Raw genomic sequence first — 144,179 nt, 5'->3', positions numbered from 1 at the left:
AATTTATTAACTTAACTCTTCAATTGATATTTTTTGTTTTATAACACATCACCTAAATTTTTAACAATACATTTGTTTACTTACCTGCCTACCAACAAAAAAAAACCAATTATATTACTTAAAATAAAATTATTATAACACAATTTTTTTTTTAAAATTTTAGTTTAAAAAATAACGGGAAGTCACTCTATTGACCTGTAGGTTACTATAATAGATTTATTAAACATTTTAATTTAAATTCAATGGCTGTCTGCTTCTATTTATGATATTTCATACTCATTTATATTGTTATTTATAATTACTTTTTCTATTATTAATACAGTTGATTGAACTTATACTTTTTTTCTATAAGCATAACATACCTATATTAAAAAAAATATATATATTTGTCATGGATTATCGTTATTAACTGTTTACACAGTTCCAGTATAGTAGAATGACGTAAATAAGTTCATAGACTTATAGTTTAAATGTTAAATACCTTAAAATAAGTAATATACCTTTAAACATATTATATATTATTGAAAGTTGCACAGAGTATAGAAAATATTAATATATGTGCTAACATAATATATATATGATTTATGGATATCATCAGTGATGTAAAGAATACTTGGACTCAAATACTTCATAACATTATATATCATTACTTACATAACGTTGAAGTTTCGAGTCTCTTAGAATAATATTTTTAGAATTACAACATATAAAATTAAAAAAATTGTGCTTGGGTATTTTTTGATATTTTTAACTCGTGAAGAATCTTAAAATACATTTTTAGGCTCTATAAGTATAAAAGATTATTTATTATTTTAAAGCGAAAATAAATCTTAAATTTCAAATGAGTAGATGAAATGAAAATAAAATATAAAATTACAAAATAATATTTTTGCATTCATACAACCTATTATTATTTATTAATTGGAGGATCACATGGCTGATGGCTAGATAGAATTTCGATTTTCGATTACGGTTTTGTTTGGATCATAGACATATTAACTAGTTAGTATGTTTATGGTTCGGATTACACCAATCACAGGGAGAATACAAATTTCAAATTCAATTTTTGAATACGTGCCAGCTAGTCCCGCTCGACTATTGTTCTGTGCTCGACCATATTTTCAAATTTTACAGTTTTACACCGTTCCGCGACGACGCGACGGATCATCGATTTTAAAACTACCCTACTGCCACCGCACCACCTAGTAACCGACGGTCGACGCCATATTGACTGACTACAGAATCGATGTTCCATAAAAATTATACGATTGTAGATTACCGCCTCGTCGAGTTGTACGAATACACCATACAACATAACATATATTTACGGTAGAATGCATAGACCATTGCAGCTATCGAATAACTGGATATATCGATAGTCTGAAGACGATTTTCGAGTCGCCGCGCCAATCCCGACTTCCGATATTTCCGCAGAGTGCAGACCCCGCACCATAGAATAGTGAATACTGGATACTGAATATCTTAATAGTTAATACTAAATAATCATTAATCATACCACTCATACCTAATATACTTCATACGTTCAACTCTTAAATCTGTTGTTACGTTTTATTCTCGTCACCGTTTTCGGTTGCTAACTAGTCTATACCTATTTAGTATAGACCGTCCACGCAATGGCCAACCCGAAAGTATTTTTTGACATGACCGTCGACGGACAACCGGCCGGCAGGATCGTCATCGAAGTAAGTTTGTCCGCACTTGTATATGACAACATTAACAAATATATGTTAAATTATTAACGGACGGGCGAAGTATTTACTATTTAGGCATTGCATCTATACATTTTGAGCAACATTTTAAAAAAAAAAAACCAAATAGTTTTAGGAAAAATTGTGTTACCTGCGACTTAAAAATGATTTTTTAGGAGTAGATGTGGATGCACCACTTATGATCTATAGATTAGTTTCATTTTATTTGACGTTGCAACGGAAATCTTCAATGATTCGATGTTGTGTGAGAGAGACAGAGAGGGAAATAATAACGAATTTCAATCATTATTCAAAAAAAAATAATATTTGATCGTTTTATTTTTACTTATAGCTATTTGTTCTGCATCTTAGCGCATGTTTTAAGGTTAAATCAATATTAACGTGTAACTGGTCCTTCTAATGCTCTTTACACACACTATAATAATACTGTACTATCATAATCACATTCTATTATAGCCTGTTGTTTGTATTAATACTTTGTGAGTTATGAAGCATATATCACATGTGTACAAGCACTGCGTCAAGACAAAAATTAAAAAAGACCTATCTCCTTTTTTCCAGAAACTGTTCTTTAGTGAATCGTCTCATTGGTGTTCAGAGTTATATACTCATTTGGAAGGCCCTACCACAGAATAGATTAAATGATTATGTATTCTATGGCCCTACAATTACATTAATTCCGAGAAGCATTTAGAAATATCTAATTTAAAATATTATAAAGTATAACTTATGCATGTGACAATATGACATACATTTTATATTTTCAGTTGAAATATTATATTGGATAAGAAACATTAGATGGTTTTTTTTTTCAAACACCTATATGACGAGATAACTAACCTACATTTTGTTTTTAAAATAAGTGATGCCTGATGAGTGAATTTATTTATATTATGTCTTAACAGTGAAGTGTTTGATAACAGAAGCTACCTAGTGGTTATACTTCCTATTTTGTTTTTGTTATTAATTTATTATTATTGTTATTTCCATTTAAAATAAAAAATAATTGCCATTTCCTGACTGATCTACTACAAATGTACATTAATTTGCTTTATTTGTTATTATAAATTGAAATGATAAATAAGCTTTAAATTAAATATCTTAATCTAGATTTTATTTAATTAATTTTTTTATTATAGTTACGGAAAGATGTTGTGCCAAAAACTGCTGAAAATTTCCGCGCCTTATGCACTGGTGAAAAAGGTTATGGTTATAAAGGTAGTGTTTTTCACCGTGTTATCCCCAACTTTATGTGCCAGGGTGGTGACTTTACCAATCATAATGGCACTGGAGGCAAATCTATTTACGGTGCTAAGTTTGGTGATGAAAACTTTACCCTTAAACATACTGGACCTGGTATGAATTTATATTGATTATTTTATTATAAGTAAATGAGCTAATTTATCATTGTTTTTATAGGTATTTTATCAATGGCTAATGCTGGTCCAAATACTAATGGTAGTCAGTTTTTCATCACTACAGTAAAGACTACATGGTTAGATGGTAAACATGTTGTTTTTGGATCTGTTACTGAGGGTATGGATGTTGTAAAAAAATTGGAGAGTTATGGAACTGATACAGGAGAGACCAAAAAGAAAGTTGTTGTAGCTAATTGTGGAGAACTTTAAGCATTTTTTACACATATTCTGTTACTAACATTTTCGTTCAAAAATATGCTAAATTTTATGTTAACTTTATTCATTAAATGAAACATTCCATCTTTTATTATATAATTAATTTTCTAATACTTTCTTCTTTTTTTTTTTTTTTATCTGATGTATCAATAACTTGAATTGTTTAGAAAATTATAACAAGCTGATTATAATTTTTAGATGAAAAAAAAAACATAAACATTTATTAACTAGTTTTCTTCAACATATTTGTCATATAGTGTTACAACAATGGTTAAAAAAAAAAATAATAAATAGCAATTAAAATAACTGATGTTAAATTATTTTATCTCTCAATTAAATAAATTATACAATTAATCCCATAAAATATTAAAATACATGTATCTAAAAAATTGGTGTTCCCTCCACCCTTTCCTTTGAATATGATAGGTGCAAAATGACTCATGAGTTAGTATGGCTTAATCGTTCGATTCAGACAGCACAATTGTTTCTATCATTTCAAATCAAAAACAAGGAAGATTATTGTATGAAAAATGGTGGCTGGTACATAGTATTTTTTTAGCGTCAGCTTTAGTAGCAGACCCCCCCACATAATTTTTTCGACTATGGTACTGTAAATAATTTCGAGCCCTTATTGTATAGTAAAATTTATAATCATTTCAATATGAATTCCAATATTTAATTTCTTAATTTTACAAGATACCTAAAATATTGTTTACACAGCTTTTTTTGTTATACACCTTTATAAAATGCCAGTTACTACTATTGTATTCAATAGCGTAACTAGGGATGGCAAAGTACGGCAATACCCCGGGGCCCTCAACTCTTGTAAATACAATTTGTATTATGAAAAAGCGTGGGCAAGTGGGTATTGCTCTGCTGTATAGTGTATAGTAGTGATGGTGAGTAGGTCACTATTTGAATGCAATGACGGGTATCTTTGTATATGAAAAACGATTCTGAACGGAGATGATTTGTCAGTCTAGGATAATTAGAATATATTATATTATTTAATTTGTAATATATTGTTATTTATGTTTTCTATATTGAAGCTGAAGTTTTTTTTTACAGTTATTTGAAGGAAAACTTATGGAAAATCTTGTATTGAGTTTTTAACCTTAGGTATAAATCACAAAAATGTTATGAATTTTCAACTACAAAATTCCTTGCTAATTTTTGCGATTTTGACATATTTTGTAAACATTTGAACTTTAAATGCTTATAAACAAAAATTGTTATTAACATTTTTTGATTTTTTTTTTTTTACTACGATAAGTACAACTTTTAATAAACCTTATATTAAATTTTTAAGATTTTTTGGAAAGCCAAATTTTTTTTATTAGTATGTTTGCCAACATATATCCCCCTCTTGACAAAATCCTAAATACGCCACTGCGGCCAACCAATAATCAACGTAGAATAAACGTATTTTTATAACAAAAATGTACGAATAAGTTTATAATTATCGTCAACGTAAAACCAACCTATTTTAACGTATATTATACCATTATTATATGAATAATAACTACGTAAACATATACAATATACATACACCAAAGTTATACTTATTGTACAATATACACGTAGTAGATTGTACGTGCTATGTTTACTGGGGTATAGTTTCGGCCTATAACGGCACGACTCATTTTTTTCCTAAATTAAATTATCTAATAATATGAATGTATTGTTTTTCCCCTTTGTGAGGCCCTGGCGCCCTGCTTAGCAGTTAGATTACTAAAATGAAGTAGGTAATCATGTACAGCTAGATAGTAGATAGTAACACTTAACACTAGCAACTAGTAGGTATATTTGATTTAGAATTTTAGAATTATGTCGAACTATCCGAACTCGGACTGGCACACTATCCTACTTGATATATGGAATACGGAAATCACCGGGCCCTAACTAAAAAAGGAAAATAGAAAAATGTGTAGTCTGTAAGCGTAGGGTACTTTTACGGGACAGAATATCTATTTAAAATTTAAACCACGTGACTCGTGTATTTGTGTTCCAATCTAATCAATTTGTAAAATTATAACATTGTGATAATTTAATTATTGTTTCAATCATATTGTCCATAAGATATACAATATTTTTTTTTAAATTGTACTCTTTATATATTTATCAAAGCTTATAAATTACTAAAAATATGACAAAAAAACGTCCTTAAATATTAAATAAAAATTTTTTGGCATTTCGAAAATATACGAAAAAATAATAAAATTTAGGTACAATATTAATCAATATACGTCTATACACTACAATGACATGATGACTGTAATGGACGAGATAAAATCAGTTGATAATCGAATATTAGAAACAAATAATAAAATGTAGCCATGTATAATAATATTCACTATTACACGAAAATGACGACTGTAATCGGTAAGATAAAATCGGATAGGTACTAATCTTAGTCCATGGTAATTTCAAAGTTTTAAGGTTTCGGCATATGGTCAACAAGAAACGATAATAATAAAACTAATATGACATGTGAAATCAGTGAAAACGACTTAACAAGTAAAAAAATGCAAAATAAAAACTAGTTGTTCAGATTTACATGCTAATGAAACACATTTGTGGCCAGGAGAGCATCATCCAAAAAGTTCAAAAAAAAAAAAAAATGCAAATTGCATCAATTTGCACAATATTCAAATAAGTATAGTAAATTAATCAATGTAATGGTAGGAAGGCTGGATCCTCTTAAATAATTGTAATCATTCAAAAAGACATAATTTAATTTTTAAACATAAACGAAATTCATAAATAGTTACCATGTTACTATACTTTGATAGTCATTTATTAATTTATATAAAGAATATTAGTTTTCTATTTCAAAAAAAGTATGTAAAAAATGTTATTGCAATAGCAATGTAACAAACTACAGTTAATTTTTGTTCAAGTTGAATGGAACCTTAGGGCTCATTGAAAATTATTGGTACAGACGTACAGAGGTCACACCGACTTTACCTCCATAACGACAATTGGCATGTTAATGTTGACTAAGAAAGCAAATAGTAAGTACTAAGCAGACAACGGATATTGAGTAGTTGAGACTGCTGTTGAGTTTTTTAATATTGTTAACGAGAAGCTGTTTAAAGTTTATCGACGTACGCAACTGCAGTGACCCAGCCGTGGCCCGTGACGACCTATAGTCCCAGACTCCCAGCTATTTACGAAATTACTTTATAATAGGCGCGCGCACATTCGCCAGTCGCTAACGAGTTTCCATTCTCTTTGGACGTAGTAGCGTCTGTGTGCTGCATAACCTCGAAACCGGACGAGAGCAACACAATGGCGTCCACCACGTTTCGCTTGTTCACCCGCCGACAATTCCAATACTGCTCCACTCCGAATCACTCGTACACCGGAGGTCTTACTTCATTCCTTTTATACTCTACGAAATCAAAATCATCATCTACCAAGATGAGTCTCCCAAAAGTGTTCTTCGATATGACTGCTGATGGTGAGCAATTGGGCCGCATCACGATTGAGGTAAGTGAAGACGCCACGAATATTTTTTCTGTCTGTCTGTTTTTAACACTTAACGCCGAGATGGTGAAATCGCGTACAGATATCTTCTCCACTCATCCAATACTCGGGTACACGGGTTTCTTGATAGATTTATGTTTTCACACGTTTTATCAAGCATACTAGGCATTTTCGTTTTTTCCACGTTCTCGTACGCTTTGCTGCGATTTGCCTGACGCCTTAATGACAATTATGGAAGTATCTATGAACGGAATTGTATTCGATTTGCATTCAATCTCGACGGGATGTCGGGACATTCTTTCCACAGACGTTTGGAACGCGTCCAAAATACCTTGATAGTGATTTCGTATCTTCTCGTGTTCCGTGACTACGTTTGGAATCGTATCTATATGATGATACATTTAAACGTTTTCGATGATTCTCTCGTTTTGGCAACTGGAAATGTATTAGGAGTTAAGACGTCCTGAAATAAGATAGGTCTGTTAACAATAGGAGAAATGTTTTCGTTATGGGTTCCCCTTAAGGCCTTATTTTTTTTTGATCGATGAACGAATATTATAACGACAAGACCTTCGATTTTGATTTTCAATCTCAGTCACGTGTTTTACATGGACACGAGTCTAATAACTATAAATTGGCGTGCAACACATTGTTCATGTACTGTTTAACAATGATTATTGAGAAAATGATTTCATCTTTGAGGATTTGAATTAAAATGATTTTATAGACTTTAGATGGTGTGAAATTGTTTTCTCGTGGACTTATGATTTATTTTTATCATATTATGCTCATCTTGTCATTTAAATGACGTTCTAGTCATTTTTATAACTCTTGAATAAGGATGATTTTATTGGGTTGTTTTTTAGATTAATTACATATTGTTCTATATTTTATATCAAATAACAAAATACAGTAATTAATAATATTTGGTCATTAAATACTAATACTTTTTTTCACACTTAGCTTCGCAGTGATGTTGTACCAAAAACAGCTGAAAATTTCCGTGCCTTGTGTACAGGCGAAAAAGGTTTTGGGTATAAAGGAAGCATTTTCCACCGTGTCATCCCCAACTTCATGTGCCAAGGTGGAGATTTCACCAACCATAATGGCACTGGAGGAAAATCCATCTACGGAAACAAGTTTGAAGATGAGAACTTCACACTGAAGCATACTGGTCCTGGTGAGTTATTTTTTATTGTTTTTGTCTTATGAATTCAATAGCTATTCCTCGTGCAAAAACATAATGGTTATAAAAATAAATCTAATACTATTTTAAATTTCTATGTATAATGTTTTATGTTCAAAGTTGAAATTTTAATTGTGGAAATATTTTATATTAGTGTGAATATGAAAACCTTTGTGGACTGCATGTGACAACTTACATCGCTTTAGTACTATAAGAAATATAAAACAACAACTACTTCTTACATTTGAACATTTCTCAATAAATAGTTTATCCTTTTACTAAATACTCTCCTCATTGATGAAAAAATTATGTAAATCGATTAGATAAATGTAGATAATAGAACATATTAGAAGCGAAACAGTTGATTGATTTGTTTATATTTTGTCATAGATAATAGGATAGATCATAGATGTGTTTTGGATTTTAAATGGCTGTGTGGTTTCAACATGCCAAACTTTGGCAAAATGTCAAGGTCTACTAAAGTAGTTTTCAGTAAACAATTAAATTTTGATAGCTGTTACTTCTATTATTTTCTATGACTAGATATAGCCGTTAAAAAAAAACTTCATTTTAATAATTTATTAGATTATAGAATAGGAATTAGGTCTTAAAATTAATACTTCAAAATAAATGTTTTACTCTTATTATTAATTTTAAATTGTGCATTTAGTTAAATTTTAATTATTTTTATTAGCCTATGCTTATAGAGACATTATATTAATACCGCTTGTAGTTAAATGAACTATTTAACATATAAAATATATTTCAGGTATCCTGTCTATGGCCAATGCTGGAGCCAATACAAATGGTAGTCAATTTTTCATTACCACTGTCAAGACATCTTGGTTGGACACCAAACATGTTGTTTTTGGTGCTATTGTCGATGGTATGGATGTTGTCAAGAAAATCGAGTCCTATGGTACCCAGAGCGGTAAAACTACCAAAAAGATCACTGTTGCTAATAGTGGACAATTGAGTTAATTTTTTGTTTTACAATTACATGTCAAACGTATCAATTAAATAATTTGGAACAATAATTAATGTCAAATATGTGGTCTACTTAAAAGTGTTTTATGCATTTATGTATGTGGTATTCTGGATACACAAATTGATAATACATTCTAAATAGTTAATATTGTATTTGATTTTTATTCATGCTTGTAAACCTTCCGAAATTCTTAATCCTGCCTCTTATAAGAAATGCCTAAAAATATCTACATTTTAATTTATTATCTTACTACTGTTAAATTCAAAATCAATTGTTTTAAGACTTCAATGCTACATAGCTGTACAATTTTTGTTTTACTGGTCAACAAGGCCGTAACCAAAAAAATTTCGGCGAGGTCCAAAATTTTTTATATATATAAACTTTGAAAATGTATAGTCAAAAAACTATTCATCCCTAAAATATGTCTACTTTTTAAAAAATTGGGGGGGGTCCGGACCCCTTTGAACCCTCTCCCAGTTACGGCCTTGCTGGTCAATATTATGTATCATATTAACCTATTTATTTATTAAAGGGCAATGTAGCATTGATGAAACATACAATTTATAAATAATAGAGGTGTATTAGTGAAAGTGTTCAAAGGATATTATTACAACCAGAACACAATACATTAAGTAGTTAGTAATTTAGATGGCTATTAACTAAAATAATATATTAAGCTGCATATTCCATATTCTCTACAGTGTTTGTTATCAATCACAGATTGATTCTACTGTGCAACTTTTTTATCATAAAATATTTGGTGATTTATAGAATTGGCATGTTTTCTCTTTGGGATAATAATTATGACTTCATTTTTTTTTCTTTAGAATTTTAAGATGTTTAAACAATTACAACTTTAAAGTACTCATAACTCACTTTAAAATAAAAATATGATAAAACGCTTTTTAGATGCCCTAGATAATGTTCTTAATTTTATAATAGGTTATTATTTCACTCTAATTTGAGAAATTAATGATTATAGTCATTTTTATGAACGTTAAATTTGCTATGTTGCACGTGAGTTACAGAGAGATAACAAATACTACGCTAGCATCTTCAGAGTGTGTTACACCTGCATGAATTGTCTCTGTCTTACTAGCATACATCCAGTTTTGTTAAGTATTTAAATAATTTTCGACCAATATATTTGAATACTAAAAATCTTTTTATCCTAGTGTTTTACTCAAATTTCCAATTACCAATATTTAAAATGTTAGACCACCCCAAATTTTTTTTTCAATTACAGCCTTGTAAGAAATACTGTATAAGTAATTAATAAATTATACCTATAAAAGTATTGTATTTATTAACTCGAACATTTATAAATAAGTTTAAATACCCATATATTTTCAAATAATGTTTATTATTAATAAAAACAAATATTTCAATATAACTAAAAAAAAGTATTTTTAACAAGACTGTTAATTAACTAATTATAGCAAATTTTCATCCAGCAGAACACGTTTTGTGAAGTAAGCTTTATATTAGAGTAAGTTTACCTATTATTAAATATTATTTTAAAGTGAGCTGTGAACATTTTTAGTTGTGTAGTATTTTACATAGCTATAACAGTATATGCTATAATTTAAAATTATAATATCAATAAAAGTATATGAAATTTTCTATATAATATTCATACCGTTAACACCATAAAATGTGTTCTGCTTAACGTAAAATTTGTTATGATGTATGTTAGTAAGATGGAGACAATACAAGCGGGTATGTATAACGTCCTCTTTAATGTTGTTAATGAATTGTTTCTTCCACTCACGCCCATCTAGCTATATGAATCATTATTTTTATATCATATTTACTCATTGGACGAACTTCAATTATCCATAAATAAATAATTTGAATAAAAAGGTGAAATAGAATTTTTGGCAAATACTATACTTTGGATTGAATACAATTTTTATGGGTTTTGATGACACAATATTATATTAATACACAAATATTGAATACCTATTAATTTGCTTTTAAATTGTATTAAATGTCATGTCTATTCTTGAAAATAAAAATTCATAGTACTATTATAAAGTTAATTAATTTTTTTTATATATTATATAATATAATATAATTAACTATATAGATACCCCACTTTTGTCAAATTAAAACTTAATATGGTGTATGTAATACTAAAATATATATATTTTTTTAACTTAGCGTACAATAGGCTTGGTATGCTCTTGGAAAATAAGAAACATGCAGAAAAACTAAACAAAAATAATAAGTATCTACTTGTTTTTTATCACCTCGTTACTAGGTAATCATACATTAATTTAAGATTTAAAATTTCAATATTCATAATTCATAACTGAAAATTAAACATGTAGGTTAGTCTAGTATATAATCTATTTAAGGAAAAAGAGTAAATTCTTCATAATATTTAAAATTGTATTATACATTTATAAGTTAAAATGTTGGTTAATTAACAATACATTTTCTGAAAATATCAAGAAAATCATGCAATTTTGAAATCCAAAATTAGTAATAATCCTGTACAATAAATATGGGTAATTAATTAAATTAATTATTTAGTATTATTTATAGTTAAGTTCTATATTTATTTATGTATAAAAGTATGTTTATTAAATTGAATTGCAAAATACATAAAATAATAATAGTTTCATATCACAAAATGTTTATTATACACAGTCAGTTAGTTAAAATAAGTTAAAATAAATAAATAAATATATGTTTTTGACAAATATATTAATCTTTTTTTAACAAACATTGCAAACACTAGATATGTCTTAGTTTTTTTGATATTATATAAATTACAAAATTGTATTTCCTTATGATCTATATAGCTTAAATGAATTAACATGTATTTATGGAAAATCTGTATTCCATTTTTAATACAATAACATATAAATTTCTAATAGTTTTAAACATGACAATATTATAAAATATAGTAATTGTTTTTTTAAACACATACTATATAATAATATTATTCAACTTGCAATACTTATGATCTATATTTCTTATTTTTTAAGACTCGAGACAAATATTAGAAACACATTATTTAGGTAAATGATAATATAATATCAAATTTAAACACTCATTTTAATATTTAAACATTGTTTACTTCTATGAATAATAATTTATAAGTTATGAACGCTTTGTTGATAAAAAGAATATAAAACTATTCATTCTTTAATGATATAATCACAAACAAACAAATGAAAAAAAACTTAATAAAGCTTATTACAATAGGAAAATTGTTTAGTAAATGTAGCAATGTCAAAATTAAAAAAAAAATTAATCATCAAACCTTTTTAATACAACTTTACAATCCAGATCATTTTTTATCATATAATTTGCAACAATAACAGTCCACGCATGACCATCAACTATTTTACAATATTTAACATGTGAATCCATATTAGAATCTCGATGTACCATAAAAATAGTGTTATGCTGAGGCTTGCATGCAAATTTCTAAAATAAAATTTAATTAATTAATCATATTTTTATGTTATTGATCATGTATATATATACCGGTATTAATGTTTCTTTTTCTTCAAATACATAGTGTAGATCGTCATTTTTATCATCAGACATTTTACCAAAACATTGGCTAAAAAACAAATATACACTTAATACATTAAAACCGTCTAGGCCATCATTTCCGCCTGATACCATATAATGGCCCCCATGCCATCTCTGCACTTCAATATTTACTGAAAATAAAAAATCTGTCAGTATTAATAATAATAAAGGCTATCTTGTCGTTTATACGCAATTTATATCTTTAATATCTCAATTTATATCAACAAATTTAACATATTTCTGAGAGTACATGGCATAAGTATTTTATTTTTTCTAATTATTTTTGTATTTATGATTATTAATGATAATGAAATTAATGACAATACAACAACAAACAATGATATTATACATTTTTTTTTAATAGTGTATTACTTATTTATAAGAATTTTTGTTCATCATTAAAGTCATTTTTATATTGTCTATTTATCATGAGAATATATTGTCTAAAATCTAAATATAGTTGTTGAGAGGTAATAGTAGAACGCAGTAAAGCACATACTACAGTCGCAATGTTGCCAGTTGAGTGCATACGACAAGATAGCCATAATAAATAATAATTGTATATATTTTATGTTTTATATTAACTTTTGATAGTTAACTTACCACCAAGAAATTTTAAACCTGTGCATTCTTGGAAAAATTGAAACATGCGATCAGTCTTTAACATATTAACAACAAACAAAATTGTGAGTGGCAATTCATTGATATCTATATATTTGTATTGCCTAGAACAATAATAAATACAAATTATATATTATGTATCAATGTTTGGATAAACATTAGCTTACCTTTTGTTTAAAGGTCCTTTAATTTTCCAATGCATGCTATTGGAAAAAATTTCATTACTTAAAATGTCTAACATAGATGGTCTGAAAAATCCGTCACACATTATAAACCCATTTGCAATGAATGTCTCTCGAATAGCTTCTCTATACATGGATTCTTCAAACATTGGTTCTATGCACATTTCAGCAACTGTCTTACACTGAAATATAAAAATAAATTACAAACCCATTTACACTGTTAATCTTCATTAAGTTTATTGATGTTCATTTGACATAATAAAGTCTTGTACTTTTATTTTTGCATGTGAAGCACTGGTCTTATCTTCCCCATCACATAAAATACTAAATAGTGTTTATTTTATTTATTTATTTATTTAATGGGCGTGATTCTAAAATTTATTTTGTAATTGTTCAAGCATTATCACATTTTGAGCAGTATTAGGATCCCAAATGACGCTATGTTATATATGTATAATTTTCTAAAAAACTGAGCTATTGTAAAAAACTAACATGATTTGTTGAGTGTAAATTTGCTATGTTACGTATTTTTAAAACAAGACGGAAACAACACATGCGGGTGTATAGCCCTCTTAAGGCAATGTTTCCCAACCTATGGGTCGCAACCCAAAACATAATTATGTATTTATTATTGAGTATTCAATATTGTATTATATTAAAAAAATTAAAATTTAATGATAAAATTAATTATACTAAAAACGGTTATTAATAATACTAGTTGAAAAAAAAATCACAGTTGTTGTTGGCTGTGTGACCAAGTAATAAATTTATGAGTCACCATTACAAAAAGGGAGATGCTAATTTAAACTCTGTTGTAATGCGTTTAATAAAACCTAAGATTTTTAAGTGACTTACAGTAGGCACAAAATGTAAATATGTAAATTTGGGCAAAGCATAGAACAGTAAAAAAAACCAAGATCAGTGACAAATTTATCAAGCGATTGTAAAGTTATCCCATCAACTGCATATTTAAAATTAATTGGGGATTTAAGATGTGTAAAACGTAAGTCATATGATGACATTTTACAATATTGTAATCCAACTCTAGGTTGTTGGTCCATGCAATAATTGTGTTCAGTTCATTTTGTAAGACAAGGCAGTTATTTTGAGTCAATATGGTACTGTAGAATAGTTTTTAAATTTAATAATTTTACACATTTTCTAATTTTTAGTGCCATTTAGTCTGTCCAGCAAGAGAACGCACCGATTCTGCACAACCCTCCACGTCGCCATGGTATCAAAACTGGTTTGCTTATGGCTGGATATCATTGGGGAATACGCTAAAAAACTGATTTTGGTCAGTTTGCAGCGCATTCCCTTGCTGACTGTAGTATAGATATTTTTAAGTGCATATTAAAATGCTAAATAGTAATATTTTATAATAATAACTTTTCTGTTCTGATTATAAGTATTTAAGTTTAGAATTTTAGATGAATATAGCTATAATATAAACATATATAATAATTCGGGGGTTCATGGTGTGTTACACCACTTACTTTTAAAAAAGTTTCAATTGGCCTGAGCCCTAATGAAATAATGCACAATTATTAATATTATTAAAATTTAATTTAATTTTTATTTTTATATTGACATTTATCAATATTGGTATACTGTCAATCACGATTAGAACTTAAAATTATGTTGAATATAATCCATATCATCATATTATAATCAATATTTTTACTATTATGTTGATGCAATTATTCGGTCCATGATGTATGGAAATCATTGAAAACAGGATAATGTTATATATACATATATCTATTTTTAAATGGCCTGGTGAAATTTCAAAATGAACAGCTTGAAACCTCACACACTCAAAAAAACCTGAAATTATGCCCCTGGAATAGAGTAGAGTGGGACAGATGTACTCTAAAAAACTATATATCCACTTCCTGACTTATCTAAATCTTAAATATTTATGACAGGGCCCAGATTTCTATTTGAATGCATCTTATTTTACAATTTGCTTAGAATAGTTTTGCTTATAAAATGTTAATATGTATACTCTATAGTTAATTTTTTTTCCTATTTAAGTAAAAATAATTATAGTAAATTCTATATTTTTATGTATTTGCATAAAAGTTTTATGTCTTATGAAAAGTAAATGAAAATTATTTTAAATTTTATTTAGCAGTAATTTAATGTCTTGTAAAAGTTATTTTGAACATTTTTTTCGTCAAAAAACTTCAGATGCCTGGATGACACGATAACACTAATTCTGTCAGCATGTAATATAAAATATGGGAGAAATATATCATTGATAGATAATAACTTTTTTACCATCATACATTTTATAATAGTTTTTTAAATGTTCAGTTTTTTTAAGTGAGCATTAAAGAATTTTATTTTTATATTTTTGAAATTTTTTGTGCATATTCAACAATATTTGTTGCATAAAAATCTGGATCCTATTAATGACTAATTTAATACTGATCTGATTCAAAATTTCATTTTTTAATATTTTGCTTAGAAGTATGAAATTATTGTTGTTTTTAAACATGAAAATATAACAATAAAAAATTGTAAGAAATATAATTTGTACAAAGAATATTATTGTAGTAACATAAAATTATACAAGAAGTTAAGAAATGCTGAGTCCAAGCGCTTAAATAAATATCAAACTATTAAACTATTAATATTATACTTAAACTATTAAATAAATACCCTATCAGGAGAAACTGAATGCGGTGTATAAATAGGAGATAGATATTTGACTGGTTGGTTATACATTTCCCACGACAGCTCATTACAATGGAACCAACCATTAATAGAAATTCGAGAAAAGGTAGATGTATTTTCAGCCACCTATTGAATAAAACATAACATTAGATTGTTTGAATAATTATTTGAAATTAAAAATTGATGTCTTACCTGGTGATATGTATATTTTTCAACAGGGAAAAAAATCATAGAATTAAATTCTGGGTTAATATTTTGTACAATTTCTGTAGCACAATTCATGTCATCAACTGAATAAACATCTAATGTGCCACCCCATTCAGGAAGCCAATCGTAATTTAAATAGTATATAAATGCCACAGATCTATCGTCAACACGATCATCGTGACAAAGTAAGTAATCTAAATATACAGACAATACAATTAAAGTTTATATATTGTATTTTATTAAAAAAACAAAACAAAAATTTACCTCCGTGATCATATTTAGAACAAGACGCACTAATCATGTTATTAAATGTTTTTCCCAAGTAGGTAGCTATTTTTTGTTTTATTTTTTGTAGAAAAATTAAAAACTTCTCCACTTCCTTAGGTTTCTTAAGATTAGTGGAACGAATGAAATCCGATGATTGAGAAAATGAATATAGATCACACGATTTTTTTTTGAACATCATTGTAAGCAAAGCCTGACGTAATTTAAATGCTTCGGAATTAGATATCATACCCTTACAGTCAAATTTAAACACATCAAATGGTGTGTCTAGTTTTGTAACTGCATCTAAAAAAAAAAAAATCATTTATCAAATAAAAATATCTAACAAAAATATTAATGTAAATTTGTACAAACCACTAAAACTGGGGTCAGGCATATTTACGACAGTAGTATTCGTTGTAGCAAAATTTGATAAAAAAATATTTCAGTTCAATGTTCGTTTAAAATAAAGTTAGTGTTCATAACGTCGTCTGATGAATGGCGATTGATATTTGATTGTCTATGATAGTAAGTAGACACTCACAATCACAGCCACAGGGACCGGTCAATGAAGTCTTAAAAATTAAACGAGAATATTAATTATTTCATGTTACTATCGTATTGTCTACTGCCGAACGCTGAAGTCGTTTACTCGTTTGTGAATTGTTACCGAAATTCAAACATGTCATAACTTATTTACGAACATACTAAATGTTTAAGGTTATCTCATATCTGTATTCGGTGTGTAGTTATCATAGTAGTAGTAGTAGTAGTAGTAGTAGTAGTAGTAGTAGTAGTAGTAGTAGTAGTAGTAGTAGTAGTAGTAGAAGTAGTAGTAGTAGTAGTATACTAGTAGTAGTAGTACTAGTATACTACTATATTAGATTATACTACGGATTAATAATACACTATAATATATTAATTAATATATTAAGTTATTAATCCGTGGATAATACAGGTTGCTTCATACCGGTATTCCGATAAAAGTGGAAGTGGGAGAAATTGTGCCATGACGTCATCCGTCGTACAAATTGTTTGCTTACTATAGCACGCATGTTTACAATGTTTACATGCTTATTTACAGGCTTGTTTACACTGTGGTGATTTTTTATGCTCCTGGTACAAAAATAAAAATTGTTTTATTGAGATTTTGTTGTTTTATATAATAGTTTGTTTTAATGGCAACTCCGAAATCTAAAGGTGCAGTCGCCTGATGCAATAACTATCTAGGCAAAGCTAAAAATACTGGTAGATCCGATTTGTCTTCACAGGTATGATATACATTTTTTTTATTTATACAAGGTGTACCATGAAGTTCTGACAAACACGTGTAATATAAACATTTCTATTTTTTGTACAAAAAATAGGTTTGGTTAAAATTTCATACAAGCTTTTAGCTTTATTATAAGTTGTGCTTATCGTAGTAAAAAAATCAAAAATCGTTGGTTACAATTTTTGTTTATAACCATTTCATTTCAAATGTTTACGAAATATATCAAAATCGCGAAAATTTGTAAGGAATTTTTAAGTTAAAAATTCGTAAAAATTTTTTATGATTTATACCTAAGGTTTAAAAACCCAATACAAGGTTATCCGTAAGTTTTCCTTTAAGTAACTGTAAAGAAAATTCTAGCGTCAATATAGAAAAAATCTTATGAGCGCATGAAATTAAATTTTTTACGAAATCGCGTAAAATAACGATATTATATTACAATTTAAATATAGGTAATAATATAATATTATATCCTACTACTTCTACTAATTATCCTATACTGACTAATCAACGCCATTCGGAATCGTTTTTCCAGTTTTTCGTGTACAATGATACGATGATACCTGTCATTGCATTCAAATTTAACACATCCATTATAATGAGCTACCCTCCATCTCTACTAACAGCACGTCGTCACTTACTTGCCTATACCCTTTTTTCTATTGTTTGATATTTCAGGTACATCGTAGATCAACGGAGGAGAGATTTGATATCGGCAATAATGAATTGAATCCGTATAGATAAAATGCCATAATTACTACCTACCGGTGGCGACCTTAAACTTTGCACATCATATTATTATACCGTAGTATATCAGATATCTATGCTATCTATGCTATTAAACTTTTATATTATGCTTCTAAAACATCATAAGATATCAGTACATCACTATTAAAAGACCTTTTTTATTGACCAAATTGTTGTGGGATTTATTTAGGAACTTAACATTTAATTCGTAAAAACCAAATTGTAAAATAAAATTACCTATAAATTAAATATTGACAAGCCGATAGCTTATGATTAGCTTATGATTAGGGCCCGAATTTTAATGCACTAAAAATCATAGAAAAATGCTCTAAAAAATAGCTAAAAATGCCTTTAAAAAATATATTTAACCAGGAAAACGACCTTACAGAATGACTTATAAATTTTTATTAAATTATTGTTTTATTGGTAATTTATAATATTTTAATTTTATTAAAAAAAAACAACTGAAAATCGAAAAAAAATTGATTTGCGACTATTGACGATAGATTTGACTGTTTTGATTGGAGGCTGTATTGTTCATTCTAAACATACCAAAATATGCACTTAAGATTATGTTAAATTCTACGTTAAGCTATTTTACCTATAAAATGGTCAGCATTGCATTGAACAATAATATATTGTTTAATATTTTCAAACATCAATGATCTTTTATTGTTCAAAAGAATATTTTTATATATTGAAAAACTTCTTTCGACGTCCACGGATGTTATAGGAGCATATTTAAAATGACAAATATCATATGGTGTTAATTCTCCTGGTATGTTTTTTAGAGCGGTTTCGTTACCTTCTAAAATACTTGAAATCGTTTCCATTAAAGTATAATCATTATTTTTATTTAAAACAATTTCTAATTTTTTCTTTATTGCTTCTCCATAACTGCTTGTATTATTTAAAATACAAGTTTTGGCATTATTTACGATACCAATTGCCTCAACTAGAGGTATACCTGATGCTTCAAGGCGTGTTATACAGCTTGGTATATTTCCATAGTTGGCTTTATGAATATAAAGTTAGCTTCAATTTCATTGTCTGCCATTAAATATTGCGCTTTTTGATAGCTATAGCATCGTTTTCTTCAAATTCATCAATAACTGTTTTAATAAATTGAAAATATTCGCAGTAGTATACCGACGCTTCTAACCAAGTACCCCAACGTGTCAGTATCTCATCAATACTAACCCATATTTTTTTGTTTTCAACGTATTTTCGAATACAATTAATAGTTTCATTAAATCATTTATCGACATAGTTTTTTCGCAAAGTAGACTCATCTAACATTTTTTTGTCTGTATGTTTTTCTAAAAAATTACTAAGTAACTTGTTCTTCAGTTCATTGAATGGAATATTCGCAGATAACATAGCCATGCAATGTTCTTTATTAAAAATGTTTGTTTCATCAATTTTAATCCATTAATATGTTTTTCTCTTGAAATATGTTGCTGAATTGAAAATTTTTTTTCAGCCGCAACTTTAATGTTACAAATTTTACAGAGTAAAATAGTCCCATCTGTTGTAAATTCGTCTTTACCAAATTCAATTACGTAGCAACTCAAGCGCGAAGAAGTAGATTCTTTTATTTTAGGCATTATACGAACGAACGAATTAACACAACGAAAACAAAATAAACGCGACCACGACATGACACGAACTAACCGATTATAATAATATTATTTATTACTTACCAAGTCCGAGCGATTATAAATAAAGATAAGATAGACATTATTGTATGTTTATAACAGTTTATAAATTGTAAGAAAAACCCCGAAAAACACGAGTAATATTTTGAGTTAGCTATATTTAGATTATTAAGTCATATCAGAGATTTAATACTGCTAGTATAATATTTAATCTATGACCGTAAAATGTATAAATACTATATGTTTATATATTATACAAATATGCATTAAAAACGAAAAAATGACCGAAAAATGCTAAAATATGTTCTAAAAATTAAAAAATATTGAAATATGCAAAAAAAGCAAAATAATGCAAAATAAAAATTTCACATTTGAAGTCTCTGTTACATGAATCAAATTATAAACTTGGAAAGCATTGTCTAAGATTAACCAAAAAAAGATGCATTTTGCATTGAAATCCGGGCCCTACTTATGATGTTAAGGTCTCGTTTCCAAAATCCAAATGCGTTATAATTATAAATAGGTAACATACTAATATCGCAAACCCAAATACCCAATATTGTACATATATATAATATGTAAATTATATATAAAGTACGTCCATCGTCCATGGTATTAGTGCATTACCAATACAATAATACAAACTTATTAAATTTATTTTTATAAACGAAAAATTACACTTTTAACAATATTTTTAGCTCAAAGCTGAGGGTGCTAAGCGCCTAAGCACCCTCTGGCACCCCCGTGGACTGCATGTACGACAATAGCGATGTTATTGTTTTAAAACATACTTTTGACTTTTATAAATTTATAATTTATATACCTAGTATATACATAATATGTAGGTATAGGTTGTATTTCAATAATTTAATGTAATGTATAGGTACGTATATTATATATAATCGATGAATTGTCGCATATTGAACATAGGTTAGGTTAGAAGTTAGAATACAATAAGTGGAATGCTCACCACGTATTATAATTATTGTAGCCCAAGCTAGCATGTTAAAATGAGATGACTTGAAGACGAATATTTGTATAGGTATTTTATTTAAAATAATATTAATTTAATTAAAATTTTTTATTTTATTCAGCTCTACAACAGGTGTCCTAATAAATAATTATAATAAAAAGGTATAAAGTGACAATGTTCTGCTATACGCCTATACATTTTGTGACGAGTAGGTCACTTAGGTGTGTTGAATTTGAATTTAAATCTAATTTTAAAGATATAATTTGTTTTAAACAGAAATTGATTCTAAGCGGGGACGGTATATTATATACGTTCAGTGGCTTAGTTACGGGGAGGGGGGGGGCGCAAAGGGGGTGCTTGCCCTTCCAACCTCCCCTGAAAATAAACTTTTAAACAAAATTTGGTAATTTAAAAAAACTGTATATTAAAGTTGTATAAGAAGTTGCATAGTATTATTCTATATTGTATCATTATATTATATTATATTGTATTTTTTTATTATTTTCATTTACTGAAATTAATTACTAATTATACTACCTATATGGCTATATACTTGTGTATTTGACGTTATATAATCCATGATTATTATGAACAATTTTGAAATTTTGCCCCCTCCCCCAACTAAAATTCTTAGCCATGCCACTGTATGTGTTTATAAAAATATTGTGAATATATATTTTTTTATAATTTTAATGAGTAAATTAATAACTTATTAAGAAATTATTAATTCAATTTTCAAGGATTTTGACCCATTTATCAATTTTTGCTATTAAAAAACACTAATAAAGCACGCAAATATACTTGTCTATAAAGAGCTCAAAATGAATTACAATTATTTGAAAATTATACCATTTATAGAAAAAATGATAATATAAATACTTAGTAAACATTTTAAATTTTACGGCTATTTGTTTTTGAATTTTAAGAAAATAAAAAATCATTTTTGTTAAAAACTGGTTAGCGTAAAAAATTAAGAACATAATGATTTGAGAGGAATATTTGTAGCCTATGGTTAATAAAATCCAAATGTGTACAATCACATATTCACATGCAAACATTGGTATTTTATTATAAAACACAAATACCTTCGTCACCAATGCGTCAGTAAATTAGTAAAATATGAAGTTTCAAATTTACATGAAATAAAAATAAAATACACAATAATTAGTAAAAAAAAATATGTGTAAATTCAATGTTTTAAGTAAAGTAATAGATACCTACAATATTTCTGGCAATATTAAACTTAACCCGCTTTTGTTAGTGTCTTTGTTAAATAAGAACTAATATAATAACTACTTGGATTCTTTTTATAGCAAGTCAAAGAATATTTTTTTTCAAAACTATTTTATTGTAATACTTTATAAAACGTTAATATTTCTCGTTTCTTGATATAAATAATTATTTAATTGGTATTTAATAAAAAAATGTATGCAAGGTAACTATAAGATAAGAATAACAGTGTCAGGTAATTTTCCACACCACCTTTATTAATAAACGACGTACAATAACATTGTCCGTATTGTTTAATAACTTTATGAGGTATTACACGAGGCGCGTTTTTTTTATTGTGGTGTCCCCAGTAGGCCTAATCCACATAGTAAGCCAGAACGCATCATATTCAGAGGCGTATTTAGGTAGGGTACCGTTACAACAAATGTGTGCCATAGAAGCATAAAATACTATAGTATTTATATAACATGGTGTTCTATGGTATTACCAGTTTCACCATTATGCGGCGTAGAAGTTTTTTAGTTTTTTTTAGTGGGGGGGAGGCGGCAAAATATGTGTTGCTCTTATTCTAAAATTCCTAAATACGCCATTGATCATATGAATGCATTCAAATAATAAAAAAAATATACAATAACTTAAACTATGTAGATATCAATAATACTATAAGGAAACCTAGGAATAAAAATATGATTTTCGCTATTGTACATGCTACAAAAACGGGTAATGTGTATAATATGTGTGTTGCCGGCCGGCGATAGTCAATGTGTTGGATGAGTGAATGAGAGATGAGCGCTGACGCGTAAGGGGACAACTAAATAAAAATTATTATAATATACTAATATAATAATCTAACATAACCTAACCTAACCTATACTATAAAACAAACACATCCTGGCAACACTTGATATTAAGATGAGCTTCTTATTGATGCTGCTAATCTTCCTCCAGATTGAAACGAAGCCGAGTGCCGACATATTTCCATCAGCTTTGTGACAAATTCTTCTTCACTAATAAATATAAATATTATATATTTATACATAGTATACTGTACCTACTATGATTCTAAAAATTATTATATAATACAAACAAATCCTTTTGACAGTTGATTATCAGTTGAATTTCTTTTTGCTGCTGCCAGACGTCCTCCGTGTAAAAATACAGCCGACACATTTTCCATCAACTTTGTGACAAATTCTTCTTCACTAATAAATATTATATATAGTATACTGTACCTACTACGATTCTAAAAATTATAATATAATACAAACAAATCCTTTCGACAGTTGATATTAAGATGAGCTTCTTATTGATGCTGCCAGTCTTCCTCCGGGTTGAAACGAAGCCGAGTGCCGACACATTTTCCATCAGCTCAATGACAAATTCATCGTCGGTGAGTAGTCCATGATCCAGCTAAATGTTTGGTTCCTATAAAACTACAAACTAATGTGCAGATTAAATGCAATAGAAAAAACAATTTTAATATTTCAGAAATATGTGTTGGTGTTCTTTTATTTTTGAATTTAAATTAATTTTAAATTTTATATTCATAATTTATCAGTTAAAAATATAAAAAAGAACTAAGAAGATTTATAGTATATTGCAGTTTAACTTTCTGTTCGGTGGCCACCTTTTAAATTCCTCACTCTCTTTTATAAGAAAGTTAAACAGCACAATAACTATAAAAAATATAAATTTAAATATACACAAAGATGAACTAGCTATGTAATAAGAAAAAAAATTGGTAATTTATCAACGTATTATTGAAATAAAAAGAACACCTAAAAACCGTAGTACAGTATATTATTTGAAAAAAAACCATAAAAGTTAAATATAATTTAAGTGAATATTCATAATATACTGTACTACTGTTCGAAAAATTATAATATTAAGCAAACACAGCCTTGCGACACTTGTTATTCAGATGAGCTTCTTATTGATGCTGCCAATCGTCCTCCGGGTTGAAATTAGACAAGGATATAGCGTAATTATTTCAGTTTTGTTGTTTTTCCGATATTATGGCAAGATCTGCAATTTTTTGTTTTATTTTACTATTTACCACCCAAAGTACCAAATAAATCATATTTGCTACAAGAATTCATGACAAACAGAAAATAAATTACATAATTGTAAAATCATTATACATTTTTCGCTACGTCCAGGATCTAAGGTGTACTTAATGACTTATTTTATTTTTGGCAATTTAATCATAAATGCGTGGTCGGTAAGCTTTTTGAACTCTCAGGCCACATTCACAAATTAAAAACAGTTTGCGGAACTGATTAAAATAAAAATTTTATATTCTTAAATTATTTACTCTGAAAATAAATATTATCTAGAACTTTAAAATAATAAAATATAAATAAAAAAAAATGTCAGTGTTTTAGAATTTAAAACGGGTCGTATGTACAATAACCCGCCGGTTGCCGACCACTTTATTGGACTGGATAATCGGAAATAAAATATAGGCTGTCATCGGGTCATCGGGGTAAAAGCTTGTAGAAGTCAATAAACATTTATTTTATGTATAAATAGTAAATTTATTACTACCCCAAAATTATAGGACAATTAACCTACGTAAGTATCCTTCGACGCTTTTCAGCGAAATCAGGCTGTGCCATATTAAAGTTCAAACGTGCACCGTCACCGAAGAAACAGCTAGTTTATTTCTTCATTTGTCTTCTTCACACTTCGGAATGGAATTATTGAAATATTTTATAAAAATGAGAGTACTTGTCATGTACCGAAGGCTGTTGTTTGACGACTGTTCAATAAAATTATTAGAATTGTTAATCGTCTCCTACAAATGACGACGATTGTCGTTTGCCATGGATGATATATATTATAATAATGTTTTTTTTATAGAACTCTTTGTGATTTTATAGGATTTATTATTTAATTTCAGCTGTCTTATATACGAAACTTTTTGTTTCTAATTAATTTCATACGTAAAATCATAATAATTGTATATTATCTTGAATTTTTTTTTTAATTATAATTTTATAACGGTTATTAATGGTTTTATATGGTTTGGTTGAACTAAATGATTAATAATTTTAAAAATATTTAAAAGTTTAATCATTTAACTGATATTACATACTAAATAGTTAATAGATTATGATCTATTACATATAATAAAGAAAGACTTACAAAATTAATAAAATTCATTTTTAAATATAAGCAGTTATTCACATTCAACTCGTTATACATATATACCTAGTCAGTAGTCAAATATCATTTCCGTTTCGGTATCGTCCTGTTTAGGAATAATACATACTCATACTATTTTTACTGATTTTAAAATTAATCGATAAGTTCTAATTAATATGCTCAGATAATTTTCGATATTAATATATATAATAAATGCATCTATTTATAGTATTATGCTATGTTTATTTTATCCTATAAGTGTATAGTCAAAATATTTTGAAAATTATAATATTTATAAGAAATGTAAACATTAACATTTGTTAAAATTATCAAATAACTATAGTTATTCGTTTTTAAATTACTACCAAAATCAAAAATTGGTTGAGGAGAAATAGTTATCAGAGAAATATGAAATAAATATCTAATAATGCCATAAAAATTCAAAATTCAGACAATTATAAAATATTAATGTGTTTTTTCGGAAAACTTTTTATTTTTTCTCTTAAGGATAAAAAAAACTTATATTAGTCGGGTACCCGGCCGGTTAAAAATGAAAAATGCTATTTTTACAATTAATATAAATATAAATTATTATTCTATAAAATGGGTATGGTAACATGACGATTATGTATTTTCGGTCTCACGTATTTTATGCATTACGCATTCGGGAATAAAATATGCATACGTATACGTCACCCGGCGGGTAGAAGATTGTCCGGTGCAGTAAGTATGTATTTATTTTATGTCTAAAAAAGTTAATTAAAGCTCCAAAAGTATAGACTCAAGTAAACAAGACAAAAGTAAACTCACGTAAACATCGATTTTTTTTGTGAAACTCAGGTGTGTCATATTTAATGTCCATACGTTCAGTAACCACATCGCTGACTCAGGAACACCTTTCCTCGTCCGTCTTTATAACGCGTTTCGAATTGAAGATATTGAGATATTTCATAAAAACAAGCTGAATAGAACGGCATATGCGTGTAAAATATTATATATATTAAAGTACGGTTTAATGATTTGTATGTCTATTTTTTTTTCCGTTAAAATTATTACAACCGTCAATCGTCTCCGACGAATAGCGAAGATTGATGATTGCCATAGATAATAGATTAATATGATAGATCCATCCATATCCATAGATCATATACTGTATTATTATATTGTAATATTATTATTAGCCAGAAATTTAAATTTATTCAGGAGTCTACCGTTCTAGAGACTTAATTGTGTTTTATGTACTTATACAAATTGTATATGCATGACATGGCGGAGGGCGGGGTAGATTGAATAGATGTTGTTCATTACATTGAGACTAGACTCATAAAAAGTTTCTGCCATTGGCATCGCATAAATTAGTAATTAGTTGTTTTTATCGATATTTTTCGCCCGTATTATTAATGAATGAAACCCGTCTTCTCATTATTAATGTATATGTCGTCTATGTTAGTTTAAAATGTTTTAATTTAAAGTTGAGCTATAAGCAATTTGAAGATTTTGATTTTATAATTCCCCCGAAATCTAACAAGACGCAACCAAACATACAAAGTTTATTATCACAAATGATAATATGAAATATAGCAGTTTTTGTATCTTGTCTGTTGTCTCACTTGAACAGTTATTTTGTATTTGTATGATTACAGCATACTATATTATAGTATGTGTTGTCTCTCATATTATATTATTTATATATTTTTTTTAATTACATTTTATATTTTGGCTTATTAGTTGCTTAAACTTAACTTTGTACTTTTATAGTTTTGTTTGTTGTCATGGTCTTACCAATCCGTATTGTCCATTATTTCGTCTGAAGTTTGGGATTCTATGTTCAATTATTTATTAATTAACTTCATTTCAATGATGTCTAAACAGAATATAGAAGTCGCAATTTTGAAGTCTTATCCTCATCATAACATGTTAAGTTACTGTGAAAACAGGCCAAAATACAGACAAGGACGAAAACTTACAGCGATTAAGGTATTAAGATTGATGTCAAACCGAAAACAATGTATCCTTGATTAAATTGGTCAATATATAAATAAAGATATCTATAAAGATGGTTTCTGTGTTGAAATGCCCATTGTACATACAATTTAAAAAATTATTAGGTACATTAGGTTTTAATTTAAATTGTTCGATTATATTGTACAAATTTAAAAAGATTCAGAAATTTTCTGAATTGTACAAATTTAAACTGTACAATGTACTAGTAAACATTGTATTTTACTATTTATAAAAAGAAAAATTAACATTAAAATAAATAAATTCCTTAAACTTGAATTTGACTATAATAATAAGGTTTATACGGTGAACGATGAATCACAACATTTGTTGATCAGAGGAGTGCCATCTGTCAATTTACACGATGAAGTGGAAAAATTATGCAAGCGTTATGGTAATATATTAAGTATTAGACAAGTACAATTTGAAGACCAAGAAGAATTTACTCATAGTTTTCATGTGATATTTATTCGGATACAATCTGCCAGGTTCAATTTTTTCTTATATTATTATTCAAAATTTTAACATGTTAATATTTTAGATTTGCAAAAAAACAAATGGACACTAAAAATTTCTTTGGTGGAATTTTACATGTTTGCTATGCACCTGAACTTGAATCAATTGAGCAAACTAGATCAAAATTACATATGAGAATGATAGAAGTTAAAAAACATATTAATAAAATTGGTTTAGACCATACCTATAAGAAGTAAGTTTCATTTGATTTTAAATTATTGAATTTAATTTAATATAAATTCATAACGTTGATTGTATATTTCAATCAAAATCAAAATTATTAGTGCTTGTTTGTTATCAAGAAAATTATTTTATATTATATTTGGATTATTTATATTATTAAAAATTATTATTTTAAATTATTTAAAAGAAGGGGGTTCTGCAAGACACAAATAATTTTTCAAGGGTGCTGTGGTCGTAAAAGTTAGGGAACCGCTGAAGTAGGTAATAACAAAAGCCAGCAACATACTAATATATTTATTATGATATAAAATGTATTTTACTCATTTCCTAAAATATGTCATCAAAATAAGTTTAACACAATAATTGTAGAAACAATAACGGCACATTAATACAACTATATGGTGGGGTGATAACAAATATATGTCAAATTATCTATAATTTAGTTTTATTAGTAATTATTGTAAATACATTTTATAGATTCTAGTATTAAATATTTATTTAAATGAATCCCATTAAAAAAAAAAAAAAATGCACATTTATTTTTATTATAATAGTAACAAATATTTATGTATTTTATTTCTATAATATGTATGATTTTTTTTTAGAGTATCGTCTTCTGCGTTATTACATCATGACCTTTCTACTCCATCTCATGATTTAATGGTATTTAATTATTTTGTTTTTCAGTAAATTAAAGTAATAACTTGAGCCTATTGTTTTCTTATTTTTAGTTACAAAGTTGTAGTTCTAATTCTCAAAAACAAAATCGTTGGCTAGAAGGAGGTTTGAAGTGCTCATATATTATACCAAAGCCTGATTCTTTAAACACTAAAAAAGAAACAAAAATTAATAAATCAGTAAGTATTATTTACTATCAAGTATGAAAATAAATAGATACATTTTAATATAAATCAATAACCACCTAATCCAGTGCTACTCAATAGTCAATTAAATTCCTGTTGTTAAATGTATTTACATTATCTATTTTTAATTTTTTTAATTATGGTGGTGTGTCAGTGGATTTCCGAAAATTGCTTTTAGGCCAGAACATATTTTTAATAATGAATAAGATTAATGTTAATCTGATGTTAATATTTGTATAAATTAATTTGTAGATAATGAGAAAAAAAGTCAGTACTATATTAAGTTTCTTTTGTTAATTTTTTAATTCTTGTATATTTACATATTGCAAAAATAAAATGTCAATTAACTACATTAGTTTTTATGTAATTAACTTAAATTATTCATACTTGTATTGTTTTATTTATTTCAGAATATCAAAGATTTGACTTCGTTGGATTCAAATACGCTGAAATTTGTTCCTAGGCAACTACAAATAGCTTCTCCAATATCCAAAATTAAGAAACCTAATCGTATTATATTCCATTAACATATTGCTGATTATTAATTACAATGTTTATTATATATAATATTTTTATATATTTTACTAATATATTTATTTATTTAAATTACCTATGCATGATTAAAATTCACAACAAAACTAAAACATAAGTTCAAAAGATTCAATAGTGATATTTCTTATGATAAAAATAAAATAATTCTTTTTGTTATGGTTTTTGATATAAAGATTGGTCTATACTGGATACTTTTATAATTCTTTTCAATTATCACAAAACTTCATTAATTTTTGAGGGAACTATAGAAATTCCAGGGGTGCTAAGCCCCCTCTATTTGCATCTATAAGAATATGTTTGAAAATATAATAATCTTGATACTTGATGGGAAGGACCAAAGGAAATCTGTACCATTGAGGATATGAAAGTAATATAGGATATATTATATACTAGCTTCCCGAACTCCCTCCGGAAAAAATTATTTTTTTATAATTTAATTTAAAAACATTTGACTATTTTTTGGCTATATGAAAAATATAACATAATTACATATTGTAGTTATTGTAATTGCTAATTGCTAATTTCTGAAAATTATTTATCCTACATTTTGAATTCAACCACTGGAGTGTTAAACTTTATTCTTTTTATTATAGAATAGTGATAAGGTAGAAAATATTGTAACATTAAGTTATTTGTTCAATGAATAATATAAAAATGCAAGTGTAAACAAATGTATAATTAATAATAATAATAATAACAATAATAAATAAACAAACAAATATATATATAATAATTATTATTATATTATTATAAGAGGAAGCGATAAGTTCAGAAACGTTCAAAACCAGTTTCTTTCGTCTCCAAAATTAGGTTAGATTCTTATATATATATAGATTATGTATTATGTATGAAAAGGTAACAACAAGAGTGAAGAGTACTGTGGAGAAATGTATGTACTTAGTATATGATAAGTTAAAAATTACGAGCGATATAGGGCGAAGACCTATGCCCTATATCTAACCTGGGACAAGTGAATGAGATTGGAAGATTTAAAATAGCACTAAAAATGATATGGTCAAGGATAAGTAGAAGTACTCATAAAATAGAGACAATTATTGTGTATGATTATGATTTGTAGAGGAAGTAATCAAGTGGTAGTTAAAGAAGCAAGGATGCAACGCATGTGATTGGATGATTTTGTATGTGATAATGATGTCGGAAATAAGATAATGCATGGATGGGATTAAGTGGAAAGATTAGTAGATTATAAGTGTCAGGTATTTTATGTGACAAGAAGTTGCCATTGAAACTAAAATATAGATTTCATAAATTAGTTGTGAGGCCAATCATGTTGTAAAGATAGGAATATTGGAAAGTGGACAATCAAAATACAATAGAACAAAAGGTGAGTTTTGCTGAGAGGCGGCTGAGACGCAAATGCTTAGATGGATACATGGAGTAACGGACAGAGAGTTAGGAAATTAATTCACTGTGGGTAGGTAATATAGAAGCAAGATCAACTGTAAATAAAGTAGTGAAAAGTCGAGATGGTTCAGTCATGTTATGATGAAGAAAGATGTCTCGGAACCTTACAGACAATGAGATTACTCGTAGTTATGGAAACTAATGAAGAAAAGAGACGGAAGGGTCAAAGGAAGATGATTTAAATAAAGAAGTGTGGGACAGAATCTATAGAGATGTAGGACAACAAGGTTAGTCAATTCCATATAGTTGGGAGCGAAGGGCAAAATAAAGGCAGAAGAAGAAGAAGTAATAGTATGTAATAACTAATAAGTAATAAGTAGCCAAGTAGGACTGGAAATATAATGCCCTGAAAAAACCCTAAAAAACGCCCTAACAATTCTAAATAATGCACTGAAAAAATGCAGATAAATTGTTTTTATTTTTAATAAATTTAGGTACCTACTTGGCTACTTTATTGTTTGTTATACAAAAAAAATATATGTTTATATATCTAAACTTTGAATCACCGTATAAAATATTTAAATAAAATTTCAAATTTTAATTTTGTTCCCAAAAACTCCAATGATGCCCTAAAAAAAATGCTCTATATTCTATAAAATTAAGAAAATGACGTTAAAATCAAAAAGTGTGAAATACATTTTTTTATTCTTAATCAAAAGTAAATGTTATGAATTTGTAACCGGGCGAGCATCGTACAGCATCCTCTGGGAATAAAGGTAAAGTACATCGAAATTCCAGCCCTAGTAATAAGCATAACATTTAGAAAACATTTGTTTATTTAGAATGCATGGAAACTTTCATCTCCGTCTGCAGCTTAGTGAACTTGCTGTGACTAAGGACGCAAACAATTCATAATCTTTACTGATTTACAATAAAATTGTTATGTTAGGTGACCAGAAAAAGCTTTAAGTAAACTAATACAATATGTTCACGTGTATTCGCGGTTTTAGTACAAATGTGTAGGTATACAAATGTTTCATGTGCCAAGCATTATATTGCAACATGGGTAGTTTATACCTAACCACTAGATAGCATTATACAATATATTCATTATTCAAATTTCAGTATAATAATAATTAGAGTATCTATCGAATTTTCCCGCATATTCTTGCATTGGATTCTTAATTTTTTCAACAATTGCTTTAAAAGGTAGTGCTTAGAAAACTTTTCTTGTTTATTAGATAAATAAGTTTCATTACATTCTTATTTCTTAAACATTATACCTATTTCTTACTAAGCGTCTTAGCACCCGATATCCGAAACGTGGGTAACAAAATTTAAATATAGTTAGAATATCGTACGGAAAACAGTGTCACAGTGATACTTAGCTTTATTTAAATAAGACATCAAGTATCGTGTGTTTGTCTAAACTATGTGACATTTAAGTAATTTCGTCGAATAAAGAATTTTTCTGGAACATAAATTAAGAAAAATTTTTAAATGTACTTGCCTAATGCATTTTATCTGGATACCAGGATACGTATTATACGGTAATCGTATAGAAAGCAATTAGCAGTTTTGATTAATTAACTCATGTTCGTGAACGGACATGAAGTGAACTAACCTAACCTTGCTACTTTGCCCTATCGAATTAAAAATACTACCAAATAATTGCCAATGAATTTCGCTAATTACACATCCACTAGTTGGTAGGGAGGCCAAATGTATAAGTTATAGCTAGGGTTAGGATGTTTATGCACTAAGAAATGTATGAATATTTATGCACTTATGCACTAAAAAACAGCTAATCATACATAAAAAATTTGAAAAATACGCATTAAAAAAATAAAGCAATGTGTACAAAATATACAATAAATATATAGAGACAAATGTAATTATTAATAAAATATAAACAAATAATTAGATCAGTACTATTTTTATGTGCTCGTTTATTAATTATTGTCTATTACAGTTCTATATTTTTGAATTTTCTTATTTACTACCAACCTGTATAAAATAAAATAAAATAAAAAAAAAATATTTTTAAAATAGTTGCATTGATTAATTGTAAATCTACGTCTATTTGGTGCTAATACGTATATATTAAAGTAGGTAGTACCTTCATATTATATAATTATATTAAATTCTCAACAATAAATATTTAAGTGATAATAAGTAAAATACAGATAATCAAACTTATTTCAGATTTGATTAATAAAATATAAAATTACGGTATTTACTATTTTGCAGCATTTTGCATCGAAAACTGTCAAATATGTGCTTATAAACAGAAACAACACAAATAATGCATTTATAAATGAAAAAATGGTAAAACATGCAATTATATGCAAAATAAAATTTTAGATCATGAAACACATTTTTATATAAGAATGGAAGTTATTGGACAAAATAAAAAATAATATGCAAAATCATAAATATCCTAACCTCAGTTATGACTAGGGAACGGACTTTAATACCATAAAAAATAAGAAAAATGTCCTAAAAATGTTTGAATATCAAAAAAATGCACTAATAGTCTAAAACAATGCCCTAAAAAACTTTAAAAATGTATTTAAATTCAATAAAAACACAATTTTGAACTTTTAGATAAATTTAGATAAATAGCTTATCTAGCTTATCTTTACCTAATCTCGTTTAATATGTTGTAAGTTGAATGTATGTATATACGTGTGTCTATACGTGTCAACAATAATTTCGTCTGGGCTTATCTAATCGGTAAAAACATAATAAACATTTATTTTTATTTTTTTGGATTGAATATTCATACATTTTTGACGAATTTTATCCATTCCTTCATAAAAATGACTTAAAAACATCTAAAATGCACTAAAAATGTAATAAAGTCTGAAAATTCAAAAAAATGCAAAATTAAAATTATATTTTTTAATTCCTTGATGTATGAAATAAACTTTGTGCTTGGAAAGAAATATTTTCGGACATTCAGAAAAAAATGCAATTTGCATTTATATCCGTTCCTTAACTATAACCCTCCACAGTGTTCTATTGACTTCAAAATATCGCTGAATATAATAGTAATTTCAGTTTTGTGATTACAATGAAATATTTTTGTAAATTATTACATTACCTATTCAGACTGTCTCTGTTATGCGTTCGAATTCCATTCAGGTCATATCATTTGTGTTTAATAGATTGTCCATTATGCATTAGATGGGTATGAAGGGTTTAAATATATATATATTATATAGTGCGTTAAAGGTTTACCGATGTAACTGTGTAATCCTACTATAAACACGTGTCCTTCGCCGATCTGGCCTTTGGTCACGTTCTCACACAAGCGCGTTTTAACGGCTTACCGCTCAGTTCCTGTGTTTTAATATATTATTGTAATACGGTATGGTACTTCGCACTGGATACTATACCCGTGATCGTGAACTATTATACTGTCTCGATCCGTATCTTGTTAGTCGAATCGCGGCAATTCAAACGCAGGCATAAGTGTATTAACATTTTAAATACAATCATATATTGTCATGATATGCAGATAATAGGTTAAACTATTTGTATAGTAATTATTTATTACATTTTTATTTTTATTTTTTGGGAGGAGGCGAAGTTGTATACTAATTATTTTCATTGGAACGATGGGTTTTACTTCATAAAATATGTTTTAATAATATAGTAAATATATTAACTCATAGTAATTTGTCTTCCAATAATAACACAGATTGTACAATTTAACTGATAAAAAAGTGGGCAAGTGAGTATCGCTCTGCTGTATAGTAGAGATGGAGAGTAGGTCACTGGTCACTATAATGGATGTGTTAAATTTGAATGCAATGACGGGTATCATTGTATACGAAAAACGATTCTGAACGGAGATGATTTGTCAGTCAATGATAAGTAGTTGGATATATTATATTATTACCTATATTTAAATTGTAATATATCGTTATTTTACGCGATTTCGTAAAAATTTAAGTTTCATACGCTCATAAAATGTTTTCTATATTGACAATGGAATTTTTTTTTACAGTTACTTGAAGGAAAATTTATGGATAAAATCTAGTACAGGATTTTTGAACTTTAAGTATAAATTACAAACATTTTATGAATTTTTCACTTCAAAATTCTTTGCAAATTTTCGTAATTTTGATATATTTAGTAAACATTTGATCTTTAAATGCTCATAAACAAAAACTGTGACTAACGGTTTTTGATTTTTTTTTTTTACTACGATAAGCACAACTTATAATAAACCTTGTATTAAATTTTAAAGATTTTTTGGATGACCAAATTTTTTTTATCGGCATTTTAAGAAAAAAAACTTAGAAAAGTCGAAAATTTCACTTGACTATATGTAGCTTGAAAAAGATTCAAATATTTTGAAAATTTAATCGTAAATAGATAACCATAATATGGACATTTAGTGAAAATTTCAAGTATTTACAATGATTTGTTTTTGAGATACAGCAAAATCAAAAAATCAATTTTGTCGAAAAGTGGTTATGCGTAAAAATTCTCGTTTTTCCGTTATTTTTTCAGGGTTATTTCCGACGCTTTTGAAAACTACTGGAAATTTTTTACTTTTGACCCCCTCAAAGTACTAACTAGATAAATTTTCCTATTCAAAGAGGGGCTGAAGTAAAAAATCAAAGCATTATTACTACTTCAAAATGTGATGACAGACACAAAAATAAAAAAAAAAAACACACATCATTGTAAAATCAATACATTCATCACTCCGTTCAAAATCTAAAAGTAGTATTCAAATTACACATATTTTTTAAAATTTACAATGTGCTTGAATTTCACTTTCTAGATATCCAATTTATGAAAATATTGATTTTTCTAAGTGGACGTGACATATATATTATATATGTATATAATATATTATGTGGCATACGAACTAACAATTTCTAGGGTCACCGGATTATTATCTTTTTCTCTTTAGCGTCAATTAAATAATTATACGAATTGTTTTAAATAATTCAATAAATAATATTTTGTGTTAACATTGTTTTATTTATGAAATTATATGCATGCTTCGGTAGGTATCTGAGTTAAAATTATTTAAATAGTTTTGAGGAATTGAACTTAAAAAATTGGGGTAGCTAACAAATTACAAAATACATACAAATTGTACCGACTCAATTATTTGTTTATATTTTATTAATAATTACATTTGCCTCTATATATTTATTGTATATTTTGTACACATTGCTTTATTTTTTTAATGCGTATTTTTCAAATTTTTTATTTATGATTAGCTGTTTTTTAGTGCATAAGTGCATAAATATTCAAACATTTCTTAGTGCATAAACATCCTAACCCTAGCTATAACTTATACATTTGGCCTCCCTACCAACTAGTGGATGTGTAATTAGCGAAATTCATTGGCAATTATTTGGTAGTATTTTTAATTCGATAGGGCAAAGTAGCAAGGTTAGGTTAGTTCACTTCATGTCCGTTCACGAACATGAGTTAATTAATCAAAACTGCTAATTGCTTTCTATACGATTACCGTATAATACGTATCCTGGTATCCAGATAAAATGCATTAGGCAAGTACATTTAAAAATTTTTCTTAATTTATGTTCCAGAAAAATTCTTTATTCGACGAAATTACTTAAATGTCACATAGTTTAGACAAACACACGATACTTGATGTCTTATTTAAATAAAGCTAAGTATCACTGTGACACTGTTTTCCGTACGATATTCTAACTATATTTAAATGTTGTTACCCACGTTTCGGATATCGGGTGCTAAGACGCTTAGTAAGAAATAGGTATAATGTTTAAGAAATAAGAATGTAATGAAACTTATTTATCTAATAAACAAGAAAAGTTTTCTAAGCACCACCTTTCAAGATGCAGTTGTGGCACTAAATTCGCCGAGGGGATCGTATTGCGCGCGTGTTAATATATAATAATATCGTTCGTATATATATATACATAATCGATGGGTGCGAAAACGATCTACACAGGGTGAACGACGCGACCGATTTCAATTGCCACTTCACGTCCATCTACGGTGGTACACCCATCGCGGCAACCGGCCCTTCGTCGAGATGTAAAAACCACCACCGCCGCCGATACTACTCTCGCACCCGCGTGACATATTGTTTTAAAATGCACAGAATGAGCACCGTCGCTGCTTGCGCACGTGAAGCCCAAAAGTAACGACGTCGACCCTACACGAGAATATATATAGGGGACGGACGGCCAATTGACGATGGCTGCTTTTTTTCCCACTGCAACACGCACACACACACACACAAAATAATAATAAAAAAATAATAACGATAATAATAATAATCAAATAAGAATCGTCGGATAAAATGTGTTAGGGAGTAATGTAATAAAACCGCGCGATTAATGCGATGAGGTGCGGAACGCCGCGAAATATCGAGAATTATGCGCGCGTACGATGACTGATGATGGTATATACAGAGGTGTTCCCAATATTTTTTTTGAGAGTATACTAAGACTCTAGTCAAGGTGAAGATCCATGATTTAAACAAGGGAGGGTAGAATGATACAAATAGAACCTTTTTTTAAGTATTTAAAAATACTCATAAATCTTTTTAAAATAAAAGTAATAAACATGAATATTTAATAATATACAAATATTTTTACTGTGGTCTATAATTATAAAGGATGTGTTAAAAATATGAAAAAAAAAATCAAACTTTTAAAAAAAGCTTGAAATTACCTTTATAAGTCAATAAAATATGAAAATATACAAATACTAAAAAATTTAATTAAATAAATTGTTAAAAAATAATTTCTGCATCTTATTTTCGTCGTCTATTTCTTTTCTTTCTTTACCTCTAGGAGTGGAAACGGCAGAACGGTGATCTCTTAACCAAATTTTAATATAAGGTCTAGGATTAAAATCTGCAATTGAAGGGCCATTGATAGAGATGAACATCAAATCTGACACATTTTCAATGTTTAAGCTAGTCCTTAAATCAGTTATTGTCAAATTCATATCGGAAAACCCTCGTTCACAATCAGCTGTTGAAGTTGGGAGTATATTTAATGCTTTCATGAAACTAGAAAAAACATTTCTTGAACGGAAGTCAACTACACTTTCAAATTCAGAAAAACCTAATGTCCGTGATACTCTTTTAACTTCATCTTCTCCCTTTGCATCATTAATTGCTACTTTGAACACTTCATCAATTACCTATAAAATAAAAGACGATTTATTAAATATTCATTTATTCTGTTTAAATAATCAAAATATTGAAATAAATTATCAAAATAATAGTTTTTTTCTTTACCTGAATGTCTTCTAGCATTGTTTTATTTTTTGAGTCATCAAATAAGCGTTGACGCATTCTGTCTACTAAATTTTGCAAAAATTGTAACCTGTTAATCCCTCCTGATTTTGTCATTGTAATATTGACACCTTTGTTAATTCCTTTCTGAATAGCTTCTATAATTTCCTTTTCTTTTTCCCCAGGTTCAGCTTTCAGACTTTCTAAAATTCTAATCGTTCTATTTATCTCCGACTGGGCACGCATTAGAGTTGTTTTTCTGGACTGTAATATACAAGATAACATTGCAAGCTCAGAAAGAACATCGTAAAAAAGTCCAAGTTCCTCCAAAAAAGAAGAGGATTCTAATTTTTTTTTTATGCCATTTGATGTCACATCATGTGTTTTACTAACATGTAAATATATTCCCGGATAATTATTCCATATGGCTTTTATAGTTCGAAAACTGCTTGCAGACCAGCGTACATTCAAAACACGACCTATTTTTTTCATTTCAATGCCTACTTCAACACAAGATTTATCTAAACCCATTGAATTTTTAGGACTTTGATGATAGTAAGCGTAGAGTTTGTCCATTAGACTTTGGAAACGAGAGACTCCAGTACAATCTTTTATTACGTCATGTACTGAGAGTTCGAGGCGATGACATAAACAATGCCAGGTAAATAGATTCGGAATTTTTTCGCGTAGTTTAGTAGCAACTCCAGCTTTCTTACCCGTCATTACACTTGCTCCGTCACTGGCAAAAGCAATCCAGTTGTTTAATGCAAACGATGTTGATATCCCATTACATTCTAAACTTAACCAAATAGATTTTTCGATAGTTTCAGCATCTTGTCTATCTAAGTCAATCAGGTCTAAGAATGCTACAACCGGCGATTCTACGTCAAAATATGATGAAATATACAAAATTAGTGTACATTTGGTACTCAGCGTTGTTGATTCGTCAATCATTATGGTAAATTTCGAATTCGACTGTATAAGGCGTAAAATAAGTCGTTTGCGCATCTCCTTTGCAATGACGTTTACCATTCGAGTGGCAGTTATTCTGCTATGTAAGGAAGATCCCATGTCCAATCCATTGATTTGTTGTAATTGAACAAGTTCTTCAAACTGTTTAAAGGGACGGTGATTTTTTGCCAAGCAATATACAGTTCTAAAAAGTCGCGTATTGGAATCAATCTCTACTTCAGATATACGTTCGAACATTTTATCTAATACTTTGTCTGAGCTTTTTTTCAATATGTTTTCAGCTAACACATGAGCTTTGCTTTCTGAATGTTGTTTAATTTTATTTCTTAATGAAGCCAGTTGATTTGTACGATTACACCCAGCAGCTATGATTTCAAAGCCTACCCACTCAGAAGAAATTCGAACTTTGCTATCGATGTTAGATTTTTGAAAATTGATACTATTTTTAGCTTGAATGCAATTATTACATCCTAGTTTCCCATTTTTGCTACTTAACCATGAGTTTTTCTTTTGAAACTCTATTACCTGTTCTTTTGTCCATAATGCAGGCCAAATTTTGGAAGTATCCCATACATCTTGTATTTGATTATCGATTTGACTATCACTAACAAAATTATCTTCATTGGGCATCACTAGCTCGTGTGAACTAGTAGCACAAATGGCAGTATTAGTCGCATTTTTAGGTTTTTTTTCTCGGGGCATAAAAAAACTATCAAGTGTTCCGCTTTCACGTTTAAAATTCGAACTCATATTTTGATAAAAATTTAAATAACACTTTATACAGTAAAACAGATTAGGATAGTTAATTAAACTCAATTAAATAAATTAATAAAACTGCTCAAATAAAATGAATACGTTAGTAAATAATAATTAATAAAAGAATTAAGAACTTATTCACGGTAAACACAAACGGTAGATCACACAACGCACAATCGATTTATAAAAATAATAAAATGTTACAAGTCGGCGGTAACGGATGTACTGATTAAATTAATCGTGTTCAGAGTCAGACGCATTTCCATCATCTAACGCGATAGTTCGTTTCTTGTTTTCTGAGAATCTAATAATAGTTGTAAGATATAAGTGTCATATTTCCGTTATCAGCGTCATAAATAATAATTGACTTTCGTAGCATTTTCTGAGTAACCAAAACCAGTTTTTTTTTGTATATAATTTGAGAGTATACGCAGTATACCCATATTTCTGACAAAATATCTTGAGAGTATACGGCGTATATGTAGTATACCCTATGGGAACACCCCTGGGTATATAACAATATACGATTGTATTATAATAATTATTATAATAGCTATACATTATAATAATATGATATCGTAGTTTATTGGCGTTTAAATAGCTACAACATTTAATATCACATATTATATATTTATGTACTATAATAGTTAGCTGTTTGGTAGATATATATTATAAATATTTCAAAAGCTATAGTTCTGTAATTCGTAAGTCCAAAAATCTAGATTTATTATATTTGAATAATATACAGCATGATATATTGTAAGATATTTAACTATTTTATTATACATCAGGTGCTATACTATATACTACTATATACTGGCATATACGATACCTAGGTGTATTTATTTTCACTTTCAAGTACCTAAATGAGGCTAGAGAGCTATGCGTATGGCACTATGGCGTATACAAACACTACATTACTTTATTATTTTTATTTTAAGAAAACTTTGTATAGTATGTATAAGTATAATATAATATATAATTTACCTATATATTATATATTCAATATATATATAATATATGTATATACCTATATAGTATACATAAACTTTAAAGATATCTATTAAATTGTTCTATAAAAATCTAAAATAGCAAAACATTCAAATTATAAATTTATCTATTATAAAACCTAAGATATGAGTATAAAATATAAATTGATTAAATAAATCTTAAAAATCTATTTCTATGTTAACACAATAATTGTTGAACCTAGGTATTAATATACATTTTTTCCTGATTTTTTTTTTATTTCTTAAATAAACGTCAATTTTATAAATCATAATATTACGGAGTACCTATTATATTATACACTTACTACTATATACACTTATTTTACATATGCACTATATATACAGAATATATAGGTAGACATTTTAGATTATTTTTCAATTTTCTCTCACAAATAATTCGTATAGTCTTATAAATACTCAGTATAAGGCAAGGACAACGTAAACACGGGCTTTTTAAAGTAGCTTAACTAACGCGTCGAAGGGTCACTGTCATTGGAGAGGAGGGTCAATGAATGAAAGGGTATATCAATGGAATAAACCGATTATAACGGTTTTGTAAACAAAAGGGTTTAGATCGAACTTTGTAATAGATATTCTCGTTTCCTACTGTTACTTCAAAAGGGTACATTTCATATTTGAGCTACCTATGCGGCTATGTAGCTACGACGCCTACGTCCCATGCAAACTAGTATGCATAAAAGCATAATTACTTATTTATAAAAACATAATATGAAAGCTTTATCACCGTGACTATAACATTCAACAATAGTAATACCGAAATAGATTGACACGGAGACCTATTAGGGGATATAAGATTTTGTTATAAACCTCTTGTTGAATTGTTATTTTTCGTTACATTTTCTTTTACCTTAATTTGTATTTTATGTTCATCAAACATAGGAAAATCCATACTTGCTATTAACATACAACTATACAAGTAGAATAATTTTTATTTGAATACTTATTTATACTTTACATATAACATGTTAAAAATGTTTATTGTACGAATGTTTGTATTTTTCTATAAATAAATATAAACAACTAGAAATTATGAACATCTTTAACGCTCTCTCACAAATACAAGAAGAAAATATTTAATGAAATACGAAATAAATAAATAAAACTTCAGATACCTTTTGGAAAAAATATTTCTACACCCTCCCATGACATCATCATTTTCCGTCGAGATTTCACTTAAGTAAGATGTCCATAATCGTTGGCCGTCATTATTATGAGGTACAGCCGGCCAGTGGCCGTCGAAGATGAATAACGGCTTCTATTACTTATTTTTAACACACGAGTAGGTGTGTATATATAAAGCATGCAATACAGTAAGGGTGGAATTTGAAGCTGACAAAGCTGTTTTCTCTCTTTCTCTCTCTCTCTCTCTCTCTCTCTCTTTGTAAGTATAGTCATCCTCACGATAATATGAGACAATTAATAAAACTCAGGAACAACAGTATGTAAGAGCAGGTGAGAACCATGGCGTGTTCAGAGATCATTTTTAAAGTAAAACTGGGGAGCACGGCAAGTATAGAGTGGCAGAATAGGGTCGGAAAACATACTACATCCCCGGGCCCCTGACAGCTTGTATAGAAATGGTCAGCCCATAGCTAGCTGTGGATAGTATATAGAATGATAGTAGGGTAATTTTAATTGTTCACAGTTTGTTCTATAATATGGCGATTGGGCTTGCATAGATATAATTGCTGGTGAGTACATGCATGTATGATCCATAAATGATGGAATAACATGATGCTAAAAAAAACCTTAGAATAGCAATAGGCCTGCAAACATATTTTCTACGATATGGTACTGGTATACTATTTTATTGGGGTGTTTTGACATTTTTAATAAAAAAATCGACGATAAATAATTACTTTTAATAACCAGTACAAAGTGGTGATATCACTGATATCTATTATTAAAAATAAATTAAACACCTGTATGTTCAAAATTGTGTAGTGTCGAAGTAATATAAAAAATAGAATTGTATCATCGTAGTAGTAATAATATAGTAAAGCTTATAAACAAAATCGAACGCATTATTAAAAATTATCATTGCCTATATCACAGCTTAAATAATTAGTATACAACCTTAAACCTCTGAATAAAATTTCAAATTTATATATTTCGTTTAAAAAATTTTATATTTTTGTTTGCGCAATTAAAATATAACTACGTTGTTTAAACTATGTAATAAAACAGATATTCAAAGGTCAAGCGTATTTTAGCAGTAAATATATGTTTTTATCACCTAAATAATATAATATCAGTTTAATTTCCAAATTCATAAAAATGTAACTTTCAACTTTATTAAGTGTACCTATTTTTTTCATTTTACATGTACCTAAGTTGTTTTCATAGTATTTCACTGTTTAGGGTTACTAAAACTCGGGGAAATGTTATAAATGCATTGAAGTCGTTCGTTCGGAAGTCGCGAACAAGATTTAAGAAATATATGTAAGACGGGATGGCTTTTATATAATCCGATTTACGACTTGGTCTTTTCAAATCTTTTTATTACGTTGAACGTTTATCAAGAAAAGCTGTGGTCAAACATTTTACTTCAATAGTGAAATTCCCACGTCTACGATACATTCATGAAAAGAAATATAATGTATGGTTAAATATTCACTCAGATAAAAAAAGTAGTTTATTATATATATTTAAACTAACTTATATTATATAAAAATATTATTTCACATCGGGTTTCATGTTTTCGTATTGGTAGGTAGCCAGATAGGTAAATAGCGAATTATTAAACGCAAGTCTTATTCTAATCATAAATAGTAATTATTTTTACCCTCCAATACGATGTTTTTGTTTTTCAAAACATTAGCCAACTCCCAAAACAAATTAAACAATTAAAAAAACGAAAGGGTTTCTTAATAAAATATTAATTTTTTCCAAAACAATAATAAATATATCAATCGTATATTTTAAGCTTATATTTCGAATATTTTTTTTAGTATATTTTTAACTAAGTAAAAATTGATATTTAAGCAAGTTACTGTTATATCGATTATATAGAATATGTTCATTTTAGAATAAGCAGGTCTATTGGAAAACATATATTTTGTAAGTGTCTATTAAAATACGTCACTGTGTGTGTAATGATTAATAATTTGTGACAAGTACTTCACGTGTTTAGATGCTGTATATGTTAAAAAGTAAATAATGCGAAAAATTTTTAAGTATAATAGACGCTGGTATGTTTTTAATAGAAAATCGATAAATATATTAATTTTATTATGAAGGTATATTATTGATACTTAACTTGTAAGTTAGTTATAATTAATAACTTTCGTCTTATCTATATTTTATCTAACGCTATGATGTACGTAGTAGTCGTATCTAAATGATTCAAACGTGAAATTTTCTTTTTTATATTACCTATTATATTAGACTTAAATAAAACGACGTTAGCCGTCTATTCCTAATGTACACGCTTATTTCTTATAGATTATTTATCTGCAGGTTCATAGGTCTACTACAGTTCTATAAAAGTACTTCAATATATATATTTTAACAATTATTTTTTATAACATGTAATTTATGTCGACTATTTCTGAGATTGAAGTTTATGAAAATATTTGAGTAACAAAAAACATATTCAGATAATACATACAAGAATAATATTATAAAAAACAGTTCAAGTATAGTTTGTTGTTACGATTCTCCCACGGTGACAATCATTGATTTAATAGTTTTATTTAAAAAAATAATGCATTCAATTGGCTATATACCAAACTAGCAACAAGTACCTACTTGCATAATGCAGTAACGTATTGATTTGCGCCCTAATAAAACACTTGTGAATTATTAAATAAATATTCCGGGTACATTAAACAGACGTTTTAGGCGCGTGCTATACACGTGTTGGCGTTTGTCAAAACATTAGTTTTGTCATTATGCATATTGTATATATAGGTGGTTATAGTTGGCACGCGCGTATTAAACCGAGATATGGAATGGATTAAATAAAAGTTTTTTCATTGGACGCATAGAAAAATAAAATCATGATGAAACAAAATGTATATAAGTGAATAAAATGAAAACAATTTAATTTTCATATTAAGTAGGTAGGTACCAAAGTTTGTAGCAACAAGCTTCTAATAAAAATTGACCAATATTTGATAATATTAATAATTAAATTTGTCTTGCTAAAAAATAAATCTTTTATTTTATATACTACTTACTATTGTTATGTATGTTCAAAAGAATTTCCAGTACACTTTACATACATTTCTGTAAATTTTAGGTGCGATGAATGTATTGATTTTACAATGATGTATGCTTTTTTATATTTTTATATTTTTTATAGACATTTCAAATTCAAATTTGGACGATATTACTTTTTTAAAGATCAATAACAATTTTAATTATTTTGTTTTAAATTTAAAACGATATTCGTGAGAACTTAAACTTTTACGTATTCTATACTATTATGAATTTTACTATAGTTAATAATATTTCAAAACAAATTAAAAATATTATTTATTTATAGGTTGTATATTTAATGTTTAACAGTGTTTTTCAGAAAGTTGTTATTATATTTTGAGTTATAGAAATGATATATAATTATTAAAATAATTAAATACTAATAATATAATAACTATAATATTAATATTAAATGTAAATAAATGACTAATATCTATATAATAAAATATACTTAGTGATATAGGGCATAGGCTGATAGAATATCTCCATCTAGAACCGTTTTTCGTATACAACGTTATATTATTATTTATTGAATTCAAACTTAATTCACTTATATTATTGATCAATTCGACGTCTATATAATACACATTGGCATACTCACGGAGGAGGGGTTTAAACCCCTTGCCCACTGCAAGCCGTATTTTATTTTTTAACTATTTTATTCGTCCGTATAATACGTGACGGCGTCTCTCATAAATAACAAAAACGCGCGCCGGTAAATATTATATAATAATAATATGTTAACAATAATTATAATTTTACCTCTATTTTGAGGCGAAAGGGACGAAAAGGGTGGTAAAGGTCGCTTAATATTGTGACGGCAAGTCTTGTAAAGGATCATCAAAGCCGACGATGAAAAACGATAAAAACGTAAGCAGGTATATAACGAGCGTGTATAAATTGTATTATATACATAGGTACTAAAATATCATGTAGAACGCGAATGAAACACAAACGCGCACGAGCGCATTTGCTTGTTGGTTTCTCGGCGACGATAAATCGGTCCTCGTTACGGTTGTCGCGCGGGCGGTGCTGCGATCATCCCTTACGCGCGGGGGCTTGTCGCGTCTTTCGGCGCGCCGTGCACCGCGCCCTCCTCACCATTACCGACCAACAGACCGACGACCGACCGCCACCCGCCTACGACCCGCGCGCAGTTGACAGTAGGTAACTTATTGTTGGATCAAACAGTCTATATTAATCATGCTGTGGGAACCGCGGTCGGATGTCCTGGCCGTGCGCGGGGATGACGATGGGGTTGGGGGTTGCGTCACGGTGCCGTATATTATTATTATTATTATTATACATATATATATACGTGTATATAAGTAGGTAGCCGCGAACGTAACAGCTGCGCAACACAGCCCCAGCGCATACCATATTATATACCTCAGTCGCGTATACATTTGTATATATGTGTGCGTGTACATCAAGTAGCAATGTCGTGCCTCGACGTACATAATAATAATAATAATAATAATAATATTATGTAGGTGAGAGGGCGCGCACAAATGGGATTATGACGCCTTGGCGATGGATAGATTCATTAGCGACAACGACCGCGGTGTCACCTGACACCCGGCGGCAATCAATCAAGCTTTCGCGCTGACAAATATATACACTCGACGGTGGCGTCGTCACCGCCGCAGTGTAATATACATATTATATAATAATATTATATACTGCCACCGTCGTGACGCGGCCCAAATCAAAAGACCATGTCTCGGCGACGTGATAAATAATTATACGTCACGATGAAGACCCGTTTCTCGTTCACTTATTTATCTCTCTCGCCACCCTCTCACACATTATACATATATACATAACTATTACATTTCTCGTACATATTCACAATATTATGTTGATACCTATAAGTTGTACTTATACAATTATGGGGTATGCGCTTTTTCCATATACGACATTTTTATCCTGCACCGAGGGCTGTGACATTTTTCATGCGACGCGTGAATACGAAGGTTAGGGGTTAGATGTATTACCTATTTATTATTAGAATAACATTATCATCGTGTATCGGGTGTATTTTACATTCGGCCGAAAGGTCGGCGTTTAGCGTATAGGTTTACCGGAAGTATACTGATGCTGGCAACACTAACACGGAATGCCAAAAAATAGAATATTTGTATCTATATTTATATTATGGTGTTTAATTACTGTTTATATACCTATTCAAACATAATGACCGTAATGATGATCTTTGATTTGGACTTTGTGTTGTAATTTGTAAATAATAATATAATTAATAACTTATAAATATTTGTCGCTTAGAAATTAGAAAATATTTATATTATATGATATACATATCACATATTCGTTGGTACTTGGTTATTATTTTTTATAATTTTATATTGGACGAGTATAGCTAGATGTCAAGTATTTATTGAATATTTAATATTGTACATAAGTTACATATTATTGCAGTTATAGTTGTACCCTGTACATATTCGCTTATAAGTTATAGCGATTATTGGACTATGGGTACCTACGCCCATTTCCACCAAACACTGTTTCGAAATCATTGTTTTTAATTTTTAAGTGATGTATTAAGTCTAAGTGCCATGTGATACCAAACATGAAGACTGTACTGCAGCGATGACAGTTGATAATGGCAATACAAGAAAAAAGATTATTTAAAAACTATAGTTTAATTGTATATTTAACCTACCGAGTACGTTTATTTTTATGATTAGGTTTTAAAATATTTTATTATGAATGACAAGTGATTAAAGAATAAATAAATACATTACTTCTACCTATATGACAAAATTATACAATTTAAGTTCTTATGAAATGGAACTATTTATACATACATAAATACTCTTACCATGATAATTAGGTACTAATGTTAACTAACATTTCTATATAATGCATTTTTATTTTAAAAATCCAATCAGGTATTATTAATTAATAAACTACGTTTTTGGTAAGTGATATGATAATAATGTGCAATATTATAAACAATATAATGATTAAAAAAATGTTATTTTGTCGGGTGCGCATAATCATTTTTTAATATTTAGTTATACGTAATGCGTTCATAAAACATTACAGAAAGGATTTTTGAATTTTTTCAAAATTTATTGGGAATGGCTGCAGTTCTCTTTGGCGCCTTTCTCTCAAGTGGCTACACCACTGCGACTGTACGCGGCAGAGTAATAGCAATACCGTACAATCATTGTGCGTGACGTGTATACGTACATGGGATTTGATGGGTTGATCCGTATCATGTCAAGCGGTCAGGCGAACGAAACGTGGTGGAAAACGGACAACGGTAATCCTGTACAATGGTTACAGAGTGGTGGAACGGCGCGCGCTTTTCTGACCCCGACCCGCACACCCGTTGGGCTCGATAAAATGGTTTTTCATTGTTGTGCGTACAGGATGTACCCGCGGTGATACGTCCGAATCCTTCCCGGGCGGTTTAACATCTTGCCGTAGAGACTTGCACGTCCAGAATTATTTTGATCGTGAGTGTATGCACACATATATATCATATACAGACATCATTTGTAATAACATAGATCTCACACTGCAACACTGTGAATGTCAAATGCATACAGCAATATAGCATGAATGCAATATGATATATACAGTACTCTACATCGAACATTTTTCTCTAAAATAATTTTAATATCTAATATACGTATAATTTATAGTATTGATCAAAATAAATCAAGTTTTAAGCGATTCAAAACTTTTCAATTAAACTGCAACTTGCATTAGTTGACCATCACGTATTTTTTTTAAATAAAACTGTTGATTGTTAGATCACCGAGATCGAGAATATATTCTTACAGCGAATGGATTTTTATTTTAACTGTGAATATGAAACGCACAATTCGTAACATCCTGTATAGCGGAGTGCGTGATGGAAAGTGAGTGTGTGTGTACCGGTAGATAACGATTTGGCCATCTTTGTGCAGGGGTCACTACGTATGCGATTTACCTATGGGGTGGCGGAAAGGGTTGGAAACGAGGGCTGCACAGTGGCTAAGTCGTTTCCGTGCCGACACGCCACAAAGTTCTACAGCTGCGTTAAGCTTTGGTCGCCGCCATCTTACCACAGGCTGTGCCAGGAAAGTTGCTATACATATATATATATATATATATATATACATATATATTTCGGCGTTCTTTTACCTGCCCTATTATTATTATCTTACTTTGCAAACAATAAGTTATCAGAACTATAATGACCTAATAATAAACTCGGATTTTTAGATAGAACATATACATAATATGTTATTATACTGTTATTAATGATCAGTGTTATCACATTGTAAAATTTACCTAATATTTTATTATTAAATCAATATTAAACAATACTTTTCAATCTTAATATAAGTTGATGTATCTAAATAGCACTTCAATAGATATATTTAGTGAAAACACATGTCGTATGAGTGAATTTTTATTTTATGATTCATATTTTGGATTTATAAGGCACATTGTATAATAAACATTGATTAAAACAATCAAACAATTAAAACTTTAATTAATTAAGGTTTAATAGAAAAAAATACATATACATATTATGTATATTGAATATATCTAAAAAAAACCTACGAGTAAAATATATTTTTGTAATTTAAGAATTTTATTTTTATTTTATTGATTAAAATAGTATCAGCATTAGTTTAAAGTCGTAATAACAATAAATTATTACTGCACTATATAAGCACTGCGCTAAACGTAAATTATTTTAAATTGAATAATTTAGTTTCTTTTGTTGATCAATATATTTTGTATTTAATCAGAGGTCCGAATGTCCGATTAATATACTTTTTTTAACTGCAGTGGTATGCCCGTGGTGTTTGTTTCTTTGCATCTTATATCATCACATTTTAGGCATTATGTTAATTCTTAAGACGTGCTTAACAATATAATCCACTACGTAATATTACTTATGGATGAATCATATTTTGCCATGAAATGTTTGTAGATTGCGAATGTGTGTCTTATTTGAAGGCAATTTTTATGATAGATTCGTATTTTCAACTTAGACCTTGGCTTTTTCATATTTAAATGTTGTTTTTTATTGAATGTATTTAGTTTTGTGTTTTGGTTTATCCAATTATATTGCTATTTATAATTTTAAACTTGTATTTGGTTTGCTTTGACGCATATATGCTAATGTGTAGGATTGATATGATGGCAAAAATGGTTGCTTTAAATGCTATTTGATCGACTTTTTCCTTTAAATTTATTCTATTGTGCCAAAGTATCCCTAAGAATTGTTACTATTATTTTATACTTAAAATAATTTAAGCTGCAAATATTAGTCAGTTTGGGCATACCTATCTATACATGATTAAAATATGTATCTAACTATCAGTATAGTCATGGCTGAGATACCTAAAAAAAAGTATCCAAATACAAAATACAAGATACTACAATATTTAAAAAAATACTAGATACAATATACAGGTAGCTGAGATACATATAAGATACAAGATACTTTATACATTTATTAATATTTATTTATTTATTCATTTACATTAAGTACAATAAAAAAGAATATAAATATGTTTATAAATTACAGTGTTTATTTATTAGCTATAAATGTTTAAATTTAATTAAATTATATGGAGTATTTAGTATTTATCATCATTGTCAGTATCATTCTCTTTTAGAAAATCACAACCAAATTCTTTAAAGGCTTTCACAAAATTGCTTCCATTATCGATAATTGTTGATACAACTTGGTCACACTGAGTTGAAAATTCACGTAAAATGTTGTAAAGCATTTCAGCCACACGGTCGTATAAGTGGTTTCCGGTAAATCGGTTGCACGCTAGTACACAGCTTTGTCGTTCTAATGTAACGAAATCAATCTATAAAAACAATTAAATTAATATATATATACAATATTTGCATTAATACCTAATATATTTATAATTTTATTTTAAATACCCAGTGTGCTATAACACCCATAAAACTGTGATGTTTGGTAAAACAAATATCAGCATTTGTTGTGACTAATAACTGTTTTGATTCAAACAAATTTTTAATTGCGTGATTGCGTCGTTTATTTTAATTAAGTTATCGTTTATACGGCGAGTAAAATTTCTTCGAGAGTATATTGTAAAATCACAATCTAAATCTATGTAATAAAAAAATGTAATTAATTAAAAATTAAAAACAAGTGTAAATCATTTATAATAAATTATACCGTTTAATTATTATTTTTGGGTAATGATATGTATCGAAATCTCTAATAAATATATAATAATTGTATTTAATATTATATATTTTAATAACTCTACATTATATAATATATAATATATATTATAGAAATATAATTTAGTTTATACAATAATACTATAGTTTACATATTTTATATACTTATTTTCAAATAAATCAAAAATTTGACGTGGAATTTATTGCTCTTGAAATAATTCTTTTTTTTTCCTCTTCATATATTACACATTTAGCTTTTACGTTAGAATTTACATTTATTTTGGAATATTAACTATCATATTATTATCCATGTTTTTAGTAATGAATACTTAAAATTGGACTACACTACACAAACATCGCGCAGACAGAAAATATAAACCGATCGTCGCACAGTCGCTCAGTCCAGAATAAATGTTTAGAGCGATAAAATTAAGAAAACATTCTGCCGATAAACTGGATTTATGTAACTTACTGATTACAAATATAATCTTTATTACGAGCATTGATTAAATATATTTAATCAATGTTATGAGCAATTATTCTATATTATATTGTTTATTTATTAAGTGAATGCCATCAACGTGAAAAACTTTAATCTAAGTTATTAATAATTATTATTACATAACTTTAGATTGTATCTATAGTATCTTTAATCTTAAAAATATACTAGATACAAGTAAAAAATCCTCAATACAAGATATAATTGTATATCGGATACGTATCTTAAATACTAGTATCTAAGATGGTGCCCTACAGCCCTGAGTATAGTATATTGTATATTATTGTAAGTTATAACTATAACAATAATGTAGGTGCCATGTACTATATACATTATAAATAATGGTTTATGGCGATTACCAAAAATATACAATCGTATACATATTTATAAATATGGTCTTGGAACTTAAGAGTGTAACGTTTATACAAACATCGTTATAATATTGTTTTCGTATGAGAAAGAAACCCAAAAACTTGTAAGCCGCTGAAAAGCCTTGCCATAATAAATGGCCCGTGCAATAATCGAGCCGTATAATATTGGTTGACACGAAAAATGTTTAAAAACGCAATGAAAAAATTCTTATGTTCCTTCTATATCTATATATTATACTTACCTACGATAGGGTCGCCTTAGCGACCGGCACTGACCCTGTATTATACGTCATATGACATTTATCATTTTCTCCACTTCTATTGTTCCCTCTGTCATTTTTTTTCACTTAACACTTTTAAGTTTTGAGTTTCTGACCGACCATTACTTCAAAAATTTATCCATATCCGTCACTGTTGTGTATTTATTATAACAACGTGAGTTACAAACTTACAAGCCAAATGTGCCAGTCGAATTTGAATTGGTACTTTTTCGTCAATAAAATTAGGTAATTTGAAGTAATATTTTGTAATGATTATTATTATTATTATTATTATTATTATTATTATACCTCAGAAAATAATATTTTATAATTTCGTAAACCTACACATAATATGACATTTTTCTAATTTAAATAAATACCTCTTGTATTTTAGACTTATTAAATTATTTAGCCAAAAATAATTCTTTGTGATGAGTCCTTTATGAAAATAGCTAGTCTTATATCTCTTATAAAATAATAATAAAAAAAATAAATTTAATTTGTAGGTTTAGTCCCATGCTAGAGTGGCCAGACCCATAAATATGCTTATAAATGAACCTATAGAAAATGTTTTTCAATCTCATGACTTCATGAGTCATCTTTATAATTATTGTACAATGTTACATATTGATATATTTTAATTAAATTATAATTTATCTTTGTTTCAATTACTACTTCTTTTGAAGTCAATTTTAAATTTGCGAATTAATGAACTTTATTAGTATTGACACAAATTATAAAGTTATTACTTGATTTTATGTAAAAATATTTAGGGCTTTTGTTTAGACACTAAGATATCACAGATGCAGCATTCAAAAATTAATTATCGCTGATCAATATTTCTAACCAACATTACTGATATAAATAATATATAATATTAGTATTTATAAGATATCCCTACTAAAACCTTTAAATAATTTTTTTGATTAAATTTCCTTTTATAAAATAATAAAAATGTTTAATTTAATTTTTTTTTTTTTTGTAATTTCGAACGGTCGACAATTATTTAATTATTTTTAATTATAGGTATATGATATCTAACATATTGCTTAATATTTTTTAAATATAATTACTATAATAATATTGATCTCTATAATAGTATAATAGATACACAATTTAATATACTGTAGAAGTTTAATATAACTGTACTACCTATGTGTTTTCAGATACAATAATAATGGCACAACGAAGAATTTACTATATTATAATAAATTATACATAATTTAAACAGTGTAGGATTTAGTATAATTTAATGTAGTATACTCATACGTAAATGGGTTGTATTTAATTTACTGTTATTTTTTAAGGTATAAATCATTAAACATAACAATTTTATGATATGTATATCATTCATAATATTTATAAGGTGTAATATATTTAAGTAGTACTAACATTTTTTAATTTTATGATAACAAATATTTAGTTTGCATTATAATATTCTCATATAATATAAGGTAAAATACCAAAATATCTATTATAAGTACTACCATCGTTTTTTAAATATAATATAACATTTTAATAAAAATTTGTTATTTATACTTATAAGCTTAATATAAAACAACTATACTTGTTCAAAGTATATAAATATATTATACCTATGTAAGAAATGATACAGAGATCTGAAAAAACTACTGTATTATTATAATTTATTTTGAAAATTTAAATTTAATAACTCTCAGACGGATCCACTAACAAATCCATCGCAGTTCGTCTATAATTGAATATATTAATAAATCTATAGTGGATAGGCCAGAGGTGGCCAAATTACGGCTCTCTTCATCGACGTATGCGGCTCGCAGTCTTATTTACAAAAACCAAAATTTTTATTTTTTTTTGCATACATTTATAAAAAAAAAAAAAATGTTTTTATCATTATTATTTTATAATTTCTATTTCGTAATTTGATATGTTTATCGGATGTTAACTAGTCTTTATTATTTTTATGGTATACAAGTACAGATTAGATAATTTGGCTCTTGATATAATTAATGTTGGCCACTCCTGGTATAGGCTATAGTGACTGAAAAGTTTTAGTGTCACTAGTGTCAGACTTGGATGTTAGGCCAGGTTAAGGATCCACGCATGTGACGATGCGTGACCAGTAAACACTGTTGATCGCACTGCCTGCAAGAATGTGATGAATAATATGTATACACCGGACAAATAGTAATTTCGTTTGATGGCATTTAGTGCGCTATGAGAAGACCAATAAATTACGGTGGCTGACGATTGTTCACAAGTAGATACCGTGTTCGTATTATACTCTTATAATCTTATATACATACATACGTTTTGTTAAACTTGTTTGTTTTTGTATACACGTTGGCAAGACTCGTTGAAATGGCGAGGAAGAAGGAAATATATAGGAAAAACCGACGGAAAGAGAGAAGCAGGAAACACACACACTTATATACAAGCGTCTGGGCTACAAGCTATTACACAAACGGTTGGGATTGTGGCGCGTGGGAAACTGGACACCCGGCTGTTCGCTTTTCGTTTTCGCCGTCGCCGCCGCCTGGCAGTGGGAAGAAAAATCAAAAAGAAAATACGCCCACCCTCTATATACACAGAGCAGTTGTATGTGTGCGAGCGTATATACAGTGTATATATAACTTAATTACCCCTTCGGCGTGAATACCGGGCCAGATTATCTTCTCGTGGGATTACGCGACCGACGCTCATTAACTGTCACGCCGTTTTGGCGCGAACAACCATTGAAATTGAGAGGATTACATTTGCATCGTCGTCGTTGTCGCCGCGGAAAGGTGGAGAAGGGATTTCTTTTCGAGGATTTACTCTTGGTGATGGGAGGTGCAGGGTAAACCGATAAGCGACGAGAGACAAAAAAATGTTTCGGTTTTCTTGTAATTAGGTCATTGAACATTACAACATGGATCTCCGTAAACTGGTCGTCTAATTGAGACCAAGGCTATATTGTTTTTTATTACCTATATATATATATAAATCATTACTGGAATTTATAACTCTATTAGGGCCATTTCTGCCAACACTACATCCCTTCATCTATCAATTCTATTTTGATCTTTAACAATTTCCTTCCATTATTGCAATCCTAGAGCTTTACAATCCTCTTCTACTACATCTAGCCACGTCTTCCTTGGTCTGCCTCGAGGCGTTTTCCCTTCCGGTTTCCATTTTATAACTTCTTTATTATCTTTAATGGTTTCTTCTTAGCTTCTTTTCATTTTATGGCCTAATCATTGTGTTTATTCATGTAAGTATGTAACTAGTGTCTGATGCTACGTCCGGTCAGATATAATGTTTGCTGTGTACAGTCTTAATTTTGTTTTTTTAAGGGAACTTTGGATTTAAGTAATTTGGATAGTGTGAAAGATACTTGTTCTGCTTTTGCTATATTAGTCATACTAATTTCACGTGACCAATCATTCTTTATACTGAATAGTAATACTGAATACTGGAATTCTTTACTTTTTCAAAAGTTATATAATAAGTCCAGGTTGTTTTGGCAATTTGGCATGTCTCCAGTGAAAAACTTTAATATTTTTTTTTTTTCATAAATCAGTAACTGAACTTTTTCTGCGTCTCTTTAGAGATTAGCATACTCAGATATATATACATAACACTTATGATTATGTAATTGTTAAAATTTTTTTTTTTTTAGCATTCTTACTGCATTAGTTTTAATCCACATATTTGAGATTTACAAATTATGTTTGAATAAGGTTTATTCAGCCATTTTTTTAAAACTATTACAAAAAAGTTTAATATAATTTGAAAATAAATTTAATTATATATTATTATTTCTATATTATTGAATTTGTGTTTTTTTCTCTTATTTTTTAATTTATTTCTAGATTTTAAAAGTTATAACATAGAGTTATTTAGTTTAATATATATACTTCTGTATCAAGTATATTATATTATTATATAAAAAATTATACTCTTCAAAATCCCATAAAAAAAAAAAAATAAATTTATACTTAAATAATATACTGCACATTGTTTGTATCTATTGTAGGAGTATATCTAATATATATGTAGGTGTGTGTATGTATGTGTGTTATATGAATGTTATATTGAACGTAAACATTAAGGTCTGAATAAAGAAAAGAAAAAAAACAAATAACCCATCATCGAGCAGATGATGGAACGAAAGATCACCCGCAGCCATTCACATTTGCATATATTCATATAAACGTATCAACGTATATGTGTATTGTAATATAAGGTGAACCAGTATGTATAGAGGGCAATTTGTTATGAAAAGTAAACGCTCCTTTAATGCGTTTTCGACCCTACTACACCTCAACCACTCTTGTTTATTCAGCAAACCCTTTTACGTATTGTTTTTCGACACATGCGTTTTTTACCCTAGAGTGTAAAAAAAAGTTGTCACAAGCTAAAAGCACTCATTCTTAAAATGTCCAACCTACATATATTATTGTACGGTGTATTATATTTACACACATACACGGCTATAATACGACCTACCGGCATAGTTTATAATACGAAATAAATTTATTAATCCTTATTGTTAGTGTATTACATATGAAATTATGTGACTATTCTTTTCTTGTCAATATAAATAAAGAAGGAAAATTAACTGAATAATACCTGTGTAAACATGACTCATGAGCCATGAATCCCTATATTTATACCTATTGTACCTATATTTATGGGAAATATTATTGTACATTACTGTATAAATGTTATACATTTATATCATATTATATTATTATTTATACCAATATTCGACCACATTTATTATAGTTCATAGTATATTAATGCACGTTATTTTTTATGAACGTCTTATTTAGCGGTCTTCATTTTAACAAAAAAATTACTTTCTTGTAGTGGTGGATTAAGCTATTTGCTGTCTACAAGCAGGAACTTTGCCGCCGTCTCTAATTATAATATAATATTATAAATATATTTTATTTTTTATTATTTAAGTTTGCCAAATTTTCCGCTCCAATCACCTGATTATTTTGCCAGTAGGGTAACCCGACGCTGCTTTCTTGATTCTTCTACCACCTTATAATTATAAACTTCTATGTTTGATTTATAACTAAACAATACACGTTAAATGTCACGTAGTTTCATTATTTGAAACGTTTGAATATAAATTATAAGATAGGTACTTACTCTTTTTTTTTAAAGTTTTGAACATCATATTATAGGTATCAACTATCAAGTATTATACAACAAATTGAACAAAGTTAGAATTATATTATAAAAGGTGTTATTTTTAACGGACAACAAAGATACAGACACTATAATATTAATATACATATTATACAATAGATGAATTTAAAAGTCACTAGTGTCTGTGATGGTATATATTGAAAATCGTAGTGAATGTTGCTGAAATATCTTTTACGCGGTCGAAAACCGGTGGTTGTTAATATTTACAATTAATGTTTGGTAAATATTAACCACATTTAAAGCACGATATATGTTATAAGATATTTTATTAAGAATTTAAACGTTATCGTTATCGCTCTATCTCAATGTATCAAATTTTTTAATTTATGTTTAAAAAGAATGTTCGGCTGTTATTTATTTGTTAACAAAATATTATAATATTATAATGTTATCGCACGAGATAGTAAGCTCAATAAATAACAATTCGATTTCGTAACATTTGATTAATTGATATATCGATACGTATGCGTATATTAAACTTGATGCAATGATTATTTTTAACGGTGATATTTTAAATTTTGAATTTATTTTAACCTTTAAAGACAAGGTTTTAATCTTACAGAAAGAGGCGAGGCTGGTCACGGTTGACCAAGTATTTTTTATTCATTTTTACAACCACTTAAAAAGTTTTGTTTATTTCAATTTCACCTTAAAAACATGTTTACACAGGTATATAAATATATATATTCATTTATGTACAAAAAGAGTATTAAATTTATTTATAAACTCTTAAATTTTAGTAATAAAAAAAAACTAAGAAACTATTTGTTTTAAATTAAAAAAAAAAGGTATAGAGGGGGGAGAACCGATTATCAATAATAATTTATGATAAGGAGTACATTAAAAATAGTTTTAGTCATGGCTGAAATCAAACTTAAACATAGAAAACATGAGACATTTTTTATGATAAGCTTAGCGCAATTTTAATTTAAAAAAGAAAGATAATTCTTATAATAATTTTTATTTAAATACTGTCAAATATAATAAAAATATAAGTGAACAAGTGAGCTAAATAATAACTAATAAGTAATAAAAGACTTTTCATTACTAAAAACCTTTAAAACTGTGAATAAGTTGAGCGTTCTTGGCTAATGTACAGCAACAAAACCAAATATTTATACTGTTTTCCATGGACTTATGATTTTTGTTAATATAACAGTCAACAACATTTACTTCGCCAGCAATTACAAATCCTAAACATGGATTTAGTTATTGGAAAAAGTTAAATCAAAAAATACAAGACCACGAAAGTAGCAACGAACACTGTATGAATATGTTTAAGTGGAAAAACGTAAATAAAGATAATAACTGACCATGCATTGGAAATTGAAATCAAAAATGAAAAAAATAAATGGGAACATATTTTAAAACTTGTACTTGATTGTGTTAAATTTTGTAACATAAATAATTTAGCTTCAAGAGGATCTAATAATGAAATTGGGAAATCATTTAAAATATCATAGCCAAACTACATATTTATCAAATAAAATTCAAAATGAATTTATTAATTTACTGGGTTTAAAAGTAAGAAAAGAAATTATTTATATAATAAAAAAAGCAAAATATTTTTCTATAATTTTTGATTCTACTCCAGATATTTTTCATAGAGATCAACTATGTCAAATTATTAAATATGTTACTGAAGTTAATAATGAATTAGTAACTGAAGAAAGTTTTATTGATTTTATTAACACAAATGAAAAGATTGGATTTGGAGTAGTTAGTATAAACTTAAAAAAAAACTGGAAGTAGATGAATTTAATTTTAAAAATTGCCGTGAATAGGGATATGGTAATGGCGCAAACATGGCAGGAAAATACCAAGGTGTACAAACCCGAATACATAAATCAATGAACATGCCAAATTTGTCCCTTGTGCTGCTCATAGTCTTAATTTAATTGGTGTACATGCTGCTAGTCGCTAGCGTATCAGTAAAAATGATTTCATTTTTCGGAATCGTACAAAGTATATTTAACTATTTTTCCAGATCAATAAGTCGATGGGAAATATTAATAAGTTGTTTGAAAATAACTTCAAAAACGCATAATAACACACGCTGAGTATCTAAATATAATGCGGTTAATTCATTATATTGTCAATTTGGGGAAGCTGTAAAGGCCTTACATGAAATATCTACTAATCAAAGTTTTGGTGATAGGGTTTCTATTATAAGAAACATTAATTTAATATGATATTGCGTAGTAATAAATTAAATCTAAAGCTATTATAAATGTCATATTTGATGTATCTTCATACTTACATAGTTATTTAGTTATATGACCCAGTTAGGCATTTTTTCTTTTCCTAGTTTTCATAAATACATAAGGACAATTAGATAAATAACTTAACTGTTATAACTTTTAATTTACCAAAGTAATGTACAATAATATTTCCCATAAATATAGGTACAATAGTTGCACAAGTATTTTTTATAGGTATACAAAAATATTTTAGTAATTGTCATTGTCACACTTGAGCAGGTTGAGCTTGATAGCAATATTTATATAGATTTCCATTTAACTACAAGAGCAAAATTGCAGTGTATTTTGTATAGTGAATTTGGAAAAAATAAAAGACTTATAAAATTATTTTTGAGTAATACATTAATACATAGGTAGATCAATTACACAGTGTATGTTGTGTGCACAACAAAACTATATAGGTACATGTAATGGAAGAGGTGTAAAATAATAAGATCTGGTTAGTCCTGTAGCATCTCATACTTGCAATATTGTGTAAACAATGGAGAGCGATATCTACACGCCTAACCAGTTATAAATATATATATATATATATATATCAATATTTACAACATGGTGCATACTACTATACTATATAAGTTTGTAAGTATAATAATATAAACTTCAATACTTACGTCGAACTTGAAACGCGTATAACTTACTGAAAAACATATATTTACACGTCATCGTCACCGGTATGTATTTCTCTCTATAAGGTATATATATACACGTTATTATGTAAACAGTATACAGGTAGTCCGGGTAGATACTCCTATATCTCTAATATTATATAAAATAAGTTTACGTATTATGATACATATATATTTATACAAGTGCGCTCACGTATATAATAGTTATACGTACATAAGTGCCTTGTCTACCTGTACGCGATGAAGTTACAAAGTGGAAACGTAACATGTTTACGCGCCAGCTCGGGCGAAGTTGCGGTGCGGTGTGGTACGATATGTAGTGGCTCGTCGGTTAATCGAAATCGCTGTGGCGCGAGAAATTTCTTCATACAACACAAACACACGTGCACACACACACACGTGTACGAGAACGGGTGGAACGTGTGTGCATAATAGGTAGTGGCGCGGGATGATACGCGCGGAGTCTGTAGCGGGTCAGAGATCTGCCGGGACCACGCGCAAATAAGCCCTGCACGGCGGCGTTAGCGGGTACATGAAGGGTTGCAGTGTATGTATATATATACCGGGTGATCCTTATAATACAAGGCACTCATTACTTTGAAAACTTTTAAAAGTTTTTGAAACTATTGTTTTTACATAATTTTAAATCGTAAAAAAACATTTATTTTTTTAAAATTATATGTTGTACCTTTTTTTTAATATTAAATATTTTACCTGGAGTTATGATGACAACATGAGTTTTTAATTTCTTATTCCAAAACAGAATGTTTTTTTTTTTTGAGTACTTCGATATATTTGAACCAAATTTTGTAACAGTGTTTATGAGTTATAAGTTTTTAAATTCTAGATGAACTGAGGAGAGTGGTATTTGCGGGTACGTCGCAAAATGTTGGTCTACTTCTCTATATTTATCAAAACATTAAATATACTTTTAAGTTATAACTAATAAGATACTTTTCTTAAATTTGATTTTTGTACATCGAAATACTCGAAATGATATTCTGCTTAGGAATATGAAATCATGAGAAATGTATGGTTATTCTAACCAGTAATAAAACTTAAAAATTATAGCGATAAAAAATAGTAAAAATATAATTTTTTTTTTTTGTTTTGTAACATTTTAAAACCGAATAAGAAATATTTTCAAAAACATAAGTGTTCCTTGAATTAATGAGTGGTGAGACGTTAAATTGATCACCCCGTATAATATACATTATGTGAGTGTGGGCAGCAGTGTTATCGGGGGAGGACTGGGTAGGGATACAGCGCGTGTAAAAGGACGGGAGCTTACGACGAAATTAATAACTTTAGGGCCACCGGTCACGAGCCGCGGGGGTTTGCCGTGTTTGACACGTTGTTATATTACGCGGTGGCGACGCCGGTCACCGCGGGCCCCCGCCACCCGGCGACCCGTGTGTGGGTGGCCGGTCCCGCGGTGGCCGGGGCCCGGACACGCCCACGGACCAACACACACGCGCGATTGTCGCCAGTCGAGGAGCGCCGCCCTGTGCCGCCGACTTAGTAACGGCACCGCCGCCGCCGTCATATTTACGCGGCCGCGCCGAATATACTATACTACCAGCATCAGCCACACACCGGTCTATTCGCTTCTTGGCCCTGGCCACGGTCAAACTACCATTGCGCCGTCACTGCCACCGACGCACCGCATACACGCATATTCGCGCTCCGCCGCCGTCGCAAGTTAACGATACACGTACGTACGTATTTATTATTTTATAGTTTTATTCGTGTTGTTTACATCGCAAATCACAATATTATTATTATTAAAAATAAATATTGTCGGCCTCTACGTGTACGTAATATTAAAATCGACGATTGATTAACAACGATGTAATATTAAATAATATCATTTTTTTTATTTTAAAATACGATATTCATTGGACATTTTTTAGATTCCCGTGACATTTCGAACCACAGTTCTTACTATACCGGAATTGGCGCCGTCGCAAAATATGATTTGACGTACTCAGATAATGGGAACAGGTAAGCCACGTTTACGCATCATGTATTTTTATGATAATTATTATGCATAATTCGTTATAAATGTTTTAATATATTGTTTTATATGACAATTCCATCGTCTATTTACACGTTATGTCGCTTCCGTGTAAAATTATCCATTTTTCCGTTACGTATAAAAAGCTCGCGACGATCTGTGATCATTTGACAATTTTATTTATTTATTCTAAATACGACCAGTTATTAGTAAAATATTTCTTTATTATATTTTTTAATTATTTATACTTTAAAAATTGAAAAAAAAAATAATTTTAATATTCCTAATATTTTAGACATTTTAAGTACATAGGAGTATAAACTCTAATACATTTTTAGTGCTTAAATATCAATACAAATACAACGTACGTATCTATAACATATAAGTAGGTTCAAATTGAAGTTATTAGAAGATTAGAATTTCTTAATAAATTATATTTTGTTCAAAATTAAATAAGTACCTATATTTACATATTATGGTTTATTAGTTAAAACAATTTAAAATTTATTTTTAAATATTGAATGTGCATTATACATTTGAAAATGAAAAATATTATGTAGGTATTTTATACATTTTTATATTCGTATAATTGAATTAGTTGTGTATCAGAACTGCCTTATCATTGACACAATATAGAACCGCCCTTAAATAAAATATTTAAAAATAATACGTGCACAGAGCCGTAGCCAGGATTTTTTTTTTTTTTGGGGGGGGGGGGCTAAATACTTTTAACTTGAGTTATTGAAAATCAAAAACAAAAATACTGATTACATAATATTAATGTCGATTTGCCGTTTACGTATTAACTATTTTAAATAATTATAATTTGTAAGATAATTTCCATACTTAAATTTAAATATTTCAAAACAATAGACAAAATACGTTCAATGAGAGGGGGGGCTATATCCCCTTTAGCCCCCCCCCTTGGCTACGCCACTGTATGTGCATTAATTTTATAAACTTCCATATCTTAATTATATAGTTAAAGGTAAAAATGTTATCTCTATATAAGATATTTCAGTTATAAATTATAATAATCAATTAATTAATTTTAATTTTATTTGAAAAAACTAAAATAATTTATAACTTATAAGAAAACGAGTAGGTATCTATGTATACTATAATATATAATCTTTTGAAATTATATATAAAAGATAATTAGTTTAAAAAAAATATATAATCAAAAAGTTAAACTTGTAGTAACCTTTGTCGATATAAAAAAAAAACCTCAAATTGATTTTATGTCTTTCTATGTTGTTATAAGTATAATTAACTGGTATACAAAACATGAAGTCTTTATGTACACAAAAAATCAATTAAAAAAAAAAAAAAATAAAATTATTTTAGCAAAAAACTTTTGTACACTTGGGTCATTATTGTTTTTTGAAGGTAATTCAAGTATAATCACGTTTTAGAGAGGCAACCTTTTGTCTAAATAACAATTTTTTTAAAAGATTTCTTTTTATGAGTATGAAAATCAAAGATATTTACTGTATTTTTAAACATTTTTAAAAATAACTTCTTAAATACCTATTATAATTATTACAGTGTTTACAACATTTTGTATCAGTAAATAAATACTCAGCGTACATGTAACTATTAATACTTCTTTAAACTAAATAAGCGTTCAAAATGTTTAATTTTAAATTAAATTTGTTCTTTTATAATATTAAAGGTATGCATGTATTAAATTAGTATTATAGTTTTACAGAATACAAAATTATAGTACCTAACAAAAATAATATGTGCTATTTTAAGTAAAGCTACTTATAGATTTGTACTTACAATTTATTATTTTACACAATATTGATAATTTAATATTAAATATTAATATTTATTGATAATTAAAAAGAAAATAATACATATTTTTTATTATAATATAGATTAATATGCCTATATTTTACCATATATATACTTTTGTAAGCTTGAGTGAATAAACTTTGTGTTGCTTAATGCATAGATTAAACAAAATAATGTAATATTTTGTACATATTAAGTTTGATTACTTATATTATACTTTTCAACTTTTATAAAATATAATCATATATATTGTAATGCTGAAAGTTCTCATAATAAATCCTTATAATTCGGAGAATAAGTTCTCTTGAAACCGTTACTCCACAGTTCAATTTTTTTATAATCAGTTGATCCCGCGGACAAATACACTCGCGCCTGATTCTTAGAACCATTCGACCCCCTTTTTAAAAGGATCGAAAGCACATCATAATCTCTATTATTAAAAAGTTTTGTTGACCTTTTTGTATCGTTGAAACCGTAAGCCTTTCTTTTTCGGTTGAACTCAAAAAGCCCGGAGAAGATTAGGCATCCCGTTCAAAAGGTGAACACAAAAAAACCTTTAAACGACTACTCGTTCAGAAAGTTCGAAAAGCCTTAAAAAAACTGTTTTATTTCTTTTTTAAGTTAAATAATAAATACACGAAGAAGAGAAAAAAAAGTTAAGCCTTTAATCAATTATTATTTAATAGCATTTTATAAGCGCACTGAAATCGCCCTGTTTCCAATTTCAACTGAATGACCTTATAGACCATTAATATTAAATTTTTTTTTTGCTAAAATTATAAGGAAGTTAATTGAAGATAACTGAAAAAATAAATAGATTATACCCCTATTCAATACAATTTAGGTTAATTTTTTATCAGGAACTATCGATTATTTACATACATTTTTCATTCGGGTTTTAGGTCATTACTCATAATATATGATATGCAGAAATCATTAAACAATTTTACTTAGCATATCGTTATTCGTTATAGAAATTTTCAATGGCAACATTTTAAAATTTGATTATATCATATAAATCTTAAATTATGTATTAGTGAAATACTTTTTCAATCAATTCTTATTTAAATGGATACTGTTTTAGTTATTTTAGTTTAAACACATAATATATTTTATGTATATAGTAAGTAGTAATTATAAAAATATTAGATATATAAATATTTTTTGATACAGTTAAATATGAATATATAATGTATACTTATAATTTTTAAAATACTGTTAAAAATATTTGAGGTTAATTTAAAAATTTAAAACATCAAAATTTTAAATTTTAATTATTTTTCCTTCAAATGATAATTATTTTTGAATGCTTACAACTAAGGCTAGGATTCAATTATTTATTTTTATTTATTTTATATACTTCATATAAAATAATTGAATGTGCATTTAATTTTGTTAAAATCTGCTAAAATATGCAACACAAATATGTTAAAGTATAGGTACAAATTGTACCGTAAAATGTACTCTTAACCAATAACTATATTTTTAAATTAGTACTTAGTTTTTTTATCATTTATGGAGTAACCTGTGACGATGTAAACTTCTGTTTCAAATAAAAATTAATTTTTTAAAATGTAAATGGTTAATTTAATAATTTTTTATTTTTAAAAAAATGTTAAGCACCTAATTTAAAATTTAGATGAGTATTTTCTAAAATACCACATTCCATGTGTACTAAGAATAATTATAGCTCTTAAAAATTATTGTATTATTTAAAATTCAATATTTATTCTAATTATTATTATACTCGGATATTTTTTACGAATTGTAAGGTTGTAATAAGTTAATATTAATTATTATATAATTTTCAAATCAACAAAATTAGGTGAACTCGTTTGAGAAATCGTCTTATAGATACCTATAAATGCCTACTTCATGTCGCGAGGGCATTTAATATAAATCAAATTCTAATTACTTACCTATACCGGCAATACCGGTACCGTTGGCCCAGTGGCCAGTACCGCTGCTACGGTTAACATCATGATTATTTCTCACTATTGCATACAAAAATGAATGAGACAATTATAAACATTTTACGATTTAATGAATGTTCAATGTCTTTGGTATTTTAATAATTCGTTATAATCGACTCAAAATAATATAATGATATTATATTAGCAGATGTTTGGGCGCTTTTATTAAAACAAATGTATTTGTAACTAGTAAATTGTTCATTCTTGAATGACTGCGGAATGAGATGATTAGTATTATACTATTATAAGTTGGTTTACGTTATATAATTATAATTATTAAAAATCAAACTTTAATTTCTATAGGTTAAACCCAAAAACGACTTATATCGCGTCTTTCCCCTCCACTACTATCTATATAATATATGCGCGTGTGTATTTTTTTTTTTTATTAATAAAAGAATATTCACAATTTGTGTTGGAATAGAACAATAAGCAAATATGATTAATTATTGATTATCTTCTATAGTTTTTAACTGTGAAATAATATAAGGCGCGAGGCTAACTAATATGATGAAACCCAACGTGATAATCATATTAATATATTATGTATATATATTAGCTTTTTGTAACATATTATATTATTATTAATTCGAATAAGTTTTGACACACAGTATAACTACAGCAGCGATATATGTATAAAATAATATATATAGAATACGGTATAAACGCTCGACCGTGGACCGACCGCGCGACAAAAGTTGGTCGTATATAGTCGCCGCCAAACGGCCGCGGGCGACGCGGCACAGCTGCTTGTAATGTACTCGGCGCGTATAGCTTTTTCACAACAACGGTCCCGCGTCGGCAGTGGCGGCGGTTGCGTTACATCCACACCCCATGCATATACTTTTACGCGCGCTCCAACATCCATTAGCTGCCGTCGTCACTACTGCAGTTTCCGGCCTCGGGGCGCGCGTATATACACACGAGCATATTATATACAATTTCGGAAAAAAAAAATCGTCTGCTGTGCCGTTTCCAAGAAGTTAAGCGCACAATGCACCTTCGCGTGACATATTTATACACTTATACATATAGATACTAGCGTGTAGTTATAATATAACTTTGTGGCAACATCAAAATTATCAGTAAAATTTACAAATAAGTATTATAGTCGTCAATATTGCAGCACTGGTCTCCATAAGCTGAAGCTTACAGTTCTGAAAGAATAGTGAATTCTTGTCGGTAAACTGTATGTTTATATAACCCTATTAAACATTTTCCGTAAAGTAAGTATTACAACTACCCAACTTCAAAAAAAAAGATAAAAAGGTTGTTATAGAAACAAAGAAACAACCATATGCCAAACAACTACTCAATTTAACAGGACTTTTGTGAAATTAAAAAACAACAACTTTGTTTATTTAACTTATTAATGCATACTTATACATAGAAACAGTGAAAAATATTCATAGTCAAAATTACTACTGAAAACTAAAGCTTGTCACTCGGGCTCACTCCTCTCCACCCCCTTAAGGGGGTAAATTTCTTTAAAAAAAAATACGTTTTTAAACTTTTTTTGTTGACTTCCAATCACATTAGAGTAGTTTAACCTCTTTAAGAATTGATTAAAAAAAATGTGACCCAAGTTCTTTTTGAAGATTTAATCTATCTACATCCCAAATTTCATTAAAATCGGTTTATTGGTTTATCCCACAAAATCGTAACAGACAAAAGGGCCAAATTACTTTCACATTTATAATATCAATAAATGAATGTACACAAAACATAATTATTAGACTAAATTAAATGTATTATAAACAATATTGAAAGGCAAAAATAATGGGGATTTAAAAAAGTACACAGAAGATAACATTTTTACGTAAATAGTTAGGTATATAGTTTTGTAAAAGACACTTGACGCGCGCGCGTGGAATACATAAGCGGATTTCGAAACAAGCTCATTAATAAACCACACGCTGAGTTCATATATTGCCGTTGTCGTCGTCGTCATCGTCGTCTCCCGGGTAATATATATACTATCGCCGCACTTATACGTGCGTCATTATATATAAGCCCGTCACGCCAACTTTTAAATCCCTTCGCGCCGCCGCCGCAAGAGAATATATATATACACGTCAGCGATCGCATCGTTTACGGTCGAATACAGCATATATCGCCTTATATAATATTATATACATGTAAGGCCGCAAAAGCTCCAAAGCGTCACTTTTCAACATTACACAACACGCATATAGCATAATAAAGGTGTCCGCGCCCACAACTTTTCAACCGTCGGCCGACGAAGGGATCCGGCTTGAACGCAGTCGTCTCTCGCAAAGTTCCCGCGCGAGTAACCACGACTAACTTGCAAGCTCGTCGCCGAGCCATCCCTTCTTGCTGGAATACATCGTATAATATATATAACGTATATGCCCATTACCCAGCATCGGATCTGACAATCATCTATGTCTTGAAAGGCCGGGGTACAACTACTAATATTTAAGGTCACTTAAAATTTAAATGCCTATTTATTAGTTATTTTATGTAAGAAAAATATTTTTTTCGGTAATATTTGATAAAAGTGAAAATTGATTTAAAAAAGAAAACATTTAAATTAAGTTAAGTGTTTCGTGATTCAGGTATTCTTTTTGATTAAGTATACTTATTCGTAACTAAATCAAAAAGAATACCCATAACAATTTAAAACAAACGAGTAAGGGTAATTTCTTAAAATACGGTTTTTTTTTTTTATCATTATTCAATATTCTTAATTACTCATCACTTTACACTTTACAAAGTTAGAAAATTTAGAACAATCAGCCTGAAACCCCTAAAACAAATACAGCATCGAGGCTCCGATGTATTGAAACTCTTGCAACCCCGCTAAACCCGGCACTTTATAAGCCCGCCTATATACAATGTAAAGTTATTATATTTTCAAAGTGGACTTTGCCGGTCTTATGGCGATCACGTCATTTGTGATTTGTATATCAATCTATTATAAAACAAAAAAAGTTTGATACATAATATTATACAAATTATAAGTATATATCATATTGTACTCTTATACTGTATCCTGCAGTGATTCTGTACAATACTCTTTTTAGTATCAATATCGTTTCATTTGTGTATATACATGTCGATAATTCAATATTGTCATAAATTATATAGACATTGAATATTAATATCGCAATATCGTGGTATAAAAAAAACATTCATTATTTTATATTATACTTACACAATAACCAAAAATGTAAAATACTTATGTACTTGGTTACATTGATATTGGTACCTACACGCTACGCATATATTAAAAGACGTAAAAGGATGGGTAGGTTCTTGTCGAGTTATAAAATATTCCCTTTCGGTTCTCTATATCGTTTCCGATGCCGGTTATTCTTTTAAAAAAAATCTTAAAATTAAGAATAGTAATTAATTAGTATACTGTATAATACTATATAATTGACACGGTTACGAGTTACGAGACACGGATAAACGCACTCGTGCACACAATAAAAATGGAAAAATGGAATTACGAATTACGAATCCACAAGCACAGTATGTCAGTATCATAAATATTATATTCATAAATCATAATACATAAGTTCGGTAGCCATTACCAAACAAAACATAGTTTGTATTTTCACTCTAGTAATTGATTATCAGTCGGGTTATCAGTTATCGACTTATAACAGTATTGTAGAAAAGTGCGAACCAAGAAAAAAAAGAACCGGTACTAATAAAAATGTGTACAATAACCGATAACTATCGGTTTCTTCGGTTCCTAAAGAATCAATAGAATCGGCTCATTTCTAATTAAAAGTATATTATAAACATTAATTAATATTTTTATTTATATTATAAATACCTTTTAGATGTATCATGTATGGTAACTTTCAGTCCGTACTTAATTATTCAGTTTTTTATTTTGGTTTCTACATTATAATTACTTTGCATGTGACTATTATTTGTATAATTTAAATACTATTAATATAATATGCGTTACTTTGATCCCGTTTTTTTCAATCTATTTATAATAGGCAATATCAGTTTGTGGGTATTTTCACTAATTTGAATACATATTTTGTACGAATTGTATACACTTTATTTTATGTAGTCTTATTTATAAACAATATGCCTAATCATTGTATTATTAATATTAGTTAATTCGATATAAAGTTATCTGTGGCTAAATGCGCGTCATCTATTTATATATTTAAAGTATACTTAAGTACATAATTAATATATACATGAAACAAAAATGAAAAGAATTATAATATTATCTATAGCTATATTTATACCAGTGTATTTTACTGTATATCAAAAGTTATTTTTATTTTATTAATATAGGAGACCGATTATTGGATATCCCGTGCAAAGTTTGTGGGGATAGAAGTTCTGGCAAACATTACGGCATTTACAGCTGTGACGGTAAGTACCGTAGATAATTTTCCTCTGGTACTTATGTATTAATGGTTTGGGACTAACAAATGCCATTGCATGTATTGTACTGCAGGTTGTTCCGGGTTTTTCAAAAGGAGCATCCACCGGAACCGGGTGTACACGTGCAAGGCACAAGGCGAACTCAAAGGCAGGTGCCCCATTGACAAGACCCACAGAAACCAGTGTAGGGCTTGTCGACTCAACAAGTGTTTCCAGTCGGCAATGAACAAGGACGGTGAGTTCGTGTCAAAATTGATAAATATTATGCTCGATTCCACCCTTTGTATATATACATAAATATTTTCACCATGCCGCGGTACTGAAGTTTTTACAGCACAAAATGTTTGTGTACACTTCTGTATTTTGATATAATGTATGTTATTTATACTGTTATATTGATTATACACATATTATCATACGAATGTACACATTTTTGGCCATTTTTGTTTCAATCCCCAAACAAAGTGTATTCTGTCAAAGTAATTGTTATATAATAGTTATTTTGTCGGTAATTTCCTTTCCTGAGTGTACAAATATATATTATATGCGTGTATAAACAACCGATAGGAACACCGCAGAAGCTACTTCAACGGTGTCCCGACAAAACAGTTAATATTATGCGTACTCACGATTTTGCGGTGCCATATCGTGACAGATCATAAAATCAGTAGCACCGTGTCGTGTTTACATTGTATTTAATGTTCGGGAAAACGCATTTTGGTTTTGAATTCATTTCACGTAACATATTATACAATAAATATATTATGAAATATATATAGGAAATGTGTATTTATATATTTATACATAATATATACAATGTGCATACATAGGACCATATTAAAATCATTTAGACAAGTATTAAATAGATTTTCCTAATATATAAATGTAAACAAATTATAATATAGTTTTCATATGGATTTTATAATGGTATAAAAATATTAAACATAATATTATATTGATTTTTATATTTTACAATGATAAAAGAAAACTTTTCAAAAATGCATAAGTAAATAACTATGCATATATTGCATATATTTATGCAATTGTTGTATCATATATATTATAAGAAATTTATCATTCAACATAGGAATTTAAAAAAAAAGTTAGTATTCACTATTCTGTGTAAATGTATTATATTTTAAATATAAAGTTATATATTGTGCTGTTTAAAAAGTTATTTTTAATCATTACATAGCTTCGGAGATCGCAAAAATAAAATAATGAAATAAGAATAAGTATGCATTAATCTCGATTATTTATCTATTGGTCATCTGAGCCATTACCTATAGAAAGGTTCAATACATTATACGCAACTATATAATGGATTGTCGAAAAAATATGGTTTTAATTTAAATCCATTTTTTTAAGGCACGTATATATATTTTTATATAAATAAACATTCTAATTGTTCGATGGTAGATCTCAACAAACAACTCAGACATTTACTGCTAAAAATAATAGACCACATAGAATAAGAATAAAGTGATAAAGATACTATAATAATTTAACGTTGGATTTCGTCGAGTAAACCGACAGTTTTGACCGTCTGTTTTCCTCGCTGTTTTGTACATTCAACCGCCATCCACGATCATTAAGGGCTGACTAAAGATTTTCTTGCATTTTTTTTCTCGTTCGTCTAATTTCCAGGGTGTTGAATAATGACCCACCCCTAAACAAAATGCCTAGTTTATAATGTCGTTAACGCGAAGTCTTCAATCACGCCAAGCAAAACCTCTCTCTTAACTCTATCTCTTCGCTCTTTAATTCTTTTTCTCCTTACCCTCCTCAGCCTTTGATAAATGAACCGCGTTTTGTGCAAAAAGCTACCGCTCCAGCACAGCGTAGCCAATTTTCGGTCTTCATTGAAAATTCTCCAGCTATTCGCGCACCCCTCCGTAAATAATATATCCCTTTCACGCATGTGTGTGTGGGTGTTGTATTTGGCGATTACAGGCTGGAATATATACGTGTGAGTTTTTGACAGCTGATAGCTGGATTAACTGACTTACCAACGGAAAAACAAGTGTAAAATAGACAGGAGGGGGGTCAATGACTTGATGCAATTCAAATATGCAATTCGGAAAGCGATAGCAATTTAAATAAATATAAAAAGAATGGGTTTCCTTTCCATACTCTGTTGAAGTAATGATAGAAAACGAAGGCATAGGTGTACAAATTAAATTCGTATGTACATTATTTGCTCATTCATTATAGTATATGTGTGTCTAATGCCTATGCCCTATATAATTGCTAAATTATACGATTCTACAAAGCATAAATATAGGATAAAATAATAAATTATATTATTATCCTATATTCGGTTTTAATAATTTATCTTCGGCCTACTTAAGAACGATTTGAATATTTAATATTATAATACGAGTACAACTATAAAAACAGCCATTTTTGAAAATATCAATAACGTAGTATATTTATTTTTTAAATAGATAACTAATTGCATTATATTATAAAGACAAGACTGTTGATCTATATATAACGGAAATGATTGTAAATTTAAATTAATAAATAGTCAAAAATAATATTATGTAAATACAAATTTAAAAACATACGTTAATATTATTATTTTGATAATTTAATAATAATTTTAAATTGAATTACAATTGTTGATAAAAACTTATTGGTATAGGTTGTATTATATTTTATTCACACTTTTAGATTCTACACGTATGAAATACCTATGTACAATCTATATGTACCTATAACTGACGAGATTAATTTAAAATAATTTTTAGATCGCAGTATAATATGCTTAAAAATAAGTTGTTTCGACCAAAAACCAATTGAATAAAATGCCCGTATGTCTGGAGATCGTTAGCTGAAACAACAAAAATGTTCGTTTTGAATATTCGTGGATCAAAAAGGTACAGCATAGCCGGGATTATTTGATAAAAAAGAAAAAAAATACATAAAAAGAAGGGTTTATTTCATACGGGTTGTTTTCTTGAGTTAAACATAAAAATAAATCATCTGGGTCTCGCCATATTCTCGGATTTCGTTTAGCGTAACAAATTTGCAAAATCACAAAGTTTCTTATGCTACAGCGTTCCGTGGACCGGATAGTGAAATGTAGGTAATTTAATTTTGATAAAAGATAATAATAACAAACAGGAAAATATATGCATGGTAAATAACAAAATAAAGTGTTTTAATATACAACTAGCAAGAGATTGAAGTGCATGGCGCCTCCCAGTGAACTGCAGGTGATTTAGAAGATATATTGATATATAGGTAAACTCACTGTATTATATTTGTGTATGATAACAAAAGAATTGGGGTGACAATGGGAACTATAAACGGGGAGACAGTTTTCAATCAGCAGTAAATATCCGTGAACAATTGAACAACCCTCGAACATATCAGCGTGTATAGTTATTGGTGTAAATGTGTAATCCGATGATGAATTATTATTATTGCTTCCAGGTATTTGAATATCATAAATTGAGTTTAAATGAACATTTTTACAAAACGTTTTTTCGCTCGAATCCGATTTCAAAAAAAAATAATAATAATAAAAAATAGCGAATTCATAAAAACAAATTATTTGAAAAGCTCAGATTAAAAAAAAAGTGCTAAGCATATTAAACCAGAACAAAAGCTATGGCACGTGCAATTTTCAGAGATTTTTTGTGCAGCTTAATCTGCGTATATGTATATATATATATGACTGATAGGAATGAAAAAATAACGTGAGCGAGATATCGTGAAAAAATCTGGTTTCTAAAATAAAATGTGTGAAATCAAATTGTCAATAAAACAGTGTATGTTGCAGCGCACAATGTAACTTGGATTTGAGTTAAAAGAGCTTGAAAATTATTAAATATTATGATGATGAAGTGTATAGATTGTACCTAATTGTATTGAAAAATAAGAGCCTAAATTAAAATTAATTTAATAAATATAGATATTGGTGAATAATAATTAATGCAGCTACAGGATTCACGGCCACGAGTAGTTCTTTTTAGTTCTTAAGTGCTTACTTTAAATTTAATTATTTTTCTTAGAACTATTTCTAAACATTATATTACACTAAGACGATAAAATATGTATGTACATTAATAAATTATGGTATATTGGCAAATTTAATTAAAATTAAATAGATGGTTATAAGTACTTTAAATTTGACATTTTAAACACTGAAACTTATAAATAATGGACACTCTCGGTTACCAACATTTTGTCCGTTCTTCAGAGGGAGTAATATTTTTAAATTCATAAAGGATAAACGTATAAAGGGAAAAATAATATGCGCTAGATTAAATTAAATTATAATATTATTATTTCATATTTTTAGAAGATGCTATACGCTCGTAAATATTGAGATATTAATGATATAATAATTAAAATATTTTAACAATATGCAGGTACATAAATTAATATAAAAAACATATTAAAAAAAAGAAATGCATATACATTCATAAATAAAATTTGATATGAAAAAAAATCGGTGTCAGAACGTTTTTGTTATCGTAATTTTTATGTAAACGTGTTTTTATTGTCATTTGTCATTGTTTTTAAATTAATATTAAAATAGGTATCCATTTTTCGGAGGTTTTCCTATTAAAAAGTATTGAAAATTTCCCCGTTTTCAAAAAAACGTCCACTATTGGGGGGGTGTACGTTAGGGAAGGTTTCACTGTACATAATATTTACACTGCATATATTTAAACTTTCAACCATGACTATTATTCGTGTTAGATGCAATAATTTCTTTTTTCTTTTGTCTAGCCTCCCTTTAATCCACTGTTATTTCTTAACAATATACACCCTCCTCCCCCACTGAAATGTAATATTATTATACTACACGGGGTGATGTGCAGGGTACGCGTAATGACGCGTGACTTTATTCTTATGATATATATAGGTATTATGATAATGATATTAAATAAATTAAAACATTAAATAATGATGTATATATACAGCGGTGCAACACGAACGAGGACCACGTAAACCAAAGTTGCACCATCACCACCACCATCACCATCACCACCCGATGAAGGACTCACCGCAGCCCGCCGCCAACCACCAACGACAATCCGGTCAAATCCAGCTGAGCACCGACCATAACAACTTGATCCAAAAGACGTCTTCTTCGGCGTACCCGAAAACGCCTATGGATACAGCCCTGCCGCCATTGCCGCCGGCGCCGCCGTCGCAGCAACACCTCCACCATCATCAACAACAGCAACAGCAGCTGCCACCACCTCCTCCGCAACAGCAGCCACCACCGCCGCCGCCTACGCTTCTGCCTCCCACGCCACCGCAAGGACACGTGTTCTTGGGGCAACAACAGCCGCCGCCGCCACCCGGGCTCTTACAGATACTCATGTCGGCCGAAAAATGTCAGGTAAACGAAATCACTATGCATTTAAGTAATATGTAGGTACTTCTATACTGGCTATATTGTATAATATACGTAAATATGTTTAAAACGCGGTCATCGTATGATACATATTACATATATAAGCTGCGGGGGTGTTTTAATGACGGAAAAAGAATTCCGTGCCCCCCTCCCATTTCCGTATTAATCATATTTTCATATGTTATTGCATACTATTAATTTATGTTACGGGTTGGAATTGTCTAATACGGAAAAAATGTAATGTCAAGTCGTTGTACATATGGACAAATCATATTAACACGAGTTAATATTATATACGCTTAATAATGATATACCGAGTACAGGCAGTACAGATTACAATAATAAACAGTCTAGGAAGTATGATCATCATATACAATTTTAACGATTTAAATAGTTAAAAACTTGAGATTGTTTTTGATTTATTTACCATATACAACGTGGCAGCTTTGCCGGGATCTTTAATTTAAGGTCATTAAACCTTGTAAGTTAAATCCAGTACGGGAAGAAGTCTCTTTCGATGATAATCCACGGGTTAAATGGAAAAGGATATTATGGTTAGAGTCCTAGGGATGAAATTCATCACTCTGGCCGAAGACCCAACAGTAAGAACACCCGGTTTCAATTTACCATCTGTCTTATAGACCACCCTTAACCAAAACAGAATCGAGTAGAAAAGATACAATTACACGCGAACTATTAAGCATTTGGTAGAAGTATCGAGTATGCATATTATAACGAAGTTTACAGGAGGTAAATCGTTCCCATACTTATTTTGATTTTCGTCTTTCTTCGGTATATGTCACTACCATAAAACCGGTGTCATTATAAACGGTTTCTACTGTATATGGGTAGGTATGTACATAAGCCGGGAGATGTGACATTTGCATTTCAAGTATTGCGAATTTCAGTCACTAATATAGAAATATTTGGCGCGGTGTGTATTATAGATACGTACACATCCGTATACGTGCATAGTGCATACTGCAAATAATATAAGTACATGTGTTATACACAGCCGTTGCAGGAGTATGTTGTGTGTGTGTGTATGTGTGTGTGGTCGTGATATAATATTATACTGTGCAGCGGCGCGATGAGGGGCCGGCGAGCGGACCGATAGTGCGCACGGCGGAGGAGGATGCTACTACGGCGGCGACGGCAGCGGAGGAGTGCGCACTCGCGCGATGAGTCAGCCCCCCCCCCATGCGCGGACGTTTTGATGTGAGAACCGGACCACATGGTCCTCGCGGGTTTTAGCAGCAATCGAACCCTTTGTTCGCGGACGTCAAAGACGCCCTCTGGCTTTACCGTATTATACGTTTACGTACACACACACACACGGACGGACGCGTACGATCGTATAAATATATGTATATAAACGTACATATTATATGTGTATATACACAATGTTGAATGTGTGTCGAGTATTTTACACATCACATTGTGTCGACCCTCGGGCTTAAGCTCGACTTTTATCGCTATTAGCATCGGTGTGCGGCGGCGAGGTGTGGTGCGATGGCGGTGACGAGCTGCAAACGACTGTGTTCTATATTAATATTAATGATAATAATATTATATTATGTAGGTACATCTATATGTTTGGATCTGGTTTATTGTTTTTTTTTAGTTAACGCTGTTATTGACTGAGAATATTTTTCTCCCATACCTACTTATATGCACATAATACGTATAACCAATATGGGTAGCTTCCCGATCCTCGTGTGTATACTAATGCCAACGTTCCTTCGCAATGTTATACCCATAATACCTATATATTATTATATTATGCGTAGCTAGCTGGCATACGCGACCATAATCGAATATTTTTTTTTTACGCGTATTATAAATCGAAATATTCACCATAATATTATCAAAGGTCAAAGAAAATAGGTTCCATAATAGGGGATTAAGGATATCGGTCAATAGAAATCAAAACATTTTCTCGAGTTATACGCTTATAGCAATATTCTCAATAGGTATTAGAGACTTCTATTTACATAATACATAAAAATTCATTAGGGCTTAATCATTACATTACTGACGAGTGTTCACTCCAGTTATGTGTTCTATTGTATCTATCTGTACGCATAATTGCTATAATCTGTGATGTCGTGATGATATTTGTATATATAAAGCTGATGTGACATTCATTCGGAATTATTTTCTATTTAATGAAGAACTGTTTATTTTTTTTCACTCTCGCAGGAATTGATATGGAGTGCAAAGATGTCAGAAGCCTCGTCACCTATTGGCATACCGCAACCAACCAGTCCTCAGAGTTCACTCTCATTGTCGTTGTCACCGACTTGGGAAGTCTTACAGGTAATTAAAATTATTATGTCGTAATTGTATAATAGATTCTTATAATTATTTTATCGGTTATATTTTTTACCGTTAATAATTAATTATATGGAGTTATACTATTACCACTTTGTTATTCACTAATATAATATGTAAAAATTGCCCGTTTAAAAATATTTAAAAATAAGTAATATTATAACTGAATAATAATAATAATAGGTAAAATAATCGATAGGAAATGTTAAGTCTATTACAAAATAGTTATTAGTATACCTATGTATTTTATTATAATATTTAGTAACGTAGCATATAGTTAATTAATTAATACTTAATAATATTATAGTTATAAACCATTTTTTTAAACACAACAATGCATTATTGTAAATTATACTGCATGATACAAAATTTTTCAATCATTGATTGTTAGTTGTTAGTTGTTAAACTATCATTGGCGGATAACACGAATACACGATGTCGCGGTAGCCGTGTAATAATACTATACTTACCTATATTTGACTTTGAGAGGACGCTACACCCGCATAATGTGTTGTCTTCGACTTATAAACGTATAGCACAGCAAACTGAAAGGTATTTAACATCTTAACCCTTATTATCACAGTGAATAATTATTGTTAAAATTCTAAATTCTTTGTACATTTTAAAATGTTTCGCTATGTTTGTTACTCGTTTTAAAATTAAAATATAAAAAACTTATAAGATTCACTAGATAATATTCATACTTTTAAATCCGATAATAGGTAAATTCAAATAAACATTAAGCATAAAAAAGTTAAATGGATTCTTCAGAACGTGCCATTTTCTATGTCATACTTTATACCTTCGTTTCTAAGACGGGAGACAACGTGTGTGGGTATAACGTTTTCTTATAAGTAATTATAATCAAGCGATATAAGTTTTTACAAATTCATGTTTGAAATACCATTAAATAAATATGTTCATACGATTCCAAATGTTATATACTCATCACTCAATCATAACATCTTTCGATGAAATATCACTTTTATGTTTTAAAAGTTATAATATTATTTAATTCATGTACATTATCATGTAAAATGTTGGTTTACGGCAGATGTCATTATGCAACACTTGTAGTTACTGCAGACGTTATAGTAAATAGTTACTTATTAAAATGATTAGACGTATTAAGTAAAGTTATATCGTTGTATAAAAAAGTACAATTTTTAATTTTTATTTAGGAACTGAATAGACAAATCAGTCAATGTTGATACAATTATATTGGACTTTCAAATAATAAATGTAATATTGACATTTGCTATATAGATATACTGTAGAATGTAGATAACTGACGTTTCAACACATCGGGTTGATTGTATACACACTGATGCAAGGGATTATATTTTAAACGCGAGGGTTGACTTTTTGACTGCCCGCCTACTTTTCTGCGGGTGGCAAAAGGTGTGCCTCTTTATCCAATCGCCTGTGATTGAAGATTAAAAATGGCGACCCAGTACGAATACATTTAACAAATACATATATTTATACAACATATGTTCGTGTATAATAATGATTAATGTTTAGTAATGTTTAAATGTTTTTGTTTAAAAATGTTTATATTTAAGTTTATTATAACAAATTTAATTTATAAAAATAAGAAAAATGGTGAAAAAAAAAGAAACCATATAAAAAATATCTGTGCATATGAATTTATAATTTATATATTATATCTTATAGTTGTAAAACATAAAATAACGTCGAAATCATTTTATTAAAATGTATTAAACACGAAATAGTTTAATTTTTGAAACAATTCAATATATTTTTACAATAAAATGTTTTTTTTTCTTTATGTGACAGGAGACCACAGCTCGATTACTGTTCATGGCAGTTAGATGGGTTCGATGCTTGGCTCCATTTCAAACTCTTTCCAAACACGACCAGGTAATAAACCAGTATATTGGTAATTTTAATCCATTATCATTATGATTAATCCATGATGGTAGATACTATTATGTTTAATGTTATACTTTATATTATTATTATTTATTGTTAAAATATATCATATTTACGTACCGTTCGATAATCTTTCATATATTTTTTTCTTACGGTATTTTAACCTAAATGTCGAATGTTATAATTGTTCAATACGAATATTGTACCCATCAATAGTTAAAAATGAGTGATTATCGCTACGTTTTTTAGTAATCATATCAGATATAGGTAATATTGTTAGATTTTTTCATAACAAGTTCATCCGTATGTAATTGTATCAATAATACAATTTAAAGAAAATTAACACGACATTTACGAATAATTTATTGTGTAAAGAATATTGAAAAAATATTGTGTAAAGACTAAAATAGTTAATATAATATTATTATATAATTACAATAAAGTCCTATGCTAGTAAGCCCCGCATTAAGCTTATAAACATAAAAAGTGGTTGTACTTATTAGATACAGGAGCACAGGACAATAACCTATTATAGTAGATATTATTACATTAGATTTTAGTCTGTGGCCCTATCTACTGTGAAATACTGTCCACTGCCATTAAAATAAAATTAAAACATAATATTCCATCGTGTGTAGAAATTACCGATAATCAAACCCAAAAATTAATAAACTATGATGATTATTAATTTGTGAGGTACCTATCTATTATTATTTACTAGAAAATAACGTTATTTTGATGTATAACATAAATTACTGTAAGTCTGTAACACGTACCTATACATTTAAATACATAAAATATTTAATAACCGCTTACAGTGGAAATATATAGGTAGGTACTTATATTTTTTAAAGCCATCATACTATATCAAATAAACTGGTAAATAAGTTGATAGTGGATTTCACGATAGAGATAGTATCTATAATACCGCATCACCGCAACCATATAGGTGTAAATAATTCTTAACTCTGTGCAGTATCTACACTGGTTTACCATCAACTATCAAACATAAATTAAATTTTAAATTTTATGGATACGAAATAAGATATTTTAAGGAATTGAATATCACCTACAATTATTTTTTTTAGAATAATTTCTTTATTTTAGTACATTACAAATACTTAAAAAAAAAACCTATATTCGTAGGTATACATAAATAAAGTTATACAGGATAGGTTTGTCATACCTTAACCTAAATACAAAATGTATCCATATGACACTGACAGTCTATAATAATAATTAAAAAGCACATTTGTGGAATTAATTGGGAAATTTACAAAATTAACAAAACTTTTTGATAATCTAACAAAGTTTTTAAAAATACTATTAATAAGAATTTAACAAGTAACTTTGTTGAATTAAGCGAATAGCTTAGTAAACTAACAATGTAATATGGACGATATATGGTTAAACTATGAATTAACAACATTTTAATTTCCAAATCAACAAACCTCCCCGTTAGTTTGTTAATTTTATTGGTAATTTTATTTATTTTACTGAATTTTTTCATTCTGTGAACATCCCTAATACATTAAAATTAATTTATTACTTATAGTTTAAATAAAACTGTTACTATACATACTGACGGATAACATAGCGATTCTTTTAACTGCACCGAATTATACTCATTTTATATTTTGAAAAATATATTAACTTAGTATTCTATTATAATATATATTTCAACTAACATATCGTACATTATTAAATATTATAAATTGGTCGCAGATGCACGTTTTTTTTTTAAAAAAAATGTCAGAGGGAGAATTAATTTTGTTATTTTTGACGACGTCAAAATTGATTTTGTTTTCTCTATAACGCAGTTACTATTGCTACAAGAATCATGGAAAGAATTGTTTCTGTTACACTTGGCCCAGTGGTCCATTCCTTGGGACTTATCGCCACTATTAAATTCAGATAAGGCTCGCGAAAGGCTACCACCGGACGACACTAAAGTCAACAACGAGATGAAAATCATACAAGAGATATTGGCACGTTTTCGACAATTATCGCCGGATGGTAGCGAATGCGGTTGCATGAAAGCGGTTATTCTATTCACACCAGGTGAGTGGTGAATTATTGATAAATTATGATTGATGTTAAAATGTTTAATATTTTATAAAAAAAAACTACATTTAATTTTATATACAAATTTATTATTATTTGTACGTACAAGTAAGTACATAATATATTATATTATGAACCTTGTATAATAAATTAAAATATTAAAATAAATATAATAAACTGTAATAAAAATATTGAATGATAATATACTTACATTGTGTATCTTATAATATTTATATATATATATATTATGTACCTATATAATATATATTAAAATTAAAATATTATTTAAATATTAGATTTATGTTTTATTTTTCTTGCTGTGAACAAAATTTAATAACAATAATTTATTTCAAAAACCTAAGTATGTGGGTATTTTATATTTTTCATCTATAATATATTCTTAAAAATTTATTTTTTCTGTAGAAACACCGGGCTTGATCGACGCGCAACCGGTGGAAATGCTTCAAGACCAGGCGCAGTGCATATTAGGCGATTACGTGCGAGGCCGGTATTCGAGACAGCCTACCCGATTCGGTCGGTTGTTGCTCATGTTACCCAATCTCCGGGCAGTCCGGCAGGCGACTATTGAGAGGCTGTTTTTCAAGGAGACTATCGGTGACATACCCATACAAAGACTACTCGGTGACATGTACCATATGGAAAAGTCGTACGCGTAGTGAACCAAACTTAATATAAATCTGTATATATGTGTAATATATAATACAGCTAAATTTCCATATAACTAACTTCTAACTTCCATTTAGCAAAATTTTCTGTTAAACAAAATGTCTTGAAAAATCAAACCTAATTAATATTTAATTAAATTTAAGGATTTTTATTGTTACTTGTGAGACTTTGACGACTTTGTAGTATGGACATTTCACTATATTATATAATGCATTAGTGCGTTATACTAGCTTAACTATTTATGTGACTTTGTTTATGATGTATAATATCATATAGTATAGTATTAATATATAATAATTCCTGCAAGTCTATAAACAAGATCCGTACCTATATTATAATTATATACCTACTATATACAGGAATATTTTGTAAATTTGTTTTTTTTTTTTACGTAAACTTACATATTTCAATACATTTATTGGAAATATATTTATGTATAGCATTGCAGTATACATGGCTGTGCACTGTGAAGGAACATATAGCTGGCGAATGTCAAACTCACAAATTATGTTTGTTATGAATAATTTTGAATTTTTATTTTTCCGGATTTCTAAAATTCATCAATTTAATAATGAAAACACCGAAATGACTTAAATATGATTGCATATGTTAATAATTAATATATATATATATATATATATATTATATATCATCCGGAATACCATAAAATATTTCGTTTTTACCATGATATACCGATCATACCGACAAACGGCATTGTTTCATCAATCAATTGTGACCATCATTGTATCAAAATATACTGAAATATAAGTATAATCAATACTTATATATCTACCAATCATAGATATCACTTTAAAATAATTAAATGTAAACATATGATGAAAATTGAATACTTATATATTATACATTTTTTTTGTCGTCATATTTTTTAAAAAATATACTTATTTTGGTATACTTCAGTATTTTTATATCATATATATATAGGTACGGTACCTTGGTATTTATCTATATATTATATACTTATTATACTTTGATGATTTGATATTATATATTATATGGTATTTACGGTTAAAGCATCGAGGTGGTATTTGAGCAATCACTGAAAAAACATCAACCTTTTATAAACCAAAATTATATACACATATTTTAAAACCAACTTATCTATTTGTATTAGCAATACTTGTGATCGATACAGCTTTTCTGTATGGCCCCTCTATCAAATATAAAGTGAATTTTTATATTTTTCACTTAAAATAGTAAAATTTAACTTAAAAACGTTATATTACGTTATATATACGTATATTCATATCTATATGAGATAAAGTATCGACTCTCAATATTGTTAAAGATAAAAAAAATGTAGAAGAAATTGTAAAAGCTTCTATATAAATTTGCAATATATATATATATATACACATTTTTAATTTTATTAAAATCAGTTAAAACTTTTAAAATGTGTGTAGGTATATACCATTAATATTTATTTAGTCCATCGAGATATAGCCACGTAAAGTTCTAGTCATGATTATTTTGTTACCAAATCGTTTATATTATATTATATTTATTATTATTATTTATTATATATAATTATTACTTTAATATTTGATATGTACCTAAATGTTTAAAAAATACTCTACATTTTCGTGTAATACTATACGTACTGCGTGTCTTCAATAAGAATATTAACTAAACTATTAAACTAATAAATTTTATATAACCATCCTTATAGTTTTATTAGCTTATTTACAAAATATATAACTGTATGATATGTATGCATAAATGTTTGCACACTTGTAAGTTAATAATTCTTGTACATTTTAAACAATCAAAACTAACTTGTATTATAATACATTTTTAATAAATCTATCTAGTCGTGTCCTGCAATGGCCAATGCTTAATAAGTATAAACCTATTCTGTATTTTATAGAAATCAAACAATATATTATTATAAATTTATAACCATTTCAAATTATATTTGAACAATTCGTTATTAAAAAGTAATCTTTATAATTAAATGTAATCTATGACTTCATTTGATTTCATTTGTATACATAATTTCCAATTTCCATCATTACTCAATTTGTAATTTATTATTAATAATTCTACACATTACTATATATAGTCATTATTGTAACTATTTATTTAAATATAAACATTTATGAATATATTATATTAATTTGTATTAATGCTCCAGTGTATGTTGAATTATATTATTGTGAACCTATACCTGTAATACTTAAATATTATTATTTAATTTTCTTTAATGTTTAATATTTAATATTAGGTCGGCGTATACCAGTTCTTGAATTAGAAAATAAATAGTAGTAGTACTGGTACTTTTATAAAATATTAAATAATTACGTTCTTAACGGCTATCAAGTTAGCTAATTAATAATTAATGTACATAATAATAATAACTTAATATAACCGGGGGGTTATATTTTTTCCTTCCTCCACGTCATCTTTATAATTAGTCTAAAGTAGGTATATAACGAAAGACCAACAAACATTTTATAATTTACTTATACGACAGTAGTTTTAATCAAAAACATGAGTAGGTGGTAGATCTTTTTAAGCAATTGTAGTAATACTGATATTATTTCCAAATAGACCAACAAAAAAGTATGTAGGTAATTTTAAATATTTTAATCAAGATAGTTATTTACCTAAACCTAATACACATATATTATAATAGTTATATAGTTTATTATATAATATGCCTTATGCATTATAAAAAAAATATAAAAAAAGGTGTACAAAAGAAGTAGTCTTGACCATAGATTAAATATATTAGGTATACATATATAACATTATATATTTAATGTACGTCCTGATAGACTGATTTTTAACCTACGGCCTAAACTATTGACTGTAAGAGACTCGGAATTTTCGTAGCACCTTCGTAACATAACAACTTTACTCTGTTGATGTGGAGGTATATACTATGAAATAATTTTGTGAAATTTTATTACACAAATATGGACAATAAAGACTAGATTTATACAGTGTTTAACTTAATTCAAATTTTAAAATAAATATTTTGGCCCAAATATAGGTACTTCTTATACATATTGAAGTACCAATAATAGTTTTTTTTAATTTAATAAAAATAAAACAGACATTTTAAACAGTGTTATTATAATTGAGTAATATACATTTTAATTGTATAATTAGTATTATTAGTATGAACTATGAGGTGTTCAAAAAAAGTTAAAAATGCATATTGATTAAAGAGATGAATGTCATCAAGGATATGTATTACCCTAAAAATTATACCTATCCAGGAGTATCTAGGGCCGCCCTCCCAGGCCTATATTTCTAAAAAATTGTATATTGTTGAAAAAAACATTATAAGCTAAAAACATATTATACCGCCGACTATCATAGACACGTACAAGTATGTAGAATCTACATACTTGTACGTGTCTACATTGTAGATACTAGATATGACGGTATGTACGTGCTATCTATATATTATGTATATTATTAAAAACCTATAATCATAAGAAAAATTAAAACTAAGGCCCCCCCTAACCAACTCTGGAACTGCCCCTTGTCTGCCTTTTTTATCACTAATTTTCTATTTTTCAACACCCGAGAAAAATATCAAGTTATACGAGAAACAATAATTGTTACGTAGGTGAAAACTGTAGTAACTGACTATTATTATCAACAGAAACTACCGAACTGATTTATTTGATATTTTGAAGAAATGCTCTTATAGTTAACTATATAATATGTATATGTATCTATATATATATATATAAGTACACCAAGAAAAAATTGTTAAACATTTGCATTTTAAAGAGGAGATCAAGAAAAACGAATATTTGTGTGTTTATAGGGTTGTCAATTTGTCATAATATGTAATTAATTAGGTACATAAAATAAAATATTTATTATGATTAGATATAACTTTGGACCTGTAATTTAAATTTGGTCAAAACCTGCAAAATGATTGTTAAAAATATGTGTAGTTTACTGTCAACATTTATCAGAGTTTATGATTAAATAAATCTACGCACATTATTTAATGTGTCACGAGCAATGTCGCATTTGTGCAGAACTAGCTAAGAGTGCTAAGATCAGTACGTGTTTACGGTATTATAGAGAGGATATGCTGGGGTTTTCATCTGGGGTTATTTAGCAAATCAGAACAGAAATCTTGATTTCATTTTATAATTTGACTACATTTATATATATAAATATATAATGTAATACACTTTTAACCCTCCTCCCGCAAAAAAAAAACAAAAAACAATAATAAGTTTTAAATTTGACTATATATACTTATTTATCAAGTTCACAATTAAGTAATTTTGTGCCTAGTTCCTAGTGTTCCTACCTACATGAACTTTTTTTAACACGATCTTGTTTTGTTAATAATTGTTCATGTATATACGTACCTATAGTAGATGAATTTACAATAAATATGTGAAGTATATTTGATTAGTATACACTAAAGTATATTTACAATTTTTATTTTTAACACAGTAAAATTTTTCGTAATTCACTGGACAAACAAATTTTCAAGGCGAAATTTTAAAAACTCAATTTTATATTTATATAACAAAACATAATTTCTTACAATTATTTTTTTAGTTCTGTTTAACAAGAAGTTAAGAACGGTTACGGCATAATGTAGTCGCTTTTTAAGCCTTTTTGTGTTAACGGTAACGCCGTAACGGCAAATTAATAATGAATTAAAAGGCAGAGGACTTGTAGTATTTGTATATTTGTTTTGCACAGTCACAAAAATAGTAGATTACGAAACAAATAAGTATCATATCTATTATCTTTATAAAGCTAGTTTTGATTTTATTTTGCATATAAATGTCTATAGGCCAAAATATATTTTGAACTTTTTTTTGTTATAGGCATATTTCATTCATTTTATACCTTTGGAGATACATTTTACTTAATTAATGCCTAATTTAATAAATTTTCTCTCCACTGACGTTTTTATTTTAAATAATAGTTACATACAACAAAAACATAAATTTATTTTTAATTTTTGTCGTAAATATAGTTTTTAACTGTCCGCGGGCGCACGTTTTTTCTAGAAGCGCTTGAAGATCGTCGACAAGACGAATAGATTAATTTGTGGTTTATTTATTTTATTAAATAGTATTGATAATCGCTTACAAATTTACGATGTGATATAATGCCGATAATTTAATAATTGTAATACGTAGAATAGAACAAATAAAACTAATTCAAAATAATAAATTCTGTTTATCTGTTAAATAAAATACAAAAATAAATAAGTTTTCTTATTTTTTTTTTTTTTTTAATTAAGTACAAAAACTGGTACAAAGCTGATATTATCTAAGGCGCTTTCAGTCTATTGTCGCTTTCGATCAATTAGCCGCGGACGAACAACTGGATGTGATTACGACTTCTACAGTATCAAACGAGGGGGTCCCGCAAACACAAAACAATATTATCAACGACGACGGTATCAACTTACTATCTCGAGTTCATTTTTGCGTTAAATTTATATTATATATATATATAGATCGTTCTACGTTAAATGCCGTAAAAGGTTATTTTCGGGGTCCTGGGGGTCAAAGATCAGCGGTTCGACGTTGAGTGTCTGTATACTGCTGAGCCGTTGTTCAAATAACGGTCGTGAGAACAAACGGCACGAGAAATCAAGATACGACTCTTCATTCCCGAAATATATGTAATTTAATACGCAATACCTACGCATTTCGGTTTCGGATTTTCGACGTCGGACATTTATAATTGTTACACTGTTTATAGCTATTTTTATCGACGCCATTCGCCACCCGACCGGCACGAACTCGAGATGTCACGTGCTCCCTGACCGTAAGCCTCTCGTCATTTAACCGTGCGAAAGGTGTTTTTTTATTTATAAAGGGACTTGTGCTTGTCAAACTGGCCGAAGATATGGCTGATCCTATTATCGGGCAGAAATCGACGCGAAGGAAACAATGGACTTTACTGAGTAACGATACATCATTATTTAATATACGAAATACTTTAGTTGAATAGTTGTCAAATTTTGTGGTAATTTATTTTTCATCCTCTACAGACCAAACTCAAAGTCGTTACAACCGTTTTGGAAGTTTCTTGGCGGAAGATGGATGGCCTGATTCCCAGGTTGATTTGGCAAAACAGTTGCTGAACGAGAACTGCGGTAAGACATAAATTATTTAGATGTATTATGGTTTATGGTAGGGGTCATCAACTGGCGGCGGACCGCGTACGCTTTTGTCACAGACCCTTTCCGCTGAGTAAATATTAAAATTTATAATACGAAAAAAAATTTAAATTAATCTGTATTGAACAAATGCATAAATAAATCATTATAAATACTAATTTAAAAAAAAAATGTATTTTTTAACGTGTGTAAACTATTAAAACTGTTAGGAACCGTGCGACCAGTATATGGTCAGTTTCAAAACGGAACTCCATAGAAATTAATGTGAGACCCCTGGTTTATGGTGTAAAAAATACAATATTATAATTTTGTGATATATTTTGTAGGTACAATAAAATGATGATTTAGAGGTAAAATTAGATAAATAACATAATGCATAATTATATAATTTTATATTAAATTTAAACAACATTAGAATAACTAATTTTATAAGTACAAGTTACCCAATATTTACATTTTTTGCTTTCTTGAAAAGTACCATAATTATTATTACTTGGTTATTTTACCTAGGCCACTATGCTATTATTTTTTCATATAATTGCAATTTATCTATTGTCTAATAGGCATAAATTTCTATGTCAACCTATGAATTATGAATAATTTCTATTATTTATTTATTATAAAACATGTAAAAATAAAGTGTTTTAATTTTTCTCCTACAATATAATACTATTAAAACTTATTTTTAAGTATTTATAATTTTTAAATTATTTTGTTTTACTTATAGAAGATGAAAAAGATCAAGAAGAAAATGCCAGATTAGGTGTTTATTGGCTGATCAAGGCTTCTTCTCAAGGACATAAAAAGGCAACTGAACTTCTAAGAGAATGTCTAGATACGGGAAAAGGTTTGACCATAATTTAATCAAACTTATTTTTTATAATAATTTATCAATCATCCCCACTAGATATAAACAGCTTCAACAAATTTTTAAACTTATAACTCATTTGCATCAATTTGTTAACTGAATACTTGTTTAGGTATCACTGAACATAATTGGTTGGATGTTAAAGTTTGTTTGGAAACTTCTCAAGAGGATAAAATCATTCAAAAAACAGCTCATGAAATATTTGATAGGTACTAACTGCTCTATCATATTTATTTATAATATGAAATTTGGAATAACAATTAATTTAATGATCCATTAGAAAGATGTCACTCTCATATATATTGTTTCTGTCTTAAAAATGTATGACATAGTAAATTTGCAATCAGCAAACTTAACCAATTTTTTGCTAACTTTAATATTAGAGTTTACTAATCTATTATACAACATAAAGGTAATCTATGTTTATTTGACAGTTTTTCTATAATAATTTAAGTATTATAGACATTTAGAATCTAAATTTTAGATAATATTCTTACCTTTAAGTTTAATAATAATTAATAGGTCAATTTACTCTGTTAAATCTAACTTAAAATTGATTCTGCTAAATGCATACTTGCTATGTTAAATATTTGTAAAGATGAAGACAACACAGTGAATGTGATGTATTAAGTGCTTCTGTATAGTAACTGTATATTGACTAAAAAAAAATGTCTTATTCAAGATGACTAATAACTATCAAGTACTTAATAATAATTAATATGTGAAATTATGTGGATCAAGTAGACTAGTACTGAGTTTTAAATCTATGCTAAATTTAAATAATTTAATAAAACAAATTACCATAATAAATTTACTAATTTCATTAATTTTTCTTCTCTTACAACACTTATTGTACTTTTTATTCTGTTATATAGAACCTTAAGTATAACAATTCTTTATGCAATGTACTTATTACATTATTTTTTGTTATTGCAGGATGTCAGCTGGTGAAGACTTTATCACTAGTGACCAATTGAAAGATGAATTAAATCAAGCATGTAGTAAAAAATCCATTAGTTCAGACATAATTAAAGTAGATGAAAACTCTAAAGAATACAAATGTTTAAAATCATCGCGGCAAGGTAATAAAAAATATCATATATGAGCTTTTCTATTATTTGAATGTCAATACACGTCAATTGATATATCTGAACACTGTTATCCAATCATATTCACTGGTTATATCTATCAGTTATATCGGCCATTTAATATTTATTATTAGTACATAACGTTCATATGCATATAAATTGATCATTTATACGCTATATGATTATCTAAACAGCGTACACGAGTGGTCAGCATATCAATACATACATACTGTATTATTGTTGTTAATATTATATATTATACAAATAATATATCAAATACCATTAATTTTCATTTTACCTAGTTAAAGTAATTTACTGTGTACTGTACTTTTCAGTCATATTTTGTTTTCTACAGTATACACATATTTATGCATAAGTATTTATTGTAATATGTGATAATAAATTCATACATATATTACATAGTAAATAATACAATTTTAAAAATTCCTAGCATTCAAAATTTCACCAATTTAACTAGGTGTGGTCCCAATTAGTTTGGATAATTGATGTTCTATTGTGTATATATATTTCTTTGTTTTAGATTGGAAATCCAAAATAAATGAATCTGGTGAGAAACTTACTGAAGACGTATTAGTCAATGCTGCTAAAGATTTTTCACGTGGACAAATGCCACTTGTGCAAAAAATACTTACCATTGAAGAAAACAAAAATGCCATATCTACTACTTGTGATTTATTTCTCCAACCAGTGTACATTATTCACAATTATAATCTTTGTCTTCAAGAGAGATTAAATAAAAGATTTTCCAAGTTGCCATTAAATCCATTCTCATATTTTCACGCTCCAACATTGATAATGACACTTCTCTGTTTTATATTGGGCTTAGATGGTATTCGTCTGTTAATTCCTTATATTTTATTTTATGGTTCATTGCTTGCAATGGTAGTTGCCACAGTATGTGCACTATGTGCAAAAAGAGATTATGGACGATTCCGCAGATGGTCAAATTTATTTATCACATACAGTGGAGGTTGTCTCAGTGCTCAAGAAGCAGAATATCAACATTTAATGAACACTCTTAAGCCATATGTTTTCTTTTTTGCATCATTAGGAGCTCATTTATTTATGAAGACTGTTATTGATTCAGACACCATGTTTCAATCTGAATTAACCATTGTATCAATTTGCTTAACATTTTATACACTATATTCATTTTCGGTAATATATACAAGTCTTACAATTTACCATAAATATTGTAATATGATTTAAATTAAGAATGACCTTTAACTTAATTTTTTTGTTTTGTTTTAGTTAAGTGGCCCAAAACTGGGCAAGACCAAAAACATAGATCTAATTGCACTGTTATCTTTTTGTGTTAATGTGTTAGCAAAATATCCATATGAAACTGATACAGTAGTAAGTAAAGGTTGGAGATTTCTTGATTTACATGTACCAACATTTGCATCATATGTCATTGGTAAGTGAAATATTTTTTTATCATCTATAATCTATATTATATTAACTGAATACATAAATGTTCTAGGAAATGGTGTTGAATTTTGTCTCAACTTTAGAGCTTTGTTTTATTTAATATTACCAGCGATTATGGTTAAAATGGCTGCACGTAATAATTGGAGAGGAATTTACACCGACTTGATACCACATTGCATGACACTTTCATGGTGGCAAATGGCTCTAGTTGCTTCACAAGGTATGTGATATTTATTTAAAAACTAAACAAGTGAATCAACAAATTATAATTTTGATAATTATTTTATGTTTCTTTCATAGAGTCTACATGGTATGGGCTAGTTCGTAGTATATTAGCCTTAGTCTGTGTGTTTATATTGTTTCCAATTACTGGTATTTTCTTGCCATTTGTCACTATTGGCAATGACTTTGAGACAATATATCAAATTATTCAATTGCCTGTTGTTCTAATATTTATGTGGATTTTACATATAGTCTTGCAATATTTCAAACGTAAAGGTTTTCGCACCGATTCATTTTATACTTATTTGCAGGTACTTGAATTAATATTTAAAATTTTAAACTATTAACTTTGTAAATAACTGTAATTTCTTATAGGTTCTTATAGTTTTAATTGGCACAACAATTTGTGTTTTTAACAACTATGAGCGTATACAACAATGGATTGAGCCGCCTGCTGAACATCATTTAACTTATAATGATTTCTCAGAATTTTGTAACAAAGATATTGGTAAAAATTCTCAAGAGACCACTGTAATGGCTGACATTGACTGTTCACAATTAATTGGTCTAAATGTGCAATGGGATGGTTACATAAAATCCAGCAAAGTTGTTTCAGTACACAATCCTATTTTAACTATATTAAGCTTCTTTCCAAAAGTAAGTTAAATAGGAAAAAAATACTTTAATTTTATTGATTTAAAATATTTTTTAGATTATATCGAATCCATTGACTTGTTTACTGGGTAAACGTTTATCGACATGTTCAGACAGTTATGGCTGTAACGTGAGCTCAAAACTATCTGACCTTTGCCATTTATCTGAATGGAATCGTTATACATATGAAATAGAAATAAAAATGAGTAATGAAGGTGTATGGGGCAACAGTGGTGATATAACAACACTGCTAACTAATAGTCAAGACATCATAATGGACAATGCAACAAAAAGTTTAAGAGAAAATGACCATGTATGGTTTTCAGGTCAGCTGTCTGGTAACAAATTTGGTATATTAACAGCCAAAAATCCATTTGTACAAGCATCTTCTGTTGGATGTTTGACATGTTCCAAGGTGCAAGTCATCAACAACGATGTTAGACAAAAATCATTTGATGATGAATTTGTCAAATGTGCTAAAAGACTGTTTCAATTCATTTTATATCCAATTGTATTATTCAAATGATCTTTGTAAAAAAAATTAATCCTACTAAAATTAGTTATCATAAGTTTAATATTTATTTTTATTACTTATAAAGCATCGTGTGCACTGTGTATTATTATATTTTTAACACTTAATAATGAGAAGTGCAATAATTAAGAATAATTTTTACTAATAATTAAGAAAGTAATCGGCCATTTGTTTTGTTTATAAGAAAAATATATTTAGTAATGAATATTATATGTTTAACTAAAAATTTAATTTATTTTCTTTACATTTGAAAAAAAATTATTAGAAACAAATTGTCAAACCCAGTCAATAATAAGTTACTATAGAAGTAATCATGATCTATTTTTACATTTATAGAAAAAAAATATTTTCTATTTAGTAACATTTGATCAGACTATCATTACAAAAGTACACCATGATGAAATATTGAAAAATTATAAAAGTTCCAATAAATGTAGATATAATTTTTATAAATTTATGTACCAATTATACAATATACAAAAACAAACAATTTAACTAGAACCCTATGGAAATTTAAATAAAGTTAATTAATTATTTTGAAAATTCAGTTAACAACCTTGCTAGTGTCTATTTAATAAGGAATATTATTTAGGCAATGTGCAATCTTTGTCTTTTTAAAAAAATAAATAAAATATTTATTAAAATCTGATCATTTTACCAAGTTTTTCTTGTAAGGCATGTTTTTAAGTAAAACATAAAACTCATTGGTAGAATCTAACCAGATTAATCAAGCAAGCCATGGATAACTCTTTAATCAATTAAACAACACTATAAATACGCAATCATTAATCATTCATTATTTTGATTTGGATTCAACTCACTAGTGGTGCATAGTGGAAAATAAGTATCTTCTTGAGGTGCAATAAATGATTACATTAGCAATTAACACAAGTATTATATTTAGATTACTATATAGATTGAAAATAAATCTGTTTGTAAAAATAATATAAATGTTTAATAAATTGTAAACATTTTAGTATGATATAAATCTTAAAGTAGATATACCTTAAAACTTTAAATAGAATTTTAATATAAAACAATAGTTAGACATTTAAGAATATTCTAAATTTAAAATAGTTTTGTACAAAACATAATTTATCTTATAAAAAGTCTATAAAACAATATAATGTAATAACTTCTTAGACAAAATAAATACATCACAGCTTAAGTAGTTGGTTATAAGAAAAATGTTTACATCCAAAGTTTTATGGTAATAACAGTACGGGTTAAGCACCAAGCAACAACTGAATTTCATCCATTGTCTTACCCTTAGTTTCAGGAACAATAAATACCACGAAGAATGTGCCAAAAACACAGACCACAGTGTAGAGCCAGAATGTGTTGTATAAATGAATAATAGACACCAATGACGTGAAAAATTTGGTAGCCAAGAATACAAAAAACCAATTTGCCATACAGACTATTGAGCTAGCAATGCCTAAAATAAACAAATGATATTAATAAAGACTAGTGTACAGTTTTAGTGTATATTTAGTTAAAAACAAAACTGTTATACATTTCATCGGCATACTACTCAAAATACTTTAAATATGTAACAAAATGATGATAAAAATTGATGTATCCTGAAAACACATCTTACCTTTAATTTGAGCTGGAAATATTTCACCCATCAACATCCATGGGATTGGACCGAAACCCATTGAGAATAATATTATGAATATGCACAGTGATAATAATGGAATAAATCCTATTGATGAAACGTCATAATTGTAATCCTTTGCATAGAAAAATCCTCCAATGAAAAATGTACAAATTCCCATTGCAACAACAGAACACAAGAGCAAAATCTTTCGTCCCAATTTATCAACAACAAGTGTTGACACGTAAGTAGACAAAACAGCCATGATACCTACAATAACTGTTGATGCATTTGAACTTATTGAGCTACCAGTTGCCTAAAATAAATTCACATTTTTAGGTAATAATAATTTTTAAAGTAACAGAATTGTTTACATTGAAGATAGTTGTGGCGTAGAAAATAACAGTGTTACATCCCGTAAACTGCATAAAAACCATAACCCCAAGGCCTAAGTATAGCCCTCGCTTGGCTGGTGTAGTTTTGAATGCTTCCATGATTGGAACTCTTTCTCTTTCAGTCTGTAAAAATATGTTCATTGTTTATTTATTTACTACAAACATACTTATAAATTATGTAAATGCCTGTACTTTGGCCAAAGAATCTTGCATTATATTTAATTCTTGGTCCACTTGACCAAAAGGCCTGCGGAAATATTTCAATGATAATCGAGCTTTTTCTATATTTCCTTTCGATAGGTAGAAAATTGGACTTTCTGGTACTAAAAACATCAAACACAAATAGACCGCTGGAACTATTGCACAAGCAATAGATAGACCAAATAAATTTAACTGTAAAAGAGCATAATAATATAGATAAAAAATATAATGAATTTTTATATAGTTAAGACTTACATATGATCCCAAGACATAGGTGAACAAGATACCTGAAAATACTTGTAACTGAAAATAAGTGCCTAAAGTGCCACGTATTTCCTTATTAGCTATTTCAGAGGTGTATTGTGGTACTATCACAGAGTATGAACCACTAGCAAATCCAGTTAAAATTCTGCCGATACAGATTATCACCACCTTAGAGAATTATTTTTTAAATAAAATTTAAATATGAATTAAGAATATAAATATTTACAGAATTAGCACATATTATCATCTCCCATCCAAAGAGTGCAGGGACAGTTAACATTATCATCAGACGTTTACGTCCCAATTTGTTCACTAGAACACCCATAAATGGACATCCAAGCATGGCACCAAGTGGCATGCATGATGCAATCCATGAAACATCATTCTCAGTAATGTGGAATCCATATTGCCCATTTTCCATCATTGGGCCAGCTGGAGACGTCCATCCTAGTGTTGTGCCCATGATGAACCCGCCAATAGTTACTATGGCCATGTATAACAATTGTAAAATTAGTAAAAAAAGTATGTATATTTAATTTAAGACTTTCAATGACCTACCAATCAAAGTGGCTAAATATTGAGTTCTGTATTGTGCTTTTTCGCAGCCTGTTTTTTGAGGCAAATTTATAGTTTGATACAGTGTTTTTTCAACAAGAGGACTATGTTCACTATACACTTCCTAAAACAATCAAATACATTTGCCAATAGTCATCTGAATGACATATTACTTATTTCCACAATAAGTACCACTAATAAACTAATAAAATTTATGTATTCAAATAATAGAAGCACAATAGTAACAACCTCGAGGTCAGTCTTATATGCTTCATCTGATCCTTCAGCTTCGCCGGGCTTTAAAGTGCTCATATTTTAGCCGGAAAGGACGATTTTCGGAAATGTTTTGGCACTAATCTGTCACGTAAGTCGAAATAAATATTCCAAATATCGTCACTGATGACTGATTGCTTTACAATTATTCTAGCGGAACAAAACTGCATAAGTGAATTCGAACAAAAATTGTCGGAACTTTGAACACATTTAAAAATTAAAAATTTAAATAAACAATAAAAATAAACGCAATTCATATATTTTAATGATAAAAATGTGTTATCTAATCAACATCAACATTTAACTACAGAACTTTGGAGTTTGGCCGTTTTCCGTTTTGAATGTTTTGATACATTTTAAAGTTTAGTTGGATAGGTACTTAGGTATCAGCTCTGGCTGATTGGCTCTTATGTTTTATCTATATTCTATATTTCTATATACTTTCGTAGTCTCACCGTCGCCGTACAACAGAAAACAGATTTATTATATAATACTTGACATTACAGTAATAGCACAATAGTAATGTTTATTATACTCCGGCCCACGAAAGATCAGTACCGCTATTCGACCAAAACTTACCCGATTTCACGCATCTAGATAATTATTAACTTATATGGCGATGGTGATATTGTAATTATTTATGTCATCTCCACGAAGCTGTCAATTTGAATTCGAAAGAACCGTTTTGTTCATTAATCGTTATTGTTTATCAATTGAAATTTAAAATACAAACTAAACAAAATAGTAAATATCTATACATAGGTAATATATTAATATATTAACTATTGACTAATAAATGTAAAAATTTACCCTTGTTAATAATTATTAATTTATATTTCATCAAAGGACCTCTAAATCATTCACATTTTATTCGGTCAAAAAAAAAATTGTTGTTGCCATTGCCATATAAGTCATATAGAAATATAAATTTTATAATCTTATAATGTATATTTTTAATTTTATATACAATTTTATAATCTGTTCTTTTAAATAAAATGTATTTCTTTTCTTTTGTGGTTAGGCGACCAAAGCACCAAAGAGGACCAAGGGCCAAGACAAATTTAGGAGCGCCGTAGCCCGCCCAGACCCTCTCCTTGGTGCCGCCACTGACAGCACCACAGCGGTATGCATTAATTATATTTTAATTTATATTATAATGGAACACGAATAAATAAAATTACACTATTTTATATACTTACACTCTTACGCGTGTTTAAACATTATAATAATAATATGTAGCTCGCTACATAATATAATGATCAGTAGGACTTATAGGTAGATATTCTTAAATATTGTATTGAGTGTGGAGCTAAACAAATAATTTTCAAATTTTAATGTTTACATTATGTTAGTATTATAAATAGACTGTTTTTATGTATATTATATTTACGAGTATATTGTAGTTATTGTTCAACCTCCCCCCCCACCCCGAGAAAAAAATTTCTAGGTATGCTACTATGCTGCAGTATATAGCACATATGCACTATTAAAGGTTTATTCTCTTGTACAACAGTAGTACTTATTGTAAATTTTTTTAGTAAAGAGAGTTACAAATTCTGACCTAACAAACCTATTACCTAATTAGTAACAATTATTGAAGGAATATAGGTCACAAAAGTACAGGACACTGAAAATTACATTGATTTTATAAGGATTTAAATGTGTAAAACAGCGTGTTCTAATATTCATATCTTGAACCATGATATTAGATATTTTGTTGTCTTGAACTACTATTACAATTCACGAAAAACAATATTCATATTATTATCTTTGCCATCACGTACGAGGACTCTGTAGTAATTACTAAGATTATGCTTAAATTAGATGCATGGCTGTGGCTCCCCCTCCTCCACGGTTCTTTTATAAATGATAATTGATAATTAAAAATTCCAAAAATTAGTTTTTGAGTAACTACATTATTTAATCACATTGTACATTTTGATATATTAGTATTTTTTTTACATGAATATTTTTAATTACAATAAGAACTATTCTTTGTCAATAGTATTTAATAATTTAATTGTGAAATAATTTAAATGAAAATAGTAATTTTAATTGATTTGTTTTAAACACATTTTCTTATTGTACTTGTAGATTCCGTACTGATTGTAAATAGTATTAAAGTAATAAAAAAAGCATTAGAAAGAATTTGTTTCATAAAAAAAAATAAAACAAAATAGGTACTCATAAAATTATATATATTAATATATTAAATTACATACATGTTTTTATACAATAAATAAGTCTTGAGATATCACAGATTTAAATTGGCACACTAATTAGAAATACATTAATAATAATAATAATAATAGGAGCGGCAGATAATATATTTAATCCGTGGAAAACTGGAAATGTTCCAAAAATTAGAAATTTAAGCTAATACTAAAAAAATTTCATCACATTATAAGCTTTAAAGTAATCAGTAAAAAATATGTACATAAAATAGTATACATTAAACTATAAATTTAATAGAAAACAATTTAAAACCATTTAAACAGATCCAATAATTAAAACATATGTAAGTAAAACAGGTAAAAATTAAATGTTTGTTATTGATAAAAACATGTAAATATTTCTAATAGTAAATTGCTAAAAATGATCATACACAATTTTATAATAATAATGATAAATGATGACTGGTGGATAAATAATATAAAATTGTTTAATTTTAAAATATAAATAATAATATATGATAATATATTATTCTAAGATATCATGATTTTCTGTTAATAGTGGAATAAGATCAGCCCCAAGCAACTCTTGAATTTCTTCCATGGTCTTTCCTTTGGTTTCAGGTACAATAAACACCACAAAGAATGTTCCCAATACACTGAATAATGTGAATAGCCAAAATGTGTTGTATAAATAAATAGCAGATACTAATAATGTGAAAAATTTGGTAACTAAGAAAACAAAAAGCCAGTTTGACATGCAAACTATTGAGCTGGCAATACCTATAAAGAAAACATGATTAAGTAGAATTAATAATTAATAAATAATGCAAGGTTTTTGTAGAGTATTTTTTCTTCAAAATAAAAATTATATATTCTTTAAGATTATGGTCTATTTAGATTTTAGATTTATAAAAACTTAATTTTTTATAAATATTTGTACAGTTAATTTTAATAATTATAATAATTTTTCATAAATTATAATATAGGTAATAAATTATATTTATTAAAATTAACTGTACAAATATTTATAAGAAATTAAGTTTTTATAAATCTAAAATTTTAATAGACCATAATTTTAAAGAATATTATCAGTTGGTCCACGTTCACAGTTAGTGTATGCTACTGAATAATACTATGTCTTATATTGTCATAAAATCAATATTATACCATTAGATTTTAATCATTACCTTTAATTTGAGCTGGGAATATTTCACCCATTAACATCCACGGGATAGGACCAAAACCAATGGAAAATAATATTATGAATATACATAATGATATCAATGGAATAAATCCAATAGAAGAAACATTGTAATGGGATTCCTTTGCATAAAAAAATACACCAATAAGGAATGTACAAATTCCCATTGCAACAACAGAATACAACAGCAAAATTTTTCGTCCCAATTTATCAACAACAAGTGTTGATACATACGTAGACATTACAGCCATGATACCAATAATAATTGTGGAGGTGTTTGATGAAATTGAACTCCCAGTTGCCTACAGTAAATGGTATATATAAATGATATAGAACTATTATGAATAATTAAATTTAATGAATTTATAAATAAATTTACATTGAAGATAGTTGTGGCATAGAAAATAACAGCATTACATCCACAAAACTGTTGAAAAACCATAACTCCAAGACCTAAGAACAATCCTCGTTTAGCTGGTGTAGTTTGGAATGCTTCCATGATTGGAACTCTTTCTCTTTCAGTCTAAAAATAAATTTACTGTTTATTTAATTCATAAATAAATAACTATATGTGTTTTGTACTTTAGCTAATGCACTCTGCATGGTATTTAATTCTTGATCTACACAATCAACAGGCTTACGAAAAAATTTCAATGATATCCGAGCTTTTTCAACATTTCCTTTCATAAGATAGAATATTGGACTTTCTGGTATTAAAAACATTAAATATAAATAAATTACTGGAATGATTGCACAAGCAACAGATAGACCAAATACATCGAGCTGAAAAAGAAAGTAACATTTTAATTAATAATAAAACATAACAATTATATAGACTTACATAGGATCCCATAACATATGTGAACAAGATTCCTGCATTAACTTGCAATTGAAAATAAGTACCTAAAGTACCACGGATTTCTTTTTCAGCTATTTCTGAAGTGTACAAAGGTATAATAACAGAGTATGAACCATTAGAAAATCCGGTTAAAAATCTTCCGACACAAATCCATACTACCTTAGAAAATATTATTTACATCAAAAGTTTTAATTAAAATTGGTTTAGAAAAAAATTAATATTTACAGATTTGGCCCATATTATCATTGCCCAACCAGCAAGTGTAGGTATGGTTAACATTATCATAAGATGTTTACGTCCTAATTTGTTGACTAGACCAGCCATAACTGGGCATCCAAGCATGGCACCAAGTGGCATGACTGACGCTATCCATGAAACATTTTCCACAGTAATTTGGAATCCATATTGACCGTTTTCCATCATTGGACCTGCAGGAGCTGTCCATCCAAGTGTCGTACCCATGATGAACCCTCCAATAGTAACTACAATCATATTAAACAAATAATTTAATTTTTGATGAAGATTATTATAGTTTTTAACCTACCAATTAATGCAGCCAAATACTGATTTCCTTTTTGAGTTTGTATTTGAGACTCTATGCTCTCAGCAGCAATTTGTTGAGCTGTTGTTATAGTTTTAGGAACTGCCTTGTTAACAAGTGGACTTTTTTCACCATAAACTTTCTGTAATTATTGAACGCCTATTACATTTAGTATATAACTTTTTTTTGTACAAAACACAAGTAGCAAAAAAAAAAATGTATTTTATATATATGGTAGATTCCGTTTAATGTGGGTACGTTGAGACCAGCCCTGTTTGTCCACATTAAGCGATTGTCAATAAAATCCAAAATCAATTGTATTAATTATTTGTATTGAGACCAGACCATTTTGCCCATATTAAATGGATGTCCATATTAACCGGTGCCCACATTAGGAGGAATCCGCTGTACTTAAATAATTTATTATAATTAAGAAAGCAATTATTTTTTAATATGAACTGCCTATTATTACCTACAATATAAAACACATGTTAGCTAACAATAGTAGTATCTAAGTGCAATGGCCAAGAAGTGAAACAGTTCTTTAAAAATAACAAAAATAACGGTAATAATTTGTATAATACTTTTGGTATTTTAACTTCATCTTCATCATCGGGACGTCTGAAACTAGAAGCAACACGATTGTCATCATAGTCACATACTCTACTTCTTTCCTCAAATATATTATTCATGTTATGGTCTATCTATGTATTTCTATAAGGTAAAATTTTAGTGATTCATAAAATTGTATTAAAGATTAGTATCTACGAAGTAATTTATGATGTTATTATAAATATTAAATTTGAAATTGACCTAATAGCGCGGTGTCAATGTCATTGAATGTTTAAATAATATACTATCATTATGTGTATGTAATAATAATTGATAACAAGAAAGAGAATCGCGGGGAATAATGATAAGCAGTTGGTAAATAATTGTTGACTCGACTGTATTACAGTTGCATAGAAGTATAGAACATAACATTATGAACATATTATATTGCTATAGACATTATACTCACGGCGCTAGTTGATGGGCTTATTTTGTATTTTTTGTGGCTTGTTCATTAACGTAGTCGTACAATTTTTAGTCAGCGTTGATCATAGACTTAATAATATATGCTTATAATTTGTATGTCTATTTCAATGAGTAAATAATAGGTACACTTTTTAGAAAACGTTTTTAGCTTAATGTGGTGGAGAGGGGGCCTTGCAACCAAATATTTATATATAAATTTCAAACTATAAATTGAAAGCGATGATTTTTTTGTCTTGATCTAACACATGTGGAATATAGGAATAAATTTAGATATGTTTTCATTATTACCCACCGATTGATCTAGTGAAGCGATTACAATTTTAAAAACAGAATAAACAGATTTTAATTTATAGTCAAGTCTACTTGAGATCGACTTTCCCAAATTTTTGGTTTTATCTCATCCGCCTAAACGAGTAGATAATTAAAAAAATTCAATGTTTCAATTTTTGGAGAAGTATTTTTATTTTTTAAAAGATATTTACAATCTGTATATACTAAATAATACAATATAAATTAATAAGTAAATAAATTAAAAAGTATACAAGACTTTAAAACGAAGGAAGGGAGCATCTATCAAGCCTGCTTTCATGGAGAAATTAATTTTCGATTTTTCTAAATTTTTTTTCTTGAAATGCCGATAAAAAATTTGGTTTTTCAAAAAATTCTTAAAATTGAATACAAGGTTTATTATAAGTTGTTATTGTTGTAGAAAAAAAAATAAAAAATCGTTAGTCACACAATTTTTGTTTATAAACATTACAAGTTCAAATGATTATAAAATATGTCAATATCGCGAAAATTTTAAAGGAATTTTGAAGTTTAAAATTCTTTCAATTTTTGTTATTTATATCTAAGGTTAAAAAACCCAACAACACAAGGTTCTCCATTACTTTTTCTTCAAATAACAGTAAAAAAAAACTCCAACATCAATATAAAAAAATTTTATGAGCGTATGAAATTAATTTTTTTACTAAATCGAATAAAATAACGATGTATTACAATTTAAATATAGGTAATAATATAATATATCCTACTAATTATCCTAGACTTACAAATCATCTTCGTTCGTTTTTCATTTACAATGATACCTGTCATTGCATTCAAATTTAACAGATAATGCATTGATACTCTGTATATCAAGTCTTTCAATTTCTGTGTAGTAATTTAGATAATAATAATACAACGTTGGCAATATTTTTAGGCTTATCCAAAGCCTTAGACCCATTTAACTATGATATTCTATTGAACATTTTGCCTAGCTTTGGAATAAATAGTTGAAGCTCAAACTGGTTTAATAGTTACTTTTGTAACAGGAAACAAATACTGAAAATAAATTAAGCAAATGGTGACACGTGTATAATTAAATACGGTGCGTACCACAGGGTAGTATATACTAGTGTTCCAGGACAAATTATTTTTATTATATATATAAAAGAAATTCGTGATGTTAATATTGATGGATAACCACGCGTATGCTGATGATACTTGTTTGCTTTTTCTCATAAATCTTGGGATGGCGTGTATACAAAAGCCTAAAGAAATTTTAGTAGTAGAAATTTTATTAATAATTTAATTTATAGAAATCTAGTATTAAATGTGGAAAAAATTGTATTCATGTCGTTTTCAATTAACAAATATGTTGATAATTATAATACTATTTCAATTTATGGTTATGACATTAACAAAATTTGTAACTCACAAAACCGTAAAATTATTAAGAAAGTGGAAAGCATTTTATACATAGGTGTAATAGTAATACCAAATCAAAAATTATTTTAAGGGGGATAAGCATTAATATACTATATAATAAATAAATAGTCTATATGAATTACATATGACTTTCAATTATTTATAATTTCAAATCATACAAAATTGTATCGTTTATCTAACACACAAAATGTTTTTTATTAAAAAGGCATTTAAATATTGTTGTATTTCTGCTCGGGCTAATTAAAAATCTTCAACCGAATTGTACTATACTGTCTATACTACTATTAATTATTTGTAAAATAAAAAGTCTAAAAACATAATAAAATTGTATAACTTGTATTATTTTCTCTCGTAAAGAATATTAATATTATCGCTTTTTAAATAAATGATTTGCTGCACGTTTTGAGTTTTATATTACGAATTAAAGACGTCTATAGTCTACAGAAATTCATTTACGTATTTAGATTTAGACCCATTTCACATATACTCGTCCTATATTTACGCTATAGATTTTATATTCATGTTATTCTTCTAAGTAAAAAAAATGCGTTGCATAATATAACGCGAATGTCGTATGTGTATTGTGTTTCCTATTTATAATTATAATACGAAGTGATCAGGGTTGTGACTGTTGGGAGTATAGCCATAAAGGTTGTCGACGAATTCATAACATTTAAATAATAGAAATCATGTATATTCAATAAAGATTTTATTTCTTTATTGGTAAGTACAACATAGTACAATCATATAATAAATTAAAAACTTAAAAAACAATTAAATAAGTAGGTACTTATTAACTAATATTGCATTGGACTCTTATTCGTTTGGTTACACACATTTAGCATAATACAAAATAGCTAGTTATTCCAAAGTATCACAGATTCAAATCACCAAAACATTGTCAACATCCAAATTGATAGTTTCAACAGTGGTTATCAAACAATGTTTGTGGTAACTTTACACTTAAAAGAAAACATAAAAAAACATAAATGAAAAATTAATATAATTGATCAGTTTTATAACAATGAAATGATTAAGTATATGTTCATAAATAAAATATATAATGATATGATGATATAAAAATTGATAAATACATAACTGTCAATATAAATAATTTTTTAGTTAATAATGTTTCTCATTGTCTAAATGTAAAAGTATACATCACGATCACAGCCATAAGTCATATTATGCTGTAAGAAAGAGATAATGTTAACAAGTCTGCCTTCCTGCAACTATATTTGATAATGATTTCACTAATGATTATTCAATAAATAATTGTCTATAAAAAGATAGCACCTTTTAACAGATGCAATTATCAATTCGTTTGTATAAATTAATGATTAGTATTATTGATTCAATAACACAATCATGTTAATACTATTCCGGAAGGTAGAGATGGAACGGTTTTCTAATCCTTTAGTAAGGTCTAATTTAGTATTTTCCTTTGGTGTCGATGGAAGCATTGGCATGTGTTGGTGGTGTGAGATCATTGCCCGCGCCGAGTATTTCTTGAATTTCATCCATCGTTTTGCCTTTGGTCTCAGGAACGATGCAAATTACGAAGAAAGTACCCACCACGGAGAAAAATGTGAATAACCAGAATGTATTGTATATATGAATGGCAGATACCAACGAAGAAAAGAATTTCGTGACAATGAAAGCGAAAAACCAGTTGGCCATACAGGCGATCGAGCAAGCGGTACCTGAATAATTTAAATCAAAATATAAAGTTGATATGCGTATTGAACATAACTAAAAATTATAGTTAATTTACCTTTGATTTGTGCTGGGAAAATTTCACCTATCAACATCCATGGGATTGGACCAAAACCAAGAGAGAACAGGACTATGAATACACACATGGATACAAGTGGAATAAATCCAATTGATGATACGTCATATTCGTTAGCTTTCATGAAGAAGAAACCTCCAATTAACAACGTACAAATTCCCATGACAATAATTGAACCCAAAAGGAGAATTTTTCTTCCTAATCTGTCAACGATCAGTGTAGAAACATAAGTGGCAATTACCGACATAATACCAACGATAATTGTGGACATATTTGGTTCCATTGCGCTTCCAGACTCCTATAAACAATAAGTAGCTTAATAAATAACTAAATAATTCAATATTAAAATAAGTATTATGTATTTTACTTTAAAGATATACGTAGCGTAGAATATAACAGCATTGCACCCAGAAAATTGTTGCAAAAGCATAACTCCGAGACCAATAAACAAACCGCGTTTAGCTGGAGTTGTTTGGAATGCTTCCATTAACGGAACTCTTTCTCTTTCAGTCTGCAATTAAATATATTTACGGATTATTTGCTATTTTCTAGAAAAATTCCATTAATATTTATTTATATACCTTCGCTAACGAGTCTTGCATTATAGACAATTCTTGGTCCACAGTACCGTATGGTCCACGGAAATATCTTAAAGATAAACGAGCTTTTTCGACGTTTCCTTTCATGAGATGGAAGTTTGGGCTTTCTGGAATTAAAACCATCAGAGCCACATATACGATTGGAATAATACCACAAATTAGAGTCAGACCAAATATATTGAACTGTAAATAAATAATATAAATATTAATAATCGTTACATATTGAATATTCCAATATTTATATATTTGCATATTTTAATTTTATAATATATAATATAAACTTACATAAGATCCAACGATATAGGTGAATAAAATTCCTCCAGTGACTTGTAACTGAAAGTATGTACCCAAAGTACCACGAATTTCCTTTTCAGCTATTTCAGAAGTGTACAAGGGTACAATTACAGACAACGAACCACTGGAGAATCCGGTCAAAAGTCTGCCAGCACAGATCCATGCCACCTTGAAGAATCATATTTTGTTAAAGGGTGTTCGTGCTAAAAATGTTTCCTTATACTTGTTTGTACTTACAGATTCTGCCCATATTATCATTGCCCAACCGACAAGTGCTGGGATAGACAACATTAGCATCATGTTTTTACGTCCCAATTTATCGACTAGGCCAGCGGTAACCGGACATCCAAGCATGGCACCAAGTGGCATACACGCTCCAATCCACGCGAGACTTTCATTTGAAATAACGAATGAATACTGATTGTTTTCCATCATTGGACCGGCTGGAGCTGTCCATCCTAGGGCTGTACCCGCGATGAACCCACCAATCGTTGCTATTTATCAAATGGTCAAATGGGTATATTAAACAACGCATTCAATTGATCGGTAAATGTTTTTTTTTAGAAATTACCAATAAAGGCAGCTAAGTATTGAGTCCATTTTTGATTTCCAATTCGTGCTTGTTGTTCTTCAACCATCGCACGCTGGGTCATGGCGATTTTTTCTAAAGCCATTTTTTAACTTTATTGATACTTTTAAAATAGTATTCCTGTAACAATACAAATTAACAATATTATGTAGTTGAGTAATTGAAATTATATAAATATGATTTATATTTTTATCAGTCAGCATTTTAAAATTCGATTATCGTTATGAACTATGTAGCTCGTCGTGTGTGATCAATAGACAATAATCATACTACATACTACAATAAAATAAGTTAAAAAAAAAAAAAAAAAAATGTTTTTGATATTAAGTATGTATAAATTTATATTACTTTCATTCAAACATTAACATATCAAGTTTCCAAGTACCAATCATACATATACATATAATATAATATAGCTAGATGTATAAATTTATCTATACAAGACAGATATTTTAAATGAGATAATAAGACTTTTTGCTTATATATATTGTAATATTGTATAACATAATCATAAAATATTTTTGTTTTCATCACAAATTATAATAGTTTATTTTAAAAATGTTACATAGAACAATTTTACTTGAATTATTTTGTAAATTAGACGTCAATCACATAATTACCTACTGGCATATTTATTAGTATTTTATAAAATGTTCGATATATCCAATAAATGTGCATTTACACCCATCAGGATTTTCAAGCAAAAAATATTTAAGTTAAAATGTCTTGTCTGCTTCAATTAATTGTAATAAAATATTTTATCATGTACAACTTTATACACTATACATATACGAAAGCTAAAAGACGTGAATACATTAATAAAAGTGTTTTGTAAAATATGATGCGTGTAAATTATATCAATCGAATATTATTTTTAATATACGGACAATAGACAGTTAAAACTTTCTATAAGATATATCTAAGATTTAAGCTTATTTAACATCTGTTTAATTAGATCACGCATTTCGTGTTAATATGCGAATGTGAATATTTGCAAGGAAATTACCGATATATCAAACGGTGCGTGGAAATATTTTAATAATGTTATGTGTATTATGTGTTAGCTCAACAGTATCTTAGCATAAAACATATAACACTGATGGAATTATTTTGAAGGTCATTTAAAACGTCGTAATTCAATAAGATTGTTGTAATGCCAAAATAAAAAATAAAGAATAGACAATTTTTTTTATTATTATTTTAAAATGTATTTTGCAGTGTTTAGTCCTCGTTCTATATATTATTATTTTCGATTGAAAATAAATTTATTACTTTATAGTTTATGATATAGTTCACACAGTATATTATGTTGTTCTATTTAAGTAAGTTTTGAATTATTCAAAAGGATTATTTATTATACTCATAATATAGATAAAAGTATATAACGAGATGGATTTCATAATTTTTGTTTTATTATTATATGAACATAATACAATAATATTATATGATACGAAAGGAATATTGACTAGGTCAAAGTTTAAGTACAGTGTTTACATTTTCATAAGATTTATTTATAAATTTATTTTTCAAACAAGTTTTTGAATAAGTACCTATTTAATTTTATCGATGTTTTTTTAAAATATATAAATAAATAACACATTTAGTTACGAGGAAAAAATTTATGTTTACGAGACTCAATGCCATTATAAAGGGTGTACCTACCTACCAGATATGAAAAATGTATAACTAAAAATGTTTAAATGTTAAAATTAAAATATTAAAAAAACATAATCATCAGGAAACAGTTCTTTATTATGTTAGTTCAAGTATTATTTTTGACAAATTTAACGAACCGCATAGCCGATAGTAATTATTGTGTTTATGAATGTGGAAAATTATTATTTATGACAACACTGGATGATTGTAAAAAAAATATATAGTAATAACGAAAATTAGAATTGCGGTTATTAAATAAATACGGCGTAGGTTCACCGGCAGTTAGGTAATATTATTTATTCTGACAAAAGTACCGACACAATCTTATACATCAAGTACTTGCACGATTAATAATCATGGTCCTTTAAGTGTTAATTTAACACATTAAAAATCGTAACATACCATTAAAACATAATTTTACTATTTACATTTAATATTACGCAAAATTGTAAGACTTTAAAAACACAACAGGTACTTGATTACTTAAAATAACTATTTTGCTAATTAATAAATTGGTTGTAATAAGTTAACATAATTAAATTTGTTTAAAATACATAATAATAAAAATATTTCTTTGAAAAAGTAGGTACCTTTATATTTCAATTTAATTTTAATATTAAAAATGAATAAAGTATTCCTGTTTTATAAAATTGTAAAACATATTAATAAATAATTATTGGCAATCTTGACACAGTTTAATGTCTCTACAGTCGTCAATTATTACGAAATATTATAAATTCAATTTACTTCAATTAATATAGTGTATTAGCGTGTGATAATCATACTCTTACTTGAATTAAAAATATTGCTTGAATCTAATTCTTAACTAATAAACTTTTCATATAATCGCATATATTATATAAATACATAATGAATAACCATATACTTATCTTAGAATATTAACTAAAATAAAAAATGATTAATTTGAATACTATTCTGTTTAATTCAATAAAGATGTAATAATAAAAAAAAAATAATATGATTTAGATTTAAAATGTAAAGTACATTACTTACTGCTGGTATTTACAGTATTAACTTTCGTGAGGTAGTTCAGTGATCGAACGAATTTACTTACTGTTCGTTGTCATTATGAATTAATAATTTATAAATCAACTATTTAAAATCATAAAAAATAAAAAACGTCGTATGCTATACGGCTTAAAACGCTAATTTAGATTAAAAACTGTAATTCTTTCTAATACTCTTTTTTGCACAATAATTTTGAATATTATCTGAAATTAATCCCAATTTTAATGACTTATATTTTAAATATTATCTTTAATTAATGCAATTAATGTAAATTTCAAGTGTAGTTTTTATTACACTAAATCGATCAATAAATTATAAACGAAAACTTATCTATATCATACAATTGTCAAAACACTTCAAAAATTAGATTGTTTTTTCATTTATGCACAAACAGGGATCAATCAATCTAATCTTAGCGTTTTTAACGCGTGCTAAATGTGTTAGGATAACACGCGATTATATGGTTGGTAATAGGTTAGTGTCTATACAATATAAATAGTTATAGTACATCATATTATATTATGATGATTACCTACCTAATATATTATATACATGAATTTAAAATAATTCTAAAAAAAATGGTAATTACATTACCCATTACCCATCTATTTAACAATTTGGAATTTAAAATACCAGCTTAAATTAATTTTTAATTAATATTTAAGTATAAAAAAATCATCACTAGGTATATAATCGTTAATTTTAAATAATGTTCATAAACTAAGAAAAAAATCAGTTTTAAATATAACTAACACGAATAAAATATAAAAATTAAAAATATTATTTTATTCTTTTATTAACTTCATTCATTTAAAATTATTTTACAATTAATTAATTTTAATTTTATCGATTAAAAATATAATGTACAAAAAATTAAATTTTGTCTAACCCCTCTCGTCAAAAAGTAGATATTTATCCCCAGATATAAATTGTATTACTATCATAATCTATGAAAAAAATTATAAAATTTAAGCTGTATAAATTAATATATTATACGTAAAATACATACCTAATAATGGATCATTAATTCATAAACATTAAATTAATTAAATTGTATAGTACATTTTCTCAGTTGTACATTTTATTTGAAACTAATAAGTTCCAATATCATTAAATTCATATGTAAATTAATGAAAAAATAAAACAAATTCAACATCTAATAAACAATGTAATATATGTGATAAATATTTAAATGAGATGACCTCTGAAAGTTAAAATAAATAATGATAAAAAATAAATAATCATAATACCTATATGTTTTAAATTATTCACTATAATACTTGGGTAACTGTATATTATTGTGATAATATTTTTACGGTAAGAGTTACAATTTACTAACTGTTCTTGTCTTTATTTCTATAATCGCATTCGCGTACGAAGGTAATTTATGTAAAATATTAACAATATTATAGTTACATAATTGTTCATGATTGTCTAAAATGATAAATAATTTTTTTTTTATTAATTATGTTTTTATATTAGTTGTATCAATCGAGTTCATGTTTAATCCTCGTTAAAAAATAATTAAGTACATCGACAACAATATAATATACTTCGCGTTTGTGTCGGCATTTATTATAATTTTTGTATCATAATTTATTAATCGAAGAAATCTTAACCCTGAAACGCCCTTGGACGAACAAATGCTCCAAATAATTTAATTATCTCTGACTTTTATGAAATATTGTATCCTAATTAAACATCAAAATAATTATAATTAAAATATATCTACCTATTTTGAGGTTTCGAGCACAATTAACGTTTTTAAATTACAACAAATTAATCGGGCGATTTGGAATATAACTAAAACAAAATACAAAGCTTTCAGCTTTAATTATTTAAAATATAATTTTAGCAATATTATAAAATAATATATAATAATTGTGTATGACAAACAAAATATATTTTTGACATTTATGTTTCGATTTATACAGTTGAATAGCAAAAAGTATACCTACCTACCTCCTACCTACTGTTATTTAATATTTTGTATACCAATTTTAGTGTCAATTTGTTATTACTATTACTTTTTCAAATAATATTTAGCGTATTTATTCAATAGACTATTAAAATACTTAGTCAGTAAACACGAAACCACAAACGGAATTCGAATGCGGTAAAACCAAACGGAAATGTTTGTAGATGGCCATCTTCTAGAGAAAAATAGTAATTGCTAATTAGTTATAATATAAGCAACAGACTTACGATATAAATAAATATTAAAACTATTTGTACTTAATATAGCGAAAAATAGGAGATAATAACTATATGTATTTCGGCGTATTGAATCAGTCATCGACCCATTGTAGCTAAAAGTGCAACGCAGCCAAGGATGTCATCTTTATAATGAGCAATCGACGTTGAAAAAAAAACCCAAGATTATATTTTACAGGCGTATTGTGTGCAAATGGCGTCGATTGTTTATCGAAAGAGAAAGATTTTAACGACAGGCGCAGTACAAGTACACAATATTTTGAAATTGTATTAACAATAACATTTTTTTGATAATCCGCAGGGAAAAAAATAACCACCACGCAATAAATAAATAATACGCATATTGTGTACGGTGTATCTACCTATGAAGAAACGGCTAATGTCTAAACAACTTTCCATTGAATAATTGATACAAAATACGCTGCGAGTAATGGAAAATGTGCAGTATGTGTTCCACATGGATGTCAAACGTATTCCCGGTAAGGCAATAGATGTGCAATTATTCATTTAACCGAGACTAAAGGATTTCATTTCTGTTTAAGCTTCGCGCAAAAACGACGTTCAGATAAAATACAATGTTGAATATTATTACTCATATAGATTGTGTAGGTATTATGCGTACAATGTGAATAATATAATACCTGTGTAATACCTATATTTTATACGGGCTGCGTTTGAATTATTCGAATTCCCGTGTCAACAGCAATTAGTAACACGATTTTCATGTAAATATCAAACTACTTGTTTTCGCAATGTGCCATACATATTGTACCTACATGAAAAACCAAGAAATCATCGTTTAGGTATGTCTGCAGAACTCGATATCAATGAACCTGTGGATCGATCACGGTGAATGTTCAACGATTCGACGAGGGTCAAGTTCTATCGCAGGCATTATTATAATATACAGGTATATCTAGCCTATTTATCGCCGTTAATGATCTAATAGTCTAAATATGGCTGCTTAATAATTGTTCTGCATCGTTTGCTAATAAATTGAAAAGAGTTGAAACCAGTAATCCTTGAAGTACGATAATACTACCGAATTATAATTTTTAAAATACCTACTTCTGAGTACTGCAACGTTATTATGTAGAGTATATTTTATCAAATTGTACATAATATCGTTTCATTACATTATAATCGGGTATATTTTATTCAAAACATAAAATCATCTTATTGTTCAACAGGTGTTTCCTGTACCAAACTTCTCGATGAATATTTAACATTTAACACTCTAATTAAAAAAAAGTTATATGTATTATTTATTTTGTATTATCATTGATGTTAGCGTGAATATTATATTGTTTTGATTTTAGTAAATCTATAAAAAAAAAATCATGAATTTTAAAAATAAAACAACTAAATCATCGAACTAATGTTTCACTTAAGTTGAGAACATTGTTCTACTAACTTTTACTATAGGGAACAATTGGTACACACACAAAAAAAAAATAGTGGTTACTAATAATCATTAATATTTCTAATCATATATAATGATGATCAAATATTACGATTTGCACCAGAAATACGCCCATATGTTAAATACAAATAAATTACTCTTTTTCCTGGTATATTAAAATTGAATTGCTATATAAAAATATTATTAGACTTATAGGTATGTTAATATTATTAATATTTTATCTCAACATGATTACCAAAAATAGATAGATTAGAGGTAGATATACGCTTATAATAAAGTATTTTTGATAAATTTTACTATACAAACGTGCAAAAATAAATGTAATATAAATTTAATCATACTTTTTTTACATCAGCCAGTATTCAGTTAATTAATTTCGGTTTTTTTATACGTTCTATTAGGTACGTGAAGTTGACAAGATGACTGTATATTGTATAATGTATAATATATATATATAAAGATACCCACCATGAACGAGCAAAATAATACTCTTTGCCTATTCAAAATGTTTGTAAAGGACTTCTAGAACAATTGATTTAAACATGTATTCAATTTAATAGTATAGCACGTACGTGTTGCGTTAATGTATATATATATGTTTTTTTAACAAAAATTAAAAAATTTAAGAACGATTCACCTTTTATTTAAAACATAACATCATCTTATCGTACAACAGGTGGAATATAATTACATGATAAACTTCCTGATAAATAATAATACTTAATACGCTTATTAAATAATGTATTAGGTATATATTATTTGTATTGTCATTGATGTTAACATGAAAATTGTATTGTTTTAATTACAGTAAATCAAATATAAAAGAATCATTTCTATGCAATACACTTATATATTTACTTCGATACAAAATATTGTATTACTTTTCTCGAAATATTAATTAATAAATATATATCATAAATTAAAACCTTTAGATTTTAAAGTAATCATGATTTTTATGAGATACTAATTTTAGTATAACAGAATTCAATTCTTATTAATTTATAAAATAAACATTTTATTGATTATAAAATTTGAATGAAGGAGGTTTAATCGTTCTAACATTTATCAAACTTTCTGTGGTTGAACTTTGAAACTAAAAAGAAGCAAAATAAAGTTACGATCCAAATCAGTCGTTAATAAAAGGATAATATTGGTGTTTTTATTGGCCAAACGTGTTTTAGGTTGTTAATTTGCAGTATGTATAATAATAACGCATTTAAAGAAAACGATTAAATCATACTTATGTATAGGTAATAATTTACATGATTTTTTTATTTGAACAATACATGCACTTCTGGTATTGATTATAATAATTTAATATTTTATGTATTGAAGCATATACGTGCGTCGAGGCACCAAGTAGTTAATGTAACATATAATTTAATGTAAATTTTAATTGTAAACGGACTTCCTTATAATTTATTTATTCAAGAGTCCTCGAAGCGCCCGGTGCTCAAACCGAATAGCGTTATTGATATTAACTCAAAAGTACCGGCATTGCTATAAGACAATCGTCGTTAAACAGAGCACACAATTGTCGTGTTTATTTTATTACCCATAAGTACTTATCGGTCTAGAAACATTGAAATAGTTGGAATAATAGTCTGAGATAATATTTAATGAAATGTACAACTTCGTCATTCCTAAATCCACCGAAACCTACAAAATAATTGTTTCACTATACAAACGAATGAAAAGCAATAGGAGTCTTTAAAATATTATATATATCCACTGTTCATACTTAGTTAGGTACTACATGTATATCTATTATATTATATGTATACGATTATTGCACTGTCGAAACAGGTTGAAAACAAATCCAACGGGTAATTTGTTTACACCATAAAACGAATATTAATAAAAACTGTATGATATAATTGATAATATTATGTTTTAATGAATTAAATTCTTATTATTCAAATTATAATACCTGATAAATAATGCGCTTGGTACGTTGCGATTCAAAAACGGGTTGCTATATCGTCATATATATCGTATTTGGTCGGGGAAAAGGGTAGCTTGTTGGTTTAGGCTCAAAATGTTCTCTCGATCGAATCTCGTGCAATCACCTTGATCGGATCGAATAGAAATCAGAAATCCAAAACCGCTTCGTGTAGTCTACCAATTTCGGGCGAGCCAAAATGAAAACTGTCAACCTTCTCGAACCGCAGTCAACACAGAACTAACTGACTACTCTGCCATGTCGCGGCTTAATATATATTGCACGCGCGCGTATATCGGTCGCCGTCGTCACCGTATTTTCTTTCTCGCTTCCCCGTAATCTAGTTATTATTTTATTATTACAGATTCGACGAGATATCCTGTACACGGCGGCCTAACCTTCCTTGCAAAACCACTCGTCCGCCCAAGCTTACCTCCTAGACCTACCTAACAAATCTGGAATCAGGAAGCGCGGAAGTTTCTAGAGTTTTAATATATTTTTATGGTATTTCATTACAAAGAAATGTACACTTATATAAAAAGTAATATTATTATACATTTATACTGCGAAATACACATTTATTATAGGTAGTAAACGATGCCCTACCGAGACAAAATGGTATTTTCGATATCTTCGCGGCGCCACTGGTCTGTATTCAGTATAATATACATATCTTACATAATATATCAATATGGACACGCGATTTCGTCGTCATTTAATTTTTTTTCAACCAACATTGAAACCAGATAGATGGGTATCGCACAGTGACCCGTAGTTTTATAATATAGTAATATGAAGTACCTATATAACATATATTTTACACTATATACCTATATTATGTGACATTCATCAAAATCGCATAAAAACCGATTGTGATTTTTATTATTGTTGGTACTTGTTGTTAAAAAATATATTTAAAAAAAAAAATACATGTGTTTATACACAAAACACATCAAAATGATTGAACCGGCCTTGGTGTACTCTACACCCCGCTACGTGTATCTATCCACATAATATACCTTATACACAATAATAAGTACTCTGCCGCGGGAATTTAACCTATCGGAGGCACATAGGTTTAAACAAATAAAAAAACCCGTTCAAGACTCCAGCACGCAATGTATTTTTTTCGCATGTACGCAGAGATACTATCGATCTCATTAGAATCTTTTCGAAATCCTGTATTATATATTTATATGTATTGTACAATTTCGAGTACACCCATAGATGTAAAAGCGAATGTTTTGACAGAAAACGTGACATTTGAACAACGTGTTTATCATTACGATTAGTTCCAGGACCAATTTTTGAACAATTGCGGCATAAATCATTTTAAGAATACTACTGAATAATGAATATTAACAAAGCAATACCTATAAGGAATTCAGACGGAAGAATCTATTCAAATTGTCGATTGGCTATTTATTGACGAGTCTTTGCAGCAGAAGTGAACATAATCTGATGTAGATAATACATGTTATACAGATATAATACAAGTATAATATTAAAAAATATGATATTACTTTTCTATATACAATAATACATAGTATTTTACAAGTGTATCCAAATTATTACAAGTATATGCATTTTATTAAATTGTATATTATTATAGTATATTATCTACTTAAATCATAATAATTAGAACAATATTAGAAATAACGATTTGTTTAATTTAAACAAATAGAACCTCACCTTGTATTGTTTGACAAAAAATTGTCTTATCAATACTTATTATACTCAATAAAAAAAAAATATTGTACTAGACTTTTTATGATGCTTTATACATTTATTAGACTTCAATGCTAAGCATCAAAAATTCAACGGACGTCATTATTTCAACTTATCGTACAAATAATCCAAATAGTTGACTTTTATCTTTTCCAAAAACACTATCCACTTGGGCCACTTGTAAAAATTGCATCAAGTATAACTTTATATTATAATATTATGGTAGGTAAGTGGTGACTATAAATTTTAAAAATTAAAACTAAATTTATTTTGTAAATAACGGTAACCTATAAGTTTATACTTGTATCTTTATGTATTTATAATATTTTATCCCAAATCATACTATCGATATAGTTTTAAACACACTTCTTACCAAAGGCGCTCCATACTTCTTTTTTATTATTACCCATGTACCCAAATACATTAATAATACATATAGTCACAATTTTTGTATATAATATATTTATATCTATATATTATGTATTAATTTCATTTTATTATTCTTCAATCATCAATATTATAAAACTATAACTATTAATATTATATTATAAATTATAATCATCAAGATGTTATAAGTTTTGTCAAAATAAAGAGGACTTTCTTTTGAAATTTGAATAAAATAAAAACAAGATGTCATTTAAACACAATGATTTAAACATATTCAGTAAGGCCCGTTATTTTCTTGAAGAATACATTTTACAAAAGTATCTGTGGTAAGTTGTACGTTTTATATTTATATTTATTTTCATTCACTTTTAATTAAAATTAAATTATTCATCGATTTATTTGGGTGAACATTATTTCCGTTACAAGTCAAAAATGGATATTTTATCATTGATAATTCCTTAATAGTTATAGTTATCTAAAAATTTTAGTCTAGACTTAAGATATGGATAACTGGACAAAGGTAGTAAACTACGAAAAGTTCCTACGTTATAATAACTATAATATATTATAATTTACTCATATTTCTAATTTCTATAACACTATGTATCTTATTTCATATGTATAATTTGATTAATATAAATTATATCAGTATTATTCAGTTATGATGGTTAGTTATAAAACTCACCTTTTTTATTTATTTAAAACTACTTGTTTAAATAAAAAAAAGCTACCTATATAAAAAGTGTTTTACGTACATTCATGACGTACACCCGTCACCCACGATAAGTATTATTATAACTTTATTATTATTACCAGCTATTTACAAGCGATGCTTAAAATCGTTATTAAAACATTATACTTCTTTAACGAAAGCTAGAAATCGATTGAAAATTAAAGTATTGAAAAAAAAAATGATAATATTATTATATTAAGCAAACCACAATAATAATAAACTGGAAAAAATCTTAAACTTCTATGTCATTAATTATATCGGGTTTTGATAAGCTTAATCTTGGAGACTAGAGTATATTTTACTGCGTTTCCAAGTAATTATATTTTAAATTTTTTTTATACTTCATAGACGAACAAAAACGAAAAAACTCTTCGTTAATATACGACATTATAGTTCTCTCTCCATTGAGATAAGAGTTAGGTAAATGACATCGATGAATAACGCTTAAATTCCTGAGAATGTTAACTGTATAACATAGGGCATAGGTAAATATATTATATATTATTTAAAATATTTTTGATTTTTATCTCACTTTTAAGAAAAATATTCTTTTGAAATGATATTAGAAAAATCGTAGATAATATTATTATGCACATATTTTACTTATAAATTCTAATTAAATAATATAAAGGTACTGAAATTTTCGAGTGTAACAGAGTTATGATAAAATATTGTAAATGTATTATACCGAATTAAAAACGAAACTTTTTTATTTTTACAATTTTTGTGGCATGGTGTCGATGTTGTTGTATTTTATTGCACGGACGTGAGAGGCAGTGAATGCGAAAATAATGGGGTCTTTAAATTAAAGACATTAAAATTTCGAAACGCAAAATCCTTCGCTTTCAAATAAAAACATGCGAATAACATGTATTAATATTCATCTGATGTTTGTGCGCTTAATGCATTAATTAATTGTTTTTATATGTATACAACCAATGGTACATTAGGTATTCACACAAGATGATTTTTATAAGGACGGTGTCAAGTACGTATTTTTGCATTGTAACATTACTACTGGAAGAATCGTACAATATACATTGACAGTTATAATTATTATTGTTATAATATTTTATTCATAAGTTTAATATCATTGAGCATAGATGGGTATATACCAACTATATAGGTTTCTAGTATGGTCTTGTAATTAGTAAATAAATTTGGCATAGTCTATACTTATTTAATGGTAATATCTTCCTGTCGTATACATGTGTATATAAGTATATATAATTTATATGAGTATCTATAGGTATAAACATAAAACAGTATACATAACTCGTATAGCAGAAAAAAATTCTCATAATATGTGATTTAGGTATTAAGTGTTTGGTTATAAGTTAATATGAACTCGAGGAGGGTGTTCAGAAATAGCCTCCCTAATAATTTCATAGCCAATATATTTATCATTTTAATTTCTATATTATTTTTATCTGTATTTTGTAATATTTAATGCAGATAAAGCATGTAATTTTATTTGTTGAGTATTATACTATTACCTATATTATATTAAATACTATTTGTCGTCGGCATTTCAGATACCTATACTTATAGAAAAATAAAATCTTTTAAGCAAATAACAATCGACTATATCATATTATGATTCAATGGTTGTGTCTATTGAAGATATTATGTTAAATACTTGCTAGCAGGAACAAATAATTATCATTCAGTTAATAAGAGTTGGTCAACATTTCATAAGTGTTTTATTTATTAATTAAATATAAAGTAATAAGTTTAATTTGTATATAATATAGGTAACTATAGACTATAGTGCTTTACTGTTTAATTAGTACTATATACATCGTTTTATGTATTTTAAATCAAATCGAATACAAATAATATAAAAGATCATAATATAATGTGTATTATTTTATGCATATGACAATGAATAATAACTAATGTATCGTGTATATACAATGTACATATTATAAAATTAATCTTAATACAAAATACCAATTTAAAATTAATTGCATGTATATCTATATAAGCTATTAATTATTATATTATATAGTTATGCTATAATTTGAATTTCTTTATTACCTACGATCAAAAATGTTTTGTTTAATTTTTCATAGGTAGTTAAACGGATGTATAAACATAAACAGTGTTATATAATTATAAAACATTGTATTCTTAAATTAATCCACATTTTTTAAAGCATTGTTATTAAAATTATAATTATTCACATTTTACAGTTAATTTCGGACATATGAAAATTATATAACAATCAATAAAATGAACTTGAAAATATTACATGAGTACATGACTTAAAGTATCTGAAAAACTACAACAATAAGTACCTTTGTTGGAAATCTTTGTGTTATTTAAACATTGTCGGTGGGTATAAATAATAGAAGATAAATAATTTCATAATAATACCTACCCATGTATTAATTCAAACTCAATTTCAGTTAAAACATCTTTCAAATGGTCCCAGTTAAAATAATTAAAATTATAATCAAATCGAATTTATGTAAAAGTATTTTGATGTAGTATGTAGAAAACATATTGGAACACAGCCTACTGGTTAATAATTGCTTAAAAAAATAATAAATATCATCTATAAATATTAACATAATTTTAATATTAAGAAGAAATCCGCGTATGTTTTTGTTTAAATCACTTAACAACTAACACTATTAACACAAAATTAGAACTGCTGGACGCAAATTTATTTTGTCGTACATTTGTAAGATAGAGGCAATACAATAGAATAATATGCTAATCTTCTTAACTTAAAATAATTATATGAACTTGTGATTGTGAACTAGTATATACTTTTATAATTTAACTCATCATTGAACTAGTAACATCTTATTAGTTGGATCTATGTATTTGTTATAATATAAATGTGTATGTATAATTTTATTACTGAATACGCTAATAATGTTGGATAAAATAGTGGTTTTCTTTCCTAATTGTGACTCACTTGCAGAAATTGTCTTATTTACGCATACAAGAATGTTCAGATATTTATGCACTGTAGTATATAATCTTATACATTATTTAAATATATGCAGTACAAACTATATAAACTTATATTCATATAGGTATTATAGGTACCTACGATAGATATACAGGTATACACTGTATTTTAACGTTTAAACTAAATGTAGCTACGTTAACTTTTAATATAAATTATACACCCAGCTTGCGGTACTCTGTTATTAGGTGTGTAACGACTAACGATTGCTTATAATATAATTTGTACTTATATAGTACTTAGATGAATATTATTGACGTACATATAGATATAATTACATGTTGTATTTGTTGTTGTTTTGAATGTTTAACATTATTTTTTCGCTTAGATTTTTTTTTATTAATTTATATACGTATTATTACGTGTATTGTTGTGAAGTTTGAGTCATATACGTTGTATTATATTATATATTTTAAAAGATGGTCTAGGTACATACAACTGTTCGAAGTTCGAATTATTTGATTTTGTCTACGAATATGTTATATTATATAGTAAAGATTTTTAATTGAATTTATAATTGTTAATATATCAACATATTATAAATATATATAACAGTACAGCACGAATAAACTGTATCATACTAATTTACTAAAAAAACATTTAAAAATAATTAGCTATCTATCTGTAATAAATTTTCAATTTTAAAGAAACAATAAAGGTGGAATACAACTTCGAATTTATAACGACGACATCAGGTATCAACATAAGTACCACTGTGCCAGCTATACAATTATTACGTATTATGTAAGTAATACTACGTTCTAGACATAGTTTTGTATGTAATAAGACGTAATTTGGCAATGTATATAGTATATACTATATTAAGTAACTGTATACTGTATACGTACGATGTGTGTGTGTGTTTTTTTTTTTATATATTTGGGCAATATTATTACACGGAGGATATATTATAAGCTGTTCCGATAAACAATTGAATAAGTGTTTTAAGATTAAAGTAAAAATGCGCAGTACGATATTTTTGATGCATACTTGTACTTTAAGTCAAGGAAATAATAAAGGTAAAGACATTGCCTATATATATATTTTAAAAGATATTAAAATTTTGAAGTAGGTATATAATGCTTAATGTCCTTTTTAAAATAAATTTATGTTGTGGTCTTTCCGTGTACAGAATTTAGTATATGTATATAATATAAATAAGGTGAACGGCCTCGGACAGCAGTCAGTTGATGGTAATGAAAATAATATCCTTGTTGTTCGATCCTTAGGTACTCATATAGTCATCGTGTCTCATCCTATAGTGTCTTATTTTAACAATTTTATAGTTTAATATGGTGTTTTTTAATTTAGGTATTTGAGTTATACATCAAGTTAAACATCTATGTCTACGGGCATTTAGTATAAACCAAACCAAATCAAGGCCTTTATTTTATTTATAATATAATATTATATAATATTTAAGTTGCAGTTTGTAAGCTTGCATACCCGTTGGAACAAATTTCAATGAAACTACGCGTAAATATAATTCATTATCAAATAAAAATAATAGTTTCATAATCTTAGTTATAGGCGGCAATCATTTTCTGTTGAGTAAATAATACAATAAACAATATATATGTTATTAATTATTATTATTGTTTTATGACATTTATTATGTCGGAGTATTAACGAAAACATATCTCGATATAAAATAGGTAATGACGTATATATTTTTAAAATTTTTATTTTTATTGCGATCAATTACAACACAATTATCATACATTTAAATAATTCAACATATACGTCGTCACGTCAGTGTATATGTTTTAATGTTTTGTTTTAAATCACCTTATTAAAGTAATAAAGTGTTTTTAGGAGAGAAATATCGGCACTAAGATGTAGATAATTGTAATTTTAAATTTTTAGTTCAATATTTATAAATTACATATTAGAGTCCAGAATATAGTTTATGGAAACTCATAAATAGTAACTCTTTCGCAACAATCTTCAATTTCGTTAATTTGAAGGGTAATTTATTGTAAACACACTAGTTAATTTTGTCGATTATAATTTATAACTATAGGTATACCTACAGACTATAAATTGTAGACAATTATTCAGCGATTAATATTTTAGTGTGATAATTAAAATAATCTGCATATATATAGGACACATATACTGACTATATTATAATATAAAACCCTTCTGCAATTAAAATATATTATACTAAAAGGACACTTAAAATAAGGTAATACTAAAACTATGGAAGTTAAGGAATAAATTATACTTAAATATTGAACTTAATAATGCTTATAAATTAATAAGTAATAAAAGAAAGAAAAAGACAATAAAATAATAAATATATTATTAATTTAATTACTTAGTTAAAACCTCTCCACTTGTCGCGATACACCATTGATGACTACTTATATGTCTATAAAATATATTTTGGATGTAGTGAGTTGGTTTGTAAGCTTGTAGAACTCATCGTTTTTCGTCGTAACTTTATCGTGAAAATTAAGATATATAGTATAATATTTTGAAAAGACTTGTATAATTAGTTTTACCTACCGGTGAAGGAATACAAAATAGCTATATTTTCTATTTAATTTCATCATATAGTAGATTATATAGTGCCTAACTTCCGAAAACAGATGTTATTCAAATATTGTATTATTGAATAGTGTAATGTAGACAAATAGACACATCGAATATACATAATATATGAATTAATAAAAATATTTTGTTTAAAATGTACATATAAATTCAATACTCACTCGTTCGAAAATTATATAACTGATATTACTCATAGATCATGGTTTATATAGATATTATAATGGCATAATAATTATATATGAAGTAATTATCATATTTACTACGTACAATGTACATGTAACTTTTTTTATTTAATATGAATTACAATAATTTAGTGATCATCATTATTAACACTTTAACAGCCTAAACTATTTATATGTTTTTTTAACTTTAATTTTATATAACTATAGACACGTCTTCAAAGTGCAAGTATTAAATGTCTTGTATAATTATATATGAACAATAAAAATTAAAATGCAAGCTATTTGATTTTTAGTTAAATTACGTGTATATTTATAAAACTACGTCGAAAAAATATTATGTGTATGATTGTTACATATTATTCAAAGGTTCATACCTAAACATCGAATACTTAACCGTTTAGTGTTATTCAGGACTAAATTGACGATCGAATCTAATTATAATAATCGCGGAAGTCATTGTACCTACAAATTACAACGCGAATGCTTACAACGCAATATTTATATTTTATACATCAGTCATCACGTACACAAGGAAAACGGCTAACCACGTGGTCTAAGGTATTCTTTTAGATTTTTTAATTAAATTAATAATTAAAATACATCTCAGTATACGTAGATACGTTGTTACTTGTAATCGAAATTTACCTGGAATTATATTGATACATGTTGGCTAAGCAACCATCGGTCAATTCATGCAATTAAAAATATTATAGAGCGATCATTTGAGTCTGAGAAAATATACATAAACACACAGTAGGAGCTAATCTCTCTTCGTTAGCAGGGGGTATATTGTTGGAAATCAATGGTATGAAGACTTTTAAAAAAAACCAGCTGAATTATTTATGTGTAGGTATACAAATTACAACAGACATAACCAAACGCTTCGTCAGTATCTAACACAAGTAGAATAAATCATGTATAAATAAGAAATTGTACAAGATTAGAAATATTAAATACTGAACCAAAATTAGCATTGAATTATTAAAGGACCGCGATTATATTCGAAGAAAATAAGCTCGTGAATGTTGGCATAGACTTATATACGTACGAGTGCACGACAAAAATAGTGCCAAATTAGAAATTTGTCTTATTAAAATGTATTTTTGTATTATAATAATAAATAATAATAATTATGTATTTCGTAATTGTTAGTACTTACCTATTGTAATCATAGGCGCAAATCGCAGGGGGGCTAAGGGGGCTTAGCCCCCCCAATTTATTAGTGTCCTGCAAACTATTGAAAAATCAATAACTTTGAAATTTGATAAGTGTAAATTTTTTTACATGTATTTATATAGAAATTAAAAATTAAAAAATAACCACAATTAAAATATTCGAAAATGTTACTGTATACGTAGTTTGGAATTGATGTAACTTTTCACGCTAAGTTGCCTACGTAATACGTATAGTAATATATTAAGGCGGTATATAATGATGTTTTCGCGATAAATATAATAGGTACCCACATAATGCATTAATGCCATGTGTGATCGATCGTTATCGACTGTTGTTTTCCCAATTCTCTTTTTAAAACTCACTCGTCTATAATGTTTTTACGATAAATGCAGTGCGTATGCTTCACATTTGTATAATACTCTATTGGTTTAGTTTTGTATTAACAAGAAACTTTTGTATAATTAATAATTATTATAACTTTTCTGTGACTGTGATTTTATTTTATAAACCATTAAAACATTTAATTATAAATTAAAATAAATTTAATTGAGCCATGAGTGGTAAAAATAAAAAGGATGGGAATATTCTCTCATTCTTAAATAAAACAAGTAAGAAGAACGATGATATTCTTTACTCTAATGACACTGATATTTCAAATTCAATACCCATGGGAACATCAGAAACTTCTACAATTTTGAACCAAGTCAGTACCTGTTAATAGTAATTTACGTATAATTCGACAAAAAATAAATTATGGTATTTATTTATAGATCTCATCTGAAGTAATGATATCAGAAACAAAAAATATTATTAATGATCTAGGCACAAGAATTTCGGGTCCAAAACAGCCAAATTTACAAGCATTTCCGTTAAGTACATTTAAAAAACAAAACAGAGCGTTTTCATCAATTTATTATAACAAGTATAATTGGAATGAATATAGTGTGAAACCAAATGCTGTTTTTTGTTTTAACTGTCGACATTTTTCTACTAACACCCTTGATGAAAAATTTGATAATATAAATGGTGTGCAAAACTGGAAAAAGGTACCTATTTAAATAAATAATATTTTGTTTTAATATATTGTTATCTTCAGTTACTTTTTTTTTAATAGATAAATGATAAATTTTCCAAACATGAAAAGTCAATATCACATTTAACAAGTACTACAAAATTGAATGCTTATAAAATGACATTACAAAGTGAAAATGTTCATACACAAATTTCAACAGTTCATAGAATACAAATTATAATATTATCATTATTACATATAAAAAGGGATATCATTATTGATAGTGAAAAAGTTCTTAATATTTTTTCGCTAAAAGATAGAATGTTATCCTTAAGCTAAACTGCTTAAAATTGTATTTATATACACTTTTATATCATATATATTAAATAAAACAATAAAAAATATATGTATTAATGTTTAACATGTTGGATATTTTTATTTTAATATTTAGGGAATAATATAAATATAATAAACTTACATCAGTACTTATAAATACCATTAAAACTTTTGTGTTGCATTTTGTAGATACTAATAATAATCGTGATTTAAAATTAGTAACTACGAATTTATAAATAGTCAGGGCTTAAACCCCCTCGCCAAATTGAACCAATTTGCGCCTATGATTGGAATATAAAATTTTCATTTAAAAAAAACCGGACTATCTATTTCTTTAGACAAAGTCAATACCCCCACCCCAGTTCATACAATCAGAAATAAATACACTATACTACAAGCCACTACAAGGTACATTCACATTACTTTTATATTATATATACCTACCTAATTAGTATAATATTACATAAAGTATTAAAGTATATTGTGCATATACCATGTACCATGCTATGTTGCTCAGAAATTTATTTTTATTTTTATAACGATTAATGGTATAATATTTATATTAAATAAGGAAGTATTGTAAGAACTAATAAGTTAGTTGCTTTTCGCAGAACCGTTTAATCGTGTTGCATAGTTTTATTAAAAAAGAAATAGGTATCTATCGTAGATGAATGTACGGCTATTGCTTCCGTTTCCGTGCGTTATTTTAGTTATTATTTACATATTTAACTACCTAGATCTTCAAATTAAATTTTTATTATTCGTGGTGCTTTATTTGCAATGAGTAAAAAATAACTATTATGTCAAAGTTCGCAATACTTATACATATCCATGATAAACCATAAACTAATTATTAATTTAAATGACGTAATTACTAAATAATTAAAAAATAAATATTACATCACAAACCAATTCGATACAAACAAATCAATCACCATATCTGTTGATTGTTAGTGTATTTGTGTCCAGTTGCAGTTATAATATATATATCAAGATTCAAGAGTCAAGACGACTATACTCTACAACATAGGCGCAACTAGAGGGGGGGCGCTTGGGTGGGCTTAGTCCTTCCAGCTTTTTATGTTAATCGTGTTAATTATCAATATTAGTGGTGAAGGGGCAAAGCCCTAACAGATCACTGATATCAATTTAGCCTACCCAGAAATAGAGCTCTAGTTGCGCCTATGCTGTACAACAATAATTCTACATAGTATGTAAAACACCTTCAGCACTAAATACTGTACCATTTCCCAAATTATAGGCAGGTAATAGGTATTCCATTAAATTATATAATCATATTCATTTATGATACGTATATTATATACGTGCTTACATGGTTATGGCATTATATTTCATATAATACGTGTATAATGGTGTATCATTTACACTTGTATATTATGTATAGGTACATTATAATATCAATTATTTCCCCGTTAAACATTAGTTATCCTTGGACGTGGACTTGGTCGTTTACTGTGTAAGTATATTATATAAACATACATCGTGTTTTAATCCCGTACATGCCACAGCTTTACCGCACAAATCCGTACTTGAATAAAATCACGCTAGTTGAGTTATCAATTAGTATATATAGTTATGTGTAACCGGTTGTTTTTAAATATTTTTATTTATAGGACACGTGCCCGGCACGTATGATGTACACTTTAGCATCGTGTGCATTGTTCGGATAGGTAATGTACACATAATATAATAATATATATGTTTATGTAGTAGAGACAATGACAAACCAAGGAATGCAAAATTATTGTGGGTTAGGCGCGTTTCATATATACATAAGTAATTGTATATTGAACGCCAATATAAAAAAAAATGTAAGCATATACCTAATCTTGTTATATTGTACTGCTTACTCGGTGCGGCTATCGTTATATTGCCGTGGAATAATGACATGACATTACTGCAAACGACGAGTGACGATTAAGTACATAATAATAATAACAATAATAACAACAATAATAATTATTATTAGTATTATTATATTACATGTATATATGAGAGACGTGTAGAAAGAGAGATAACCGCAATAGAGTGAACGAAACATGGTAAATTATATTATTTTAAATATACATCAATAAACATTAAACATATATTATAATATATACAAAGACGCCGCACGGGGGTACAAGGGGGGCGCACTTGCACCCCGAGCAATTTTTGTTAGCCAATTATGACAACAAATTAAGTTTGCACTGTATTTCTGACAATAAAATTCATATAGTTTTACATATTACCAAATCAAGATCAAATAAGTGTGAATAGGGCGTTAATTTATCACCACAAACGGTAATTAAATTAATAAAATTATTGTCGTGTATGACATTTCGGGGAGGGGGGGCTTGTGCCCGGAAGCCCCCCTGGCTACGGCACTGGTATACTATCAAAAAAAATACATGATCACTGATCATAGTAGTTTGCATTTTAACATTTTGACGGTAAGTGAGGTTGATGATAAATGTTATCTAAATAATAAAAATAATCAAATGTCTATAATATAGATTCTGAGAAAATAAACGTAGGGTAAACTAAAAAAAATGTATATAGGTACTAAATAGGTATAGGTACTATAATTGTAAAAGTTATAGGTATTGATTTTTATTCTAACAAAAATTATTTCACCTCTCAGATACCTAATGGATTTTGGTAACGTATCTTGTAATTACCTATAATAATTCCACAACCATTTAGACTCAATCAAAAATATTGCTAATTCTAATACAATACCAGGTATCTCCCAAGAGGTAAAGGCGTTTAAAGCGTATGTAATAAAGTGATCTGTTAAACGATTTAATAAAAGTAAATAAATAAATAAATCAATACAATCAATACATTAAAAAGTATTATCAATGGGCAGCTCCTTTGAACAGAACTCTTATCATCATGTTATATATTTTAGACTAAATCTTTCTTGCATTTAACCATAGAGATTGTACTTATATTTATATATTACAAATAAAAAAAAAATATTGATAATAATTTAATATTATTATAATTTTAAATCAATTACATATTGGGAATGAGAGAGATTTCATTCTCTATCAACTACACAGACATTTTTCCAAAAATACATTCTAGTGTTCCCAATATCACGTTATTTTTATTTAGTTTATCATAGACAATGTCAACAATTTATTTACCATTAAAAAATAAATATATGATTGTTAATAGTTAAATAGTTTATAACAGTAAAATTACTTTAAAATACTTCGTGCAGTAATAAATATTTTATATATTTTATTATCTCAATTCCCAGATAGGTAATTAAAATAGTACAAAAAGTAGATTATATAAAATCATTTATTAGTTATCTATATAATACGAATTTTTATGATATGTTTTAATGATATAACAAAATAATTTGTAATAAGTTGAATAACGTAAAAATAAATATATTACAATCAGAAGTACTTAGTATAGACCCAGAAGGTTAAATTCAAAAATACTTAAATGCAATATGGTTATTGCGTCTATATACGCAATTCCAATTTTTTCTTGAAAGGGGCTGTAAAAATTTATATCAAATAATCTGCATGTTAAAATAATAAAAATACCACCATTTAACTATTATTTTGTACACTTTAAAAGATTTTTTTAACACATTTTATTATTACATTACCGTTGTTCTTTGGAACTATTCCGTGAGGGAGTGCAGAAATTTAATCTGAATTTATATACAGTATATATTATACATTGCACCCCTGCGAAATTAATTACAATATCAAACAGGAAATAATAAGATAATATTACTAACTAAAATCGAAAGAAATAACACTGCCGATGGAGGATACTTATCACGAATCAATAGATAGGTATGTATTATATTATTAATAAATTTTACACATTTTTAATGATTTAATGATAAATATAAAATATAAATAGGCAGTAACAGATAACAAATTTATGTTTAGTTTACAGCAACTGTGTTTGAAATTTGGTTAGGTTTTATAAATGTTGACAGATACAGTATCAAGCACCCTGCCATTTAAATTGTACTTATGGGCAATGGGCTATTCCCTATTAGAGTACCTAAAAAATTAAGCGTCTGCCTTAAAAGTGTGTATTAAAGTTTAATATTTTTTTACTTTTACTGATTAGTTGCTATACATTACTTGAGAGTTGAAGTCAAAAAGCGCAAGCACGTAGCTAAATATGATTTTCGAGGGATAAAGAGGAAGGATTAATTGTTTTATTTGATATACCTAGATGTTATTAATTTTATTAGAAAACAACATTACGTTTTTCATTGAAAATTCTTGTTTAATTATCAATACTTTTGTCGGTAGATATAGTATCGTATTTTATTGAATTTTTATATTAACGACCCCAAAATACACTTTTGCTGTCGTGTTTAAATGTGCTATGATGTTTGTTTTCTATATTATACACGAGTTTTTTTCAATGAGGTCCTATTGATTTCAAAAAAAAAATAACTTTAAATATATTATTAATGGTTAATAGATTTAAATATAATAAACTAAAAATTGTATAAGTTATAGACTTATACTTTGCAATAAATTATTATAATAATAATAAATTAAAAGCAATATTTTTGGTAAGAATTAATTCAATCTACTGCATAGGTAGGTCGTAGGTACCTAACTAATAGTAAAATAAATTAATCTAATGGAAATATAAATATACGTAGTATATATTAATTATGTCAATTATAAATTGACAGATTATCAGCGTTCAGAATAATTTTTCATATGTAATGAGTAGACAATGACTAATAAATAATATTTGCATATTTGCATTCAAATTTAACATATGCATTACAGCAACTTATACTCAGTTCGAGGTACATACACACGACAACTACTATATAGCATAGCCGTAGAGTTTATACTTACTTTCCCCTTTTTGTAGTGACTAATTATACAATGCACTCAATGTATAGTTATTCAATACATATTGTTTATGTTGGTTATACGGATTATTTGTTTATATATTACGAGTACTAAACTATATTTTCTTAAATATCTTTATCATCAAACTAACTCTAACGTTTTTGTTAATCCGTCTTAGGGCACTCTGGATATTCAAATAATAAATATTTTTTAATTTAAATTAATAATTAACATAATATACTTTTTATATATATTTAATAACACATATTGTTACAGGACTTCATAACTCCTATATCCTGCATGCACAGCGGCAAACCTTATGCGACAATGTTATCATAATTGTAGGTATATAATATTCATTTTCATGGCGATGCACTATATTTGGATGTAAACCGTTTGGGCGAGGGTTTATTCAACTAAAAATACCGTTTGGGCGATATGAAAATGCTCATAATAATATACATTCAACAATTAATTATTTAAATTTTCGATAATAGTGATTAATAATGATTAGCAATAATATCATCCGTATGTGTCACCAGGTTTTTACCTCGCATATAGGTAAAAATAATTTCACTTGCCCAACCGGTACAAATGATAGTCGCCCAAACGACTATTATTTTTTTGGTCAAAATTATTACCTTCGCCAAAACGACCACCGCCCTTTTGTACGAGCGACGAAGTATACGGGGACAGCTAGTATATATATATATATATATATTTTACTTTGTTTTTGTTTATATTCATAGTACCAAATGCAGAATAATACATTTCAAAATTATAGCTAGGTATTATAGGCATCATGTTTTTTTTATGAAAAACCATTTCATAACTTAAGTAAGCTTATAATATTATAGAAGATTAAATTTTTACCTGTAGTGAATCACTGTATCATACGATCAACTGTAGGCGTTGGGTATTCTGGTTTCTCCTTAACAGATGTCTTTATATAGGTGTTGACAGGCGATGAGTTAGTATATAATATTATATACATGCAATAAGGGTACTCTGAATTGAATCAAGAGGTGACAAAATCAGAAAAGCAACTGATGTTCTACGATTCCGTGATTAATACATTGATAAATAATACGGGTTTGTAAACAAATATAATTATTGAAAATTATACTCATGTATTTACTGCGTAATAATATGACGTCTACAATAATGTGCACAGATAATATAAAATAATTATTAATGAACAATTTAAATTACATCTTTTCCTTGCTTCTAAATGGAGCAATATAGCAACCACAATATATATCATGCCTAACACATATGTACATAATATTATATAGGTATATATTAAACTGTAGTTCAGTAGTTGTATGAACTATGAGATTAATCGATAAGCAGAATAATGAGACGAACAGTTTACCAGATCGATCTCGTAATAATCTAATAATCTGTAAATAATTGCCTGAAAGGAGATGATTAATTTAAATAGGTGCCTACATTAAAACAGTATTATATGTATTGGTTAGGCTTAGGTTTGGTACAGTTATACTTTTAGCTGTAAAATAAATAAATAAGCTATAGGTACTACCTATACGGGGTGATCCATCATCAATTTAACATATAACACTAAAACGTCTCATACATAAATTTAAGTCATTATAAAATAACATTTTTAGAAAAAATAAATATATTCTTAGTATTTTTTTTATAATTTTTAAAAACTTTTTCTCTTGAATGATAATATATATTTTTAATTTTGTATTCTGAAGTAAAATATTATTCGAAGTATTTTTATCAATAAAAAATAAAATTTTAGACAAAAATGTAGTTAATAATACTCGTAGTTTATTAGTTATCAATTCACACAACTTTCACAATTTAGCAACGACAACCCTTACCAGTCTCACTAAATCATACACTTAATTATTCCATATTCTGACACTGTTAAGTATTTAACTTTGCTTACCATGAGCGTTCAAACGGGGGAATAGATATGGGAGATGATAATATTTTAAATATCTATACTTACTCCTCAAATCAATCTAGACCTATATGTGAATATGAATTCAGCTATGGGGTGCAGCTGTAGCAAAAATATCAAATACTAAAAACATTCAAATTTTCCAACCAAAATCACCAACGCTCCTTACTATGTCTTAATCGATTCAAACTATTCCTAAATATTGACCTGCACGTGCCCTTAATAAAAAAGTTATAAACAATATACATTCTACCAAAAATTCCACATCTGCACACACATCCACGCGAAGCCATTTATAAAAAATCCTGCCACTTCTTGAATATCCTCCAAAAAGACTCAAACACTAGGGACCAAGAGATTTTTCTATATATATTTATAGGAAATATGATAGATATAAACATTTTCTAAAGTGCTGTTGCTAGATTAAGAGGGTTTCTTCATCAAATGCACATTTATTATTCATCTAGCATTTATTGTACCTACTACCAACGGCCTATGTACAGATTTAAAAAAAAAAGAAGAGTAGTGTAATGGATAAAAATTTTGCGGTGTGCCACTATTCCGCCTCACTTCGATCATTCAAGTGACCAAGTACTAAATTTAAATACTTGCGCGCATTGTTTGTTTTATCTCTCTGACCCACGCTCAATATAGCAATTTTGTGTTGTTAGCTTCAGTACCTAACTATTACAGTAAATTGGCCTATTATTTAAATTCAATTTAAGAATATTATTTGTCTTCTTACATGATTTTTGCGATATTTTAATTTTTAATACGAGCTATACATGAGTATACCATTAAATATTGCAATTATTTAAAAAATACTCATATCACAATCATATTTCATTTTAATATTGAAATATGGTATAAATGCCAAAGTAAGAACAGAGATAATGTTCTCAAATTTAAATTCGATAATAAACCTATTCACTCTGCACAAAGCATTAAACCTAACAACACAAGGTTGGTTCTATTGTAGTGGTAGACCACAAATTTGGTATATTACATGTGAGTCAAACAATAAATAAAATAAATAATTCGCTGACATCTTTTTAAAATTAATTCGAAATTCGGGTTGTACACCAAAAAATATTTTGTAGAATAAGGAATTAAAAGTGCATATTGTATATAAGTTTAAAAATAAAAAAAAAATGATAACGATAAATATAAACATTTTTTATATAAAATTTTTATTAAACAACATGAATTAAGTAAACAAATATTATCAAAAAAATTCATGATTTTTGAAATAATGATGTATAACAAAGTTAAATCGATCATCTGGTATAATATGTATATAATAGAGTATATTAAATATACTGTTCCCATGGTGCGTAATATACTCTTTACCAACACAATATAAATAACTATTGTTTTGTAACTATAAAAACATTATATAGTAATATGTTGTGCTTTTACGTTGTAAGCTATTATTAATTATTATTTATTATTATCATTATTATTGTTATGATAAAATTAGGTATTACCTATTATTATACATATATGCGCTGCGTGCCCGGTAAGTTAGGATAATGCATTTACCATTCGGAGAGGGGAAACAAGTGGCCTTAGGGTGCCTATAAAATTGACCAAATTTTGAAATTTAATACAATGTGCAATATTAATATATTATACACGCATAATGACTAATGAATATACATATATATCAAACATGTAAGGCTTTATAGATTCTGTTATACATCATATATCTATTTAAGTATTAAGTTACTTGCTTATACATATTTTTAAGTTTACGTAATAATGTTCGACTTGCATTTTTTTTTTAATTATGCAATTTGCACGGTGTGATGAAAACGTACAACGTTTTATTCAATTATATAAAAATTATAATTAGTTATTAATTATAATATTAAATTAATAATAGCCTCTTGGCTCTTACCTATTTAGTACTACCTACTTACTTGTATAAAGGTGGCATTCCATTCCCACCATTACTTGTGTAGACCGTGTCCGTGTGGACGTGTGGTCCATGCAACACGCAATTTTCCTTTCATTCATCAAATTAAATTGCATTGTTTAAGACTTAGGATAAAATAATTTCTCTAGTTAGTAGTTACATATTAATAACCACCTATCCAGCTATCCCGCTATCCATACGATGAAGTATATATACGATTAGACGTATAGTTGAATATTTTAAAATTTAAAATTTAAACTGTTAGATGTATTATATAGATGTAGGTATTTTGGTATTCAATATTGACAATATTTTTGAACATAGAGAAGTATTCATGAATATAATATTTTGATAACGTGCATATTGTACAATGTACCTCTGTTTGAAATCACATGTGGATCCTATCCACCTAGTTTAGTGATAGGAGTCCTTATCAGTTTTTTTTTTTTTAAATTTAATTTTAATGTTTACTTGGACCTGGGAAACTTACTGATATAGAATAACTTTCATTTTCGTACTTAATATTTTTTTTCAATAATTAAATTTAATTAAACTTAATTATTTACAACTTATATTATTTAATCAAATACAGTGACCATTAATATTGGTGCGTACCAAATATGTAAATAAATAATGTTGATAGTATATACTTAATTTACATTTTTAAGTAATATACTTAGTAAATAATAATTATTATTAATTATAAATTGTAATAAATAATAATAAATTATTATTCTTAAGTGACGTTTTCATTTGAGTTGTCTAAAGTAATGAGATGAATTGGGATTTTTATTAAAAATGTATTAATTTAATATTCCTATCCAAAATAATCGAATATAAATTGTATAATACAGTCAGTAAATACTATAGGTACCATTTTTATTATAAGCATTTACTATCGTTGGTGTAACCGGCCCTATAGTGTAATTCTTTTCAAGCCTATGGTTACTGTAATTACTAATTTCTATAATTTAAAAAATGTATAATTTGATATACTTATCTATATTGATTTAGTATAATATGTCATGGTGAAATAAAATATTGATTAAACTTAATAATTTTGTAATTACTATTATAACTTGTAATCTCATATTCTAAATACAAAATTATTAGTTTATTGATTAAATAAGAAATAAAAATTCTTTAATGTTGAAGTCATTGGAAAATATAATTTCAATTCAATTTAATTTTTTTTTTAATTTATATTAAAATATATCTGAATTAAAAGTTCAAACATATATTTTTTTTTACTTGAGTAAAAAAATTATTTTAATAATGATGTATTTGTGTTATGGTTATATATTACATAAATTATTATAATTATTAATTTATAAGCATTATATTCATTAATCAATACCTATTAACATATATATTTATTTAAGGAAAACTAGTATAATATGTCTTATACTTCTTTTTCAATGTCAAGAATGTGATGTTTATTAAATCATTACTATCGATCTACAAGCCTACATTAACATTAAAGAATTTCATTTCATTGCAATTGAGTTATAATAAACAGAAAATGAGTACTTTGGAAAATGTTATTGATGGTTTAAATGATGTTAGATGTCGAATTAAAGTTGTGACTCAAAAACAAAAGGAGGTAATCATTTATTTAACTCAATTATAAAAAGAAATTTTTTATTTTTAAATAAAATAATGAACTAGTATATTATATATACAGTGCTATGTAGAGCCAAGGCTAGTTGCTGTTAGTAAAACAAAACCTATAGAACATATAATTGGTATTTACGAGAAAGGTCAAAGACATTTTGGAGAAAACTATGTTCAAGAACTAATCGCTAAATCAACAGATGTCGAAGTAAGTATATTATTTGACATTGAGTTGGTTTTTAAATAATTATTTTCATTTTTGAATTATTTATAAAGATATTAGATAAATGTAAAGATATTAAGTGGCATTTTATTGGCCACATACAAAAAAACAAAGTTTCCAAAGTGTTAATGGCTCCCGGTTTATATGTTATTGAAACAATTGATAGTGAAAAATTAGCAAGTGCTGTAAATAATGGATGGAAAAAACTTAATAAAGAAAGTAAATTGAAAGTAATGGTTCAAGTTAACACTAGTAATGAGAAAGGTTAGAAAAATTATAATACTTAGTATTATTAGTAGTTAAATTATTTTAAATAATTTACTGTCTAACTTCGGGGTCGGCAACCTTTTTACCTACACAGGCCATAATTTAGGGCTGCGGGTTGCCGGTGCCTGGTCTAACTAATTAAATGTAATCAGTGGCGGATTAACCTTCTCGACGCCCTGAGGCACACTCAGTGTTTACCACCATCCTTTTTTAAAACTATCCATGGATCGTAGTTTAAATGGGCTAACATCAAAGAGTAATGGGTAATCGAGTATAGCTGCCCTGGGAGTGAAAAATAGTAATAGTTCAATTTTTTTTTTTTTGTTAATTTTTTTAGAATAAAAATAAAATAACATAACAAATTTACCGCCTTAGGCTTAAGCCTTGAGAGCTTAGTGGTTAATCCACCACTAAATATAATAATGAACATACAAATTAAAAATTCATGAATTGTATACTTTAAATCTACTATTTAAAATTTAAAAGTATTTACATAATTACATAATATACTAATATACATAATGTTTTAAATGACTGCATAGGCGTAACTAGTCCTTTAAGTTAGGGGAGGGGGCTAGATTCCTAAAATTGTTTTATACCAAATAGTTTTAAATTTTATTATTATTTATTGTTTCTATTGGTGTTTACAACTGACTTGAGAGATTATTTGTTTATATGAAACACATTATATTTTTTATATTGTAGGCTAAAATAAAGTTAATACTAATATGTTTATAAGTATATTTACACAAAAATTCTAGGAGGGTTGAAGAGTGAAGACATGAATGACTGTTAATTTGCATAGCATAAGTCTAGTTAAACTAATAAACATGGGTATAGAATGGTATTTTAATTTGAGTTTTATATTAAAGAACTGCTAATAATAATAAATAAATATACTAGATTTAATATTATACTAAAAAAAAAATACTGAGATACATACATTATTAATGTTTATTTGCAGAAAAATCTGGCATAACAACTGATGCAGTAGTAGATTTTTATAAATTTATTATTGAGAAATGTGACCATTTAGAACTAATTGGTTTAATGACAATTGGTCAGTATGGTTATGATTGTTCTCAAGGACCAAATCCAGATTTTTTGGTATTTATATATTAATTTAGTCTATATTGGAGATACCTAATTTATGATTTTATACGTTTTCAGGCCTTAGTTGATTGTAAAAGAAATGTTTGTGACAAATTAAAATTAAATCCATCCGAAATAGAATTATCTATGGGCATGTCTGATGATTTTGAACATGCTGTAAGTATATTATTTAACATTATTATCAATTTATATAGCATAATATAAATTTTTATTTAATTTTAATAATATTTATGGGCAAAAGCTCTTTTAACAAATTTATTATTAAATAATAACAATAAATGAATAGTATTAAATTACCTAACATGACAATAAAAAATTATAAAAAATGTAAACTGAAAACAAAGAGTCCTTTATGGCAATAGTTGGTTTTCAGTTACTTATAAGGCTATAAGATTTATTATTCAAGTCATTTGAGTTGTTCTTATATTATTATGTTATTGTTATTTTAGCTTTAAAATGTAAACGCAAAATAATAAATATATATATCATTGTTTTATATTTATGATATTTTAGATTGAATTAGGAAGTACAAATGTTCGAGTTGGAAGTAGTATTTTTGGTTTTCGTCCAAGAAAAGAAAAACAATAATTTATTTGTAATAATAATTCATTAAAAAATTAATTTGATTTATCTTATATTCATTTAATTTAAATTAGATACTTTTTCATTGTAATCTTTAAATATCTTAATATAATATTACACAAGAAACTTAAAAATACATGTATATATATATATATATATATGTATATATGATAAGCAAAAATACATGATTATAAATGTATTATAAAATTATAAAAATATTCATACGACTTATAATTTGGTTTACTTGTTTATGAATAAAATAAAAGAATGTTTTATAATATACAGACAAATTTATTATAACCCTGTTATAAATTATTTTAATTTTTAATTTTTTTATGAAGAGGCTTATTATTTTGAAGAAATGCATTATTTATAGAATTTTTGTATATTTTAATATTGAGAACTGACTTTAATAAAAAAAAAAAAAAACCAGTTTTATCAGTTTGGTAATCACTCTGCTATACAGTTGTAGGTGTTAAGTATACCTCCTCATTCACTAGTGTACTGTAATGGAAATGTAAAATTTGAATTTAATGGTATATTAATGAAAAAATATTCTTAGTGGAGACGATTTTTTGTCAACCTATATTAATGAGAATATACATTTTATACATTTATATTGTTATTATATTCATTATTTTTAATTTAAATATATGTTATTTTTAAATGTCTATCAAAAAATATTGCGCTTGTATATCTTTAAGATTTTTGATTTTCAGTGAGAATTATTTTATTATAAATCTTATAAATTTAAATTGCTATAAAAATAATCTACACGGGATCTTGCATTAAATGTTCAACCTTTTCTACCGAGTTAATTAATTTTTATCAACACTAAAATAATTCAAAAATGTATTATGCCTATAAATTGTTTATAATTTGTCTAAATAATTTTAAAGTTTCATCAAATATAGACGGCATAGTTTAGTATAAAAAATTATAATTTAAGTAATTGTAGAATGTTTTAAGTTTATATGATCAAAATTTTTTTAATAATAATTAAACAAGTAGCAAAAATTGGTTGAGGATAAATTGTTATTAGGCATTCGTTTAAATATTCAATGTTGTAAAGATTTCAACTTCAATTACACATAAAATGTTTTAGTGACTACATTAAAGTTTTTTTTTAAATTACGTTAAATAAACTTATGAGTGATTGAAGTATTAAGAATTTTCTATGTTGACCTAAAAGTACCAACTATATGAAGTTTGCGCTTGCTACAAAATAACAATTTTAAAGTTGAAAATTAAAGTATTTTTTCTATTGTGAAACATGTACACATAATCTAAAAGTATATATAAATGTAAAAAGAATAGATATTTATCTAAAATTATGAACAATAGAAAAGTAGAATTGATTATAGTACTAAATATCTACATCAATTGGTTACCTACTACTATTTATAAATTTATGATTAATGACTGTACCTACTACTTAATAATATAGGCTATACTATTTAATGGATTTGCTTCTTTTGAAAAGTACTAGATAGTACCTAGACTACTTACTAATGATTGTCTTAATAGTTATAAAATATTAATAAGTATTTTATTTAATAATTCATAAATAAATTTTTATAATCGCTTAAATGATTTCTAATCACATCTCACAGGCCTAAGTAATTCCAATAAAAAGTTAATTTTTTACAATTAAATGGATATGGTCTATAATCAGTTATTAAAACAAGCCTCTATAGGTATTAAATATTAATGAATTTCAATATTAATCCTTAGAAGTTACAAGACTATTAATCCATCAATTATAACTTATAAGTATTGATATAGTATTAAGCATTTATGATATAGGTTGATAATTTTTTTTTATCGTAAGTGTAACAGCAATTGAATTACATCTTAAGTTATTAAATTTACTTTTTGTATTTTTATGCGGACTGTAAATGTCTTTGTTTTAATATAAAAACAAATCTGAAGTTGAAACCAGGTACGAACAAAGCATAGTTCTAATTTTTAATAATTACTATAAAATGTACTTATAATTGATAATTAAAGGGGTATCTTCTTAACACTGTAACAGTTTACATTTAACTCTTTTATAATTTAAAAAAGTTATAATTTTGATCAAGATATCTTTTTTGTATATCAATATAAATAATATGTAATTATATCATCTATTATTTTCCACCTAATTGTACTAATATAACTATACATAACTGGTACATTAAATATACCAATATATACAAGTATAAATTTTAAAACTTCAGTAGTCAATTAATTATTCTTTAATCAATTAAAATTTATATTCTAATAAATAATATTATTTTAAATATACTTGTATTAACATAATAACACAATATATGAGTGTATGATAATATATTATTAGTATAGATAATTATAATCCTCTCAAGTCTTAGGCGCCAAAGTGAAATGTATAAATGTAAAAAATATTTTTCATCTATTATTTTATTAATATTACTTTAATTTATATTTTTTAAGTAAGTATTAGTCAAAAGAAAATAAGAAGTTGAAAACAATAATTACTCAAAATTATAAAAACTAAAAAACTTAATCGAATAGCAAATTTCAAATTGATCAAAAATGAACACATTTATAACTAAGGCCCGGATTTTTATGCAAATGCATATTCTTCTACATTTGACGTATAATAATTCTGATTAAATATCTTGACGTTTTGTAAAACGTAGATTCTACTGTTAATTTTTTTTTCATAGATATTTTTGCATATTTTCATCAAAATGCATAATAATTGTATATTTAGGGGTAATTATATAAAATGTGCATATTTAATAAATAATTAATAAAATATTTTTAATTTTACTCAAAGTTTGATATGTATGCCGATTATGCCCGATTGCCGACGTTCCAGACAAATATGATTCGACCGAATAAAACAAAATATTTTATTAAAGGGAATTCCGTGCAGACGTATAAACGTATTATAGACCTAACCTAACCTGTAGTCTAGCAAAATCGGGTGTCAATCTTGGAAAAAGTCTAGAATTAGTTCAAAATGTAGGAAATAAATTGAGTGAAGGAGGACGAGGTATTGAATTTGCTAAAGTTAAACTATCGGAAGTATTATCAAAAAATCCTGAATTATCACAAATAAAAAAAAATTCTGAAATTATAAGCGGAGAAATAAGAAACGATGATGAAGACCTTGCAGAGTTATCACCAGAGACCAGAAGATATTTCTTGTTTCAAATACGCAACCGTTGTATCTGCAGATGTGAAAATAAGTTTTTCGACATACAAAGTGATGCTACGCGAAAATCATAGAAGTTTTCAATTTGATAATTTAAAAGCACATTTTGTTATATCATGTTTTAATTAATACACATTTTTATACTTTATACACATTTTTAAAAATTATATTTAAATTGAATTTATTTTCACTTAATACTATATTTTTAAAATTTTTTTAAATTTTGATTTTTTTTGCATATTATTTGCATATTTTTGAATTTTTGAGTGTATATATATGTGCATATTTAACAAAAATGTTTGCATGAAAATTCGGGCTCTATTTATAATATAACATACTATTAATATATATTTACACATACATTTTAAATGAGTATACTTCATTAAGTTAATCATTAGGGATATTTGAAGATATCAGGCATAGTCTTATTACAATAGAATATTTAGATATATATATATTGATACATTAATTTTCTCAGATCAGTTTTTGTGATTTTGAAAAATAATTAATTTTTTTATAGTATGTTGTTATTAGATTGGGCGGAAAGAAAACACAATAATCTGAACAATCTATTTCAGAAAATCTGTTCTTAGAAAAACATATTCTTTATTGGCTTTTATTTTATATTTTATTGATGTAAACGCCTTTAAGAATCAAGTACAGTTCAGTGATACAATAAAGTTAACAATACAAGGTTATATGAACATAATAATATAAATACAATTTTTAAATAATTATTAAGTTAAGGTGAACAATAAGTAACATTTAAATTAAATTAAAATCAACATCGTCTATGGAAAAGATAATTACAACATATTAAGGAAACTTAGCTTACTAAATATAAGTTACGTGTATAGAATAAA

The 144,179-nt window shown here is 27.6% G+C and overlaps 13 protein-coding genes and 1 long non-coding RNA gene across 19 annotated transcripts in view; 9 read left to right on the top strand and 5 right to left on the bottom strand.

The window, feature by feature from the left end:
• The window catches only part of LOC113553864 (prefoldin subunit 1-like), a 3,460-nt gene extending 3,204 nt beyond the window's left edge, over window positions 1-256 (top strand). The window contains exon 4 of the mRNA XM_026957417.1: window positions 1-256. This exon is cut by the window's left edge and continues 155 nt beyond it. The gene's annotated coding sequence lies outside the window, so the exon portion shown is untranslated.
• Window positions 257-1,419: 1,163 nt separating this feature from the next.
• LOC113551025 (peptidyl-prolyl cis-trans isomerase-like) lies at window positions 1,420-3,667 on the top strand. Its single transcript, XM_026953019.1, has 3 exons — window positions 1,420-1,703; window positions 2,870-3,086; window positions 3,150-3,667. Exons 1-3 carry the CDS (start codon window positions 1,635-1,637, stop codon window positions 3,356-3,358), a joined length of 495 nt encoding a protein of 164 aa, XP_026808820.1. The 5' UTR covers window positions 1,420-1,634; the 3' UTR covers window positions 3,359-3,667.
• A 2,937-nt stretch (window positions 3,668-6,604) lies between these two features.
• Window positions 6,605-9,179, top strand: LOC113555078 (peptidyl-prolyl cis-trans isomerase-like). Its single transcript, XM_026959400.1, has 3 exons — window positions 6,605-6,856; window positions 7,817-8,033; window positions 8,809-9,179. Exons 1-3 carry the CDS (start codon window positions 6,656-6,658, stop codon window positions 9,018-9,020), a joined length of 630 nt encoding a protein of 209 aa, XP_026815201.1. The 5' UTR covers window positions 6,605-6,655; the 3' UTR covers window positions 9,021-9,179.
• Window positions 9,180-12,012: 2,833 nt separating this feature from the next.
• On the bottom strand, window positions 12,013-17,236 carry LOC113552963 (prolyl 3-hydroxylase OGFOD1). Its single transcript, XM_026956030.1, has 8 exons — window positions 16,911-17,236; window positions 16,536-16,841; window positions 16,257-16,465; window positions 16,050-16,190; window positions 13,368-13,564; window positions 13,183-13,304; window positions 12,529-12,710; window positions 12,013-12,468 (listed from the first exon to the last, which is right to left on the bottom strand). The coding sequence occupies exons 1-8, from the start codon at window positions 16,930-16,932 to the stop codon at window positions 12,289-12,291; spliced, it is 1,359 nt and encodes a 452-aa protein (XP_026811831.1). The 5' UTR covers window positions 16,933-17,236; the 3' UTR covers window positions 12,013-12,288.
• Window positions 17,237-27,204: 9,968 nt separating this feature from the next.
• On the top strand, window positions 27,205-29,710 carry LOC113553760 (RNA-binding protein 48). Its single transcript, XM_026957266.1, has 6 exons — window positions 27,205-27,540; window positions 27,862-28,052; window positions 28,106-28,273; window positions 28,869-28,926; window positions 28,995-29,120; window positions 29,537-29,710. The coding sequence occupies exons 1-6, from the start codon at window positions 27,388-27,390 to the stop codon at window positions 29,651-29,653; spliced, it is 813 nt and encodes a 270-aa protein (XP_026813067.1). The 5' UTR covers window positions 27,205-27,387; the 3' UTR covers window positions 29,654-29,710.
• A 7,983-nt stretch (window positions 29,711-37,693) lies between these two features.
• Window positions 37,694-39,947, bottom strand: LOC113554200 (E3 SUMO-protein ligase KIAA1586-like). Its single transcript, XM_026957937.1, has 2 exons — window positions 38,314-39,947; window positions 37,694-38,216 (listed from the first exon to the last, which is right to left on the bottom strand). The coding sequence occupies exons 1-2, from the start codon at window positions 39,910-39,912 to the stop codon at window positions 37,785-37,787; spliced, it is 2,031 nt and encodes a 676-aa protein (XP_026813738.1). The 5' UTR covers window positions 39,913-39,947; the 3' UTR covers window positions 37,694-37,784.
• Window positions 39,948-50,884: 10,937 nt separating this feature from the next.
• LOC113552536 lies at window positions 50,885-51,305 on the bottom strand. Its single transcript, XM_026955399.1, has 2 exons — window positions 51,204-51,305; window positions 50,885-51,124 (listed from the first exon to the last, which is right to left on the bottom strand). The coding sequence occupies exons 1-2, from the start codon at window positions 51,222-51,224 to the stop codon at window positions 50,885-50,887; spliced, it is 261 nt and encodes an 86-aa protein (XP_026811200.1). The 5' UTR covers window positions 51,225-51,305.
• Window positions 51,306-62,299: 10,994 nt separating this feature from the next.
• On the top strand, window positions 62,300-84,124 carry LOC113552766 (nuclear receptor subfamily 2 group E member 1). 2 transcript variants are annotated; one of them, XM_026955681.1, is made up of 9 exons: window positions 62,300-62,391; window positions 62,591-62,681; window positions 70,758-70,838; window positions 70,924-71,085; window positions 75,791-76,215; window positions 78,433-78,549; window positions 80,365-80,448; window positions 82,281-82,521; window positions 82,948-84,124. In XM_026955681.1, exons 2-9 carry the CDS (start codon window positions 62,672-62,674, stop codon window positions 83,199-83,201), a joined length of 1,374 nt encoding a protein of 457 aa, XP_026811482.1. In that variant the 5' UTR covers window positions 62,300-62,391; window positions 62,591-62,671; the 3' UTR covers window positions 83,202-84,124. The 2 variants fall into 2 exon arrangements, with proteins under 2 accessions (XP_026811482.1, XP_026811483.1); XM_026955682.1 differs by having other exon boundaries at window positions 62,302-62,395.
• Window positions 84,125-88,660: 4,536 nt separating this feature from the next.
• Window positions 88,661-94,249, top strand: LOC113551810 (wolframin). Its single transcript, XM_026954308.1, has 12 exons — window positions 88,661-88,855; window positions 88,936-89,140; window positions 89,228-89,332; window positions 90,084-90,203; window positions 90,337-90,433; window positions 91,161-91,306; window positions 91,854-92,491; window positions 92,585-92,750; window positions 92,817-92,984; window positions 93,065-93,297; window positions 93,362-93,643; window positions 93,699-94,249. The coding sequence occupies exons 2-12, from the start codon at window positions 89,083-89,085 to the stop codon at window positions 94,164-94,166; spliced, it is 2,481 nt and encodes an 826-aa protein (XP_026810109.1). The 5' UTR covers window positions 88,661-88,855; window positions 88,936-89,082; the 3' UTR covers window positions 94,167-94,249.
• An 805-nt stretch (window positions 94,250-95,054) lies between these two features.
• Window positions 95,055-103,061, bottom strand: LOC113552535. The gene is made up of 16 exons (XM_026955398.1): window positions 102,820-103,061; window positions 102,239-102,377; window positions 101,920-102,176; window positions 101,677-101,853; window positions 101,418-101,618; window positions 101,215-101,358; window positions 100,822-101,137; window positions 100,179-100,414; window positions 97,437-97,484; window positions 97,191-97,311; window positions 96,859-97,115; window positions 96,624-96,800; window positions 96,360-96,560; window positions 96,147-96,290; window positions 95,773-96,088; window positions 95,055-95,610 (listed from the first exon to the last, which is right to left on the bottom strand). Exons 1-16 carry the CDS (start codon window positions 102,925-102,927, stop codon window positions 95,399-95,401), a joined length of 3,054 nt encoding a protein of 1,017 aa, XP_026811199.1. The 5' UTR covers window positions 102,928-103,061; the 3' UTR covers window positions 95,055-95,398.
• Window positions 103,062-105,675: 2,614 nt separating this feature from the next.
• On the bottom strand, window positions 105,676-133,486 carry LOC113554720 (facilitated trehalose transporter Tret1-like). 4 transcript variants are annotated; one of them, XM_026958682.1, is made up of 8 exons: window positions 133,353-133,486; window positions 108,240-108,377; window positions 107,906-108,162; window positions 107,660-107,836; window positions 107,357-107,557; window positions 107,143-107,286; window positions 106,758-107,073; window positions 106,415-106,686 (listed from the first exon to the last, which is right to left on the bottom strand). In XM_026958682.1, exons 2-8 carry the CDS (start codon window positions 108,340-108,342, stop codon window positions 106,415-106,417), a joined length of 1,470 nt encoding a protein of 489 aa, XP_026814483.1. In that variant the 5' UTR covers window positions 108,343-108,377; window positions 133,353-133,486. The 4 variants fall into 4 exon arrangements, with proteins under 4 accessions (XP_026814486.1, XP_026814483.1, XP_026814482.1 ...); XM_026958681.1 differs by lacking the exon at window positions 133,353-133,486 and adding an exon at window positions 116,510-116,775; XM_026958684.1 differs by lacking the exon at window positions 133,353-133,486 and adding an exon at window positions 110,928-110,948.
• On the top strand, window positions 112,914-116,968 carry LOC113554721. 2 transcript variants are annotated; one of them, XR_003405298.1, is made up of 4 exons: window positions 112,914-113,108; window positions 113,187-113,635; window positions 113,699-114,066; window positions 116,886-116,968. It is a non-coding gene; the product is annotated as an uncharacterized LOC113554721 (long non-coding RNA). The 2 variants fall into 2 exon arrangements; XR_003405297.1 differs by having other exon boundaries at window positions 113,187-114,066.
• LOC113552534 (zinc finger MYM-type protein 5-like) lies at window positions 126,691-127,617 on the top strand. The gene is made up of 3 exons (XM_026955397.1): window positions 126,691-126,969; window positions 127,037-127,312; window positions 127,381-127,617. The coding sequence occupies exons 1-3, from the start codon at window positions 126,820-126,822 to the stop codon at window positions 127,615-127,617; spliced, it is 663 nt and encodes a 220-aa protein (XP_026811198.1). The 5' UTR covers window positions 126,691-126,819.
• A 3,300-nt stretch (window positions 133,487-136,786) lies between the features above and the next one.
• Window positions 136,787-140,246, top strand: LOC113553446 (pyridoxal phosphate homeostasis protein). The gene is made up of 7 exons (XM_026956778.1): window positions 136,787-136,940; window positions 137,716-137,936; window positions 138,018-138,155; window positions 138,224-138,434; window positions 139,402-139,544; window positions 139,608-139,706; window positions 140,064-140,246. The coding sequence occupies exons 2-7, from the start codon at window positions 137,766-137,768 to the stop codon at window positions 140,136-140,138; spliced, it is 837 nt and encodes a 278-aa protein (XP_026812579.1). The 5' UTR covers window positions 136,787-136,940; window positions 137,716-137,765; the 3' UTR covers window positions 140,139-140,246.
• The last annotated feature ends 3,933 nt before the right edge of the window (window positions 140,247-144,179 follow it).

The sequence above is a fragment of the Rhopalosiphum maidis genome, chromosome 2 (genome assembly GCF_003676215.2).
Source record: "Rhopalosiphum maidis isolate BTI-1 chromosome 2, ASM367621v3, whole genome shotgun sequence".
Lineage (NCBI taxonomy): Eukaryota > Metazoa > Arthropoda > Insecta > Hemiptera > Aphididae > Rhopalosiphum > Rhopalosiphum maidis.
Note: the sequence above shows the minus strand (reverse complement) of the source record. Positions and strands in the feature narration are given on the sequence as shown.

What these genes read in the sequence shown, in the direction of transcription:
- LOC113555078 (XM_026959400.1), top strand. Translation starts at nt 6,656, where the DNA reads ATGGCGTCCACCACGTTTCGCTTGTTCACCCGCCGACAATTCCAATAC. An exon ending in TGGGCCGCATCACGATTGAG is followed by an intron (nt 6,857 to 7,816) that starts GTAAGTGAAGAC and finishes TTTCACACTTAG; the next exon opens with CTTCGCAGTGATGTTGTACC. An exon ending in ACTGAAGCATACTGGTCCTG is followed by an intron (nt 8,034 to 8,808) that starts GTGAGTTATTTT and finishes AATATATTTCAG; the next exon opens with GTATCCTGTCTATGGCCAAT.
- LOC113553760 (XM_026957266.1), top strand. Translation starts at nt 27,388, where the DNA reads ATGTTCAATTATTTATTAATTAACTTCATTTCAATGATGTCTAAACAG. An exon ending in ATTCGGATACAATCTGCCAG is followed by an intron (nt 28,053 to 28,105) that starts GTTCAATTTTTT and finishes TTAATATTTTAG; the next exon opens with ATTTGCAAAAAAACAAATGG. An exon ending in CTCCATCTCATGATTTAATG is followed by an intron (nt 28,927 to 28,994) that starts GTATTTAATTAT and finishes TCTTATTTTTAG; the next exon opens with TTACAAAGTTGTAGTTCTAA.
- LOC113553446 (XM_026956778.1), top strand. Translation starts at nt 137,766, where the DNA reads ATGTTTATTAAATCATTACTATCGATCTACAAGCCTACATTAACATTA. An exon ending in CTAAATCAACAGATGTCGAA is followed by an intron (nt 138,156 to 138,223) that starts GTAAGTATATTA and finishes TTATTTATAAAG; the next exon opens with ATATTAGATAAATGTAAAGA. An exon ending in CTGATGATTTTGAACATGCT is followed by an intron (nt 139,707 to 140,063) that starts GTAAGTATATTA and finishes ATGATATTTTAG; the next exon opens with ATTGAATTAGGAAGTACAAA.
- LOC113554720 (XM_026958682.1), bottom strand. Translation starts at nt 108,342, where the DNA reads ATGGCTTTAGAAAAAATCGCCATGACCCAGCGTGCGATGGTTGAAGAA. An exon ending in CCTATATCGTTGGATCTTAT is followed by an intron (nt 107,558 to 107,659) that starts GTAAGTTTATAT and finishes ATTTATTTACAG; the next exon opens with TTCAATATATTTGGTCTGAC. An exon ending in TGCAAGACTCGTTAGCGAAG is followed by an intron (nt 107,287 to 107,356) that starts GTATATAAATAA and finishes ATTTAATTGCAG; the next exon opens with ACTGAAAGAGAAAGAGTTCC.
- LOC113551810 (XM_026954308.1), top strand. Translation starts at nt 89,083, where the DNA reads ATGGCTGATCCTATTATCGGGCAGAAATCGACGCGAAGGAAACAATGG. An exon ending in GTTGCTGAACGAGAACTGCG is followed by an intron (nt 89,333 to 90,083) that starts GTAAGACATAAA and finishes TTTTACTTATAG; the next exon opens with AAGATGAAAAAGATCAAGAA. An exon ending in ATTTGCATCATATGTCATTG is followed by an intron (nt 92,751 to 92,816) that starts GTAAGTGAAATA and finishes TAAATGTTCTAG; the next exon opens with GAAATGGTGTTGAATTTTGT.
- LOC113551025 (XM_026953019.1), top strand. Translation starts at nt 1,635, where the DNA reads ATGGCCAACCCGAAAGTATTTTTTGACATGACCGTCGACGGACAACCG. An exon ending in CCGGCAGGATCGTCATCGAA is followed by an intron (nt 1,704 to 2,869) that starts GTAAGTTTGTCC and finishes TTTTTATTATAG; the next exon opens with TTACGGAAAGATGTTGTGCC. An exon ending in CCTTAAACATACTGGACCTG is followed by an intron (nt 3,087 to 3,149) that starts GTATGAATTTAT and finishes TTGTTTTTATAG; the next exon opens with GTATTTTATCAATGGCTAAT.
- LOC113554200 (XM_026957937.1), bottom strand. Translation starts at nt 39,912, where the DNA reads ATGCCCAATGAAGATAATTTTGTTAGTGATAGTCAAATCGATAATCAA. An exon ending in CAATGCTAGAAGACATTCAG is followed by an intron (nt 38,217 to 38,313) that starts GTAAAGAAAAAA and finishes TTTATTTTATAG; the next exon opens with GTAATTGATGAAGTGTTCAA.
- LOC113552534 (XM_026955397.1), top strand. Translation starts at nt 126,820, where the DNA reads ATGAGTGGTAAAAATAAAAAGGATGGGAATATTCTCTCATTCTTAAAT. An exon ending in CTTCTACAATTTTGAACCAA is followed by an intron (nt 126,970 to 127,036) that starts GTCAGTACCTGT and finishes ATTTATTTATAG; the next exon opens with ATCTCATCTGAAGTAATGAT. An exon ending in GTGTGCAAAACTGGAAAAAG is followed by an intron (nt 127,313 to 127,380) that starts GTACCTATTTAA and finishes TTTTTTTAATAG; the next exon opens with ATAAATGATAAATTTTCCAA.
- LOC113552963 (XM_026956030.1), bottom strand. Translation starts at nt 16,932, where the DNA reads ATGCCTGACCCCAGTTTTAGTG. An exon ending in TTCTAAATATGATCACGGAG is followed by an intron (nt 16,466 to 16,535) that starts GTAAATTTTTGT and finishes CTGTATATTTAG; the next exon opens with ATTACTTACTTTGTCACGAT. An exon ending in AGGTTTAAAATTTCTTGGTG is followed by an intron (nt 12,711 to 13,182) that starts GTAAGTTAACTA and finishes TTTTATTTTCAG; the next exon opens with TAAATATTGAAGTGCAGAGA.
- LOC113552535 (XM_026955398.1), bottom strand. Translation starts at nt 102,927, where the DNA reads ATGAATAATATATTTGAGGAAAGAAGTAGAGTATGTGACTATGATGAC. An exon ending in ATGAAGTTAAAATACCAAAA is followed by an intron (nt 102,378 to 102,819) that starts GTATTATACAAA and finishes CAATAATTACAG; the next exon opens with AAAGTTTATGGTGAAAAAAG. An exon ending in ATTTCCAGCTCAAATTAAAG is followed by an intron (nt 95,611 to 95,772) that starts GTAAGATGTGTT and finishes TGTTTATTTTAG; the next exon opens with GCATTGCTAGCTCAATAGTC.
- LOC113552766 (XM_026955681.1), top strand. An exon ending in GTCGGCAATGAACAAGGACG is followed by an intron (nt 71,086 to 75,790) that starts GTGAGTTCGTGT and finishes GTATATATACAG; the next exon opens with CGGTGCAACACGAACGAGGA. An exon ending in CGACTTGGGAAGTCTTACAG is followed by an intron (nt 78,550 to 80,364) that starts GTAATTAAAATT and finishes TTTATGTGACAG; the next exon opens with GAGACCACAGCTCGATTACT.
- LOC113552536 (XM_026955399.1), bottom strand. Translation starts at nt 51,224, where the DNA reads ATGGGTGTTATAGCACACTGG. An exon ending in TGGGTGTTATAGCACACTGG is followed by an intron (nt 51,125 to 51,203) that starts GTATTTAAAATA and finishes TTGTTTTTATAG; the next exon opens with ATTGATTTCGTTACATTAGA.